Genomic DNA, 135,140 nt, shown 5'->3' on the forward strand with positions numbered 1-135,140 from the left:
ACTACTACCGTGAAATCAGCCTTGCGATCCGCCAACCCTCTTCGTCCAACGGTCGGTATACTTGCGAGATTTGCCCCATATTATTGCCGGCTCTCTTCATCAACTCGGCTGGCATCCGTGTCTGTAGAAGCCACTATTACGGCAACAGCTTCTTCTGCTCCAGCCGCGGGTAAACGGGCCGCTTCAACAGCCCGAAGCCAAACTGCTTCTTCTCAACCCTATCTCATCATCAAGGTATTACCAAGGTACGGTAATGGCTGTGCGTGGCGACTTCTTCAATCCGGAGATAGCGCTCTCCCCGCGTTGCCCAAGACGGCAAACCTGCCTGTATCAACTTGATTTCCCACAGAAGCGGAGTCCGGGCTGCTCGCCGCAGATAGTATTCCCGTCAACTTCCAGGTTTCTTCATGCAGCAGCATGGGGTAATGCATACATACTTACCAGCCTACCTACATACAGGTACACATACAATTCAGCGCAGAATACGGGTCCGAAGTATCAACTGCAATGGTCGAGGTAGCGACACTGTCCGGTGATATAGGTAGGAGATTTGATGCAATACACGAGTCGTCAGAACAGCACATTCGCCGATTTCACCTGGCATCCCCACAAAGTACCTAAAGCAAATTCGGAGCTTCTCCCGTCGGGCTCAGCCCCAGCATGGCTTCAACGCTCTTTGTACGGAGGTACCGTACCCTGCCATACTCCGTACACACTGAATATCACGTACGATAATGCAAAGCTGTGGAGAAGCCGACAACCACATAGTACTACTACATGTACATGCACTCTGTCTACAGCGGTTGCCTCGCATCTTGTGCCTCAATCCGGCGCGCGGGCCTTGCGTCCAGCCCGCAAGTCTAGCCCCCTTCCATCGTGAACAAAAGGAGGTCTTGCGCCTCGGACCGTAAAGTACGAAGCAATGCATACTAGTACCTTAGTTGCCTTATTATCATCTGCTTCGGGCTCCGTAATTCAGGAGAAGAGACAAGGTACGAAGTAGACATGCTGAATCAACTTCGTAGCGAGCTACAATATGAAGAGCTCGCCTATCTGTCTGAGAAGCTTCGATACGGGCTATCCATAACATGGGAGAATGGAAACCCAGGAAGCGAGAGGCCTCTTTTGCGTCTTTCATTTCAAAGCGCATCACAGGCGCTACAACAAGTCTCCTCAGTTCAAGTTCGTCTATTCATAATTACCTACCCGCTCATTGATCTTCATACTCTGACAGTAGTAGAACCTAACAAGCAAATATCAATCCATTCTGTGGACAACTGTCTTGGTGAATGACACAGTCTGATGCTCCACAGCCTCCTGTGCTGCTTCTTATACCAACAAAGCACTCCAATCTTTCTTAAATTCCACAACCATATTCTTGTTGCTTATCCTCTCACACTCGATGCTTTCATAGCCTTGCACCAATCAATGCTCCCCGCATCGAAATTTCACATCTCAGAGCCGTGAATCAAAAGTCACTCTTCTCATAGTCATACCAGCAATGCAGTAGAAACACTAAGGCAGATGAACAAGGCGTCGGTGCGCGTGAGCGTCTCCCCAGAGCTGGGTGGCGTATTTGGTGCGTCGGCAGCCTTTGGCTTGGCGATAGTTCATGCGAACGTGCATGACGATGATTTCCGCCTGTCTCGCTCGAGTGATGGCGACGTTGAGTCTCTGTGGGTCGTCCATGAAGCCGACCGATGTCGTTCTCACCATGTCGAGGAACACCACGTCGGCTTGATTGCCCTGTGCCTTGTCCACGGTCAGGACCTGGACACGGCCCTGCCATTCCACAGGCCACTGTTTGACCTCTGTCTGATATTCTCGATACGCGGTGCTATAGGGTGTCTGTATCATGATGGTCCCGGGAGCTCCAGAGACGCTCTGAAACTTTGAGTCTCCCAGCAGACACTTGGCTTGTTCAGCCACCCAGTTGTGCTGCTTGGGATTCCAGAAGCTGCTCCGGTGATTCTGCTCAGCGCTGCTAGCAAAGCTCACCACCAGCCGGTTCTCCTGCAAATTTTCACGGCCCGAGAGTTTCTCCAAATGCTCCCTCAGGTATGCAGTGCTTGGAGGATACATACTCTCTTCGTCGTGCCCTGACACCATCTCCCCATTGTAGAACATGGCCGACGGGAGGCGGTGGAGGTTGCCATAGGCGCGGTTGTTGACCAGCAGCTTGTGATTCAGGGCATCTGCAGCGACGGCTCGCGCCATTGTGCTTAGTCGCAGCTGTTCGGTATAGGGATTGAACTTGAGCCCCTTCATCTCGGCATTCTTCGCGGAGCCGCAGTCTTTCACAAAGGGGCGCGTCTGCTTCACATCGCCTGTGAAGATCCAAGCTACAGGATCAAAATATGCCAAGGGAATCAGTGTCGTCAATTCGCGAGCATGCGGTGCCTCGTCCACAAAGACAATCTCCGGCTGGAAGAAATGGGACAAGCTGCCAGAGGCGGCTACAGGAGTGGTGGCAACGAAATCAGCGCCGGCAAGTGTATCGCGGTATAAGCCGGTGACGAGGCGACGAAGGAGTCTCCAATCCTCACTACCAAGCACGTCTTCCGTCTCAATTTGATCCAGTAGCTTTGTGAGGCCAGGATAGCCATCGTGCTTGTTTCTCTCGTAATGATCCCACGCTGCCTCATCAAGACTAGGGGCCCGGGTATCATCTCTCTCCAAATGGGCGTGACGGGTTATGCCTGCTGTTGTCAGAAAGCTCTTTGTGAAGTCTGCAGCCACGTCGCCGCCTTCATGTTTCTGGCCACCTTGCTGGTTCAACCGATCGGAATGACGCATCTCATATGGCCAGCCATGCATTCTGATAACCCGGACGTCGAGCCCTGCTTCCCTGCACAGACTGTGGTACCTATCGGCAGCGTCCGACACCGTTTTGTTGATGTCGACCAGAAACAGAATCTGATGGCGAACCTTTTTGGTGCCGTATGTGAAATGCGATTGGATGAGCGCCGAAATAACCATGTTCCATTCGGTTTTGCCAGTCCCAGGGCAACCATTTACAAAGTAGAGGCCATTCTTGATTTGACCAAGACCCTCGTGGGCCGCCAGATGGTCGCCGTTGAAGTGGGCAAATTTCTCCACGAGGACAGGAGAGATCTTGTGCGCGGGATTGTGTGGCTCTGCAAGTTGGCGATATTTGGTGAGGAGATTGATGATTTCCGGGTCTTCGGGCTGAAAATGCTGCAACATGTCGAACGCAAGCTTCGAACGATGGGAAGGGCCCTTCTTCTGGGACCTTTTTGGGGCCACGAAGAAACGCAACGCGTCTAATTCAGCTTCAAAGGTTTGGCTCGTCACCTCCCAGCGAATCGAGATGTTGTTCCGGTTTTTCTCATCCAAAGACCATCCAGAAATGTTATCCAAAGCGCCAGCCACCTGCAGATGTGACATGATATCCAGCTCGGTCTGTTCGCCATCGTCCGTTCTCTGGCAACGTGGGACTTCAACCTTGAAGGCGGCGAGCTTCTGCAGGCGGCTTCCTTTAGGGTCGGCAACATTTTCGAAAGGGTTCTCGATCCGTGTCGCAGGAAGATGATAGAGGGTAAACACACCCTGAGGCAGTTCGACACTTTCCTTGATGTCAATGGTGAATCTGTCGGCCACAGTGGGGAAAATAGTGTTTTCAGCAGACGGCGGGCTCTTTGCCATCAGCAGCCAGGATGTTGTAAAGGACGTCTGGCATCCTGGGATAGGGGCAATGATCCAGGCCGGATATGTATCTCCTCTAGCGTTGAGCTTCTTGAGCTGTGACAATTCATTCTCCATCTCGATGAGGGTGCCCTGCTCCAGTCGACGGACGAACTCCTCCTGCGAGGGAAACTTGACAACGGGCTGTTGCATCTGTAGCTAAGCGGTACTTTATTAGCATCACCGATTCTCAAGGTATAGTACGTGGTCAGTGTTCGCTGTGTGGTTGCCCCTTACAGTTGTAGAACCTGTGAAGGTCTCGAAGTTCGGTTTGATGACCATTGTGGTGTGCGTAAAAGCTGCGAGATACTCAAAACTCCACAAGGGCGAATCGAAAGTTGATTGCAAGGAACGAGGGATGCACTGGAGAGAGAAGAGTCAATAGTCTGGCGATACGGTAGGCTCTGGGGAAAGAGGGAGGCTTCTGTACCAGATTCCTTCTACAAAAGGAATGCCTCAATAGGTCGACGCGTAGTTAAAACACAAAAAGAAGAAGTAGATTGGAGAAGTCTGAGACGAATGATTGATGATTAAGTGATTCTGTCAAGAAATTGTAGTATCGAAAGGAGTATGGTGTTGGAAGGAAGAGAGGAGGGAGAGCAGGGAAGAGTAGGAAAGAGCAGGAAACGGTTGGAACCGCAGTTGCAGCCCTCCTGGTCAGCTGACTTTGGGAGACAATCTGGAGGCAGGCAATAGCATCAAAACTTGAATAGACAATCGCACACGTGCTTTCTGCCAGCTGCGTGATTCAGAGCTGGAGTTTTGGCGGTCAGTTGGCGAAAACGCCCAGGCAGCCGCCGGAAACTGATCCTCGATAAGCGAGTCCAGGCTTGGCACCTTGTGTAAATAGTGGCATATTAGATCTTGGAACAGGTTCTGCTGAAAGAATGGCAAGCGTCTACTAGTAGGTAGTATCCGCTCCTACCTGAACAGCTTTGTTGGAAGGATGGCAGTAGAGGACGATACGTGAGGACAGCAGTGGGAAGCGGCTCAACTTCACAAACAAATTACAAACGAGCCAGTTGAGCATCAGAAGACGGGACTATCTATGATACAGCATTTGACATGTTGAGATTATACCTGCATGTGGCCAAGATCATGGCTACAATCCTATACCTGATCTCAAAGAGACAGCATGAACTGGCTCTCCACTGCGTTGATAGCATACAAAATTCCTACATCTAAACCTGACTTTCACCCTGCCTCCGCCACAGATGAGATACTCTCTTGAATCATGTATCATCTTCTTATATCTCCCATTCGAAAAGATTATATGGCCAGAGCAATGCTGCCGTTGCTTTGGGCTTCTGAGCCAACTACCTTACCTATATAGAGTATGCTCATCTAATGCAGCATTACCTCAGCATGCCCTGCAATAACGTCCGGAGATATGAAAGGTCTGTAATTCTTCAACAGACATGATTGGAGGCATCATGTGAGGTCAACAACGGCGCTGCGTCGGTGGCGAGTAGTTCGAGACCTTCCCCGTGGGCATATGAGTTCAACGATATCCTCATCCATCTCAGGAGATGACTGCACCATTGAAGATGTTTGCGAGCCCGTATAGTGCTCAGAATTGTCGCCGTCAGAGTCGTCGACACTCAGCACGCTGTCGGGTAGAGGCTGGTATCGCGTCATTCCATCTTGCTGCAGGAGCCAGTCTTCCAGATGCCTGTATAGCACCCGAACAGTATTGGGAGGGAATGCGTTGCCGATTTGTTTCCTGATGCATGTCTTCGTCCCGATAAACTTGTGGTACTTTGGAAATCCCTGGATGCTAGCATACTCGCGGATGGTAAGATCTCTTGTTCCATCCGGATAGTATACCTCGTTGCCTCCAGTTGTGATTGTGCCTGCCAGCCGGTTCGGATCCAGCGGTGCTCGAGGCGGATGGAAGTATTTGACGCTGTCCAGGTTGTGCAAGTCATCACCATTGCGAATGGAGCCAATGGCCTTCCCAATGGTCGTCCATGGCTGTAAGCCTCCAGCACCGTTCTCGGAATGAGTATGCTTGGGAAAAGGAGGGAGCTTCTCCCCCGGCGCAGCCGCAAGGATGATGAGGCGTTTTCTATCCTGTGACGATCCCCAAGTACAGAGTCGAACAACTTTCCATCTGACAGAGTATCCAAGTTGGGTGTAGTCCCCAATCAGGGCTCTGAGGTAGTGGTGATGCCGCTCGTGTGTTATTCCAAACGTTTGTTCAAGCGTAATCAGGCGGGGCCGCAGCTTAGAAATCAAGGAAAGGCACCCAAAGAGCGCGAAGATGTTGGTGTCGTCATGAACTGATTGATGCGTATGCGCCGGTGAGAAATATTGACAGGGCGGCGATAGATGCAATACGTCGACCCTCATCTGCCTGTCCTTTGTGTCCCGGATAAACTCGTCAACTGACTTCTTGAATAGCTCCGTGTCGTGAAAGTTGGCCTGATACGTTTGCTAGACATCGGCCCACTTGTCCACGGCATACTGGACCTTGAAACCAGAGTTCTGCGCGCCACGAGATACACCACCCGCCCCGCAGAAGGAGTCGAAGAGTGTATACTTCTGACCTCTCCGTCTACTGTTTGTAGGAAGAGCCGTGTTCCCAGAGGAGGACCGCGATGCCAGGTCAATGATCCTTGACTCCCTGTGAGGCCACGATCCTCCCTTGATGCGTCCTCCCCGCCATTGGTTGCAAAGGCTCTCGTCCGATACACGATTTCTCGACACTGGAACGTCGTCGGCCTGGACTCGCTCGAGAACCTCTTCTTCTGGCCTGGTAGCCCGACTTTGGCGTTGCATGGTAAAGTATATCGTAAATTTCCAGCGGCAGACTAGCTTGCCATGACTTTCAGCCAGTCTCTGTTGCAGTTGTCCATTTTGGGCACGCGGTCCAATGTCTTCTCCATTGTAACAGTGCTCGGGATAGATCGCGTTGGTCATGACAAGTTCTCTTTTCTTGACAATCGAGATGGTGGGAACGTCAATGAGGAGTGCGGGCAGCTCTTGTCCATCGTCTCTTCTCTGAATGTGAAGTATCATGCATATCTCGTTAGTCTTCTTTGGCAATTTCCCCGACAATTTCCTGGTCCGCACAAACGGGATTCCGCGGATCTTGCATTCACCCTGACGATCGCTCGCGATGATCTTGACCTGAACGAAATCGATGGTATAGTTCCCAAGCTCGACGTTTTCCACCTGGATCAGGTCCCCACGGGAGAGCTGAGTCCCCGAGCGAGGTTCGCGATATCGTTCTAGGGGAGATTCCCCTGGGTGAATCAAATCGTGTGTGCCATCCTCTAATTCATGACCAGTGAGGTCGATGACTTCTTGTTCAAACAATTCCACCAGCTCTTCTGCTTCTTCATCTTCATCATCGGCGGCGCGGCCAAGTGTAACCGAGGACGAGGCTCTCGATCTACCCTCAGAAGCGACAGTGCGCGATGTCAGATACTGCACTTCCTCGTCACCGTCGAAGTCGATTATTATCCGAGAGGGCATTTTGTGGATGTAGAGTAGAGCGTCCTGATGCAGTCTGACGTATCAGCAGATGGTAGATATCAATCGAGGTTTGTGAAATGAGGAAGAGAGTGAGGAACCAGGAGAGACTGTCAATCTTGTGAGCTGAATGCAGCACTTCCAAGGTTGAGCATAAGGGCGAGGGGATGACGATGAATTGGGACGCACAAGCAATCGCCCAGTCATCCGATCATTGCGGTCAGGAAATAAAGTGATGCGAGCCGATGCCGCCAAGGTGAGAAGCAGCCGCAGCAGTGTGGCCAGAGAGGTGAGATGAAGCTGAAAGGTGCCTCAACAACAGGGTGTCTTGAGTCGGATGCTGCCAGCCGCCTGTGGGTGGCAACGACATGGAGCACTCGTTCATCTGCCTCGGCTACCCTACAGGCAGCAGGATCGGGAACACGAGAAAGATGAATGTTCGAACTCCAACAAGTCACGTCGCAATCATTGGGCAGTGTCCATATCTTTCACACTACATTCAATCATGACGTTGAGAAGCAATCACTGATGGCTGATATGCAGGGTAGCTGCAGAGGGTTCCCGAACGACGCCGTTGCAACACACTGCCTCTCATTCTTGTCTTGCATCCTTCAGATGACTCAAGGGACGATGGGCTACTAGATAGAATGCAGATACTGAGAAGTGCATTCACTGTGTCTCAGCATTTCAGGATACGACCAACTTGGCAGATGCAGGTACAGATGGGAAGCCTCACCTTTGCAAGGCACATATTGGGGCGTTCTACAGCGGCAGCGGTTGCCGTGGTAATACGGGGCAGTGGACTGGAGCAAGAAGAGGCAAAAGTAGAAGGAGAGAATGGCCACAAAAGCTCTCAATATCCCTTGTGTTTTTTCTCAGTGACAGCGAGCATGCAAGATGAGCTTTAAAGTCTGTCGTACTACGTCAACATTGGTAGTGCCAGAGACGCAGAATCTAGTCTAGTGTTGACGAGGTTCAAGGTTGATGTTGCACTCAGCCAACCCAATTTAGACCCTGGCAAGTGCTAAGCCCGCAAACGCGGATCACTGCGTCCAAGTCGCGCGTTAGAGACTCGAACGCACTGCAGCAGTTGAAGGCTGCAGGTACCGAGTACTTCTAGAGCAACCTCATGTAAAAATCACAAGCCCGCTTGCTGAGGTTGACGACCTTACTACTAACCTACCTAATAACACGTCTCCGACCTCTTTTAAACTTTACAGCCACAGTTATAGCAGCTTCTCTACAAATCATTCACCTATTTTATCTTCTTTCCACCATTTCTCAGAGCGTACAACGCTGCATTGCTTCGTCTTTCTCAAGGCAAGTGGTTTTTTCTTCTCTTTGAGGTTCGAATCTTACTCCGACAAGTTCCAGTGGTGCAACTTGAACCTTCTGTCGTCACTGCGCGTGTGCGAGGGGCAGGTATCTGGTACCTCCCTCTCGCGCCTGGTACGGCCCTTTCCCCCCCAGCCCGGCCCACATTATTCTTTTTTGTTCGCGATCTCTCTTCACTCTTTCGTTGTCTCTTCACCTCCCTCCAACTCTCTTTCTTCATCTTCTCCTCTCGCCTTTCCTTCCCGCAACCGAGCCACGGTCCTCCTGCTACTCCTCCCATATCTGGCATCAAGCAGAGAGCAACAGACCGCGTCGCCCGAGCGGCGTTTTCTCCCCCCCCGCTGCACCTTGATGAGGCTTCTGGCCATGGTAGTTCGTTACAATGGCAGACATCAACGAGGTGCTGGGAAAATGGTACGAAGAATTCCAGCGGATTCCGGCAGAAGTCCATCTTCTTTGTCCACGTATTAGCGCCGACGACGACGAGAACTACAAGGTCCTCGAAGATCCCGACTCAAGCATATCGATCGAAGAGAAGCAAAGCCGCATTGAACAGGGCAAAAAGCGAATCGAAATTACCTACTGGAACAGCCTAATATTTGGCTTTGACAAACAGGAGGCTGGAAGATGGCTGGAGGAATTCACGGGCAGGCTTGAGAAATGTCTCAAGTCTTGCCCAGAATGTGTCCTCAACTGGCATATGAAGCGCAGGCATCACCTCCAAGTTTTCTCAGAGTGAGGCGCTCCACGTCCACGCGTACAATCCACATACAGTTGCTGACAGTCTCTGACATAGGCGGTGGAACGAAGAAGCTGTTGCGCAGATCCAGGACATGCTCGTTAACATCGACGTCGGCCGAATCGACCACAACCTCACCTGGGCCAAGCAGTTCATCGAAAAGATCGAAAAGTCCGGCGCCGTCTTCAAAAAGTCACAGTTTGGTGAGCACCTTACCGAGGTCCACGTCACCGTTTATGAGGCTCTGTGTTGTGTGGCCTACCTGGCCAATGCGGAACAAAGGGCTGTTTTTCAATATGTCTTCATGCGTTTGCAGGGAAAGACGTACCTCAAGCTCGGGACTAAGGATCCTCTCCCCGGCATGACCTACTTCCTTTTCGACCAGAAGAACGAGGACCGCCGTAGATGGGCGGCAGAGAACTGGAAGAACATTGATAGCGGTGGCATGACGGAGGACCAGTTCGACTGGGCTGTCAGCGACGGTCTGGTCAGCGCCATCGACGACATCAGCAAGAAGGATCTTTCCTCAGCCACTAGCGAGATCTACCTCGAGATCGAGCGGTTCTGGCAAGGCTTCGAGGCTATTCTCCGGACCCTCAACGACGACATCATCCTCAGCCGTCTGCGCAGCCTCGAGATTCCTCAAGGCAGCTTTAACATCTACGATTTGCTATTTCGGCATATTCAATTTTGTCGCTCCGAAGGTGTGCTGGTGGTCGCCATCAGAGTTCTTAGTGGCCTGTTGAAGAAATCACCAAAGGCCTTTTGGGATGTCGTCGGTGATGCTCGGCCAAACGTCATCGCCGATCTTCTCTTTGGTAGCCCCGTCTACAAGACTCTCCTGCGCCAGTCCCTCGAGGAATGCTGGTCTGTTGTCGACCCCAGCTCACAGTTTGCGCCGTTTCCTACCTCGTGGATCCAGCCTTGGCTTCAGTCTCTCAGCCGCGACCGCAGGTATGACGCCTGCGAAGTGTTGATGCATACGCTCTTTGAGACGCTCGCCAAAGATGCGAGCATTGGCGAGCCCGGTCAAGCCGCTTGTGTTCGCGCTGGCTTTGACGCATTGAACTTTACCATGAAATCGTTCCTCGACCCGGAGACGGTCGTCACGTCGGGAAGTACGCATCTCTACGCCAACGCTGCTTCTAGTCTCGTCGTCAAGCACCTCGGTCTTATTCTGTCAAGCATGAAACCAACTGGACGAAACGGCGAAGTTGAAGGTTGGACCACGTTCAAGGTTGCTGAGGCTGCCAACGAAGTCATGGTGGCTGCAATGAAGCTTGACATGAAGCTGCTATCTGAGGAATACCAAGCCATTCATGCCAATAAGCAGCTTCAAACCGCCATCGTTAGGAACTCTAAAGCATTCTGGGAAGGAGTTCTAGAAATGTTTGATACTGCCTCCGACCAAGTTGCTGTTGCGAAGGATATTTTTGTGTCGTTGGCGCCTCTTGTAGCCGTGGAACAGATCAGGCCTCGCAAAGCCGACGACAAGCTCGAAGAGTCCGGCAAGGCTTTCAACAAGGCGCTTGGCGATACTGCAGACGTGCTGGCTCGGATCCTTGGGCGCATATCAGAGCTCGACGTAATGGACTTGAACGACTTGTATGCTGACCGACTCACTTTTCAAGTCACCACGGCCTTGTCCGTCCATGAGAATTCAGATCTTGCAGAGGCTTCGGCAGAGATTCTGAAGAATTGGACTGGGGAGCTATCCCGGAGTGGTGCACTAGAGCAGATGACGCAGCACCATCCAGACCAGACGCTTGCGTCTATCGTTTGGTCTTTGGAACGCGTCCTACGACCGCCATTTCCTTGGGGGCCGGTCAAACCATTGTTGAACATGAGTCGGGATGTTCTCAGAGGCCTGGCAGATCCGTCTACGGGAGTCCTTCGAGTCAGAACTTTGGACTCCAAGTCGGCCGCTACTGTCCTGCGCTGGTGGAATGAGCAGTGGCGCTTTGTCTCCAAGGCCTGTCTCAATATCGAGACGTGGTCTTTTTACATCTCGAATGTTATTATGACTGAATTCTGCCGAGAGATCATGGAACTGGCCGAAGCCCTCATCGCCGAGGATGGCCTGCTCACATCTGCAACAGCGCTTGGTCGGAGCGAGAAAGACATGATGATCAGAATCCTCGCTCCCGCGAAGGACAATTTTCGTGGAATGGAAAATATGATTCGGCTTAAAGATCGCTGGCTCGTCGATGTTACGGTTCGCGTTCTGTGCAAGATTCTCAAACGACTTCAAGAAAACGGCCTCGAGATCAACGCAGCCTCTCGCAAGCTTATTACAGATGCTTGCCTGCCAACCGCCACTCCGGGCAAATACGTACGATCTACAAACTTGACCGATCAGCAGCGTGCGGAGCTTCTACAAGCCCTGGGCCAGACTGATGAGGAGGTGCAGATCTATCAGCAGGGATTGAGTGCACAGCAACGCCAGGAGCAAGCACTCAAGGACAAGACGAAGAAACAAAGCAAGCTTGATGCATGGTCAAAGTCTGCAGTCGCAGCTGGATCATCATCATCATCTTCTGCTGCCTCCACCCCGTCTAAGCTTGGTCGCTCCAACCGAGATGATGTGTTAGATTTCAGCAGATCGGTGGAGAATCCTCTGCTGAAGCAGATCGAGGCCCGTCAGGCCAAAGCAAAGGCCGCCAGGCTTCCCGACCAAAAAGCTATCATGGCACTGAAAGAGAGCAGGCAGAGAGAAAAGCTGGAAAAAGCGAAACGAGATGCCGAGGCTATTGCGCGAGCCAGGCAGCTTCGAGGGGAGTTTGTCCGGGGCGAAGGCTCTGGCATGCAAGGCCTCGGCCTCACTGGCAAGGATCATTCGAGAAGTGAAATCATGGTCAACAGCTCTGACGAGGAGTCCGAGGCTGATAGTGATGGCTCGGACGCCGACAATCAGCTTGCTGCCCTTAGCACGGGAGGCCAGAAGTCTTTGACGGAAGCCGAAAAGCGGCGCCAGCAGGCCCTGCGAGACAAGATACGCCAGCCAGTCAAGAAGGTGAGACAGCAGCGCTCCGTCAAGGAGATGCGAGCGCGGCTCATTCCCCCGATGGACCGGCTTCACAACACTATCCTTGCTTGGGACATCTTCCACGCCGGCAACGACCCTCCCAACGGCCCCAAGGCCTCTGAGGTCGCCACTAAGTACGCCGACCCCAAGTCGTACCAGGAGACCTTCTTCCCGTTGCTTGCGTCTGAGGCCTGGCGCTCTTTTGTGACGTCCAAGGATGAGATTACGGCCCAGTCGTTTGGCATGAAGATAGCCAGCCGCGCGAGCGTCGACAGCTATCTTGAAGTGACGTTTACAATGCCCGTAGCCCCTCATAGGGATCGCGGTATCTATGAGGGCGACATTCTTCTTGTGTCCGAGGCGGAAAATCCGCTGGTGGATGGATCCGCAAAGCACTGCCTGGCTCGAGTCCATCGTATCACTTATAAAAAAGACACCGTCGAGGTGACGTATCGCGTAGCTTCTCGTAATAATCCTCTCTCGCCCAATCTGACCCCTGGCGTCACCATTTACGGTGTGAAAATCACCAACATGGCGACTATAGAGAGAGAGTATGCCGCCCTGGAGAGTCTGCAGTACTATGATCTCATGGACGAGATCTTAAAGGCCGAACCATCGCCCATTCTGCGCTACGGCGAAGAGCGCGTAACCAGCTACATGGGAAATTGGGCTCTGAATCGAGGTCAGGCCCTCGCCGTACTTGGCGCACAAGAGAACGACGGCTTCACTTTGATCCAAGGGTAAGCACACTATCAAGGTTTCACAGAACTGACGTTTCCATCTTTTCCTTTCATGACCGTTTTCCTTTGTTTTTTTACTCTTCTCCTTTGTATATCACGGTACTGACTCCACTTCGCTTTTGCTTTCTAGTCCCCCTGGTACAGGAAAGACCAAGACCATTGTAGCAATGGTTGGCGCTCTGTTGTCAGAACAGCTTGCACAAGTTTCTGTGGCTGGAGCAGGAGTTCCTCTTGGTACTCCGATGAAGCCTGCCGGTGCCCCTGCGGGAAACCAAGCTCGGTCAAAGAAGCTCCTTGTCTGTGCGCCGAGTAACGCTGCTGTCGATGAGCTAGTCCTTCGATTGAAGGGCGGCGTCAAGACAATCAATGGCAAAGAGCGAACTATCAACGTCCTCCGTCTTGGAAGAAGCGAAGCCATCAATGCCGCAGTCAAGGACGTTACCCTGGACGAGATGGTCAAAGCCCGTCTCGAGGGGGATACAACCAAGGACAAGGCGAAGGCGGATAGAGATAAGCTTCACGAAGAGGCCGCTCAGATAAAGGAGCAACTGGCACAGCTCAGGCCAAGGCTGGAAGAATCTCGCAACAACGATGACCGATCGTTGCACAACTCCCTCTCAAGGGAGTTTGACGAGCTGAAGCGAAAGCAAATGCAAATCGGAAAGCAGATCGACGCCAACAAGGACAGCGGTAACTCGATAGCTCGCGAGATGGAGCTACGTCGCCGACAGATTCAGCAGGAGATTCTCAACTCTGCCCACGTCCTGTGCGCGACGCTCAGCGGAAGTGGACACGAAATGTTCCGCAACCTGGACGTGGAGTTTGAGACGGTCATCATTGATGAGGCAGCCCAGTGCGTGGAGTTGAGCGCTCTGATTCCGTTGAAGTACGGATGCTGCAAGTGTATCCTCGTCGGCGACCCTAAGCAATTACCTCCTACAGTCCTGTCCCAGTCTGCGGCGCGGTTTGGCTACGACCAGAGTTTGTTTGTGCGGATGCAGCAAAACCACCCGAAGTCGGTTCACTTGCTGGACATGCAGTACCGAATGCATCCCGAGATCAGCTCTTTCCCCAGCAGGGAATTTTACGAGTCTCAACTCAAGGACGGTCAAGACATGCTGCGGCTTCGCCAAGCACCGTGGCACAAAGATGCCCTGTTTGCCCCTTACCGATTCTTCGACGTGGAAGGTGTGCAGGAACGGGGCAGAAAGGGCCAGTCGCTGGTCAATACAAAGGAGCTGGAGGTGGCGCTGCAGATGTACGAAAGATTCAGCAGGGAGTACCGTGACTGCGACCTGACACGGAAGATTGGCATCATTACGCCGTACAAGGCGCAACTTTACGAGCTGCGGTCTCGTTTCCAGGCTCGTTACGGTGAAAACATCACCAACATCATTGAGTTCAACACAACGGACGCTTTCCAGGGACGGGAGTGCGAAATCATCATCTTCTCCTGCGTCCGGGCAAGTTCCACTGGCGGCATCGGTTTCATGACGGATATTCGCCGTATGAACGTCGGCCTGACGCGTGCAAAGTCATCGCTTTGGATTCTAGGCGACTCGCGAGCTCTTGTCCAGGGAGAGTTTTGGCGCAAGTTGATTGAGGATGCGCAAGGTCGAGACCGTTATACAAAGGGCGATATCCTATCCCTGTTTCGACGCCCACTTGAGAGAGCCAAGCCAGACGCCTATGTCCCATCGCCTATGCCGAAATCTGACCCTCCGCCTCAACCCTCCCAGCAGGTGGATATTGTCATGAGGGATGCGCCTCGTAATGAGGCTACAGAGGCTACAGATGCACTCGCAAACGCTAATAGCCCTGTGAACCCGGGTCCAACAGCATCAACAGCATCGTCCGGCTTGGATACCGTCATGCCGCGGTCGAGCGGGCCTCCGGTTATTCATACTTCCGCCGGTACAGAGACGAAAAAGCGACCGTTAGAGTCTCCTGACTCACATCAGACCGCAACGAAGCGGGTGAGTAGCAGTTTATGTTTGCAGGTGTGACCGAAGAGTGAAGGACGCTAACCGGGCCATAGCTTGCGAATGACAGCTCGCGGCCGACCAGCGGCCTGATGGGTAAGTTTGGTCAGAGGCCGAAGCCCATCAAACCCGCAACCGACCCGTCCGCGATGTCATTGCTTGGAATGGTGCCCCCGGAACGGCCCCCGCCAGTTATCAACCCTGCTCCTCCGGCAGCTCCAAGACAAGTGCCGCCAAGTGGTCCTGCCGCGGCGACTGGTAATGTGAGTAATGGTTTTCGAACAGTTCGAAACAACTTGGCGCTTGCTAACTGGGGAGACTCAGGCGAATCCCCAAATACCCCAAGGCCCACGGAAGAAGAAGAAACCAAACCTGTTTCTTCCGAAACGAAGATGACCGGTATAAGCCTTTTCATTGCCAGTCTTTTCGCATCTTTTTCTTCTCCTTCTTTTTCCATCTTAGATTTCCCATAAACTTGTTTGAGTATTAGGAGGAAGATCAGAAAGGGCATTGCTAGGCGTTAAGACGCATCGAAGCCAGGTGGACGACATATTCCACAAACGGCAAGGCGAGTGGCCGCTCTCTTGAGAGCTGGTGATCTACTTGCCATGTGCTATCCATGACCACTTGCTTGTCATTTTCTTTCTCTATTCGCTTATAGTATTTTTGTGTTTCCCTTCTCGTAGAAGGGGAGAAGGATTGTATAGAAGGGGAGGTCCCAGCCTATGAGGCATACGCAGCAACTGTAAGAATTGCTCATTTGAGTATTGTAAAGACTACGTGAACTAACGAAAAGTTGAAAGGGAGGTTACAGAAGATAAAGTTGCATAGAAGGATGGTCAACAACAGTCTTGGCTATAGAGGAACGAGGCGATGTATATCGACCGGAATGAGGCATGCACACTGCACTGGTAGCCTGCCTCAAATCTTGAAATGGCATGCAGTCGAATGTACGTTTGGTAGCTGACGCTTCCGATTCTGTCGTCACATCACACGTCACGGAGATAGGTAGGGGCCTCTAGTTGGTCCAGGCACCTTGACCATTGTCGGCTGGTTGGAAACAAAGGTCTACAATATGAGCTCGAGGCGATAACACTCGATGGGATGCCACTATCAAAGGCTACCTTATCTTCGTAAAGCAAGTTAACTGAGAACCGAAGAGTCTGGGCAACACTCATTGTACGAGCCACTCTCGGCTCTCCAGTTGAGACAGTTGACCGAACGCCCAGCGTACTGTATGTCAGGTATCGCAGACCCAGGATGTAGGTCACTGAGCGTCTGCAGCGAGAGGCAAAATTCGATTGCCGAGTCTCGGTGGAGAAGCTCATGGGGATCAGCATGTCTAGTTCGTGCAAGACGAGCCAAACGAGTTTGCGGAGCCGGCGCTTGCGGCATTGCGCTCGCTAATGAGAGACACGGAGGTTTTTGCGCGGGTTGCTGGTGCTTAATCTTGGACGAACTCTGGATGACCTTTGACGAATCTTGTCTTTGCTTTTGTCTTGTCTGCCGTGTCAGGGATGGGATGCGTATCTGGAAATTTCTTCGGCGATAACAAGAGGATTCGAGCGGACGAGGGATCGTATAGCAAGTCAAGGATGTTGACAGAGATGCCGTTCACGCATTGATGGATTTCCGATCCTGGGTCGTCCGGCTCTTGGGGAAAAAATCGAACTTGATAGTGTCACAAGCCGTGCTCGAACGCGATAGGCGTACTGAGACTCGCCGAGGTGTCAATCTTTCTGCCTAGTCAGCTAGTCAGAACATGACCGTACAATGAGACGGCGCTGATTTGCAAGCTGAAACACGTTCCCATCGTGAACCTGTGGGAGATGTTCGTTCATCTGCACATATTTTGCCTGAAATTGCAAGTTTATGGGCTTGTGTTGACTGGAGCCTCTCAGAGGGGGGGAAAGGGCAAAAGGGCGCCAGATCAGCGGGTGGCGCTGATTAGGTGGTCTCTGGTCACCGCGGAAGGTGCTGCTAGTAGCGACTTGGTGTGCCTGCCGAACTAGAACCCGGGCGGGCTGACTAAAGACTTCAGCTCAGGTACGGAGTACTATCTCAGGCTTCAACTTCCGTTTCTCCTTCTTCCCCCTTCCATGCAACATCTACTACGAGTATTACCACGAGATATCCGTCTAGATCCTTCTATTTGGCCTCACCCTGCCAACGTCCTCGCTTCGTGTCAGCTCAGCCGGCGACGCTGGAGCACTTTCTCCCCTCAAAGTCGGCACCAAGACGGACCCGGACAGGGAGGCTGGCAAGGGCACACCAGAGCCGAGCGGACATTTCCAGGCTCCCCAAATCAGAAGACGGAGGAGCCACTTCGTACCCGGGGTGGATAATTTCGTCTGCAGCTCCGTCCCTTGCATCGCTAGAACATGATGAACTTGTCGACTTACTCGCACCAAGCTTTTGTACCTACAAGCACTTCATTCATGAGCTATGAGAGCCTGACACGAATGTTGTCCGCTGCCTGCTCTGGCAGGCTGGGACCGGCTGCTATATAACCTCACAGGACGCAGCAGCCCGCCAGAGCTACCGGATACTGGTATCGCGTACGAAGTACACGCTGCATCAGACCCGTTCTGCTCGTGTCAGGACAACGTCGACCGGGCGAGCGCATATTTGAAGACCCAGACTGACTCGTACGAGTACTTTACCTACCCGTACGCACAGCAACTCAGTCGCCCCTTGAAGCGCGCATGCTGGAGAACGCTCCCGAGGCAGCTCCCTACATACAAGTACAGCATCGCGTGCGGACACAGTACGAAGCACTGGGCAGAGAGGCGGTACTTGTGCGAACCCCTGTCAGAACTAGACGACTCCACGGCAATCAGCGAGCTGGAGCCTTGAACCCTGCAGCATACCCGTCGTTGTCATCATCGCCCGCTTCGTTCATCTCGGCTTCTTCTCAGCAGTCGTGAGTTGCTATATGACAGGCAGATGGGTACACGCGCACACGTGTCATAGCAGGGTTGACCAGGACACGAGCCGTTTCTGGCATCACATTCAGCAAACGGAACAATATGTCAATTACTGATGCTGATTGTACGTGCAACTCCCGGTGCCTACATACAAAGGGGCAACATTTGGACAAACGGCGGAGAGGACAAGGGGCAAAAAGAAGCAAAGGGGCATCATGAGGAACATGACGGCTCGACGAAATACTACTTGGGACTTCGTATACTACCCAACTACCGTTAACCGCTGCTTCCTAGCTCGTGTACGAGCATCATCCCGCTGATGGCTAAAACGACAAATCGCAGGCATCTTCCAATAGCACTTGATCGCTACTGTTTAGACTGGACGTCCCAGGACCGAGATGGCCAATGGGCCAGAATGGCGGAGTGCGCCAACGAGTCGGGACCACTCTGCGAGCTAAATTGGCTCTGGAGATACCCGCCCAACCGCCATCCCATTGGAGGTTCGCCCTTTGATGGCTCGGTTCCTTGCCAAACTTGCCCGTTCATCAGCCGGGGCCCCGGGGGCTGGTCGAGGCGACTGCCAGGGTGCTGAGAAGCTCCTTGGCTCACAAGGGCCTTTCATCAAAAGGTGACCCGATATTTAAGGAGAGGACCCATGTCTGAAGACATTTGCTTTGATCTTGGCCGTAAAGCGATCGTCAGGGCTTCGTTCTTCATCATCTCCATCTCCATCTCCATAGCCTCCGCTCTAGCAAGGCAGCGGGCCAACGCTACCTATCCCTTTCAAGTTTTCCTCCTCTTTGCCTCATCTTTTCTCCTCCCTCTTCCTTCTTCTTCCCTTGGTACTTGTGTCCAGAGTTGCCACCGTGCGCTGCATCGACTTCTTCGTCATCGTCCCCTTTAGTCTCATGTGAACCAAGACTTGTCGACGTCTCACACTCTTATTTTTTTTCTTCAGATTGCTTCAAAGCGCTACGATCCATACGTTCAGAGACATGCTTCGCCCCGCTTGATAGTATCAGAAAGAAGCTCGGTCTCTCATTCGCTCGCTCCGTCGATTCCCGTTTCTTTTTCTTGGCCCTTGTATGCATACTGTCTGGCCTACGCTCTCGGCATACGAAGTATTACTACGGCTATTACTGCGACAGACGGTCGATCACTCTCGCGCACTCCCAGCCAGCCGACTGAGACATACATCTGCCCTATCGAGGGCGGAAGAGCCCACAAGCGTCAATTCGATCTTTGATGTACCACTTTATATGCACACCTAGCTTGGAATAATCGACAGCCACCAGGTTTTCATCCCCAGGCGTCCTATCACCACTCCTGGCCAGGGAGGGACTCGCAGTCTAAGTGGCTGGATCGAGCACGCAAGGGCCTCGCCACTTTGACTGGTGTTTTGCTTGCCTACAATCTGACCGTTGGCCGCTGATAGTATTGTTGCCCGCTAGCCTAGCCCAGCCTATCCAAGGAAAAGAGAAGCAATGGCGGCGACTGTTGGGTCAAGATTTCTCGCGCCCTGGGTGGGGGACCAAAACCCTCCTCCGTCACCACTTGCTTCGAACCCGGTCGTCTTCCGTCGGTATAGCACGGGTATCGAGTTACTAGAAAACAATAACACCAAAAAGAACAGGAGGTCGTCCGTCATCGACCCAGCTATGGCGTTGAGGAACCTGAAGAACTCTTATATCAGCAAAGTCCATGGCGGTGGAGGAGGTGGCGGCGGCGACGATGATGACGAAGTCGAGGACGAGCGGTCTCGCATTGGCACGAAGCGTTACAGCCGGGATGACACCACGACCTTGGCGGAATTTTTGAAAACCCACGAACCGCCATCCACCAGCTTCATGTCAGTCCCCTTCGGTCACGCAGACGACAAGGACCATGAATCAAAATGGTCGAAATTCAAGGTCTTGAAGAAGAGGAGCAAATCCGTGCCCAGGCCTCCCCAGAACATCCAGCTACCAGACTCGGCAGTGTCAGGCTTGACAATCGGTGGGCACAGACACATTGCCATTTCAATTCCTCTCGAGGCCATGCCTTTCAGTTCCGAATCCAACGCGACACCGCAAAGCCCTGCCAATGCGGGCAGCCAAGCGAGCAATGAAAAGGCCGGGGGACCAAGGAATGAGCATGGAACTGCCCCGCGAAACTATGTCGTCCAGACATACTCACAGGAGAACGGAACCGTCACTGTTCTCCCCGCTGCGACGAACGAGGCGCGCGTGATGCCCAAAGCTCCTCCGTCGCATCGCTTCAGCCTCTTCCCCCCGCAGTCAACATCCATGGCACCAATGTCTCCAACAAGCCTGTCGCAAAGGAGCAGCCTCCCTCCATCCACCACGGTGAGCCCTAACAGGTCCAGCTTCCAGCCCACGGAAATGCCTACAGACGAATCAACGGGGTCCAGCGTCGGGAGCAAAAGGGATAGCAAACACTCAGCCTATTTTTCCGTATCCCCAAAGCGAGCCGATCCACCAACACACATTGCCTTGTATGCGCAAGGAACGGCCGCTTGGGGTCCGGGGGCGGCTCAAGAGGCTCCAAAAAGCCCGGCCAGGACGAACCACCAACAACGTGCAGCAAAGACGTCGAGCATGGTCGTTACTACCACCAGCCCGAAGCACCTTCATCCCGCGCACTCGCCGTCGATTGACGGCCTGTTGAGCGTGGCCAAGGGCGCCGAATCCGCTCGGGATGGCTACAATAAAAAGCCCCTGCCAAAACCGCCAGCAGTGAGCGACCCCCGGGCTAAGCAGAAGCAAAACCGAAAATCAGGCGTCGGATATCCTTCCCCCATTACTGAGGAGCTCAACGATGGATTCGCGGGAAGCCACAGACGTAGTGTTCGCCGAGCTGTATCCTCTCAGTCAATGCTAGCAGCTGGCCAAGAGATGCCCTCTCGCCCATCGACAGCAGGCTCAATACAGAACCGCCGCGACAAAGTCCGGGACAAGAAAAGGAGAGACATGGAAGCCGCAAAAGCATTGAAGGAGCTGCAGCGACGGCAGTCTGTGGACCAACAGAACCAACACCAAGGCGGAGAGCAGGGTCATGATGCAGGCGTGAATGTGCAAGAGGAAAACAGGCGCCCCCGAATGTCGTCTATCAATACCCTTTGTCCTGTCGTCGTTGTGGTAGACCTTCAGCCCTCACCGGGATTGCCAGATGACAGGAGCGCAAAGAAAGCCTCGCCTCCGACCTCTCCCTTGCCGCCCTTGCCGTCACCTTTACCGGACACGAAGAAATCGCGAATCTCTCGTGATATCGACAGCGAGCTGTATCTACAGCAAAAGCGTAATATGATGGACGAGCAAATCCTACGACTCTACGACTCTTACCACGAGAACCGCCTGCGAGATGTGGAACGCCGCATTCGGCGGCTGGAGCGCAATGGCGACGTATGGTTGCGGGCTCTGGTCCCCGTGCTCGACGACATGAGCCGCAATCTCAAGTCAATTCAACCATCCAGCCGGATCACGAGAGACGCGGATGCGAATGGTGATGGCCGAGGCTGGGCTTCAGATGACGAGGTGACCGGAGCGAGCGCGGAGCGTAAAGCTCGCAGCATCAAACGGGCCAAGACGCCTACGAGGAGAGCCAGCCTGTCTCGAGGCCGGATCATGGCGGGACTCATTGGGAGGAGACTGGCGTCCGACGACAGCGGAAGCGACTCGATGAGTAGAAGCGATGAGATGGGCGGCCTCGGCATCATTGAGCCCCTGATGAGAGAGCTGGCCAGCGAGGCGAGACGGAGACAGCAGCAACTCGCCGAGAGAACAGCGGATGACTGGCGTCACAACACCGTATAAGCATGTGGTTGACGGGGGCGCGAAACCTTCTACATCTGATTCTTCTTACACCTTATTTTCTCCTTTTCCCTCCATTTTGTGTTAGCGAAAGGAATGGGCGACGTATCTGTCAAGGCGTTCATTGGGGAGATGATCACGTTAGCTATATGCTGCATTTGATGCGAAGATCAAGTGCGAAGATGCTTTTGGGATGGATATACCAGCCGCGGTCGTATTTACCTACATATACCCGTACAACGTCTTTCTCTGGACTTTTCTTTTGTTTCTTTTGTCCCAGGTAGTTTCCTATCATATTCTGGCGTAGCGGCCAAATAGTAGTAGTAATGTTATTCAGATGTTGAATCGGTGATTATTAGAGTTTGACCCTATGAGATATATGAGACAATCGATGTGTTGGGTGGTCAGGGATTTCCTTGGACGTGCAAATGACAGAAATGGCTGCATATCGAGTCAATCATAGACGGCGAATCGTTGGCGTCATCAAGCCACACAGGACAAACTCCAGCCAACGATTCACAATGAGGGCGCATTTACAGACAAAGACATGGCATCATCTCATGTCTATATATGCTTCGTCTCATCACAATCGCTTTCACTGACTGAAGCTGCAATCATTCCAAGAAGCACGTTCAGGCCTTAGCTATCAGTAACGAGCTTCAGATCGCGATGCCCTCAACACCTTGGATCTTCATCTGCCCCTCCAGCAGAGGCATCGGCAACGCCCTCACTCGCCACGTCCTCCGGCGCACGGCTCGCTTGCCCACGGCCATTCCCATTCTTGCAACGACGCGGCATGTTGACCCCGGAGCTGCCAAGGCGGCTCTGTTAAAGGATGTCTTTCCCATGACGACATCAGCCTCATCAACATCGCCGTCATCGTCGTCGGAACAACAACGGCAGCAGCAGCAACAGCAACAACAGCAACAACAGCAAAGACGACTACTCAACAAAGAGAAGCAAAAGCAGCAGCGAGAAAGAGACGCGCTCGCAAAGCGCCTCTTCGTCGTCCGCTGCGACGTCACCGACGAGTCCACCGTGGCGTCCGCCGCCGCGGAGGCGCACCGCCTGTTCCCCGGCGACACGCACCACCTGCACCTCGCCTGCGTGCTGCCGGGCGTGCTACTGAACCCGGAGAAGTCGCCGGCGCAGGTGGACGCGGGCGCGGCGCTGCAGTCGTTCCGGGTGAATGCTGTCGGGCAGATGCTCGTCGCGAAGCACTTTTTCGGGTTCTTGCCCAGGAAGGCGACGGCGATGCCGCCGGCGGGGTATGAGTGGGATGATGAGGTGGATGAGGAGGAGGAGGAAGAGGAGGAGGAAGAGGAGGAGGACGAGTATGCTGTGTATGATATGGATGAGGATGTGGACGAGGATGAGGACCTTGAGGAGGAAGAAGAAGATGAAGCAGAGGAGGAAGTGAGAGGAAAGCAAAAAGGAGAAGCCGCAGCAGCAGCACCTCTGCGTCTCCCTCAGCACGCAACCTGGCTCAGCATGTCGGCGAGGGTGGGCTCCACGACGGACAACCGCGCCGGCGGCTGGTACTCGTACCGCGCGAGCAAGGCCGCCGTCAACAGCATCACGCGCAGCCTCGACGTCCAGCTGCGCGCCCGCGCGGGCGACAACGCCATGGCCGTGGCCTACCACCCGGGCACCGTCAAGACGGAGCTGAGCAGGGACTTTTGGGGCGGCGTGCCCGAGGAGAAGCTCTTCAGCGCCGAGTACGCGGCCGAGAGGCTGGTTGATGTGGTTTGCGGGCTGGGGGTCGAGGATAGGGGGCGGTGTTGGGATTGGAAGGGGACTGAGGTGCCTCCTTGAAGTTCCATTAGGGAGAAAACCTTGGGCATTTGTATGTGTCAGGCTCACAAGGCAGTCAACAGACTTGACAGCTACAATGTCGATATTGAACGAAATCTCCTATAAAAGTGGTCTTTGTAAACGACATGCCATCCCTGCTTTTATCTTTTCCCGCCTGCCCCAGATAGCCCGCTTCCTTTGTAGCATTAAAAGATATTTCACTCCACCTCATGACTTTCTCCCACAAGATGTAGTCCACAGGCCATTGAATGACAAATTGGCATGTACATATACCTGGTGTTGTCCATCTATCCGCAGAAGTACAAACGGCACGTCTACAGCTCAACTTCTTGAAACGACGCTCCGTCTGGTGGCGAGGCCGGCTTCGACTCATCCTCGCCGCCGTCGCTGTCTTCGACCTGTTCCACCAGGGCCTCCTGGGATGCGACAGGCCGCAATGCCACTTTCTGCTCCTGCACGTCCTCAAGCCGTACTTTCTGCTCTGCCTGCTCTCCTGATTTTGCCTTTTGCTCTGAAGTCTCTCCTTCTCCGCCCTCTTCTTTCTCTGGGGAGCTGGACTCGCCCTCTGCTTTTGTAGATGCCTCTGCTTCCGCCTCCTGGCTCTTCTTCCCGTCGGCCGGGGGTGACTTGCTATCTCGAGCCTTGTTATTAGCTGCGTCTTGCGCCGGTGGCGACGCTCGTGGTGGCGTGTCTTTGGGAGGCACGTCTTTGGCCGGAGGAGGGGGCAGCTGGTCGTCGCTGGGAGGCCCCGGTCGCATGACGTCGAGGTAGAACTTGGTGACGCCGAGGATCCTACCGTTCTGCTCACAGGCCGTCACCCACTCGGGACGCACCACGGGAATGTTGTTCTCAACGGCCTTTTCCCATGCCGTCCCCCTGCCCTCGGTGGTGACAAAGTGCGTCGTGTCGATGCGCACCCCGTCGACAATCTTGGCCCCGATGCGCTCCACGGCGCGCGTCAAGTTCTCCCTCGTCGCCGCCGGCAGGATGCCCGTCGTGATGGTGATTCCGCTCAGGTCTGTCATCTTGTGGGTGCGCACGACCACCTTTTCGCTCGCGCGCGTGCCGGCACTCGTCCGCAGGACCAGGTGGAAGCTGTATTCGGTGTCGACAGCCAGGCCGCTGATCTTGGTGCTGTGCATCTCCAGCGGCCGCGGGATGTTGCCGGCCTTTTGCCCGTTGCGGTACAGGCTCAGGGAAATCAGGTCGGCCGTGGCGAGCTCGATGGGGTCCCATTCCAGGACGACGGAGGTTTGCGTCGCATTGCGGCAGCGCAGGACCGGTGCCGCGGGTTCGGAGGCGCCAAACGACTGGAAAATGCGGTCTTGCAGGGCGCGGAATTCCTCTTCGGCAGCGGCCTCTTTGCTGACGTTGCGGGCGACGGTGATGTCCACGATGCTGCCGGAGGAAATGTTGGGAGGCAGCAGAATGGAGGGGAACTCGATCTATATTTTGCAAGAGCAATGGATGTTAGGCAATTTATCATGACATGTCGCGCAGACGAGACGAAAGCAAAGCAGCGCGGAGTAAAGGCAAATCAAGCCAGCTTGCGAGAAACATACCAGGCGTTTATCTGGGGTCAGCAGCACTGTGACGCCAGCGTCGACCTTGCCGACCGTCAGGGAGACGAGCATGGCTGGATAGGCGGACAAGAAGCGACAAGAGAGGAAGAAGATCACCCAGAGACGCAAGGGAGGGGAGAGAGGCGGCAATTGCTCGTCGAGGCGCAAGCGGGCTGCGCTTTGGCGACGGGTCAAAGGATCTGAGGCCGGTGCTGGACGGCCTGTTTATGGACAAATCTGCGCGCCCACACGAGATTCGGCAGCTTAGAAGCCTGAGAGAGGAGGATAAGGATCTGCTGTGAGGACCTATCGAGAGCCCTCAGAGGCGAGGAGACAGAGGGAGATGCGCTGGAAGAGAACGCCCGGATTGGACACGATAGTTGCAAGCTTGAGGAGCCACGAGAGATGCTGATGCGAGGGAGGATGTGGTGACAAGGCCAAAGTGGGTACTCCGGACTAGTAGCATGTACATGCGTTGATGAGCTCTGGTGGGCCGCGGAATTGGGCGCTTCTGTGGCATTTATTGACATTATCTAAGGTAAGTAGGCTTCGAGATGGGCTATTGTATCTAATCAGCTGCACTTGGAATATCTCTCATCAAAGCCCGAGGCAGCAGACAGTTCTGTCTACCTCAACCAGTAATTCTCTACGGATGGCATCGTCCTTGTTCCATTGCTTCGCTTGCCATGTCACTACAATGTACATCTTATCATCCCTTCCCCTCCAAACGACGTACCTGATCTATCTCACCTTGCCGTTCACCTTTGAGCTAAAAACCCAACATCACCAGAGTCTTCTTCCATCTCCTTCGGTTCCGCGACTCTCAGGATAGCCGTTACCAATTACCAAATCATGGCTCCTCTCTATCAATCCGGGTTCAGCATTTGCCGTGGATGCCGTCGCCGCCTCTCTTCCAATCACGGTTACCCTGCTGTAGACACGATCAGCAGGTATAGCAAAAAAAGCGAGCTCAGCGTCGGCGCCTCTCGCTCATCTCTCCAGTGCTCACTTCAACCCGGCCCTTGCGTAATCGCTACAGGAAATGCCATCTTGGAAGCTCTACAAGTTGTAAATCGGTGTGTCTCAATGGTCGGCGATGGCACCTACGTTACGCCGTTACCTGCATCTCTACCCAGCAATTAGCTTTTACAAGTAATCAGGGTATATTTCTTGGTGGTTGCGTGTTTGAGCGGGAGATCCAGGAATGCACAATCCTCCCCGTTCTCCGGGAATTTGAACGCAAGCTGCAGCGGTGACTCCTTGCCATTGGCGTCCTCCAGCCCTCAGCACCATCTCACGATACGCCTCGATCATTGACACCCACTGGCTCGAATGCTTGCGTTCTGAAACCAAGCTGCCATGGATCTGGAAGTTCCATCTACGCTTCCTTATGCCAAGTAATGTCAAATAGGCCAATTGACTTTCATACACCAAAGATGGCCAGGATGACACGTCCATAAGTTAGTACCTGCGTAAGGTGAGTTAGAGCATTTGTAACAAACAACATGATGCTTCTTGTCGTGGCGCTCCAGGGAGAAGCCTCCATGCGGGCTCTATAAACTGTTTGATTGCATATCAGGCAAGCTGCCTTTAGCAACAAATATTGGCATCGAGTCTTTACCAGGGCATGCACTCAAACTGCACCTAAGGTACCTGCCCAAGGTAAGGCACCCAGTGAATGGGCACAACCAGTGCCGGTGTATGACCTTCCCAATTCAATACACGACGTCACCAAGATCTGCAGTGTTGCTTTCGCTTATCAGAATGGCAGGAGTAGGCTCCAAGGCACTCGCAGACGAAGGTGCGTCCTGCTTGCTGCTTCAATCGGGCAGTTCCTTAGTACCTTACCTGCTCTCACCGACTGCTAGCGTATCGATTAGTATCCCGAGGTACCAAGATACTCACCGTCAGTCGTCCAGTCATCCTTCGATCAATGGGAAAGCGCGTCCTTTGAGCTGAGCGCTCAGTTTGGAAACGAATGATCTTGCCCTGTTGAACGGGGCCACAGAAAAAAAGCCACAGACAATGAAATCCTTTGCAAAATTCATTTCCAGTCGGCCAATCTTCTTTTCACAGTTTCATCCCAAAATTGAACCTCCTCCTCTCGGCAAATGCACAGAACAGTTCCACGGAGTTCATGTGCAGTTCCACGGAGCTCATGTAAGCAAGCTATGACATTCAAGCCCCCCCCCCGTCAGATCAGATCGCTCACCCTCAATGCCGGTATCCCCATAGCACGGCGCTAGATACGCGTATGAGCCCTGCCCATGCCTACTCGAGGCTAGGAAACGCCCGTCTTTGGCTGCCATGCCGAGGCCCCATGGTGGTAGCGTTGCATTGGAGAGAAGACACAGCTCCTCCACAAGGACTCTCCAACTATCCGCCTCGGCTGCCATGACCCAGGACCCGAGCCGCCCGAAACTTGACTGCTCCATACACGACGCGTGACATGGCCGCACAAGGAAACTGCACGATCCTTGAGTCCTTGGCGGGTGAGACACAGAGACATATCCATTAAAGACGCGACTACTCCCTGGCACATGGACCGCCAAGAGTGCTTAGCCTGGCCCTCTGCGAAATACTAAAGCTCGGCCTCAACATTGCAACCACACGTCTTCTTCCAATCTATCGAGCGGCGGATCTCCATCGATAGTTGATCCCTAGACCGAGGTGAGCATCTACACAGTCGTCACTGTGCGATGGAAACATTTCCTTTTCATGTTTCGGACCCTGAAGCAGCTCTTCTCCCGTCGTTGGGAAATGCGTTCACTGCTTGGACTACTATGTGGTCCATCGAGCTTTTCTCCTCCATGCGCTCTGTATACCACTACCACGTTTCCCCCTTCCAAATCCAGGTCTCAACCTCACCTTACACAATATGTTCTGATGGATAGCATATAATCTCCTCGGCTACTGCATGATAAATGTGTGCTAATCAATATTTAGGTCAATGCTGAGGTTGTCCGTGCACAGCTGAGGTCTTCACTTGTATTCTCACTTTTCTCAAACCTGCCACCTTACAACCACATCGTTGTACGCAATATCGACAAGCTACTGTTGCGTATAGTTTTTCAGCCCAACCAATATGTCAGGGGAGGAATCCATCGACAATGGCGCCGATACTGTCACCAAGAGGAACGAGGCTTCGGGCAAAAAGCGATCTCTGCCCTCGTTGCTGAACCACTTTAACGGAAATGACCTCAAGACCCTCTTCCGCTGTTCCGCAGCTGCTTGGGTTGCTTCACTCCTCATATTCATAGAACCTTCACTTCACAGCATTGGCGTTTCTACCTTCTTTGCCGCTTTAGTTCTCTTCGTCACGCCACCGGCTGGTATCCTCCTCATCTACCTGCTCGGATCTTTTTCACTGCTTTTCGGCATGTGTCTGGGGTGGGCTTGGGGCATCCTGACTATGAAGGCCGCATTGGCTGCGCGTCCAGCTTCGGATACCCAAGCACAGCTCCAGGCCCTTCAGCAAGCCGCCGTCGCCCAGGCGCAAGCTACCGGCCAAAATGCTACTGTCATCGGCCAGAAGCTGGTCTATCAAGGCCATATGCTGGACGCGCGCGTGACGGCTGTATACTACGTCATGGCCTGTGTATTCATATACTTCTTGGCGCGATTGCGAGCAGGTAACATCAAGCTCACTCTCCTTCATCTCTTTGGGACCATTGTCGTCGATGTCTTCCTGCTCATTGGGCCACTGCTCCCTTCCTTCACTCCTCTCTTGGGACAAACACTGGTGAAGCCAGGAGCCATTGGAGTCGGCATTGGAGCTGCCTGTTGCCTCATCTTTTTCCCACAGTCCACTTCTTATGTGGTCCTTCGGAAAATGGAGCAGCTTGTCCGCATGTTCGACATACCACTCGACTTGACCCAAAAACGGTTCGCTGCTGAGCCACTGGAACTTGCACAACTGAAGCAAAGCAAGAACAACATGATCATTCTTTATAAAGCTATGGAGCCGGAAGTCGCCTTCCTTCCGTTAGACATTTCCCGTGGTCGTTGGAATGACAGCGACGTCAAAGGCCTACAGGAATGTGTTCGCCAGACCATGCTGGCGAGCATTTCGTTACTCGATTTCCACATCACCACCATTACCGCTCTGCAAAAGGGGGACAAAGCAGGCTTGCGGTACGACAAATACTCGAGTGAAGGCCCGACTGGCGAGAAGAACAGCCGTGAGATTGGTCAACGTCATGTCCTACAATATGCCGAGCTGATCAAAGCCCTTCGAACGCCGGAGCATAGCGACCTTCGCCTTCGGATGACACAAGCCATGCGCGAAACAACTTCCCAAGTGCGGCAAGCTTGCTCGGAGTCTATATCCATCGTAGCTGAATGCATTCACACCGTCAATACTCGTCGCTGGATCCGCCAGCCCACTCAGCAAGTGTTTGATGGGTTAATTCAACAGTTGGAGACGGCCCTGGCCGCGCTACAATCTGCACGCGAAGCTTGCATCATCAACACCACCGAGGCGATTCTGGATTGCCATTCTGACCTTTTTGATCAAGCCGGCCAGCTCAAGATCACAGACACGCTCCAGCCACAGTCCCTGCAGGCGATGATGGTGGCCATGGTCATGGAAGAGCGCATCCTCAGCGTGGCCGAGGCAACGGAGACAATGCTCAAACACGTCCTGCAGCTCACGACTGTGCAGACGCACCATTGCATCTGGCTGCCGTCACGTATTCGCTACGCCTTCAACTGGATCCTCAACGGGAGCGAAACAGTCCCTATCGCAGGCGTCTCTGATAATGGCGGTACAGATGACCCAGACGCGGTCGATGAACAGTCCAAAAAGGTTCGCGAGCGTCTCCGCCTCATTCGAGGTTATGAGACTCCTACTCGAGCAGGTCCAGTCGCCAGAGCTATTGTCGGTACATATCGCTGGCTCACCAACCCGGCCGGCATGTATGCGATCCGAATGGTGGTCGTGACACTCGCCACTGCCATTCCAGCCTCCCTTCCTCATTCTGCCGGCTTCTTCTACCGTGAGAAGGGTTTGTGGGCTGTCATCACCGCGCAGACATGTGTCCTTCTCTACATGGCTGATTTCACTTTCTCTCTGGTCTCAAGAGCTCTCGGTACAGTAATTGGAGGCGTCTTCGGTCTCGTTGCGTGGTATATAGGGTCTGGGAGTGGCCCGGGCAACCCATATGGGCTGGCTGCTAGCGTGGCGGTTTTCACCGTCATCTCCATGTGGTTGAGGATATTCTTGCCGCTGGCCTACACCCAGGCGACCGCCATGTGTGGCGTCACCTTCATACTCATTATTGGCTTCAGCTACGACAATCAACACCTGCCACAGTACGGATCACCGGGTAGGGGCTACCAGGCGTTTTGGAGGCGATTGGTCACGGTCTTGTTGGGCTTTTTAGCTGCGACGATAGTCCAGCTCTTCCCCAAGCCGCCATCTGCCACCGCACACGTTTGCAAGTCTCTCTCCAATACCGTTCGAACGCTGTCGGACTACTATGCCTTGCTGCTATCACATTGGAGCCGGGCGAAGCAAGAGACTTCCATTGGTCCTGCTGCCATAGAAGATTTAACGCTGGAGGTTGCAGAAACTCTTTCATCCCTGAACGGCTCGATAGCCCTACTCAAGGCAGATTTCAGTGCCAGTCCATTCGACCAAGCGGTCCTACGCCAGACTCAGGAGCAATGTCAGAACATGAACCAAGCGCTCGGAAGACTCTTATACTTGTCGACTACGCTTCCTAAGGAATTTCAAGAGAGACTAGTCACCACCCTTGGAATATTGGATGATGGCGCCATCGGAAACGTTATGGCTGTGTTGGCAATCATCGAACAAGCCCTACGGACCGGGTCGTCTCTCCCCGAGAGGCTTCCAGTGCCTCTTGTGCGTACCTGCTTTGAGTCTCTTTCCTCTGCACAGCACCAGAAGATTGAGCTGAGCACATCGCTTGTGCGAGATGAAAATTATCGACGCTATTGCGTTGCTGTGTCGTCTTACCTCAAATTTTTGTCTGCCATTGACGATTTAGTCCTGGCTCTGAAAGAAACGCTGGGAGAACGCCACGTGGTGTACGTATGGGATGGCAATGTTTGAATGCCCATTGCGAATTTGAAAAATCGTCAGAGATGAGAACTTTACAACGCTCTGGGCAAAGGTTTCCAATTTGATCTATTTCGAACACATTCGACCCTGGGGACTTTCTGTATCGAGGATCATGTCGCAAAAGTCGTAGGTCCGATTGGTTGACAAGGCCATATACCTTGATGAGCTCGAAAATTTGTTATATGGTGCGTTGCAACGAATAACTTGTGTCGGTTTGGCGACTCCGGACTTTCGAAATAAAGATGCCCTGACAATCAGCATCGTCGTCCGTCCAATATCCTGGGACTCGTGTCGGTAGGAGCCGGGTCCTCATTGGAGGCCAAGTGAGGCCAAGAGAGGCATGTCTAGCAATTTCGCAGCACGTCATATCCCGCTCTCACAGGTCGCAGTTGGCAGCTTGGCAGCAATGTGCATTTTTAATAGCGTCTAGAGAGAGCGCTGTGATGACTTATCAATGACGCTATGAGCATTGTGACGGAATATGGAATGAGACATGAAGACGAGTCTTTTGATGAGTTCCCGACATAACTTAGGATCCGCTCGAGAGACCCGAAAGCACTTGAACTTGGATAAGAATTGCTCGCCACCGGCTCCATCACGCATGTGTTGCGCTGCCACAATGGGAGGCGACCTCTTTGTCTTTCTTTTTCTCTCCCTTGCTTGGTCCACCCACCACAGGAGCGATGGCAGACTGCCTGGCGCCTTTTCCCGACTGGATAGGTTTTCAGTCCGGAAAGATATGGGCGTAGTACGAGATTCCTCCAAACGCAAGATAACGTCTACACAGCACCAACCTGGACGAAACACATCTTGAATGTTTCCCAGCCTCAGAGAGACGCCTCTGGCCCTGGTCTATCCACCATGTCTCAATGAAGCCATTCGTGCTGCGGATGTGGACGGGGAGAAAGCCTAGGCGAGAAGACGAGACGGAACGAAAAGCAGCGGCTTTGCCCGAGAAGAAAAGGAAATAAGGAGAAAAGAGAAACCAACCTACGCCATCTGTGAAAAAAAACACCACACACTGCAAAGAGCGGGATGGGATTAGAACAAGGGCGTCCCTGTGGTGTCTCTCAAACCCGGTTGATCCACAAGGAGAGGCACCAACCATCAGTGTCAGTGTGAAAAGGGAGGCTGTGGCCGTGTATCAAATTGAGGGATATCGGAGCCTTCAAGACTTTGGACGAAAGTGGCTCCCGGCGTTGCACGGTTTTGTACGCAAATTTCATACATGACCCGGCCAGCAGATTATCAACAACTAGCTCGGGAGATGCTCAACCTGGCCATGGTCAGAGGATCCTTCTCCTACCTCGGGTTTGTAGGGCTCAGCCTTCGCTCGTATTACTCCTCTACCGGTGAGCGCTAAGTCTTGGCCTGACTTACAATCGAGTGACGATTTCGGTACAGCGGTCATGGCTGAGGAGTCGGAAGCGCAACGGGATTACCTTATGAATATGGGACTACTCAATCTGTCGGCCTCTTTGGTGACTCCTTCGCCCGTTCGTGCATAATCCGCTACTGCACTGCTAGTTCCAGTGCCCGTGGTTCTGAACACACCTTTTCAAGGAATTTACGATCTAGAGCCTCTGGTTTCTTGTTCCCTTTTCTTAAGAAGTGTCCCCTGCAGCCCGGTCGAGTGTCGGCGCTCCACTCGGAAGCGGAAGCGGGCAAGCAAGGGAGAGTGCTAGCACCCATCAAACGGCGATCAAGATAGTTGCTCTGCCATGGGAAGTGGTGGGGGTTACATTGAGCTGAGTCCTTATTATGGACTCTGCGGCGCCCTTCCCGAGCCCTGTGCTCCCTGAGATCTCGATGGCTACTCATTCATTCACGTCAGAGATCAAACTTTCACGGCACCATGCTTCGGAGATCGTCGCTCGTTATTATTGCGGCCGCTGTTGCAGCGTCCGCCACCGCTGTTCTACCTCTTGGCGCAAGGCAGCAGCATGTTAGCAACATGACCAATACATCAAGCTCCGGTGCCGTGCCCTCCACCGATCCAATCCACCTCCCGTTGTGCGCTGTAAGTCATGCCGATCCATGTCGTCTAAGTCCGACCTCATCGAGATGACGATAGCTAATCCGGTGAAATGAAAGCTTGAATGCTTCACGGCCACTTGTTTGAAGCTCGATTTATCATGTATATGCGAGAGCTTGACTCAGCCGTCTCAAGGCTTGTCCTGCTTCAAAGCGTCATGCAGCTTCCCCGAGAGTCTGAGTATGGGACTCTATCTGGTCTTTGTGTTTATGGTCTCTTGGGTCAACAGGGCTAACATCACGTTCTAGCTACGATGAATCTCACTCAGACAGTGTGCGGCGGCTCAGTGCGAGATCGATCAGGTCGATTCAAGACGATGACCATTGCTCTTAGCTCGGCAACCCTTCTGGTCGCCGGTATTCGCTTTGTGTCCAAATTTCTCTTCAGCGCCAGACAGGGCTTTGGTCCGGACGATTGGACAATGTTGGCAGCGGGACTTATTGGTGTACCATGCATCATATTCAACATCTCTGGATTGAGTGGCCATGGACTGGGCAATGATATCTGGACATTGGCTCCAGAAGTTGTGGCTTCATTCGCACAATGGTTTCTCGCCATGGAGATCTTTTACGTGGTCATAATATCACTTGTCAAAACCAGCCTGTCGCTCTTCTATCTCGACCTGTTTCCAGGAATCAGATTTCGCAGAGTGATATGGGGGACTATCATGTTCCATATCGCCTCCGGTCTCAGCTTCGTCATTGGCAGCCTCTTGCAATGCGTACCCCTGAGTTTCACGTGGGAGCAATTCGACGACAGCACCAACACTCCACCGGGATACTGTATCAACGTGAATGCCTTCGCATGGGCCAATGCTGCCATAAATGTCGCGGTCGATGTTTGGCTTATAGGGATTCCCCTATACCAGCTGTACAGTCTGGACACTCAGTGGAGGAGAAAGTTGAGTGCAGCCGTTATGTTTATGACAGGAGTGATGTGCGACTCCCCTCCCCTCCCTTGAACACAAAGGACTTATTCGCTGATTTCTTGCCATTAGAGCCACGGCCGTCTCCATCCTCCGGCTCCAGTCACTCATTCGCTTTGCTAACTCAGCGAACCCCACGTGGGACCACTGGAATGTCGCCTGGTGGTCTACCATCGAAGTCAACATAAGCATCATGTGCACGTGCCTCCCTTCCATACGGCTCGTTCTGGCGCACTTGTTTCCACGAATGATTGGTTCGAGTCTCGGCATACCTCCGATATCTGAGGACTCTTGGATCGGTGAGAAGATCACCAGTCCGAACCCTTTGGATGTCGAACGCCTGGAACTGTGCAACAATCCGAGCATAGACGCACGCTCAAAGGCCAGCGAATCTACACAGGTAGGGGAAGGGGTTCTAGAAGCATAAACATGCTCAGGCTATTGCTTCATCTTAAAAAAAAAAAAAAAAAGATTAAATGGTGTCAGGTTTGAGATGACAGTGCTGGATATAGAGAGGAGATTCGCAACATAAGGGGAGAAACGAACCCAACTGGGGCCACGGAACCTTGTTGCCGCCAAGGTTCGAGCTGGAGAGGACGCAAAATGAGCAGAAGGCAAGAAAAACTAAAGCAAAACAAAAAGAGATGGAGAAAAAGTTCGCCGCCGACTTGGACTATGGAGTAGAACCCATGCATTAGCAGCCGATGTTCCATCAATGGAGCTAGCTTCCACGAGAAGTTGGCTTCCACCACGGATTTCTGGTTAGGACTCATGGGTGTGGGCTCGAGTTGAATGCCATGATTGAAGTGTCTTCCGAGTTATCGTCATCTCATTGTCTTTCTCTTCTTCGTGTGCGGCAACAAGGCCTATGACCTCGACTGCTGTTTTGGCACCCATGGAGACAACGATTATACCCCTTTCCCCACCGACGACATTGGGAGGAAAGGATCCATCCAGCTACACCATAGGCCTCCGTACTGGCGTACCTATCCTCTGCGGAGACGCAGTTCCCCAGATGTGAGAATTTTTTACAAGCTGAAGTCTGACTTGATGATATCTCTCCCCTTTCCGGCAGCTCAATGCAAGGGGCAATGTTGGGATTCGTAACAACACCACACACGCGCACTAGACACGGGAGAGGGATGAAGCTGATAGGATGAGGTGGTCCAACCTCACGGAGCGTTTCAGCCGAGACATTTGATGCGGCCTCTACAATCGCTTCCCGGGTATCGTACCAGTCATCCGCGTACACATAACACAGGACCCTGCGGCTGAAGCGCAGTTCCGCACAAGTATCGATATGTCTTGTGGTTTCAGCTTGTGATGCTTGCCCCGGGTTATCGTCATTAGTGCTCCGGCTCGGCGGCGGCTTCTTATTCGATGCTGCTGGGACCGATGCAGGTCTTGAGCATGTCGCAAAGAAGCGGCAGCGCCATCACCGGAATTCAGGAGAGAGGCCCGTCAAAGCTGGTTGGTGTACGCGGCAGAAGCGCAGCCCGACATCGCAGCAGCCCGACTACAACATGCAAGCTCCAAACACGCACACAGGCGTATTGACTACAGTATGCATGCACATACGAGTACGAGTATGCACGCAGCTGCCGCTCCGTACACACAGTGTCAGTCGACGGAATGGTGAACTGCCAGTGAATTGGAGCAAAAGGATTTCGAATGGAAAAGCCCCCTTGCATGACGGGGTTTTCGATGAAGCAGCGGCTTATATAATCGGAAACAGCTCTTTAGCTCCTGGTCGGAAAGGTGCCACCTGGTAGCATCACTAGTAGTGGTGGCTTCCACACGACGCGCCATCCGGACAGGGAAAAGGGTCAGCCGCGATGACATGTGCTTGTTGTTGCAAAGTCCCGGACTGCGTCTGTGCTTCGACCTTGTGCATCACCTCAGACAAGCTCGCCATCTCCTCGGTCCCCTCTGGCCGTGTCGTCGCCAGCATTGTACCAGGCAGCAAACAGCCCTTTGTTGCACCACATCGGCCTCAAGCTGCCTTTGGCTGGGGACTTGCCGTGATCTCATCCTTCGCTTCTCCCGCACTCAGTTGGTTCGTCATCACTGGGTACCGATCGCTCTCTTCTCTCGTCTCCCCCTTCTTTAGCTAGATTCGGGTTACCTGCATCGCCCTCAGTCGTTTCCTTCTTCTCTTCTTCTCTTCTAAGGTCCTCTCTTCATCCATTTCCTGTCTCCCGGGCTCCTCCCTTGCACCGAGCGCCTGTGAAACATCTGCTACCGCGGTTCCGAGCAAACATCATCAGCAGGAGCAAGGCTGAGCATCCCGCAATCACCGCCATCAACGGAAGCGCGGCCGTCACACAAACCGACTCGGACTGCTAGCGAACGTCCACAACCTACATCATTCTTACACCCGACAAAATATAAAACCGATCCGAAAGGATCTTCCACGACAATCGCCTCTTCGCAATGCGTCGATCCCGTCCCGCCACGACGGGATACGAACGCCTCGCCCAGGCAGATCTCAGCGACGATTCCGACAACGACCTCCTTGCTGAGTCGACCGCGTCTCTCCAGCCCTTATCCGCGCCACGACATGCTCCCCTATCTCAACCTCGCCATCACTCGAGCGTCACCAGTCCCAAGCTTGGTCCCTCAAGACCCAAGTTTCGTCACCGTCTAGGAAGCAATGGCGGTGTCGATATCAAAGCCATCAATGCCCGACTTGAACGCTGGGCCGAAGAGATTGCGTCCAAGTTCAAGCGCAAGGGCAGGCATAATTTGGGGGAAGAGGAACGGCTAGAGATCCACCATTCCGTCTTCCAACCACCGGAGGGCGTACGACCTATATCTGCGGAGGAGCTGGCCGAGCCACACGTCACCGCCATGACCAAAGCAGAGTTTGACGCCGTCATCGAAAGCGTACGGCAAGCGATTCGGCAGGAGGTCCACCCCAGTATGATCTCTCAGGGCAGCTCTGGCAGCTACTTTGCTCGCGACCCGGATGGCAAGATTGTTGGGGTATTCAAGCCGAAGGATGAGGAGCCATACGCCGCAGGAAATCCCAAATGGAACAAATGGATACATCGGAACCTTTTCCCCTGCTTCTTTGGACGAGCCTGGTAAGTCCCTACTGAAATCCAACAAGCATAGTGCCTGCAACGCTGACAGAGTCGCTCTCAAAACGGCAGCCTCATTCCCAACCTCTCCTACGTTAGTGAAGCCGCGGCTTATGTGCTTGATTATCAACTGCGGACGCATCTAGTTCCCTACACTGACGTGGTTTGGCTCTCATCCAAATCTTTTCACTATCCCTATTGGGACCGGCGAAGCTTCCAGAAGAAGAAGAAGCCTCTCCCTGCCAAGCCTGGCAGTTTTCAGGTCTTCCTCAAGGGCTTCAAAGATGCCAACGTCTTTCTACGGGAGAATCCCTGGCCGGATCAGTATTGGGCAGGTTTCCGATCCACTGATGCCAATCGACAGAGGAGAAAGCGCTGGACCGAAAGTTGTCGGCCTTCTGCCTCCGGAACGGCTGATGATGCAGCCTCCAGTGACGAGGATGAGGAGGAGCGCATCGGCGGTCGGAGCGATGCACCTCCGGGGACTAACAAATTCGTCTGGACGGAGCAGTTGAAGCAGTCATTTCGAGAAGAGCTGGAGAAGCTCGTGATTTTAGATTACATCATGAGGAATACCGACCGTGGCCTCGACAACTGGATGGTCAAGGTTGACTGGGAAACGAACACGGTCTCGCTGGCTTCAGATCCTATCCAGATCAACATGGAGCCCGTCACGGAAGAGGACGAAGAAGGCATCAATGTTCGACCAATAGACGCTTCAGAGATGCCACCTCAACCTACCCGGGCCTCGTACCCCTACAAGCGCCAGAAGCCGATGAAGGCGTCCTCACCGCGCAGGAAAACTGAGCCAAAAATTGCCATTGGCGCCATTGACAACTCGCTCTCGTGGCCGTGGAAGCACCCAGATGCTTGGCGCAGGTCAGTGCTCCTTCAAACTCTTGGTTTTCAAGTGAATGGAAAGAGTCGTGAAAAAAACGCAGTCACTAACAGATAACTTGACGATCTAGTTTTCCATTTGGCTGGCTCTTTCTTCCAGTTGATCTCATTGGTCGGCCTTTCTCACAGAAAACTCGAGATCACTTCTTGCCGCTGCTGACCTCCACAGCGTGGTGGAGTGAGACGCAAATGGCTCTCAAGCGGGTGTTTCAGATGGATGAAGACTTTAAAGAACGCATGTTTGCCAAGCAGATTGCGGTCATGAAGGGCCAAGCCTGGAACGTCGTGGAGGCGCTCAAGACTCCCGACCATGGCCCTCTTGAGCTGACCCGGCGGGCCAAGGTTTGTGTGTGGGATGATTACGTCGATGTGCCTGTTGCTGTGCCCATGAGGATGACTTCCTCGGAGATGCGTCGCAGCACGGCCCAGCGGCAATCATTGGACGAGGCAGATATCACAGGCTTCGCCCCGACCAGTCGGGTGCCCGTCGACGATCTTCTCGGCCTTGCCTCAGCACCGGCAGAAATGCCTCGATCCGGTAGATTCGAAACGGCGAGTCCGCCCGAGGATCCTTTCATGTCCCCTGATGAGTCGTCTACAAACAGCTCCGGGGCTTCTGCCCCTATCAGGCCAACGATGGAAGCCCAGTCTCAACCCAGCAGAGGCTATCAAGGCCCGTCCCGCGCACTCAACATATACGAGCCGGAGCGCCATCAGAGCCAGGGCCAGAACCAGAACCAGAATCAGAAGCATCAGCGGCGATACTCGTATGCCACCCCTGCCACGCGACAGCACAGCAATAGCATAGCTCAGCAGCTTTACGGGGACATCTCGTACGGCGCCGATGATGACGACCTCGAAGGGGATCTTGGTTACGCCGCCGCGGAAGGACAGATGGGCCATCAACGAAAGGTCATTGTGGAGCGCCTCGAAGCCGTGAAAAGCAGGAACCCGGTCTTCACATGGTGTTAACGTGGATGGTCAGCACTAAAGTCGATGATCCATGTTGTATTGCGCAGGCTCAATCATCAATGCCATCATCAAAGAGTTTGGGGGCCGTTTTGGAATTGTATAATATCCATGCATGCTGCTGACGGGTCAGGGACTGGGGGGGCTTTTCAAACTGGCGTATGTTCCGTGTTGTATGTACTCGTAGAGGCAGTTGTCCTTGGTACCAGGCGTTTGTTAGAAGAACTCCTTTGAGAGGATTTGAATTTGTCCTGTCAATACTCGTCCGGGGTGATGACGCTTCGCTCAACTGTGATGTGACATTTCCTCAACGTCACGTCAGTTGTCTCTGTTGCGCCTAGCAGCTACTCCTGCAGCAACCTAGGCCCATGTGTGGAGATTTGCTATAATGACATACGTGTCTCGTACAGCGACAGCCGCCTTCAAAAACAACATGACGTTACTTTATCGCAAATGGACCATTGAATCTCGGAACCAACAACACATGATGCTGTCGACACCGAAACCGAGATGTAGCATTCTCTCACTGCTCAGCCGGCCGTCGGTTTGATCGCTTGATACCAGACGTAGAGACCGACCTGGAGGTTCGCCGGGCTGCATATGTAGAGCTTATAACGGTTCCGAGGGGAAGTTTCGTCGCAGACCCTGGGCATGTACGCGCCCTTTGATGAGCAGCCTGGCGTAGACGCAGGCATTGATTGGTACGGGAACCGAAGTTCCGGTAAAGGTGTGCCTCCCCCCGAGGATTTATTCTCGGCTGGGGCGCTAGCAGCCCAAGGATACCCCATACTTGTCAGTCACTAGTAGTAGCGTTAACCAACGGGAACGATCCATCAAGCTTGGTAGCATGTAGTAGGAACACCAACACATCCTTCCGGGTGTGGGAACCGGATTGATACCCAGGAAAGTATGTACGAGGTACAGACCGGGATACGGCCTATGGAAGAGGCGGGTGGCGGAGTAGTCGGAATCGTAAGCACAAATCTGCCGTACTAGGTACTATAACCTCGGCCGACGAGAGATTGCATCAATGGACCCCAGAGTAACCAATTGGGCATCCTAGCTGTCCCCCTCGAGCCTGGTTAAAATGCTGCCCGCACTGACGTACGGAGTTCGTGAAACACATAGGGATGGCCAATGGTCCAGACCAAAGCATGGGTGTCGGCCGCAATGCCTCACAGCGTGTGGCTATGAAACCCCCAACCTCATCTGTTGACGGGCTCAGGCAGCCGTGACAGATGCGAGAACTTGAAGGTCATTTGGCATCTCCAGCGGGTTTCGATTCATACCAGCCAATTGGGGGAGTAACCAGCATGAAAGCAAGCCTCAGCGTTCGTGCTGATATCAAAGAGTCGGCTTCACGTTGACCGTGCCTGTGCCTGCCTGGTTGCCGAAAAGAAAAAGAAACAAACGTTCCCGACATTCTGGTTCACCGTCCCGACAACTTGGGTCGGCAAAAAGGGGCTAGGACAGGGAGACCCCTGCCGTGGTTCCGCCCACGGCTCCATGCACTGGTGACCAAAGCTAATGTCAGAAGCGGTCCGTAGCGTTCAGGGGGTATGAATCATGATTTGGTTTTCCCACTTCGTGCTTCGCAGACTCTTCGAAGAATCACCATACTAGCTCTTCTTTTTTTAGTCCCGTTCTTTGCTGCACGGTTGTTGCCAATCACGGTTGGCCTCGGCAAAGCTTGGTCGGTGAGGACATCCTCCACATATAACGATCAACGGCCAGAACTTGTCGAAAGACAGAAGTTGAAGCCAGTCAAGAAGCCGTAGTGATACGATTCAGTGATTGAACCATATGACTAGCGGGCTTGACCACTTGTCCGGCGTACGTACAGCATGTGCTGGTCAGCCAATCTCGCGTGGTCTCTAGGCGCTGAGATTTCTCGTCTCATATCGTTCGAGCAGAACATGCAAAGAAACCAGGAATGCAGGTCACCAACAGCAGTCTCCTCCTATTCCGAGTCTAGGGGTTGACAGCTGGGCCACCATGTTAGACTTGTAGCGTGAAATGGGATGCGTCATGTCATGGATGACACATGTCGTAATACTAGTAGCTGACGGAATGCGGGTTCCTAGTGAAAGCCTCGTTTCACGGCCTCGCTTGTATGTGATCATCTCTGTAGGCTCTGGAAAGGCATCCAATCCTGCCGGGGTCCGACCAAGGTAGGATTGTTTGAATATGTGTGTGTGTGTGTCATCGGCCGCAACATCTTGGCCAGAAGCCGTTCTCTCTGGGTCCGTGCAGCGCTTGTACAGCCACGCCTCCCTCCCTGCAGTCCCATGGAGCTACAGCATCACAGAACATAATGTCCTCGACCTGACTGGGCAATTCTAGTCCTCGTCCTAGCCCTGGTACTCGTAGTCTTTGCGGGTATCCCGAGTTAGACAGCCTCGAGTGAAAGCCTGGGCACGGCAAAAAGGCTAAGTTGAGCCAAAGTGGATTCACAGAGAATGCTCAAAAGGCCAGCTGTGATCATCAAACTCTCTTTGTCTTGTCTTTTGACTAAAGAGTCGGTGTCCCTGAGAACTCGCTAGGCTGTTCGAGTCCCGAGCAGCCCGTATTTGTAGGGCATCCTCGAACTAGCATGTGGCGTTTGGTTGTCGCTGTCCCATCAGCCTGCCCGTCGTGACATGGGGGGCCATCCAGCCCTGGGTTGAGCCCCTCCAACGCCTGTTGGGCTTTCCAACAAGACAGCGGCATACTCTTCAATTGCTGTCCGCTGTTCATTGGTGATTGAACCGGGATATGCCGTGTTAATACCGTGTTGGGCTCTCCTGCTCCACGGGCCTGTACATGTGTGCACATCCGACAAGTCCTCCGCACCACAGGCGGCCGCGCATCCCCTTTACAATCAGTTCAAAGGAGCATCATAGTGATCGTGCTCGCAAGGGTGAGCCAATAAGCCGCGACACTGCTCCCGAGGTTCCTGGTGGCTCGTCAACAGGTGGGACAAGTCCTCCATCGCCAATCGCTAGCGGATGACAACTGTTCAGATGCCAAAAAGCAAAGAAAAAAAAGGAAGCTTGCTTATCTGGCAATCTCCACTTCCAATAGCCCTCTCGTCAGGCCGGCTGGCCCAAATTCTGCCAACGAGGTCTGCGGTCGCTTGAGATGGCCTCGCGGGACCGAGATCCCCCAGGTTGGAAACCCAAGGGCCTCTGCCAACGTGGCAACAGCCTTTGAGATTCAGCAAGCCCAGAGCTGGCGTGTCATGAGCGGTGAGAAACTGCTGGTCGATGGGACGCCGTCCTCATTGCAACGTTTGACAGAGCCTTGCCCGCAGCTACATATGCGAGTCGTGACTATTATGGCGAACTCGCTGTCACACTTCGGCTTGGCCCAGCCCATCCGCAAGCAATTGTCAAGGCCGTCATTTTGTGGATCCGCACCATGGGAAAGTAACCCCCTTTCCGAGAGCCTGTCGTGTCTCTGGCAACTGTTTGTCCAGCACAATGGTTGCTAGCACATGCATAGGAATAAGTGGATGAGCATGTGCCACCACTTCTTCCCTGCTCTATCACCAAGCTGTCGGTTTTATCAGACTGGAGAACTTCGTATGGAGGGCTGCACCAGACAATAGGCACAACATGAGACCGAGACGCTTACTTATCCAGCCCGGGGCGGCGAGTACTTGTATATTGGTCGCTGAGTTCTCGTCCCTCTTTTTTTTTAATCAAACACTGTCGACCATAAGCATCCGTGTTCAACACAGAAGAACACGAAGAAAGCAAGCCACTCTGTCCTTGTTTGTTGACACAAAGAAAGGCCGCCGGTTGATGAGGCATATCCGCGGTCAAAGGGAGCAAAATCCGATTCCGTTTCGTATAAGGCCATACTTCGTACCATTCACAGCTCCTTGCTTGATCGCTGCCCAAGGGAGTGAACGGCTCTTACCCTGTTGAGCTACCGGCATTGGTAGCCACGCTCTTGCAGTTCGCAAGGTAGCCAGCTGTGGTAATACATTGTACTTTGTATTGACCCATGCTGTGTATCGAAGCGACGGAGCATCATTTGCTTCCCAGACAGCATTCGGGATAGCGTCGATGATGGTCTGATCCATGATACATGATCCATGATCCATGATCCATGATCCACGGCCTAGGTCGAGCGGCCCACGACATGGGGTAGGAACTTTCCTGTCTGTGAGTGTTGCCGGTACCTCATGGAAGGGAGGGAGGCTAGGCTGGATGTGAACAAGTACCCCCGTGGTATACAAAGCATCAAGCATCATAGGTAGCTCCTGTTATTCGATGGCTGTTGCGTTGTACGATGGCAGTAACAATAGCAGTGGCCGTACCACTACCCTGACGCCTCCAGCTCCGCCAGCAAGGTGCGCACGTCCTCCCATCTGCCCATCCTCAGCGGTAAGAAGCTTTTGGGTTTCAGGTACGGATTTGATAGTTCCGTGGCATTATTTTTGTGATGGAACGACGGTCCTTGAAGCCTCGCCTATTCTCAGCATGCCGGGGTCCAGAATTCTGCCTTGTCACGCCTCATCACAGGCTTCTAGACTTTCCGATATGCTTGTCGACGGTGGTTTGGAACTGCAACAATCTTGGGCAGCGATGGCGGTCGTACCGTTGCGCTGGCACCAGCAAGCTTGATCCAGTAAAGACGTCGCAACTCCCACTTGGGCCGTGATATTGTATGCAGCCCCAGAGTCCTAGGCTTCCCGGACAGCCTCCCGTACGTCATTGCCGGCACGCTAACCAAACCTCGACGCTTCTGCAGGATGCCCCTGACAGACCTTGGCCTTGAGAAATGTGGTAGCACAAACAGTCGGCGGGCGCTCTCGTCTGAAGGCTCACGCAGAAAAGATCGGCACCTTTCCCCCCGGTAAGAGTCGCAAAGGGCTTCAGCTGGTTAATGCAGGCAGATGTTGTAAACCAGCTCCACTGTTTCCGATCCAGGAGAAGGGACACGTCGTGTTCTCTATCCCTCAGTGGCCGGTCCGGTCACGATACCAATCTGCCTATTCCCTCTTTTAGTCCGACTACGACACTGTAGGAGCCTTCCCGGGGCAAGAGGGGCTCTTCCAACGTCTGGACTGGGGCCACGCTTTCGGGTGCCACATGACTCCTTAAGCCTGAACAGCGTCTCATCAAAGACGAGGTCGTGGTGTTTGTATCGGTCGACTCGGCATACAGCACCATAAAAAAGACGATCGAATACCAGCCAGTCTTGTACCATCCAAAGGCGCTCATCGTATCAACTTATCCGTCTCTTCGGCTCCTGGAATTCCAAAAGCAGAGCAAATAAGGAAAGAAAGAGGAAATAGGACCCAGAAGATGGACACAGAGTACCAAACCCCCCGAGTAACAGCTTCGAGCATCCTAGGACGACCGCTGACATCCTCTGTTTAGAGACGAAACTGTCCCTCTCGACGAGACATATGCCGAGACGGTCAACTATCACGGCCGAATCTTCCAGCAACATGCTTTGGAAAGCAGGATCTATTATGCGCCGATCGATGATGTACGTTGTTCGTCAAGACGCACCATTCCACGGCCGGCCCTCGTCTCTTAACTCGGTGGTTTAGGAAGAAATAGCGCGATTGGGGAACATGCACGCTATGCTCCGCACGGTCTTCGACAATAGATTGATATTTCCCCCGGTCGTCAGGCCCCAGAGAATCCTCGAGTGCGGATTCGGGGCAGCAGACTGGGCCATCGATGTTGCTGAACAATACCCAGATGCAGAGGTGCGTGCTCAGCTCTGTTATTGTTTCGAATCATTCCCGTCGGCCGGACAACTCGCCAACGACGAACACATTGGCTCATAATCGAAATAAGAATGAAGATGAAGAATAAAACATGACAATGCCTTTTTCCCATCGAAGAGGGCCATGTCTTTTTTCTTTGATGGCGGGCTCATATTTTGATGGGGTGAACATCGAGAGCTCTGTCTAGGCATAGGGAAGCCACTAGGCGATTGCGGCCGGTCGAGCATCCGACAACGAGAGGCTGTCAGGAGTCTGCCTTTCGTCGTCCAAACCTCTCTGGATGAAAGGATAGCGTCAATAACGAAGGTATGCTGACGGACGGATTCGCAGGTTGTTGGCTTGGACATCAGTCCGCACATGATGCCCGAGGAGATGCCCAATAATCTCGACCTTCAGGTTGACGATTTGAATGGAGAGTGAGTTCTTGGAGATTCCGTTCGATAACAAGGAAAACACTTGTCTGAGCATGTCGTCATCGCCTAGGTTCACATTTCCCTCCAACTATTTCGATGTCGTTCATAGCCAGATGATGGCCGGAGGGATCCACGCAACTCGTTGGCCGAGCTATTTGCAGGACATGTACCGCGTTTTGCAGCCAGGGGGCTGGTGCCAACTCGTTGAGATATACTTCAATGCTCAATCAGACAACGGAACTCTGTCGCCGGGTAAGTCACCCCGTTGCCGTGCCTTAAGGCGAAGTGCGGTTGCTGAACTCCGTAGACCACGCACTTTCCAGATGGTCTCGCGGATACCTCGACGCTATGCATCCTCAAAAAGACCCGCGAGCAGCTCTTCGCCTCAAGGATTGGATGAGAAATGCCGGCTTCACTGACATAGAGTCGCGGCTTCTAACGCTTCCCATGTGCCCCTGGCCAAGTGGTATGTCGATCATACGAGAGTTTGAGCTGCTTCGAGACATCATGGTGGCTTACATCTGACATGGCTGGATTCAGATCCCCGCGACCATGCAATCGGTGCCCTAAACGTCAGCAATGTCAGTCAACTGCTCTATTCGATGGGCTTATATCCCTTCACGCATATTCGAGGGTATGTCTCACTGCTTCTTTCCCAAGATCGAGCCTTAGATGTCCACCGAAGTGAGATCAATGTTGACATGGGTTGGCGGGACTTGCAGCATGCCTCTGGAAGACTTCCAGCTCCTGGTAGCTCAAGCCAGAAGCGAAGCCAACAACCCGTCGTATAGGGTGAGCAAAGCCCAACACCAGTTGCTTCAACTCAAAAGAGATATGACTAACCGAAGGTCGGCGAATCGGTCGCAGACCTACTTTCCTCTGTAAGTCAAAATCAAACAATTTCTCAGAGTCGGAGATGCGGGACGCTGGTGACTTACCAACGACAATCGCAGATATGTATTCATCGGGCGGAAACCGCACCAATGATGAAGTGACTCGGGCCGCTGCCACACTGTGCAATTGGCAAAATTAAGAGATGACGCGGCGCTCGGCTCGGCTTGGAGGTGAAGCGTTTGGCTTGAGGGCAGGCAAAGATATCGTGAAAAGGGTCCCATGGCCAGGGATCCATGCAAGAAGAAGCCTTGTGCAAGGCGTCTTGGCGAAGGGTTGCTTTGCCAGGGGTGAGATCTTCCAACGGCTAATCAGCAAAATCAGGACGGCCGCGGAATACGTCAATGGGGTGGTTCGGACGATAGCCAACGGGACCGTGGGTGAGGCGGTGATGGGAATCCCGAGGAAAACAAGGCAGACGGCATGATGAACATAGAAGAAGACGCATGGAAAGGAGGGAAGAAGGGGAGGAATGAGAGGAGGGGAAGAAGATGGGCAGTTGAAAGAAGGTTATGGGGCGATCTGAGGAAGGCAGGTGGCGCCTTAGCATCTGGTACCTGCCTTAGCAATAAGCGTCAGATCTTTCTCCGCTCGCCGGCAGGCAGTCACTTACCAGGAAGGCAGTTGCTCCTTGTGTGCATGAAACAGACCGAGGCTGAGACAAGATCCCAATCGATAAGCCATACTGCCAATTCCAGAGAGGGCGGTATGACACGGGTACGGGCTTGGGAGAGCATAATGGCGGGTTTTTGGTCAGATGAATCGACATCTTCCCGTCCCTTACGTGTTGCTCAAACGCTACAGACCACCGGTGAGTCGGTTGATTAGCAAGTCTCTGGGCTAGGCTGCGCTCGCTGTGTTGTTGGTAGGTATGCGTACCTGACATACTGGTACGAATACAATGTGTCCACCAGCGAGGCCTTTGGGCCAAAGCAACCAAAGTGCCCAGCCCAGCTCAGGGAGTTGGTATCCTCTTCTTTTGCTCTCTCCTTCTACTTGCGGCTGTTCACCTGCTGATTCTACGGGCGATAGAATCTTGCAACGGCGGGAGGTGCCGGTGCCCCTGCACCAACGTCCTCCGTCCCACTCTTCACATGCCTGCGTCAATGGTCCGGGGAAACTGGCTGAACGGTTGTTGCATAGGGTTGCTCGCTGCCGGGGAGGAGAAAAAAAAAACATCTTTGGTTTGTCTTCCCTCTCTCTCCAGATTGATTTCCTCGTCAATGCTTGACAAGGGGGGGTAATCTAGGTGCATAAGACAGAGGGATGGAGGGAGAGGGCGGGTAGAGAAATGGCGCGCGTTGCGTTGATGTCGACTCTATCAGTTCAGGGGCCCTAGAAAAAAGCGACGACATGATCCAATACGCACGGCACAACAACGCCCGTCTACGGAATATGGCTACGGAGTTGCAAAGCCTGCCCATCCCCTACGTGTACCTTACCAGGCCTGTTTCAGCTTAAGCTCGCTACCAATGCCACGGAATTGATACGACGCGAGCAGCTGGGAACGAGTAGGAAGCGAAGCCGTTGCCGATGGCCAGGCCAAGCAGTTGACCAAGAGAGACAAGCGACATCTTCAGCAGGATAGCTCAGGGCGAGCACGTCCGTTTCCGCACCATGGAATCCACTCCTGTGCAGCATTTCTCCTTTGGGAGCGTCAGGCCGCAAAAACGGCCTTGGTCCGTCAGCTATGTCTGGGACGTGTTTCGTACAGCTCCAAGCTCCTCTCTGGAGCAGGACACGCATTCATGCCTAACAAGCTGCAGGCCGACCAACGCATTGAGGCATGTTTAGGACAAGTTGCGCCTCAGCGCTGCAGGATGAACTCGGCACCAGTATTGCTACCGAAGACTCTGTGCTGTGCTCTGGTTTACAAGGGGGCCAGTAGTACATAAACTGGTTCCAGGTTTGATGCTTCTACTCAGTGATCAGGCTGGAGACAGATGGGCACTTGTCTCGGTTGTTTGGGCAAATCGCAGACATCACCGTATCAGTTGGCATTCCAGTCAACCAAGAGCCAAGGGCCCGTGGGGGACACTCTGGATGGGGCTGATGGGGAGACAAGATTGAGTTTCAAGCCGCTTGGATAGGATTACACTGCTTCAATGCCGTTTTTTTGTTCAAATACCACCTTACTTGTACATCCAAGTGCCAAGTGCATTGGCACGGTCATCATCCTATGTAGCCAGGGGCTTTATGCAGACAATCTTTGGCGTAGCATTCGCTACCCGTAAAGAGGGTATGTGCTAAGCAGGCGGCAGAGTTGTCCAGGGTTGGAAGGAGATTCTTGTCCAATGTCAACAACATGTTGTCCGGGTGGTTTTCCTTGTCGATGCTTGGTTACGGGGCAGTCTCTGACATAATCGGGACTGCAAATGGTGTGCAAAACAGATGGTGATAGGCAGGTTGAACATCAATGCCTTTGTACGAGCTCTGTTTATCAAGATCCAGTCTATCGAATGGAAAGTAGTAGTCAGATGTCCGACGAATATGCCTCTGCCAGATGGTTCCCCGAGTATGAGATTCGGGTGAGAGAGGTCCGATATGGCTTGGGGTTTGGGTGCCGTCGGTTCAAGCGTACCTACCCTGGAGCTGCCCGCTAGGCCGATCAGCTTCACCCCTCCCTCTCTCACCCATTGGTTGAAAACTCCCAATCGGATCATCAACCTCTTCGCCTAACCTCGACTTCTTACCCTTCCTACCACCGCTCCCTTGCAGCGTTCACGCCGACACAATGGCAGCCTCAAAGTCATCAATGCCTCTGCTGACCGCCTTTCGAAGCTTGCGACAAGCTCCGCCGCGCCTTTCCCGAACACAATGCCTCGCCAGGCCGTCTCGATATTACTCGGCAGACGCTGACGCCCCGCCGCCGCTGCTGCAGAAGCTCAAGGGCGAGCTCAAGGCCGCCATGCGCGCCAAAGACGCGCCCAGGCTCTCGGTGCTCCGATCCATCATGTCCGCGAACCTCAACGCCTCCAAGACGTCGTCCCCGATCCGCACCGACGTCCAGCTCGTCGCCCTGATCCGCAAGCTGCAGAAGAGCGCGCAGGACGCCGTCGCGGACGCCCAGGCGGCCGGGCGGGACGACCTGGTGCAGAAGGAGAACCAGCAGATTGCCATCCTGGATGAGTACGTTGCGTCGAGCGGCGTGAAGACGATGGGAGAGGCCGAGATCAAGGTCCTGATCAACGAGGCCATCGAGGCTGCCAAGGGCGCGGGCGCAGCTGGCAAATCTCTGATGGGAGAAGTGATGAAGCGCGTCAATGGCGCCTTGGAGGGCAAGGATGTGGACAGGAAGTCGGTCGCGGCACTGGTCAAGGAGCTTACAAGCCAGTAACTGCGGATACGGACAGATGCTGTATCCGGCTCTGTGTATATTTCCACCTTTTGTACAATAATGATGACAACGGCAATGACGGGCATTGGGGCTTGGCGGGCGTGGAAAGTCTGGAAAATGTGGAAGAATCACATGTCACTTATAGCGGCTCACGGAAAATCTTCACTACCAACCTTTTATCACTACTTGATCGGATAGACAGAAAGGGAAAAAAAGCAACAGGAATCATATGAAATTGAATAGATCAAATTGTCCAGGTATATGGTGTCGATTATGATTCAGAAAATCCAGCCAGCGGATGCATTGTCATATTGCATTGGTTTTACAGTCAACAGCCACCAGACGACCGATGAACGGCTCGGGATATCCAGTTCGAATTAAATCCCGGTCCGTACCTCAGGTATCCCCAACCTTTTGCATCATGATAGCGAGGTATTGGCGTATTACAGCCGAGCTACTATTTTTCAGATCAATAGTGGCTGGCTGTATGGGAAGCTACATTAAGGCTGCTGCTCTATCGATTTGTGACATCTCCACCACCTCAAAGGGCGTGGTCGGACGCCTGGCTGGAAATCAATGAGTCAACGCTAAACCATCGTGATAGACTACCGGACAAGGTTGCATCCACATTAATGATCAATATATTTCCTTGATCCTCTTTTGCCTCATCACATATTCTACTTCTTTGTCAATCTATCCAACAACGCAACCCGAAATTCCAACAATGCCTCGACAGCTCATCACTTCCGGCTCCAAGTTTGAAGAGGAGATTGCCTACTCACGGGCTGTTATCGTGGACGATTGGGTGTTTGTCTCAGGAACTACTGGGTACGATGCATTCCTTTAATGCTATACTTTATTCTCCCCGAGAGTCTATCCTAGTTTGCAGTGACCAAGGTCAATTATGAGACTGGAAAGATCTCTGAAGATGTCGTTGAACAGACTGAACAGACTATGATCAACATCGAAAAGGCTCTGAGAGAAGCGGGATCCTCCATGTCTGAAGTCGTTCGCGTGAAATACATTCTCCCGGATCGCAATGACTTCCCCTCCGTTTGGCCGGTGTTGAGAAAATGGCTGGGCAATGTGCGTCCGGCGGCGACTATGGTGCAAGCCGCACTCATGCTCGACGAGATGAAGATTGAAATCGAGGTGACAGCAAAGAAGGGATCCGGTAATGATGTCTCCGGCAACCAGGGTCTTTCTGAAGAGCAAACTGGCAAGGAGTAATCGACAAAGAGACGCATGTAGCGATTGTCGACCTCGTCGGACCAAGCGTAGTCCAGAACATTTGTTTGCATGCCAACTTAATAGACCAAAGGCGCAACAACGGCTCCGGCAGCAAATGTGCTTGCGATCGTAATCATACTTGACAATGACAGCAGTGAAATGCCGCTGATGCCGTGTCCAGAAGTACAGCCTCCTGCCATTCGCGATCCAATGGCCATAAGCGCACCTCCTACCATCGCCAGATTTGGAGGCGCCTCAAAGACGGGTGTGCTTGCCAGCGAAGGGACGGCCTGGAGCAATCCCCAGGCTCCAGCCGTCACGCCGCCGGCGAAGAGAATGCTGTTGTACGAGATGGGCTTCGCACTGGGCTCTGCGCCCTTGACCAACCACCAGCAATAGTTTCCAACTTCTTCATAGACGGTGGAGATGCCTATCATGGATCTTCTTGTGGCAAGGGAGAAGAGCTGAGAGAGCCCGATAAGCAAGCCGCCTGCCGTTCCGACCATCTCGGCCCCGGGGAACTTGGGGGTGTAAAGTGTCGTTGCTGCGAGGACCGAGAGGCAGACGGTCTCAAAGAGAAGCAATGTAACGCCTCTGCTCAGACCAAGTTGATCGTTCGCAGTCACGGTAATGGGGCTGATGTTCGCTCTCTCCTTCCTCTGCCTGACAAGCTTGGAAAGGAGCCCAGTCCACAAGAGCCCGCCAAGTATGGCCCCGTTTAGGGCATAGAAGCCAGTATGGGTACCGGCAGCCAGTTGAGCATACAGCGTTCCTGGGCATGACCCTGACAACGCCATACCGGTACCGAGGAGCGTGCCGCCGATGATGTTGCCGTCGTATTTGGAGAAGAGCCCTAACGGCGAGGAACTTCTGGGCTTGAGCTTCACGTAGTCGAGGCGATCTGCAATGGCGTACATGGCTCTTTGTTCACCAATCGTCAGCTTTGCGGACATGGAACCCCTTCGAGGCGACCCTGGGGAGTTTGGACGGTTGGACTCACGCGCTGCTTGCAGTTGCGGCGAGAAACGCCTGTATCATGTGCCAATTTTCAAACTTCAGCTGAGCAATGACAATGGCAGGATTGTGAAAGGAGGCTGCCATCATAGCCGCACCAAAGGCAGCACCAGAGAGGAATGTCGTCGTCATGGCTGAATTGTTGAGAACAGGTTCCGATATAGCACAACTCAGAAAGCGAGTAAATGGTAGGATTCTGGGCAGTGGAAATGTATAGTTCAATACGGGCACCAAGATTCCAAGCGGACCTGGAAACGACCTCTCAAATAGTCCCAAACAGGGTTACCGGTTTAATAATCGTACCAAGACATGCAAGGAGGCTCGGAGATTGATTGCTATGCAAAACCCTTCAGTATCAGCTGTTAATACCAGCTCTTTGTCGAAGTATGGAACAGTCGCCGGGCCGTCGGCCACTGTGAGGAAGTTCGAAGAAGCGTCTTTACTCGGGCTTCATGTTGCGAGTGAGACTTGGAACACCGACAGCCGCTGGCTTACCATGTCATCCCACGGCTGGCATCAGTTATTTACTAAGGCCCTGATCAAGGAGGAGGAGGACCAGGAACGCTCACTCAAAGAGTCGCCGAACAACTTTTGTTTTAGTGGACCCCCTTGTCATTGGTCACGATCGCCGAGACCCCGAAATCGACGGACCGGAGGCAGGAAGCGCAATTCTCGGCGACCATGGCGTGCGTGGCGTGTAGGGCGGGTTTAGCAGACGGATTGAGCCATCTTGTTCGTTTTTAACGTTCTGACATCTCGTTGCTATTTTCGGGAGATGTTCTTGGCATGTATCAATGCTCGGCTTTTATTCGTTTGAACCCTGTTCCATAGAATATCTTGCTTTCATAGAGAGATCGGGCTGTCGCATTTTTCTCAGTAAGCCATAATGCATCCCTGCCACTCGAGCATGTCGAAGACCAGGCAAAGCATCTAGTTTATGACCTAATGAAAGCACTGTCTGAGGCTGAGGACCATCTTGATTGCTGGGAGTCCTTAAGTTGCTCGTTCAACGGGCCATCCTGTGGCGCTGACAAGACTGACTAACACTAGTCTTGACGGCCGGAGGTTTTCTCCAGGCCCTGGGCATCGGTGAGCTGGGGAAACCCCACTCGGGGTCCAGGAGCAGTAGTTGTAGTAATACTACCTGAACGAGTCCGAAGCTGCATCAGCCACAGGTCGATCTCATGTCGGGCACCCCCTTCTTGGAGTGCATGTATCAGCGAGAAGCCCGAAGGCCTGGGAAACGATAGAAGACAGTCATGCGTCTGGCATTTGCGACCAAGACGCCTGCAGCACTACCGGGGCTTTGTACAGGTATGGAAATATCATCTGTGCTGTCAAGCTCAGTATCAGAATATCTCTTCATAGGAGCAGCCCATATCAACTGAGGAGACCGGCTTTGGCATCAGACTCAATTCTGCCGCATAAGATGGTTAGAGCGACAAAATTGCCGTAAATACCATGAGAGCGTGTTGTACGTGTCAGAGAGACAAGACCTGTGCACAAGTGTGAGATTCTGAGATTGAACAGGTAGGCGGTAGATAAGCACGGCAAGCCGGGGCTCCAAGACGTTGCCGAAGAGGTCCGATGCCGAACTCCTCCCCGGTAGGCCGACCCGAAGCGGAGGATCTAAGGCGGTAGGATTCACGGCCTTGGCCCGTCAGATCCGTCGTCGCGTTCCGTTGCGGATGCAACGCTGGTGCTTGTACGAGTACTCACTCAATTGACCTGAAGCTGTTGGAAGACGCGCAGTCCACCAGCCAATCGGTCGTCACGAGGCCAATGACAGGCAAAGATGTTAGTGCTGGCGGCAACTCTGTTTGGCTGAGTACTGTTAACAGCTGGTAACCGGATAGGCTGCTCCCGAGTCAGCGAGGACGCAGTGTGAGGTGTAAGACGGAAGCGGTTGTCGGCCATGTTCGCGGGGTTGAGATGTGTTTGCTACAAGTACTCCGTACATATTGTCGGCACTTGCAGACGGAAAGTGCCGCTGCACACGGGAGTTGCCTTCAAATGGCCAACTGCGGTACTACCAAGGCCTCAACTTGGAAAGCACGCCGCATATCGTCGACCAATGACAATCTTTGGGATTTGATCGGCAATTCAATTAAATAATTAGATACTACTAAATGAACCATAAAATCGACCTCCTATCAGACTTGGGCCGTGGTTATTGGCATACCTTACCTGTTGTTGGTGATGGGTTTGGATGACAAATGCAGCCCCAATGTAACCGAGGTCAACGCGGTGAGTCGCGGCGGGGTTGATGTCATTAGGGGGATTGTATAAGTGAGCCCTCAAGAGGAAATTGGTTCCGCTTTCGCCCTGCTATTGAGAGAATCATAAGAGGTATAGGAATTACGTAGGTATATGAGGAGAGATTGACTCGTTTATATACCTTCCAATTGACTCTTCAATCACTTGCTTTGGAAAGATAGAGGGCAATATTTCTGCCTTGAGCCAAATCCATCAGCTACAGCTCAAACCCCCACGATGCCGCGAATTCTCACTCTCAAGCATATTGAAGGCGGTAAGCCTGGAGAAGTCTACTATCCGTGAGTATCAACAGCCCACTTGCTCTATGAACTCTCGTTTCAGCTCTGGGGATCAATTGGCTCACCGTTTGTCCAATTGTAGCATCCAAATCAAAGAGATCCCCAAGCCAACGCCCGGACCCCGCGAGCTCCTCGTTCGCCTCTCTGCCGTGGCCCTCAATCACAGAGACCTCTTCATCCGCCGTCACCAATATCCTGCCATCTCCTTTACCTCGCCGCTGTTTGCTGACGGCTATGGAACCGTCGTCGAGGCCGGACCCGACGTCACCCGCAAGGACCTCCTCCACAAGCCTGTGCTGCTGACGCCCATGCGGGGATGGGAGTCCAGCCCCGCCGGACCCGAGGATTCGCGCAAGTTCGCCGTCATTGGCAGCAGCAAGATCACCGAGGCCGGAACTGGGCAGGACTACATCGTCGTGCCCGAGGACGAAGTTGAGCCGGCCCCAGAGCACCTTTCGCCCGGCGAGGGAGCCGCGCTGCCGCTTGTCGGGCTTACGGGGTGGAGAGCTCTGGTAACCAAGAGTGGTGCCGCCTTTCCGGGCAGCAACATCCTTGTGACGGGAATCGGCGGCGGCGTTGCGCTCTCGGTCCTGCAGTTTGCCGTCGGCTTTGGCAGCAATGTCTACGTGTCGTCCGGTGATCCGGCCAAGCTTGAGCGGGCCAAAGCCCTGGGCGCCAAGGGAGGCATCAACTACAAATCCGAGACGTGGGAAAAGGAATTGGCCGCTCTCCTGCCCAAGGATCGGCCCTATCTTGATGCCGTAATCGACGGCGCTGGCGGAAAGCTCGTCTCCAAGGTTGTCCGCCTTCTGAAGCCCGGCGGCGTCATCTCCCAGTACGGCATGACGGTGTCTCCTAAGATGGACTGGGTGATGCAGGCCGTGCTGGCCAACGTGGAGCTCAAGGGCACCACGATGGGCTCGAAGCAGGAATTCAAGGACATGGTGGCCTTTGTCAAGGAAAAGAAGATTACGCCGGTCATCAGCAAGACCATCAAGGGTCTGGGCAACATCGAGGCCATTGACCAGCTGTTTGAGGAGATGGAGCAAGGGAAGCAGTTTGGCAAGCTGGTGATTGAGTTTGATTCCGATGCTTCATCTCCAAGACTTTGAGCATAACTACCTAATATGGAGATAACATACCCCAAACGAATACTTAGTATATGTGGCACATACATACATTAGGCTTTGCAGAAGCCATAACTCTAGTTGGCTTATTGATATCCACAGTCTCAGGGTATAATCGACTGGATTGATGGACACAGTCTACTATTTCCTGAATATTATGGCTTCTTTTGCATTCATTAAAGGATGATCAAACGCTCCTAACCGTTCAGCAACTTTTATACAAAACAAAACCCTAAGCCGCGCCTTTTCACTCAGAGCTCTTCTTCCGCTTCTTCTTGGGCCTGTCCTCTTCGGGCGGCACAAATTGAGCGGCCCGTTCCTTTGCCCTCTCGTCCTTTGCCTGCTTCTGCTTCTCCTTGCGGTCGCTGAGCGCCGCCCTGTCCTTGGCCTCCTTGCTGAGGAAGTACTCGCCGCTCTCAATCTGCTTGTCGACCTTGCTCTTCTCCGGCGCCGGCGGGAATGGCGTGTACACCTTCTTGGTCTTGTCCGTGACCTTGAGCGGCACGCGTCTCTTGCTCAGCGTCTTCTTCTTGAAGTTTGGCAGGAAGCGATCCCAGCTCTCGTTGGCCAGCTCGGGGTCCTTGGCCAGCTCGCGCTTGATCATGAGCTCCTTGATGTGATAGATGGGGTGAATGTTGTTCATGCAGTCCTCGACCACTCTCCGTAGCTCCTTCAAGCCCTTGTACGGGCCCATGGCCGACACCGTGTTGCCGTGCACGAGGATGTACGTCTCTGTCAGGAGCTCAAGTGCCTTGAGAGTAGAGCCGTTGGGCCCCAGTATCCGCTGCCGGCGCTTGACGAAGCGCTCCTTATTCCGCACCAGGTTTCGAATCTTGATGATGTCGCACGCGACGCCGTCTTCGAGAATCTTGACGGCTTGGGGAGCGGGGACGCTTCGTGCCAGCAGCTTGATCAGATCGCGCGCATTCAGGATGGCAGCTGGGTCATATGTTTTTCTCGTCGTCTTGACCGTCATAGAACCTTCTACGAGATCCAGCGTGCAGGCGATGCCGTGCTTCTCCAGCGCCTTGGTGATGAGCGGCCACGCCTCTTTCAGGTAGACTTCGCGGTACTTTGGGAAGAGGGTGACGAATGATGATTCCTCAGCAAACGTGCCGCCTGCATTGTCCTTTGGGGTGAACGTTTCAATCTTCCACTTGTCGATATCGTCCGTGTCCCAGGGCTTGTCTTTCTTATGTGTCGATGGCATCGTGGCTGTCTGTCGAGGTCGGGGTTCAGATAGGCGTGCACGGTTCGATATTCAACGAAGCGATGCAATCAGTATACGCTTGATAAATCAAGTAACAATCGGCTGTCGCACTGCACTGAAAGCGCAGTGAGGGATTGATAAATAGGAGGGGATTCTGGATGAGAAATCTTGGTTGTTCTATGGTGGTGATATTGCGGTTAGAAATGATGGCCTTTGCTTCCAAAAATTTTGGCGGCTTGCCATGCACTATCGATAAGAAATTCCAGTGGGGCTCGAGCAATTCTGCAGGCGACAACAAGTGGCGCTAGGTCCGTATGTGTACTAGTGTCGCTTTCTCCATTCATCTGCAGATGCGAGTTGCTTCAAGATTTACAAAATCTCCCCTCGTGAGCACAAGACGATATTGCGCTTCGCCCAAGTCACCAACATTCAGCCTCTCACAAAACCGCTCCAACAATGTCGAAAGCAAAGGGTGCAGCAGCAGGTGTTGACACCATCGTCAAGCTGATTGTGGGCGCCGGCCAGGCCAGTCCGAGCCCTCCAGTCGGTCCCGCGCTGGGTAGCAAGGGTGTCAAGTCTATGGACTTTTGCAAGGTTCGTCCGTCACTGCATGCGTCTCTGCTGCCGTCTTCTCTCCTTTGTCTGACCCTGATCTAGGAATTCAACGCGAGGACAGCACACATCGTACCGGGTACCCCAATGCCGTGCCGGGTCACCGTCCGACCCGACCGGTCGTTCACCTTCGACGTCCGAACACCGCAGACATCGTGGCTGCTGCTCAATGCAGTGGGAGCGCCGGTGGGCAAGAAGGGAAACAGAAAAGGCGTCAGCAAGCCCGGGCACGAAACAGTCGGCACCATCAGCTTAAAGCACATCTACGAAATCGCAAAAATTAAGCAGTCGGAACTCCGGCTGTCCGGTCTGTCACTGGAGGGTCTATGCCGATCCATCATTTTCCAGTGCAAATCAATAGGAATTAACGTGGTGGCTTAAATGATACCAAAAACGAAAGAGAGGGGGAGCAAAATTGGCGTTTTGATGGTGGGTTTTTGTGCTCAGCATAACGGGCGATATGTACAACAGAGTCAAGTACCAGGGAACTGCGGGATGCGTCGAGATGTACGATGGGAATTCGAAGCAAGACATACAATAGAACCTCGGCATTTTTTTTCCTTCCCCGATTTGAGGTTGCTCTCCAACCCCTTCTCCTCCCCCACTGACGTTACAATAGGCTCAGTGAGGCGGGTGAATTTGAGACCTTGAGGCACAAGGCACATTTGCCCAACGTGACTTGTCAAGGTTTGGCTACGAGGAGAAGGCTTAGCACTTCTACGTCGCCAATCACGGCGATAATGCTCCTGGATACGCTCCAGCTGCTGCCTGGATTCACATCGGATGGGACATTGTTTGTTAAGACATTGTCAAGGGAGATGTCACCCAACCAGAGGACGGACTGCAGGCCCAGCCAATCTCATTCGCAACCCACCTCACCTACAAGCTTGCTTCAGGCATCGATGCTTTAAAATCGACGTCACGAAAGCATCTGCGCCAGATACTACTCCGTGCACTGGTTTCGTTTCGCTTGCACTTGTGGCTTATGGAAAGCCATGGCGCGCGCTTGATAGCGACAAGGTTCGTTCGTCGACGCCAATCTACTACTCCGCCATGTTGTTGGCCTGAAAACAGACCTCGACAAGCTGTAGGCCTCCCGCTTTCTAGCAGCCTAAAACGGCGGTGCTCCCTCAATTCTTCATCCCGCCGAGTGTAACCTGCTGAGTAGGCAAAGACTCGCCATTCTACCTCAGAAAGATTATCAGCATCAAGTCGCCATTTCAACCACGGAGTACGAAGCGCAAGGACGAAACCCACAATGTCGTCCGTAGTATGCTCATGCAATCGCGCATTTGGCAGCGAGCAAAACCTACGAGCTCACAGAAAGGCCGTGGCCGCGCATATTTGCCCCGACTGCAACAGATGCCTTCGCACAAACAGGTCCCTGTTGAACCACAGGGCTGCACTCTCTCCGGCGTGCGGGCAGACTCCGCTCAAGAACATCTGCAGTTGGCGATGCAACGACTGTGGCGACCTGTTCGATAGCCGAGCTGCCTTGGAAGTCCACTTCAGATTAACTGAGCACGCCGCTGATTTTCGCTGCTGTGACTGCAACAGGGCGTTCAAAAGTAGCGATGCCCTAGATGCCCACCTCAAGGACAAGGTCCATGCCAAGCCGCGGGCGCGGCGAGCGCGATGCGAAGACTGCGATCGAACGTTTAAAAACAAAGCAGCCCTGGAGCAGCATCTCAAGTCTACCATCCACTGCCCGATCAGCAACTTGCCTTGCCTCGCAGGCAAGCTCTGCGGTGTGGAATGCAATACGCATTTCCGGAGCCCGTCAGCTATGGTCGCCCACATGGAAAATGGCTCTTGCTCGTCGGGCATGGATAGGGAAAAGCTCAACCGACTGATCTCCTTGCACGACCGCGAGAATCTCATCACCAGCTCCAGCGGCATTGCTGAGCTTTCGGGATGGGCCAGCCTGGAGGACGAAGAAGGATCGCCGAGCCACTCGGGCGTCATGACGCCGAGCACGGAGTCGGGCGAGGGTGTGTTGTTGACTCCGAGCAGCAGCCAGCTCGACCTGGTGAGCCTTGTTGGGCAGCGGCTGGCAGTGTCTGAACTTTCCGACTCGGAGAGTGTCTGTACTGAATTGGCGGAGGATGCCATCTATCATTGCCCTCTGTGTCCCAACAGCAGGCGTCGCTTTCCTGGACGAACAGCCCTCGAGCAACACATGCAGTCAGCAGCCCACACGCCCAAGGTCTTCCACTGCCCTTCTCTTCTCTTTCAAGCAGGGTCTCGAAAGGTCGTCCCGAGCATGAAGAGATTTTCGACTCTCAGTGGTCTCGTGTCGCATATTGAGAGCGGCGCATGTCGTGACGGAAAGGCAGGTCTGCGAACGGTGATGCAGTATATGGAAGACAGGCTGGAAGAGTTGGGCATCTCCTTCAAATTGCTGGGCATCTAGGGAGCTCCCCAGCTGGTTACATCACTACTGATGACCAATTGGACGCCTATATGGGAGGCTTCGTGCTGGTTTGTGTTTAGCACTGATGTGTTCGGACAGCTGCTCTGCTTTGCCTTTTCCTTTACGTGATACTGTTTTATTCTTCAAACTGTTTGATGGTCAATCATTAACTGCCACTTGATTGTTAGACTAATTAGTCCATCTAAGATATCATGTTTACGTATGGAATGAATACTTTCCTTGAGACCATTACGTAGTACTGGGCAGGTAGTAAAGAAAGGGTCTTTGACATGTGTACCTGAATAGTCTCAGAGCAAATCGACATCATGGTCCCACTTGAAGCCATCAACTCCAATTCCGTTCCAACAAGGTACATATGGCGTCAGGGTACTCTGTAGACAGCCGTCAGCTTTCAGTGTCTGCTCGTCAACTACCGCGGTGGCGATGAGCCAATGCATCCTTCTGCATATGTTAGATATGTGCGCGGCAAACTCATCCGGAAGAGAATCTGATTGCATCGGTAGAGTCGCAGAAGGACGGAAAGCTACAGACGTGCAAACAAAGAAGAGCCTGAAAACATACTGGCGGATCCCAACGGCTTACGACGAGCCGAGAGAGATGATCACTCATCGTGGGGCTGTTTCTGAGATCTGGAGAAGCAGAAACAGCAAGTGGCATACCTACGCAATACGGATACACATGACACACAATGAGGGTAATGGTGACTCTCGACTACTGCCAAGTACAGTATAGAAGATGCTCATCACCAGGATGCCGTAACTCGTATCTAGCCTGTGCATGATTGGTCTCCCCCCTGTCACAGAGAGTTGGCACTGCGCCTTTCTGCTTCTGAAATGGCGCTGATCCGGGCCGATCTCAGCAATGTGCGGCTTTTGCTGCCAAGTCCCCTTTCACCATCCAAGTTCCGACCAGCTGGACCATCAGGATAGGAGTGATTGGCTGCGGTACGGCAGGATTCTTGCTGCCTGTTTGGTGCCAGTTGTCCTCCATGCTCTATCATGTGCGAGATATACGTGCAGATGACAAATCAGGGACGAGCTGATGGGCATTGTCGCGGAGCGAGCAGCGGAGGGGAAGCAGTTGAATCGGCCGCTACCCCGGTCGCCAATCACGGCCGCGGCATCAATCGACGAGCTTGTCCCCACGGAAGCATCGTCGACGGGACTTTGAGGCGGGACAGCGACTATCCGGACCCTAGGTGGGTAATGCTCCATCGAGGGACGAGAAGGACCAGTAGAACCACGTACAGTAGCATGCAGGATTGGTTCCTTGGAAAGGTAAGTCGCAGCAGAGCGGGAACAGCATTGCCTAACAGCTGCGGGCTGCTGTACGACACGAAGCACAGCATCTGCTACTTCTTAGAGTCTACCTACTCGGTGCCGAGGCTTCAGTTTGCTTGATCCCGTAGCCCGATAAGGCCCAGCAACGAGCAGATATTGACGCACGCTTCACGATGCTACCCGAAACGGCAGTCTATATATATATAATACCCGAACAGGTATGGGCTCCTAGAGCTCTGCAGCTACGAACATCTGGCTTCGACGATGCCGTAGCTCCCGAGTTCGAACTCGCAGGCACTGTATCCGATCCATAGTGGCAGTCGATGACACACAGCAGTGGCTGAACAAGGCGAGGATGGAGAAACTGCTTCTAGATTGCGCCTCGAAGGACAAACAGGCTGTTAGACCCGACTTGATTGGGGCATCGGCGATGAGCGCCATCGCTGGGCCCCATGTATGTATCCCCAGGTATCTCGCCTTTGCCGCGATGCCGGAGCTAGAGGCGGTACCGCTCTGGGAGGTATCGTGGGGCGGCGGCATCTGTACTGCGCGCTTCTCGCGGGACGAGAGTTCCGGCTGAGGCGTGCCCGTTCACGCAGCCATGAGCTTCCGCCGCGGTACTTTAGAGGAGGGGAAAAGGTACGAGGCCTCGGGGTTCCTGAGCCGAGTAAAAGCCGCTGGCAGCAGCACCTAAACTTGGTTTGGGGGGACCCTTGCTGCGTTGGCCAGTACGCTCGTTCGCAATACGGCGAGGGGCGCTCAAAGGGGGAGGCTGTACGGAGACCAGCAGTGGCCAAGGGACGTTACCGGTCAATGCAGCCGACGGGTTAGGTATGTTTTGCAAACTTGAAAAGCCTCTTCTGAAGACGCTTCGTCAGACAAACGCTGTTGTTCCCTGAGTTTGCTGCAGTCTGCAGTCTTGGGAGACGGCTGGAGCTGGACTCAAACCAGATATTATACCTCGCAGTACTTTACCTCGTGACCGCTCCCTCGATGCTCCATGGCCGTTGATTGATGAATCCCGGTGAATCCTGCCCGCGAGAAAGCATGTGGCCGCTCTTGCTAGCCCCGAGTCGTCCGGGTACCGGTACCTCGGCCTATATCGGTGACGCACCTCAAGACATGCTGCATCAGGCAAGAACCTCTCCTTTCAGTCAGATGCCTGCCAAAGCCCCTCAAGTGACCGCCCGGTTTTATTCCCGCCTCCGTCAGGCCATGTAATTGAACTTCAAGTTGCAAGCAGTTCTCTCCGTGCCTCGCCTTTCGTATTTGGCACTCTCACGGGGCTCAACTACGCGTATTGCTACTCACCGCGCCTCCCTGCAAGCCCAGCAGCGTCCTTGAGCGTCCCATAAGGTGCCTTACGCTACCCGAGGTAAGGTAGTACTTGGCTGTACTTCCGGAGAGAAATAGTCCGCGGTGTACCGGTACGTTTGCAGTGGCCCGGAGCCCCCAAGAGTGCCCCACCACCGGCCATTCTTTTCCATCATCGCGCAACTGGAAAAAGAAAGGAAGCAAAGAAAAAAAAAAGCCATCACTAGCCACGGGCTGGCTGCGCTGCGCTATCCGCCTTGCCGCCCCCCCGGGCCCTCAAAACTCGACTCCCACAAGGTCCCTCTCGTGCCTCCAGGATCTCGTGCGCTCAGGCTGCTTCAATTCTGCGGTCGCAAAGGCTCCGTATCCCCAGCGTCTCTGATCCATGGCGTCGTCCGCGCCCCAGAAGCCGTCCTCTCAGCAGGAAGCCGCTGCCGGTGAGTCTCGCTGTCCTGTTCCTTTGCCCGTCCGGCGCATCCGCTGCGACGCCTCAAACGCCCTCCCCCACCGGCCACGTTGGATTTGGTGATCCGGGCAAACAGCTATCGGTTTTGCGCCTAGTCGTCCGCCAGAGCTAACCTGCTTTCTCTGCATCGTCGCTTGGACAAACAGACGCAGCTCCCGCTTCCTCTGACGCCGCCGCTGCCACTGCTGCTCCGCTCTGTCGAGAGCCGTCAAAGGAGAGCACCAGCAGCAAACCTCGCGATGCCCCGGCCTCCGTCCGCTTCTCCTCCGCCGTGGAGGAGATTGAGCCGCAGGCTCCTGACGCCCAGCCTGCCGCTGGCGCCTCCTCCTCATTGACCACGACGACAAATACCTCGGACCGCTTCGATACCTTCAATGAGGTCGCCGCCGATCAGATCAAGGCTTTCCAAAAGTCCATGCACGGATTGCCTCTGCAGGAGCGCCGTATGAGCACTTTCGGCTTCGAGGCCTTTTCTCTGCCTGCATCTCGGGTAAGAGCTCCGTCGCTTTCCTACATCTTCCGTGAATCAGGGATAGCTGCTTGACGTTGGGCTTGCTCCTGGTTGCCTTCCGTTTGCTCGTCTTCCGTTCCCCAATCCACTGCCCCTTGACCCTTTTGGAGCTTGTCTCTTCCTCTGGGGTTGTTACCGCAATTCCCGGAACGACTGCCAGCGGCACCTCGCAATATCAACAACAGTTTGCTATCGTGGTGTGTAACCGGTGCATGCATGCATCTAACCATCGATACCGAATACCTGCATTCAAGATCCATTCGCCCCATGCCTCCGTCACACTGGAACGCAGCTTCTATCCGTCATCGTGGCCTGTGTTGTCTCTTTTTGTCCCTTCTCCCCTGTCGCTCAGCTGCTAACCGTGCGGCCCTCTGTTAGGTCAACTCTCGTGAAGATGCCTCGAATGACTCCACGAGACTGCCAACGCCAAACTCGTCTGGCTGGCAGTCTCCCCACGGAAGCCCTCGGCTTTCCGCCCTGGCCTCGCCTCCTCTCACGCCTGCCGGGTCAGAACCCGACAAGAGGTTAAATAGGGATGTCGGTCCAACCAGTGCTCCCGGTTCCGCCGGCAACGAACCTCACATCATTACTCCGCAGCCCTCGACTTCTGCCGATAAGACACCTGCTCGCAGCGGCGATCGCATAGTCCTGAGTCATCGACCCGCATCCTCTGACCACGTAATGTCCAGGGCCTCGTCTTCCGACGATCGCCGCGGGGGATCCAGGTCGCACCATCGCAAGGAAATCTTCGCTGTCGGGCCCAGCTCTGTCCCCGTATCTCGTGAGTCGAGCCCTTCCAGAAGCGCAGCATCGAACTTTTATTCCAGGCCGATGGCGCCTGGAGGCGACGCCAACGACCCCTATGCCAAGGGCCGCCGGCCCCCTCAGCAGCAGCACCCTACCCGCCACACGGTCGATCCGCGATTCGTCTTTTCCCGGAAGAAGAAGCACGGTCACGGCTCCTCGCCGACGTCTTCCAAATCGAGCCTCGGGGTGTACGCTCAGCACTCCAAGCAGAGCGATGATTCCGGCTCCAACGATGGCATACACGGCCATGGGGCAACGGGCTCGATGTCTGACCTGAAGCGATTCTTCCGAAAGTCTGGCCACCATAAGAAGCGGGACCTGTCGCCGTCATCCATCAAGTCGTCCTCCAAGTCCAGCCAAGCCAGCCGTTCCACCCAGCAGCTTCCCTTTGGAGACGACCACGGGCTGACGTCCAAGTATGGCAAGCTCGGCAAGGTGCTGGGATCCGGTGCCGGCGGTTCAGTCAGGCTCATGCGTCGAACGGAAGACGGCACCGTCTTCGCCGTGAAGGAGTTCAGAGCACGCCACACATACGAGACGGAGAGGGAGTACAACAAGAAGGTGACGGCCGAGTTCTGCGTCGGTTCGACCCTCCACCACGGCAACGTCATTGAGACGCTGGACATTCTGCAAGAGAAGGGACGCTGGTTCGAGGTCATGGAGTATGCCCCTTATGATCTCTTTGCCATTGTCATGACGGGCAAAATGACCCGCGAAGAGATTCGATGCAGCTTTCTGCAGATCCTCAACGGCGTTACCTATCTGCACAGCATGGGTCTTGCGCATCGTGATCTGAAGCTGGATAACGTGGTGGTTAGCGAAAAGGGCATCATGAAAATTATCGATTTTGGCAGTGCCCATGTGTTCAAGTATCCCTTTGAGAGCGGATCGGTCCCAGCCAAAGGTGAGGCCTTTTTTGCCTCTACCCCCTTTTTTTTTTCCTGCTTTCCAACGCTGACAATCTTCATGTAGGTATCGTTGGGTCCGACCCATATTTGGCGCCCGAGGTGTACGATTCCAAGGAGTACAACGCCGAGGCCGTCGACATCTGGTCACTCGCCATCATCTTCTGCTGCATGACATTGCGCCGCTTCCCCTGGAAGATCCCCCGCATGACGGACAACTCGTATAAGCTCTTCGCGGCCACGCCAACTCCTGGACACGACCCGCGCAAGCTTCTGCGACCCAAGTCCACCAATGACCTCTCGTCCGTGTCTCCCCGAGAATTTCTCCCCGAGGACGAACCGAAGCACCAAAACAACGGCTCCGATCAGTCGCACAGGAGGCAGGATTCGGATGCCGCCCCGCCCGAACAGACACAGCTTCCAATCCCAGGAGTCAATGTCCCCAGCGAGAAAAAGGAGGTCATCCGGGGTCCTTGGAGAATCCTGCGCCTGCTTCCTCGCGAGAGCCGTCACATCATCCACCGCATGCTGGACATCAACCCCAAGACCCGGGCTAAGATGAGTGAGATTCTGGAAGAGCCCTGGGTGGCAGACACGGTCATTTGCCAGCAGTTGGAGAATGGGGAGGTGATTCCGGCTTCTGACCACACGCACATTCTGGAGCCGCCAAACTCTCAGCCACCTCCCCCCAAGAAAGCATAATGTGGGAATCTAACCACGTCCATCCTTTTGCCCACCCCTCCTCACTCTAGCATTGTTTCTTTGCTTTTTTTCGCTCTTTTCATTGGCTACTCCAGCAATTCCCCCAAATCAGTTGGTTGGCCATTTTCTCCTTGCTTTACTCCCTTTCTCGCTACTTATTCCAGACATATGGTCGGGCGTTTTCTTTTTTCTTCATCTTCTTGCTCTTTGCTTTTTGGATTCACATATGATGAAATTGCACAATACCATGTGTTTATATGGAGGGACCGATGACAGAAAGATGCGAAGCAATTTTGGGTTTCCGATCAGGGGCATGCGCGTGTTGTGGATTGTGTTTATTGGCAGATCAAGTCGAACCTCAGGGTCATATAAAGGAAACTTTTACATAGGTAGTTGCATAAGGTACTATTCTGTACAGGCGATGGGCGGTTGGTGGTCGAGGCGATAGGGATAGACGGCGTCTGCGTTTCATCTGCATTTCACATTTCATCCATTCTAGGTAGTTGTTCAATATGTATTTTCAATGTACCATGTCTTGAGCATCAATTTACATACACATGCAGCAAGATCTTGCTCAATCTGCCTGCGCTGTACTCCGTATCCCATCCCTGTATCCAATTCTCGGCCCCTCATCGTCACCTTTTTGAGCTCCGAATTCGGTAAAGCATGGCGGGGTTGTCATTCCGAGCTGTCTGAAGCTATCGCGGAGCAGGAGCCTCGGAAGAGGGGAAATCCCGAACCGACACGGCCGCAAGAGCGAGAAAAAAAATTGCCGGCTAATAAGCAGATGCTCGATTCTGGAAGCCGTTAGAAGACAAGAGCGACTACTTGCCGATCCGAACCGCTTCTCCAGCTCGCCCGCCTCTTTTTCTTTAATTTTTTGCTTCCTCATCCATAAGATCGCCCTCGTCGCTACCCATTGCAAGCTTCGCAGTCCTCGCTTCCACTCACACAATCATTCACAATGGTATGGCGCATCTTCCCTCCCCTCCCAATGCTCTCCGAGGCCTCTCTGCAATGGGCTTGGACGCAATCTTAGTTCAACGCTTCAGCTCCCTTGGTGGATTGGCTCAACCTACCTACCTTTGGTTTACGCCTGCGCATATGTCATATGCCATCTTGGGAACTGATTGACGTTGCAATTGCGCCCCAGAGGCGCTGGATAGAAGCTCTTTGCTAACTCACTGCGCTCAACTCACAGTCTACGGTCCGAAACATCCGCGCTCTCGCTCCCCTGCTGGACCGTGTGCTGGTCCAGCGCGTCAAGGCCGAGGCCAAGACCGCCAGTGGCATCTTCCTGCCCGAGTCCAGCGTCGAGAAGCTCAACGAGGCCAAGGTCCTCGCCGTGGGCCCCGGTGCTCTGGACCGTGATGGCAAGCGCGTCCCCATGAGCGTGGCCGTCGGCGACCGTGTTCTGATTCCTCAGGTATGGACTTGTACCAGCTAGTCTAAAGGGGGATTGGGAAAGGAGGAGTGAACCTCGGCCGGAGAGTTGCTTGGTGCTAACTTGGGGCTTTCTTTAGTTCGGTGGCTCGCCTGTCAAGTCTGGCGAGGAGGACTACCAGCTGTTCCGTGACAGCGAGTAAGTTTCCGCTAGTGAGAATGCCCGTTACCTCGAACGACTCTGACCAATGGACTGCAGGATCCTCGCCAAGATCAACGAGTAAATGTGTGAAAGGGGAGGAAAAAGCGAAACCATTAATACCCGACGTCACGACGAGTGTACTATACCGTGTACCATACGATTTTGAAAAAGGACCATAAAAAGGAATCTCTAAGAAAAAAGTTACAAAATTTACATTCAAGGACCGAGACCGAGGTTTCATGCGGCATCTTCTGTGTGATTGTCATTGTTGGGAAAGAAAAACAAAACAGGTTACGAGAGGCTAAAACAAATGCATGCATAGATTGGAGGGTCTTCATGCCACATGGGGTATGAAGCTGTTGGATGTTGGCTTGGCTTGTGACAGTTGATCATGGCTGAAGCTGTTCCTTTTTCTCATACCAAAATCTCCACTCACAGTACTCATCAACCTTTCACTTGTTGGTTCCGGCTATGGTGTGATTGCGATATGATGGTGAATGGCGACCCGATGTCCGCCTCGACCATCTATTCGGAACATGGTCGACTTCGGTTGGAAGCACAAGGTTCGGTCCGCTCAAGCCTTGTTTCGATGCTACGCCGGATTCGAGTGCCGCTGCGCATTATCCCCTCTGAACTCTACAGCCCCTTGCCCATGGCCCCCCTTCTAGCAGACTGCCACCATCCCGTTGGTTACTTGGTCTGGAAGTTTATTTCATTGGAGGACATGATCATGTCGAGTCGCACAGTCGCAGCCAGAAGCGCCAGCCGAGTACTGGAAGCCAATGGGGAGGCTCGGCCGGAGACAAACAGTCAGTTTCAGCCCGAGATACCAGTCTCACGACCTGCTGCGCGCCATCTTGGCAAAACAGGAGTTTCCATTCGCAACCTCTCTGAAGGTGCCGAGGTCAAGGAGGGCCAATTTAAACGACAGATGAGACGAGGTGGCACTGGCTGCGCAAACCAAGGGCTCTAAGCCTTTGGGGGATAGCATCCCAAGCCATCAGGGACGGAAATTTTATGCTTTGTCCCTTCGTCTGGAAAGGGGCTTGCCAGACCGTAAAGTTGAACGGGGAGACTAAGGGGCGCTTATAAAAGTGTCCGGCTGCCCCCTTCTGCTTGCTTCACAAAGCTTCTGCAAACCGTCCATCTTTCACATCTTCAACATGAAGGGTTTTCTCTTTTGGGTCGGTCTCTTGCTTTTGGGCCTTGCCTGCACGGCAAGTGCCCACACCACTTTCACCACGCTTTTCATCGACAAGAAGAATCAAGGAGATGGGACGTGCGTCCGGATGCCGTACGATGACAAGACGGCAACCAACCCGGTCAAGCCCATCACATCCTCGGATATGGCTTGTGGTAAGCATGCTTCTCCTACTTGAGTCGCCAAAATGGCGAGTAAGCTACCACCAAAGATGGGTCGATGCTGAGACACACCAACAGGTCGCAACGGTGGTGATCCCGTGTCATTCATCTGTCCGGCAAAGAAGGGATCTTTGCTGACCTTTGAGTTCCGCCTCTGGCCGGATGCTCAGGAACCCGGCAGCATTGATCCGGGCCACCTAGGTCCCTGTGCCGTCTACGTGAAGAAGGTGGACGACATGTTCTCGGACAGTGCCGCCGGCGGCGGCTGGTTCAAGATCTGGGAGGACGGCTACGATCCCAAGACCCAGAAATGGTGCGTCGACCGGCTCGTCAAGAACAACGGCCTGCTCTCCGTGAGACTCCCCAGAGGGCTACCCGCGGGGTACTACATCGTGAGGCCTGAGATCCTGGCGCTGCACTGGGCTGCCCATCGCAACGACCCGCAGTTCTACCTGGGCTGCGCGCAAATCTTCCTCAACAGCGACGTGCGTGGTCCACTTGAGGTTCCTCGGAAGCAGCAGGTGAGCATCCCTGGATATGTCAGCGCCAAGACACCAGGCCTCACGCTCGACATCTACCAAGATGAGATGCCTCCGTATCCCATGCCCGGCCCCAAGGTGTATATCCCCACCGTCAAGAAGTCCGATCAGGACTCGAACGTGGCCCCACTGGTTCAGAAGGACGGCCTCATCCCCAAGGACTGCCTGATCAAGAAGGCGAACTGGTGCGGCAAGCCCGTCGAGCCGTACTCGACCTCCCGCATGTGCTGGCGGGCCGTCAATGACTGCTACGCGCAGAGCAAGAAGTGCAGGGAGAGCTCACCGCCGATAGGGCTGACCAACTGCGACCGCTGGAGCAACTACTGCGGCAAGATGGACGCGCTGTGCGAGAAGGAAAAGTTCAAGGGGCCGCCCAAGTTCACCGAGAAGGAGTACGTTGTGCCGGCGCCGGGGAGGCTGCCGGAGGTGTGGAACGACATCTTTGAGAAACTGGAAGCTTGAGTAGAAACGGCTAGCAAGGTTCGCCTGGAGCGCTGCATCTTATTTCGTTTCCTTGCTTCTGATAATGTTATATTTCTTTTTCGATGGATTCGTTCAATCTTTGATCTATGCTAGGGGGAAAGCTGTTGCTGGTCAGGTCTTGAAGCGGGAGTTTGAGATGTCATGTTCAAGAACGTCGATTTTAGAGTAGGCACCAAGCATGAATGAACACGAATGCAGGAACCGGATTACCGGATATGGAGTAGGAGGCAGCAACTTATCGAGGCTTGTTTCAACAACGCATGCAAGGGAGCCCCTTATTCCAGTCAGGAACTCGGTGCTTGTGCAGGTCGTATTATGCAGCCCGTCCCGCTTTGGGCTCTCCCGTTCGTTATCATTTGCTGGAAGCCATCGCTGCGAAGATACGACGAGGGTCTGCCGGTCCCATAAGGACGCTGCTGGTTATTTGCTAATGGTCGGGACCGTGTGCCCCTGTGACTCGCCGGAGGTCAGGTGGTTGTTCTCGTCTCTCACGGCGTCGATATTGAGGCCGTATCAATGGTTGCATGTCGAATTGGATGTCTGCCTGCCTTCTGCTGTTCACTCTGTATGTAGTAGCTTTAAAAATTTCATGCTGGTTGTTTGGGTGCCTGGCACAGGGATCGTGTGTAGATTGCCGAGGGGCTGGTGTTTAAGTCAGGTCCGTGCCTGCAAAAGTCTTTTCATACCATTGATATAAAACGCCTTGAAACCAAATCCAACCGTGAAGCTTGATGCATCTATGATATCTTCCTGAGGTGCTGTATCTGATCTTTATCGATTGTCGATACCAGACTTGAGCTATCAATTGCAGCCTCCGGCTTCCAGCTTCCAGGCCTTCAGAAGAACCCCCCAGCGAGTTTTAGGTTGCCATCCCGCTAAACATCAGCCCAGTCCAGCAGCTGCTCCAGCGCCAGAAGCCCCGAACCCCGTTTGCCTCCACCGCCCGAGCTTGTACCTCTCCAGCAGTCTTCGGCGTAAAAGGTACCTCCAAGTGTGCACGGAGCACCGCGGTCTAGAGGTACCTTGATGCAGCCGCGCGCTGGCCTTGCATCTCGGCCAAGTGTCCCGACCGCTTCCAGCTGTCCAGATACCAAAACCTCGATTCTGCAACCCTCACCGACGAGCCTGAAACCTCCTCTCCAGCTTTTGCCACCTGCATCACCAGCCTCGCCCAATTGCGCCGTCCCGTGCCAGCGCGTCACTGCTCGCCGTCACTGTCTCGGCATCTCTCTGCGTCCTTGGTCAATCCAGAGCCTGTTGTGCTGCTCCAGCATCGCCAGACTGACTAACCGCCTCGCTGCCATCCCCGTTTGGTGTTGAGTCTTGTCGCCGGATCTCCCGCCGCCCTCCAGAGCAAGCAACTGGTCTCGATATCTGCTCATCCAATAATAATCTCTTTCGACGGGACGCATCTTCTGCATCCCCCTTTTCTCCTCTCTCTTTTTCCTTTTTTGGCTTGTCGCTGCTCCGTCCTTCTCGCGGGCTGCAATCCTCCTGAGTCCTCCGCCTTCGCACTCTCCCGCCTCTCCGCCACTTCGCCCGCGAAGCCCCCGACTTTCGACCATCGTGACCGGCCTGTCTCACAACTCGGTACCTCTTCTGTTAAGGAAAACGTTTTGCCCAACATGCCCGCCATGCCTAGCAATCGCAACTACGACTTCTTGGTACGACTGATTCTTCCCCCCCTTTCGTACCCCCCACCCCTCTGGCCACGTACGGCCACTAGGCGCAGCTCCCATCACATGGCAATAGTATCAGCAACGCAGTTGACTACGACGCAATTCTTGCCTCGACATGAAGAAAAAAGCGAACCAGATGCTAATCCGATTGTTTTCAAATAGATCAAGCTCCTTCTCATTGGCGACTCCGGTGTTGGCAAGTCATGCTGTCTGTTGCGATTCAGCGAGGACTCCTTCACCCCGTCCTTCATCACCACGATTGGCATCGACTTCAAGATCAGGACAATTGAGCTGGATGGCAAGCGTGTCAAGCTACAGATCTGGGACACTGCTGGCCAGGAGCGATTCCGCACCATCACCACTGCCTACTACCGTGGTGCCATGGGCATTCTGCTCGTCTACGATGTCACCGACGAGCGATCATTCAGCAGTATGTTCAACTCCCCCCTCCCCACCCTTCTCACCGCCAGGCAGCTTTGCTCTTCTTCGCCCCAGTTCGCCCATTTCACCTTCCTCATACTGGGTATCTCAAAATCACCCCAACCTGCACCAGTGTTTCAACGAGTGCTTGCTTCTGAGCCATCATTCAATGCCTTACAAGGACTCCCAATTCCAGAAAAGTGGAGTTGCTCGGATTGTGGCTGACTCGTCATAACCTCTTCCCCATAGACATTCGCACCTGGTTCCAAAACGTGGAGCAGCATGCCACCGAAGGCGTCAACAAGATCTTAATCGGCAACAAGTGCGACTGGGAGGACAAGCGCGTTGTGTCCACGGAACAGGGCCAGGCACTGGCAGACGAGCTCGGCATTCCTTTCCTCGAAGTCTCGGCCAAGAGCAACATCAACATTGACCAGGCCTTTTACAGCCTGGCTGCCGACATCAAGAAGCGCCTCATCGACAACCAGAAGACTGACACTGGAACCTCATCCGGTGTCAACGTCGGAGAGAAGAACGACGCCGCCAGCGGCAAGTGCTGTTAAGAAGGGCCCCGCAGGTCTTTTTGCAGCACGCACGCGCGTGAGGCATGATGCTGATTTGAGAGTGTATTTGACGTATGAAATAATGGAGACGGCAACGCAACGCGATCAAGACCTACGAGCTGTTTATGAGGCCTGCAGTTTATCAGCTTTGTGCCAGTAATGACATTTCGGACATGAGGGCCATGAGTGTTCCTTAACTAAGAGAAAGAAAAAAACAAACAAGAAGCTGGAACTTTCCGAACCACTCGGCAACATTCGAATCAACCCCTTACCTATCCGCTTTAGAGAGAGCAATTCTGGTTCGGAGTTACTGCGGTCTTCTTTCTCCCCTTTGTGTTCTTTTCTTTTCAGTTGCCCTTTTATCTCTCTTTTGTTATCTTTTTCTTACTTTTGGGTTTTAATACAAAAAAATCATTCATTGCTATTGTGTCTATGGCCATTCTATGGTGGCCGAGGAGGGGGGCCTTGCTGTTTGTCATGTTCGCTGTTGGAGTCTGGCATTTGGCAAAGATAAAAGAGTGGATGAACAGGTGTGACAAGTGTCACGATAGAGCGAGGAAGAAAGGAAGACTGAGCTGGAATAGGTAACGAGAGAAGGGAGGATATGTAATACGAGATGTGGCCATGAGAATCAACGACAGAAGCATGTGATGTTAGCCATCAAGGCCAGCAGTGCGTGGGTGACAGGCAGAGCTGGAGACGATTAGGTGGGAAATGTGATAGTACCTTTGGTAGGCGGAAATAACTACCAGTTTATTATTGAAGTACGAACCATATACCTTGCCGGCTCTGGCCGCAGTGTCGTGAGCGCTCGCTGATTCCAGCTCTGCTGAAACCGCCGCGCCTCTTCTTCGTCCGCACACGCGAGCACAAATCGGCCCCTCATTGTTTCCCACGCTTCACGATCCTTGATTGGAAAGGGCGAACCCCTTTGCTTGCCCATGTCGCCATTCTTACTTCCCCCTCTAGCATTCATCTTCGGTAATGCCGGCTCTAGGTGGCTCTTCTGGAGATGCTGAGGCGTGGAGACCTTCCACCGAAGGGCTCGGTTGTATCCATCTCGACTGATGAACCGAGACAGCTCTTCCGCAGTCAAGGTAGGCGGGTAGACATCGACCATCAGCACAGGGGGCCGCTCCCCGAAGCCGAGGTTGGCAACCAAGTCAGCCAGGCGGTCCGCCCATGGCCGTGTGAGAACAACTCTTGTGCGTTTTATGGGAATGACAGCTTGTGATCCCGGCGCAATGGTAAAGGAGTCGGCGATTTCGGCAAGGCTTTCTGTGCCGGGCGTGTCGGGCGGGGCAGTATCACTTGTGTCGTCGACGGCGCCGGCGGCCACTGCTGCTGCTGAGGCTGCCGATGGAGATGCGAGGGATATTTTTAGAGAGTTTGGAACGCTGTTTTCCCACAGGCCACTTGCAGTCCCAAGCTTGATACTGTTGAGCTTGTGTAGGCGAACCAGCCTGTCACGGTATGAGACGGCGGCTTCGGCAGTGCTGAATGTGACGCAGTAGCGGCCGAGAGGTTCGAGAGTGTCTGGCTTGCGTTGCTGCTGAACTGGGAAGCAAGTCAGTCAAGCTGTATAGATGAGAATGCACAATAGCGGCGTGCAAAGGGGGTAGAACCGGGAGAGGTTGGGTACCTTTGCGGATAGCATTTCGCCAGTTGGAGAAGTCGTTTGGCGCTATGCGGTAAAAGTCTGTCGCGCTGAGATTGGGCGACAAGCCGTCGATGACGAGCATCAAGCCCGACGAGTCGCTGGTGCCTTTCGGTTTTTGTACGTTCCGCCGCGGCGAGAAGACGGGCTTAGGGATAACAAAGGCGGAATTCGCTACTTGTTCATTCCCATGCTTTCCGGCTCTTTGTCTCCTCTTCAGCTGTGGCCACATCTGGTGAGGCGTATCGGTGGATTCGCCTGCTGCATCGCCATCACCGCCAGCATCCTTCTTGTCTGTCCAACGCCGTCGAGGCTCGAAGTCGTGAGCTGTAGGGGGCTCTGTTGTCCTCGTTCTGCGCTTAAGCAGATGGTGAGGGGTCTGTTCTCTCGTGGGCGCAGCTGTTGGGCCAGAAGACGCTTGGTGCGCCCTATCTGAGGCCTGGGACCCTTCGCGAGACGGCGAATCGGGGGTCCCATCCTCGTCACCTCCTCCAGTTGTGCTGAGCCAGCGCCTTGGTCCTGACTCTTCGCCTCTGCAGGAGATGGGAACGTAACGACCGGAGGCGTGCCTCGAGCTGCCGCCGAGGTTAGCGAGCGTCGCTGTCGCTCGAGGCGTCCATCGGAGGCAGATCATCCAGGCAGATGGCCGGGACCAGGTCGCATTGAGATCTTCCAGACACAGAGAGAGGCGGGATCGTGGTGCTGAAGAGACGGAGGACTGGAGGGACGGATTGGAGGTTTAATGGCTTTTCTTTGCCATGACGTCGGGCAGGGTATGGAATACATGCTGCTAGTGAAGAGCAGGTAGTGGGTACCTCTTTGCGCTGGTTGATCAACTGCAGAGCACTTGAATTCTGGTCATCAAGGTGCGTTACCTTACGGCAGAGAAAGCTCAGCAGGATAGTACGATCTTTGATCCGTATCAAAAAATTCATTTTCTTTAGATTTCAGTGCGCATATACGAACTCAACCGCAAATTGATACGCCTTCAACTGAAGCCTACTGCTGAAGGCCAATTGCAACAGCTGCATGTACGAATTTCTTGGTAGCTTGTACGCCCGGCACCCACAACTGCAGGTACCCAGTACTTCAGGTACTAAAGCGGAAAATTCTTGGAAGGGCCTTCATGAGACGCTCGCACAATCGCACCTTCCAAATGTCATTCATGTACTCCGTACATATAATTCAGATACCAGGCTTTTCCCTTCTCCATCCTCTTGTCCAGAGTCAGGACCTTGTCTCTTCCTGTTTCCCTCTTATCTTCTCCTTCCTCATTCATCAAGGTACCTACACCCACAAGAGAAAAGATGCTCAAGAAAAGCATCGACGCCAAAGTTCGCCCTCTCGCCAACGTCAGTCTTGAGAGAGCAAGTCTCCTCGGCGCTGGTCGCATCTACGTCAGCAAAGATTCTCTCATCTCCCTGACTGGCAGCCTCGACAGTGGCCGGCCATGCATCGTCGAGAGGCTGCAAACAGATGACACCTCTGGTGAGGGCTCTGCAACAGGAGATGCCGAGGCCAGCAAGCGGAGAGAAGCCTCTCTATGGGTTCTCCCCGACAAGAACGTCAGCCCCAATGTGGTCATGATGACAAGAGCGTTCCAGGAGGCTACAGGTTTCAAGCTGGGAGACATGGTCAGGATCACGCTTGCAGAGAACGCCGTAGCTCCGGACGCAGACGAGGTGGTGGTTCAGGATACAACCAGCGAGGCAGATCTTCAGAAAGATGCTGCTGCGAAACCAAGACACCCGCCGTCTTGGGAATTCTCCATCAGCATCTCTCTTGACCGTGCGGAACAGGTGTTTCCAGGCATGGTCCTCGAGGGTGTCAACATTAACAAGCTGCGTCGGACGTTCAAAGTCGTGTCAGTCAATGGACGGTCCGACAACATGGCCCGCTTCAAGCTCGCCTCGTCAACAGTACGAATACTCCAGCCCGGAGACAGCAAGGACGCCCCTGAAGATGAGCAGACAGCTGCAGCCGCATCTGGACCTTTAGCGGTTACCGGAGTCCCCGGTTTATCCTCACAAGTCAATGTCATCAACCAGTTCCTCAGAGGCTTTGGCCGGCCGTTCTGGATTAAGAACGAGCGCGAGTCTTGCGGCTTCGTCATACACGGCGGCCACGGCACGGGCAAGACGTTTATTCTGCAGCGCATCGCAGCCACCAACTGGGGGCGGGTTCATTGGATCCGGCCTACGGACAAGCTGTCTACCATCAGGGAGACGTTCAAGCTGGCTCAGTTCCAGCAGCCAAGTCTCCTCTTCATCGACGGCCTCGAAGATATTCTCGCCAAAGAACGCTCCAACCGTGACAGTGTCATTGAGGCTCTGGGCGAGGAGCTCGACAACCTTTCTGCGGCGGCTGCTGCTGCCAACGCTCTACCCCAGGTTGTGGTCATCGCCACTTGTCTAGACTACTTGGCCGACGTGCCAGCGAAGCTCCAGAAACGGTCGCGTTTCCGAGAAAACGTCGCCTTGCCAATTCCTCGCGCAACGGAGCGCCTTGAAATACTACGCTTTTTTGACCCCCCTATCCAGGCTAAAGAGAAAGAAGCCTGCCTAGCCAGTCTGGCATCCAAGACTCACGCATACAATGGAGATGATCTCGCAAATCTGGTTCTCAATGCCAAGAAAATCCTCGGCAACAGGCTGGACGATGAGGCTGCCGCCACCAGCGCTGATAATATCGACACCGAGGCCGCTGGAACTGCCTCCTCGGAGACACAGCGGCCTCGAGAACACTACCTCACCTCTCAGGACATGGAGCAAGCCCTGCGCATCACTCGTCCCACTGCTATGCACGACATCAATCTGAAGCCACCGACCATCCATTGGCGAGATGTGGGTGGCCAAGAGTCCCTCAAGAAGGTTCTCTCTCGCATGATCAAAAACACAAAGGTACTGTCTGAACCCGAACCGCCCATGTTACCCTTCTCCGTCTTTGCCGTTCATGCAGTATCGTGCGATCATTGCTGCTAACCGCCATATCAGGATACCAATCCCTCTTCTCGTCATGTCCTCCGACAGCCCCCTAAAGGCCTCCTTCTCTATGGCCCCCCTGGCTGCTCCAAGACGCTGTCTGCCCAAGCCATGGCTACCGAGTCCTCCTTCAACTTCTTCGCTGTCAAGGGTGCCGAGCTCCTCAACATGTACGTGGGCGAGTCTGAGCGAGCTGTGCGTACGCTTTTCGAGCGCGCGCGCGCTGCTGCCCCCTCCATCATCTTCTTTGATGAGATTGACTCCATCGGTGGCTCCCGGACCGGAGGCAATGGCGCCGCCGCCGCTCGCAGCTCAGGCTCCGTCAACATGCTGACCACTCTTCTTACGGAGATGGATGGCTTTGAGTCCCTCACTGGCGTCCTCGTTCTCGCCGCCACGAACCGCCCCGAGGCTATGGATCCAGCCCTCCTTCGTCCCGGCCGCTTTGACCAGATTCTCTACGTAGGACCCCCTGATCTCGCCGCCAGACAAGACGTCTTCGGTGTGCACCTACGGGGGCTTGCTCTTGCGCCAGACGTGGATATCACTGAACTGGCCCGCATCACCGATGGCTATTCAGGAGCCGAGATCAAGGCCATCTGCAACGAGGCCGGGCTGGCAGTGCTTGATAGGTGTGATGAAGACGAGACAGGCACCGAGAAGATGGAGATTCGAATGGCAGATCTAGAGGCTGCGATCGAAAAGACTCCGAGGAACATTACGCCCATGATGATTTCTGGCTACGAAATGTGGTCGAGGCAGTTTAAACGATCATGATGGTGACGACGGAATGACAAGTATCAATAGACATGGGAGGCGCAAACAGAGGGGGATTTTGACAGTCATAGACGTTTCTTTTTTCTTTTCCTGCCAACGTTACCCGGGCAGGCACCTTTCACACCCACTGAGAACATCCGGTTGCAGGCTATTCCCTGGCAGGGAATTTGATGTTGGAATCTGATATCCATCTCCGGCCCGCCCCATGCAAATCTCAAGAGTATTGCATTGCTTACGCCCTGTCTTACTTCCTTTCTCTTTAGTGTGACTCGCTTCGTTTCATGCTCTCTCTTATCGTTGAGGAGACCATTACATTGATAGGTATGTTGGGGTAATGATACATATCAAGCGTGATGCTTGTAACTCCTTATCTCCTGCGCTTTCGCCAGCATTGCTAGGTTTTTAAAGAGTCCAAGCATTGTCCCCAGGACTTGGCCACATTTTATTTCTCTTCCTCACATTGTCTTGACACGCTGCATCCTCTTACCACGTTCCAATTCTATACCCGAAAGCGGTTGCCGTTGCCGCTGACGGCCTCTGTGAACCGCATCATCTTACCGAAGCCAACACAAACAACAGAAAGCAAAGGGTCTCTTGGCCAACGACCAGCAAGATAAAGGAAAACTAAAAGAAAATTGAACGGAAAAGAGGAGAAACAAAACGCCGCCTATTGCCCAGCCGCCACCCCTCCTCATTGCACGAGGACCAACCCTTGGACACAGAGTAGCCGTCTGCCATTTACAATTGCCATGGCCAAGACTAAATTATGATGCACAAAAAACCTGAACAGGAGAAGAAAAAGTAAGGGGAGGGTATGGAGTGCCGTACGCCAATCGTTCTAACAAGAGGAGGCACAACGCAGAGGCAAAGATAAAATCTCCCATCACGGTTACGAGTCGTCGTCGGACCGTGAGGGTCCCCCTGACCTCAGAGCTGGTGACAGGCTAATTGCAATCTTCCTCGGCGTCACATTACCACTGCCGTTAGCGAAGCTCTTGCGTCTCCGGAGGCCCGGTGTGATTGACGAGTTGGATTCTGTAGAGCTGCTGTTACGTCGTTTGCTCTGCATCAGCTTCCCCAGCTCGTCATCCTCATCCTCATCTTCCTCTCGTCGGCGCTTCTCAGACAGGCGCTCAGGTGGCGGCACATTGGCTGACGTGCTCGACCGCGGACTGAATTCGGCAGTGTCGTCACCATGGTCCTTTGACTGATGGTCATCGCTGTCATTGTCTAAACCATCTTCGGCGTCCTCTTCATCTGAAGCATAGTCGACCAGAGGTTTTGTGGAAGACGAGCTGCCGCTCTCAGATGACCTGTCCCCTGAGCTCTGATCTTCTGCCTCGTCGTCAAGGTCGGGGGCGTCCCAGTACTCTTCTTCCTGCATGTCAATGGGGAGGTGGTCCATCATGCGGACGTTGGTTGGCCTCCTCGTCACGTCGTCCTCCGCTTCGAGGAAGTACTCCATGTTGGTCGTATAGCCTTCCGTCTGGTCGTATCGCGTGATTAGGTCTTGACAAGGCGGTATGTGGCTCACGAGAAGCAAGTTATCCCGGTGGTCCTCTACAAGTTGCTTGACCATGTCTCTGAGGTAGTCCTTCTTGACAAAATCAAAGAGCTCGGTGCAAGCAGCGCTGACGAGATTGTCCCGCGGGACGGTCTCAACCAGAACTTCAAGGATGGGGCCCAAGACATCGTTTTCAATCAGATTCTTGACATACAGCTCCTCCTGGAGGCCAAGGATCAGTCGGAAGCATCGAATCGAAACCAGTTGCAAGTACTTGTCCCGACACTTGAGAAGCTGGACGATTCGTGCCGCGAGGTTGTGCACTATGAAGAAGTATCTGCTGAACCGATGATGCTGGCGGATGAAGAAGCCCAGCACCTCCACCAAGCAGGCAAACATGGCAGCCTCTTGGACGGTGAAATCGAGGTGAGAGCGGCTGTCTAGCTCAATCAGAGGCCTAAATAGCTTCAAGGCGGAAGACTCGTAGAAGCGAGTGAGGAAGTGTTCATGCTGAGGATCAACAGCCATCTGCATCCTAGCTCTAGCGGCAAGCTCGCCGCCTTGCTGCTTGTTCCCGTTGCTATTGCCATTGCCGCCATTGGTGTTGGCCGCGGGCTCGTTGGCGGCGGCAGCTGGGTTTCCCCCCTGATCCAAAATGACTCTGAGGGCATCTGAAATCTGAGTCTTGACGCCCAAGTCCACCTCGACCAGGAGAAGGTCAATAAGAGAGTCCAGTAGTGACAAGCCGCCCTCATGAAGCTGTCGAAAGATGGTTTGCCGAATGAGCATCGGATCATGGTCGATGATGGATATCAAGATATCCATTGCTCCAACGCGCACAGCTACGTCCATGTGTCTCAGGCCATAATAAATGACGCGGAGCAAGCCGTGGTTGAGGAAGTTGATGTACAGGGACTGGCGCGCAGGAGCCTGGATGGTCTTGGCAATTGCGCAGCATTGCTGGATGAACAAAACGGCCTCTTTGCGCTTCCTTGTATCAGGATAGTGTGCGGAGAAGATGCCAAAAAGGTTCATGAGGAAGGTTGGGTTCGACTGTAGGTGCTGTACGATTTCGACTTGGTTGAAGAATATGAGAGAGCTCAGCACGGAAAAGGTAGGATCATCAAGAATCCTGGCCAAGACGACGTCTTTGAGGTACTGCAGTCGGTAGGTCTGGTGAATCTTGCGGCGGACGGCCTCGTCGTCGATGGGAACGACCTCTTTATAATGCCCTTGATTGCTGAGCCAATGTCGATGGTTCGCCTTGTGGCTGGGGAAGTCAGGGTCGTATTCCAGAGCGCCAACCACTCCCAGGAGGCATTCGTCGGATACGGCGTGCTCAATGATGGATGTGTCGTTGAGGAGGAGAATGCTCTTCATGATGTTGCACAAGCGATGCAGATCGGGGAGGCTCTCTAGATCTTCGGCGATTTCTACCAACGGAATAAGTTTGCTGATGTAGTCGTCGGCCACGATGAACTTGGTAATGGCTTCACGGCCGGTGGCGGTAGAGCTCATCACCCTGATGCTGGACTCGATTTCCGCGAGGTTGCCCAGCTCGGCAGCAGGAAGGCTCACGGGAGCAACAGCTTCGATAGCGAGATCATCAGATAGGTTGTCATCTGAGACAACATTAGCTTCTGAACGTGCTTTTCAATTTTCCAATCACGGGAAGTCAATTCCGTACCGACACCAGCAGCGTGATTCTGAAACGTCTGCTGAACAGTGTTGACAAAACGCCTTGAGCAGCCGATGTGATTAGTCAATGCTTGCTTAAAGACGACCCCAATGCCTCATAGGGCGTGGGGAAGAAGCGACGGTAAAAGTTGAATGGGGTGGAAGACAAACCAGATCATGGCGCATCCCTCCGCTTCCTGAAAGCTCAGAGCCATATCGACACCGCTCCCTGGCTCCTGCCACACGATGAGCGTCTCTGCATCCGCTGTTAGTTGAGACGTCCCAATGCAATCTCAAGGGAGGAATTGGGTTGCGAAGAGTATAGAGGAAGAAGAGGAGGAGGAGGAGAAAAAAGACAGAAGACGGCCATGAGAGTTCGTGAGTGGAAGGTATGAAAAGAGGAAAAATCCAAGTACGGGGTTCATAGAATCAGGTCAAGGTCAAGGCAAGTGCCAAAGCAGATCGGCATGCGTAGACATGGGACGGAGAAAGGAAAGAGGGGTCGGGGCGCGGACTTGCCTTGCTGCTTTTGAAACCCATCCTGCTTCTGGATCGTCGTCTCTAGGAGAAGTCGTTCGGGCTGGTCTTCAGACTCTACAATCACTTTTGGATCTTTGTGGCCATCTTCGGACTAGATGATACGTCGAGCGCATGACACAGTTAGCAAGCAGAGCGACAAAACGACGACAAGGAGATACGCGTATCCCTCTGGGCGGCCGGTTGCTTGAGGGTCCCCAAGCAGTTGTGATATGGGTTCAGGGAAGAGAAGATGTCAAGCCAGAGCCGGCCCGGCCCAATCAGGCCCGATTGCTGGGGAACAGTGGCATGAAGACCTGTTGGGCAATGCATAGCGTAGAGATGGATGCCGCAACACGTGTATAAGGGTATGAAAAGACGGGAGAGGGGAAATAGGGGGGTAGATAGACAGCGAAAGCAAGTGCGAGACCAGGCAGGCGAGACAAGGGATGCCAAGAGCATGCAGAGGAGGTCGCAAACATACCGTCGCAAACTTGGCGGTACAGAAGCCTGTTCCGCGATCGAACCAGTCATTGTTGCGCAGCTCGTAGACCTTGACGCGCTTCTTGTCCTGATGAGGCACCGGCTGTGCCATCATCGAGGACTGGGGATCGTCCCCCGTAACGACGAGCTGGTTACCGTAGCCGACCAGATCGGGCGCGAGGTCGAGATGCTGCTGCAGCGACAGCTCCGGCGTCTCGGGCTGGTCGAGGATGGTAAGCGCCGCCACGGTGCCTTGCGTAACTGCGCCCCGCAAACAAGGGCGCACGCGAGGCTATTCGGAGAAGCAACGCCGGCTGCTGGCCGTTCGGACAGGGAATGCGGTGCGGGCTCGAGGGCGCTGGAGACGTGCAACTTGTCCTGAAAGCGACCTGGGTGGTGGGTTCAAGGTTGTTGGGAAATGCGGGCGGCAGCGCAGCGCAGCGCAGCGATGTGGCGTTTCGATATCGGGCGAATGAACTTTTTTCTGCGTCGGCTCAGTGCGCCATGCAAACACAGCAAACGCGCGACACACAGACGCAACGCTGGAGGACCCTTGTTGCGTTTGTGGCCTTGTACGTCTCTTCGCTTCTGCTTCTTCTTCTTTTCCTTCTTCTTCTCCAGATGCGCAGGTCGGACGTCGGATGGGGCGCTGGGGCGCAGAGCAGGAGCACCTCGAAAAGAGGACCAGCGAAACGGTTCTGCGCGACCGGGGATGGCGGCAGAGAAAGCGTCAGGCGAAGGGTCTCGGGCGACGGAATATCTCGGGAGGCGAGCTCGCGCGACCAGAGACGCAGCGAGTCTGGTGAAGAGCGAATGTGCGCGCGGCGCGCAGCGAGCAAAATGCCTTTATGGTGATGGTCGGAGACAGTGTCTTGAAGGCGGGATGCTTGCCGACATCTGGAGTCGTGAGAAGTTCGGGGATACAGCAGGTAGTTGGAAGCGGGAAAAGCGCGTGACCACGGGCGGCGTCTTTGTTGGCGGCGGTGGAGCAGGCAGGTAAGGCACCGACCTGGACGAGCCTTTAGCACTGGGCCGTGGTGACCAAGGTGACTGACTAACCCAGCAGAGCAAATGGCGATTGGGGGCCCTCTGCTGCTTTTAGCTGATGGCGACGGCCAGCGACTCTTTTGGGGGAGGGGGCCTGCTGTGCTACCGCCTGGAGCTGCCGCCTGGGCGACTTGACGGACGCCGCCCCGGTGATGCGCACACTGCACTGGCTGGGCTTTGCCGCCTGCTGGCTTTAGCGCTTTGCCGAGCGGAATTATCTTGCCTCTGCCGGTTGTTGGTTGGGATCCATGGCGTTGTGACGCTACATGTATGGAGGTTTGGCTTTGGGTGGCAACTCTGGGGACTTGCGCTCTACCTGGCGTTTTACGGCGGGATACAGAGAGCCGAGGCAGGAGTACTTGGGTCTTGGGCATCAGCGTCTTCATGTCTTCATGTCCACATGTACCGCCCACCAAGCAAGCGTGTAGCGACCCCGACAAGGACCCGTACCTCTTTCGTAAGCACCTACGCAATCCAGCCACAGCAATTTGTCATGAGCCCATTGTGCGTCTCTGCTGCTGCAACCTCTTTGAGCCGTTGGGGACTTGGACTCCCGTGCAAAGCGGGAGAAACCCCAGAGAAGAGCACTAGAAAGCCGTTTGACTTTGCGGCGCTGGATGCTACCCAAGGCAAAACAGATGGCTAAGACTTGTGCTAACGCACCGACAGGGATCATGCATGTCCTCGTCTCGCACGGCAGTGCTCCGTTCTCCGTACCTTATCTGGCGGGAACTGCCAGCCTGTATCACTTCGTACTGCTTCGTACTGCAAATGTACAACGTCTCTTGTAGAGCATATAAGATCTACGCAAAGGCAGGCAACCGAGCAACCAAGTTTCATATCACCATTCCTCTTCAAGCATCTCTTTCCCCCTCTTCTCGCCCTCAATTATCTCATTTTCTTTTTTCCTCCAGTCTTTCGCCTCCAATAGCAATAACGTGCGAGCCGAGTTCTGAAACCTAAAGCACGCCACCCTTGCACGTGACATGTCGTCAGTCCGCGCCCACTGGCAGCGCACAGACCAAACCTCCAATTTTCCCCCCCAAAAAAGCTCCATTTCCCATTCCCACATTTTCCCCCATGTTCCGGCTCACGGCAGCGGGCCTCGTCGTTGCACGATCGATCAACCTTGACGAGATGCCCCGATGCGATTTTCCTGCCGTGGTTGGCAGTGTGCCCAGAAGCGCAAATGCCAAGCAGACAGAAGAAGAAAGTGGTGAGACTTTCTGGTAGCAAATCCGAAGCAGGACGATAGAAAAAGAAAGAACAGAGGTAAATGCTTCGGACTCAACTCAATCCCAGTCATCCGTCCATCCATCATGCCGCGTCCCCCGCGACGATGTTCGTGCAAATTGATCCATTTTTGCCTGATCAGTCACTTTTTTCTCTCTTCCTATATTAATCTCCGGCTGTCATGATTCAATGGTGCATGGAATGACGCCCTTGGTGCATGTCCGCATGGCATGCCATACCATGCAAGTCTCCTCTGTTCAAGCGTCGCATCGAGAGGCTTACCAAGGGTAACATTAATCCAACTTTGGCCAACCCCTTTCTCATGACAACCACTAACTCGTCGTCAGTTAAATTAAGAATATGCTTATACGAGCATGGCACGTTCGAAGCCGGATCGCAAGACATTGGGGCGGAACGAAGCAAGCCATGGGTTTACCTGATTCGCCACGGCCGATGGCACTTCAGCCGCCACTTGCTGGCTCACGGGCCCCTGGTCCCTTTTTTTTCCAGACGCCTCTTCCGTTCGCTGATCAGGCTATTCCTGTCCCGACAATACGGCACACTAACGCTTGGGGCTCGGGGCATGATTGACAATTCGGACCCTGGACACATCTACGGTCACGGGACGCTGGACGCTCCTCTCCTACCATCTACCACAACCAAGGCGAAGAGAGCATCGCCATCAAGACAGGATATCATGCAGGCTGCTTCTCTCTTTGTCTCTTGAACATAGAATGTTTTCCCAGGGCCGTCCCCCTGCATATGGCGAATCACGTACGGACCCAAGGACCCCAGCCCTTGCATCTCAGCCTCAAATCATTCACGCCGTTCTTATGAAGGGCGTAAAAGAGAGAGGCGAGCTCTTCAGCCATGTCTTACTTTTAGTACCGGCAAATGGTTTTCAACACATGCCTCTTTGCCTTTTCCCGCCGTTTAGGTAATGCTGTTGTCCAGTGTGGCCGCGTGCGCCTTGTTCTACGGTCGTGATGTGCCTGGCGTCTACGACCTATCGCACGAAGCAGGTCTAGAGATCGTCTGATGCTTACGATCGAACGACAACACGGAACCACCTTATGGGAGACGATAAGAACGCCATTCTTTAAATACCGATAGAAACATTCACATTTCTCAGTTCGAGCATCATGGCCCACCGGGAAAACTTCATGTTATAGGGTAATTCCACACCAAATCTAGCCAGGCACCGAAACACTGCGTCCAAGCGATGCGCATAAAGGGAATCGATGCTCCCACTCGAGTGTGCTACTTGAGTAGTCCGTCAACTAACATCTGGTTGCGGTTGTAGGTATTTCGTCCGTTATAAGAGTACTTATTCCCTCTTCTACCTTCAGCTGCAGGCCGTACACCTTGAAAACCCTATGATGCGGCACTTCTCTATTCTCAAGTGTTCTTTTCCTCCAATGCACTCTGTCATTGTTTACCTCACAAAACATGTCCGATAGGTGTCACCGCTCAATTTCCGTATACCTGGTCCCATCAAAGCTGTGGCGGCGCAGACATCAAGAGAGCTGACAGACGAGCATTTCAGGGAGGCCTCAATAGTCTGCCTCGTTCAGCCCGGATCCCCTAGCTTGGCTGCCTTGTCGTGCTTTGTGCTGGCTAGCCAATAGAGCAGACGCGCTCATTCTCACCGGTTTTGTCTTGTCTTGCTTTCTTCCAGAATGAACGTGGAGCAACAAAGCCGAAAGGGTGCACCATCATGCATGTCTCTGATGGCATAAGCCATTGGGCGTGGGATTGCTAGGTTTGCCCAAGTATGGAGCAGTGGCATTTGAATTGCCCGATGACCATGTCGCCATAGGTAGGTACCGGAGATTTGGACTTTTCGACCAGTCGACGACCCCTTTCTCTCTCAATGCCGGTCAAGCAGTCGGCCGGGTTACTCAATGCGTGTCTACCGTTACCTGACGATAGATGTGGGCACTTGTCTACCGTTGCGCAGCACAGACAGCCATTTGAACTGTCACCCAGGGACTCATTCGTCATATATTGAACTTCATACAGAGCAATGGCGCGCAAGTCTGCCATGTGCTCGATTCTCAGCAGCAGAGCGGCTTAATGTTCAGCTGAGGGACGGATCCCCTGATCCAATATGCGGCTGCTTCAACCGGTGTGAAGGCTCCTGATTGCCCGGCCTTCTCTTTACAGAGAGGCTGCATATTAGCGCGGCCACGTCTTCATACATACTGGGTATTGCTACCTGTATCGAGCAGCACTCGGTGCCAGTGTCTACCATGATAAACGATGCTGGCATATGCATATGCGGCTACGAAATATTACCCTCTGACTCTCACCGGTAGGTAGTACATGGATCGCTTCGGATGCATGCACCAAGCCGTTGGCCCATGCAATTGAGGGTTGTTACGGCCAAAGTGGTATCTGGATGCGTTCGCCCCGTGGGCTGGACTCGGACCCTGGCCTCTCGAACAGGGTTGATGCGGGCCACGATAGATGGACAGCTGTGAGCCGCCCAAGGTGGTCTAGCAACTTCCCAGTACATGCAAACCCTGGGTGGGAAGGGAACTTTGTTCCGGCAATTGACTGCAATTGCATAGCATCTACGAGTACTTGGGACTACTACACGACCTTCTGGGCGTCCCGGATTTTGCTGGTAGAGTATCCATGGCTACCTTACCAGGATACTCAGGTTATTAGATGAGAGCTCTGCCTTGCAAGAGATTGCAGTTCACTGTCAAGTTGTTAGCACTCCCATCGAACTCTCGACGCATACCTACATTATCTCTGGCCTTATCTCTCACGTCTTGCGGGCGCGCGCCTCAAGCAAGATAGCACCATCGAGGCTGTGGAACAGCCTGGCGCAGATAGCTGCTCAAGTCTGACATTTGCATTGTACATGCGCGCCAGGGATGTTGGAAGCGTTGGTACTTCAGACACTGCACCCCCACGTTTCCTCCCAGGTGCAACTGCGAAATCATTCCGGGCACGCTCCTACGTCGGACGGGATATCACCAATTTGCTGATTCTTCATACTTCAAGAAGTACTAGCCCATTTGTTTGGTAGCATTCGGCATCTGGCTATTCCGAGATTATAGACTTGGCATCCGCATTGAGCCAACTGGCAGTTCATGGCCTGACAGATTGGGAGACGAAGAGAAGGAAGAAATCTCCGGATCCTTGGCCCAGTGGCAATTGCACCCCATTCATCAGATGAATCACGGCTGATTCAATTTGATCTTGTTGCCTCTTTGGCAGCTAAGACACAGCCTTGATGATCCAACTTGATTCAGGCCTGGCGATCTGGATATATACTGCTTCACATGAGAGAGTACGTACTCACCAAGTCCGAGTCGGACGACTTTGACTGGCTGCATGAACGGAGCAATGTCGGCCTGTGCCATGCGGGATGCATGTTGAAGGACAGCTGCCATGGAGTACAATCTCTGTACTCGCACTGCGTACAACTCCGTATGCTGAGGCGGTTTGCGAGGCCAGCCTGGAAACGGAAGCCATGCCCGCTGATCGCTGCTCTCACCAGGAAATGTCGTGCTGCAGGATCCAGTATCTAGGCAGATAAGTAGGTATGTAGTACTGTCCGCGATACGAAGTACAGTACATGCGCAGAATGGAGTCTTATGGCGGTGGTTGACAGCTCAGTCGCTGGGAGTCTCACCCAGAGAAACTGCCACGTTCCTTGTGGCGTTGTGATAGAGGCTGCCACCGGGAAGCCTCTCAGGCTTCAACATCCAATGGTAATGACCGTTGGTTTCTGCCTTATCGCAGAGAAAAGCGGCAGCACGGTACTTTCCCTTCCTGTTTCTCCCTTCGCTTCTCAGCTGGCATCGAACGACCCGGTTTTCGCTGGCAACGGTCCACCGTACTCGGGCTGTGAGCAGCTTCTTCCGATAGGGGGAGGGAGAACAAGGAGAGACGAGCTACCTGTAAGTTGTATGTATGAGAACGACACTGCTTCGCCAGTGGCCCGGTAGGCTTCTTTGGCTGACTTAGTAACCTTTGAGATCGAGATCAGATATACAGCATGATGCAGACAAAGTCGCATTGCCAAGCACCAGCACCGCATATCTTCTTGTGCGCAACCATGCAGCGAACGCTTTAAGGCGTCAACATCCCAAGTCGGTGCCTCGGCACTGCTTCATAATACTACCTTACCTACCTTGCCTCGCTGGACGGCAAGACGTTACACCGTAGGTATGAAGTAGCATCTGGGCATGAATGCCATGGAGTTGGTTCGAGCCACGGAGGTTGCCGGCAGACTCAGTTCTGTTGGCATTTGTTCATGCCTTCTATTTTAGCGTGCGTGCGGCTGGACTTTGGCGGCGCCATACCCGCCCACCCAATATTGACAGGGGTCGAGCACGTTTCGCTGGCCTCGATGAATCCAGGAACTCCAAAGTTTGATGCCTCTCTGCTCCACCGAGCCGCGCTGCTGATGGAGCGGGATCTCAGCCAAGCAAGCCACCACAGGGCTCCCGTAAGCGCCTAATTCATACCACTTGTAGCGCCACGAAATAGAACCAGGTGCTGCTACCGTCGGCAGCATGATGCTGAACGGAGTGGTATTGATGATTGGGAAGCCGCTGGCAATGACGGCTGTTTCTTAGGCGTCAGGTTGCTCGCGATTCGGGTCGATGATTGGTGACGAGCGCGCAAGCGATACGGAGTGCTGCTCGCACTTGATAGGCAGCCTTTCTGAGGATGGGGGTCCGTGAGCGGAATACGAGATGGCGAGGAACAGTTGCTGCAGCCGGTTCTGGGGCCTTCCTTGCTTTTGGAGCCAGAGAAGCAGCTTTTTGGCGTCACCATACCTGCTGCAGGCGTTGATTTGCTGCTCGGGGCTGCGGGCGGTGGAACTTGACGACATGGACGGAGTTGGTGGCTGGCGGGCGAGCGATGCCAGCATAATGATGGCAGATGGCGAGACGAGGGGGACAAAAAGCAGCGAGCAGCAGGCGAAGGGCACGGGGTCGATACTTTGGCTGCGACGACGATCTGAATAGAGTTTTGCGCGAGCGAGCGAGCGATCACGTACATGTAAGATGGATGGAGATGGAGATGGAGATGGTTGTCAGACCCAAAACGGACTATCCGGGTGAGTTTGTTTCACAAGTCGACGACAAAAGAAGGGACAAGATCGATTCTGTCTGGCCATTGGGTGGTCAGGTGAGCTTTCGGGGTCAGTAGCAGTTCCTCCTCTGTGGCATCACGTACTAATTGAAGTAAAAGTGGTGGTAGCGAGGGATCTTGGTGGTGGCGATGCTTTCCATTGTGCATGGAAATATTGATATGTTAGGGCTGGTGGTGTTTGACAGAGGAGTCCCGTGTCGCCGTCCATTGAGAGACCACGGGGCCTCTATTTTCACTCTGAACAAGCCGAAGTCATCTTCTTCTCTCGGAGAAGGATTTTGTGATACCACCACAGCAAAGAAGGTTCAATCATCAAACAATCGACCCTTGATGTCAACTTCAACAGACAACTCACAGAGTCCCACCGCTATCGTCGGGTACCTGGGCCTGGCCTCGCTAGTGGGATCGCATCGCCAGTTTTTACGCTTTGCGCGGAAAGTATTTAGCGCGCCATTTCTTGTTTAGTGCCTAGTCCAGCGGGCTGCCGCCGCCCCGACGGTGACGGTAACGGCTTTGGGGCAGTCGCTGACAGGGGGCATACTTGCCTGGGCTACTTCTTGGTAGACCGTGGCTTCCCTCTGCTGTCCAACTTCAGTCTCACGGGTGCCAGCATTTGAAGGCCTTTTTTTAGCCGGCAATTGGCTTCAAAGAGTTCCTTCTTCTTCTGTTCCATTCAGGTACGGGTACTTGCGAGGGCTGTCAACCACGTTGAATTGAATCATGGTGCCTCATTTGTCTCACCCTCTCCTCCAACAATGATGCCATTGTTCGAGTGAGACATGATGGATCAGAAAAAAGAAAGTGGAAAGATAAGATCAATCCCAAAAAGACGGGATATGCTAGTGTTGCCGCAGGCCGTCGAGCAGGCTTGGCGCCAACGGAATCCTCTCACCTATTTCGAACGGTGCCGGTCAACGAGATGAAGCCTAATTCAATCCCTGATAAGGCCAGAGATGCCGATACGCTGCATGGCGAACAGACGGGGTGCGCAGGCAAAGTCAGGTTGAGACATACGAGCATTGCAGGCCTCATGTACCGGTACCCGGTCTCGGTCCCAGGATATCTTCAAGTTCCAATGATACGGGCCAAAATACTTCGTACAGCCTGCTGCAACCACGTGCGCCACCGACCTGCAAGAGTCTTACGACGCATCCCTCGAGGTCAGTCAGCCGCATTTGCGTCTCTCGTCTGCCAAACCGCCATGCGCTCGGCCAACCATTTGCGCCCCCGTTGCAAGCCATCTAATCCGCTGAAAGCAAGGCAAGTAAAGTGTACCGAATGTGCATCTTTTGGTGCTTTCTCTCCCTTGTTATTGACCAACTGGAAGTGGCCGGCAAGGCGTCCCCGTCACCGTACATGTACATACATGCGGAGCGACCCTCGCCTCTCAGCTGTGCCCAGCACTCGACGCTTAGGCTCAAAGAGTGCAACTATCTTCCCATCTGCATCGGCGCTGCATCTGCATCAGCATCCCCCGATTCTCCAAATTTCCAGTCCATGCCATACCTTGTATACATAGGGCCCTGACCTCCAACTTCGTATCCTGTCCTCTTGCCTCTGCGTCTCTCTGCAGCAGCTACTTACGTCGTTACTGGGCATCCCCACCTCTCCTCCTCCTCTACTCGCTCACTCTCTCCCGTCTCCTCGCCTTCTTCTCTCTTCATCCGCCATCCCCGGCGATCCGCAGCAAGACGTTTCCCCCCATCTGCGCGTCGTATTTTTCAGCTCCCCAGGGGTTCCCGACTCTTTTCTTTTTTCCTACGCATTACTTAGCATAGGGCTGGGGCTCACCACTCCTGCTTTTCCATTAATCCTCTTCCTCTGCTTCTCTTAACTGCCCTTTCTCCTCTCCTATACTCTATTCTCTATTCTCGTTTCCGCCTCCCGCTCTCTCCCAACTCCCACAACCCGGGCTTACCCAAGCCGAACCACACCACCACGGCCCTAGGTTGTGCTCTAAATCCCGGCTCCGACGCTTGCTTGCAAGGCGAGCAAGGCCCGTCTTGCGCTCGATCCGCCCAACGGAGAAGGACCCCGTCCATTATCTCACCCCTCGCATCTGATCCGATCCACCCACTCACTTATAAGGCGCCCCTCTGCCTCTCCGTATCAGGCCCGGCAAGCTTTCTGCCGATTCGTTTCAAAGGAGTGGCCCTAGCCGATATCAAGCTGCCTCACCTTGCCGTCCTTTCGTATCGGATACAAATACCGCTTCGCCGATCATCTTGTCGAATTGGAATTCCCCTTCCTTCTCTCTCAGACTCTCCCCTCTGTCTGTGTTGACAGGATAGGAACAACAACGAAAGTCCCTACCATCACCATCGTCGTCTTGTCTCTCTCCTCCTCCTTCAACAAACGACAAGTCCAACAGAGGCCCCAGTCACCATTGCCCTAGACCAGTGATCCGTCAGATCTGCATCGACGCTCGACATATCATCTGTTGCATTGCTCCCCTCTCTTCCGAAGCTTACTGAGCGGAGCCACCCTCTCTGCTCGCATACCCTGTTAGCTTATTCTACTGTACCCCGGTTGCTTCAACACCAGCACCAACCTACCTCTCGCACGCACATATATATATCCGACGCCTCTGAACCTTGAGGACGCTGGACTCGAGTCCACCTCATCTGCCGGAGCAAGGCCGGTAACAGATAAGAAATCGCCGCGCAGGAGCCATAGTCAACATGTCCATCTTCTCGCGCATGAAGAAGAGCCGCCAGCAGGCCAAGGAACACAATGCCAAGCTCGCCGAGCAGGAGAAGAAGGAGCAGACAGAAAAGACGCCCTATCGGCATGTGCCCAAACACGCGGCCACGGATGCCATCGCCAGCGCGCCACCCAGCTGGCGAGACGCCGACCGGCAGAAGATCCAGGAGCAGAACCGCCGAAGGAGTGCCATGGCGGCGTCCGGCCACCATATGAACATGCCGGGCGCGCCTCGCGTGGGTAGCAGCCTGTCCCATGTCTCATACCCCACGGACAAGACGGCCACCCCCATGCGCATGCCCCGAGCGTACAGCTACACAGGCGTGTCTCCCTACTCGGCGAGCTACAGCCGGGACGTCGCCCACTCGATGCCCGACGTCGGCTCGCAGTTCACGGCCTACGCCGCCTCAACCAAGGGGAAGGAGGCCATCCGGGTGTCCGTGTCTGGCTACAGCACACCCCGGACCAGCCCAACGTACTCACAAGGTTCGTCGTCGCTGTCCTCCGCCGCCGCCTCTGTGCGCCTTGATACGCAAGTTGCTAACCAGCTTCTTCCGACGCCCAGAAGAATCAGAGAGCTCCAGCGGCTCTACGAGTTCTCAGGATGACCTCGAGATGAGACTTGCACGCCCTCCGGTGGTACGAGCTCCGCCGCCCCTTACGGCTGCCGACAAGGCCGGTCGTCGACCCCGCGCCGGCCATCGCCGCCCGTCCGACTCGTCCATTGAGCGAATCGCCATGGCAAACTCGGCCAAGGGGGTGGCTCGGGATTCCCGCCCGCCTACTTCCATGAGGAACTTCGCCTCCATTGCGCCCATCGTGAATGCTCCCGCTCCAGCGGTACGGACGTATGCTCCCCCGCAGCTTGACCTGCCGGGCTCGCTGGAGATGTCTGAATATTCGCTTTCCAGCTGCATCAACACTAGCCTCAACACCTCTGCCACCACTCTGACGTCCACCTACGCTCCTCCGTCGACGGACAGGAACCCCTCCCCGGAACACAACGGAAAGCATTCCAAGGAGCGCAAGACCGCAAAGGTTACTCGATTCACGGAGCTGGAACGGATTGAGTCTGGTGGTGCCGAAGCGTTGGCCGCTGCTGCACCTCCCCAAACCGACCTCGAACAAGCTGTGGCTCCCGCTCCCGCCCCTGCCCCTACTTCCGCTGCCCTCTCGAGCACGGCCTCAGCCCCATCCCCCGTTGCTGCCCCTGCGGTGAAGCAGTCCATTGTCATCAACGTCTTCCCGGAAGAGGATTCGATCCCCGAGCCTGAACCCGCCAAAAAGTCCAAGAGATTTTCCAAGAGCGGAGGCAAGCTGGCCAAGAAATCTCGCTGGGCTAGCTCCAAAGCACCGGCCGTCGCTGTTTAACCGCGGCGTTGTGTTCTTGCATTGTCTCTCGCTGTATGTTATCGCCTATTGCATTGCCGCCTTCTTGGGTATAAACCAGGCCAAGTCGGCTTTTTCTCCTTTGTTCTCATTGGCCTATCATTTTTGGCAAAGAGAAAGAATACTATACGGATTCTGGAGTTTTGTTTCTATCTTTTCCTTTTGTTTGACTGTCTTTCAGCATGTCCTGCACACCAGCGACGAAGACGGACATCTGGCGTGGAGCACGTCTTCAAAGCTTTACCAGCACCGAACAAGCATGGTCTGGCGGCATGAAGAGGGCCACTCATTTACGACGAAATGAAGGATTTCTTGTTTGGATAGAAGGAACCAGCACACACACTCACATACATGCCAAAGTACATGTATGCACTTACAAATGCGCGTTCTCGCACCGGCGATCAGCCCTTTTCCTTTCTTCTTGGAGACTATGTATTGATCTATCTGTTATTAATGGGCGCTTTGATACACTGGAGGGATTCTACCTTATGGGCAAGCTGTATTTCAGTTACATCCTCATCTTCATTATCTCGATCGACTTTCCTCTTGTTTGTAGCGAAGATTGAGACTTCACTTGACAGACACGCATTATCCAATTCTTCATCGCATCGTCTGCTCCAAAACAAAGAATGCTTTTGATATCCTGTGCAAAGATCCATGCGTTGGTCGCCAATTGACAGATAACCGATAAGCGGCCAATCGATAGGCCACAGCGCTCTTCATCGCCCACTGGAGCTGTCACCTCCACTAAACGGCACAACCCGCCGCCCGTAATTGGCCAGCCTTGCCCCGTACGGACCCTGCGACCCTGCACCTCGAAACTGTGGCCTCACTGCTGACAGCTGCAGATTCCAGCGCTCGTCATCAGCCATTCGCCAGGTGTCGAGGCAACTGGCATCTGGCATCTCACATTCTTTTCACCTGGCATCTTCTTTTCTGTTTCTCTTTCTGTTTCTTCCCCCCTCATCTCTTCTTCTTTTCTTTCCTTTCTGTTTCTTCTTCTTCCTTTCCGCCGTCATTTTCGGGTTCGTTCGCCATTTCGCATCCCAGCGCATGCGCGGCATCATTTAGTTCATTCCTTCTTCCTGCATCTCGGCTCTTGCTGCGCTCGTGCAGCAGGCAAGGTCCGCGCCAACGCCGAAATGGACCTCGCAAACGCGCTGCTGGAGCTTCCTGCGCCGCTCTGGGCCTGGGTCCGAGCGACTCCAGTCTATATCCTCCTTGGCCTCTTTCTTGCGCTGGTCCTGGTAGGACTCTTTGGTGTATGCGACCTCCGTCTCCCTCTCAATTCCAACAATTGGGTTCCCAATAGTACCCCTTGCTTCGCCTCTTGGGAGTCGCAACTAACCTTATTGCGAAGCTCTTTGTGCTCCTGCACCTCGTGGCCCCGAAGCCTCGCCCGGTTCTTCCCTCGGAAAAGACATACATCACCAGCAGCCCTTCCGGCAAGACAACGCCGCGTCCTCTTCCCTGCTGGTACGATCGATGGCTCGCAGAACGCCGCCTCAGCGAGCAGCGTGTTCGCCCTGAGCAGGCCTTCCCTACACCCGATGTCGGCTCTATCGAGCCCGCCGAGCTGCTCCTCAGCGTCGTCTTCCCCGCGTACAACGAACAAGACCGTGTCATCCCCACGCTTGAAGAAGCCGTCGAGTACCTGGACAAGCACTTTGGACGCAGCACCGGCGCCAAGAACCCTGATGTGCCGGTGAAGAAGCGGCATGCGCCAAACGTTGCTGATCCAAAGGAAAAAGGTCTCAGCGGCTACGAAATCATCGTTGTCGACGACGGAAGCCGCGATAAGACGGTTGATGTGGTGCTGGACTTTGCGCAGAAGAATGGCCTCCATGACGTCCTGAGGGTTGTGTCTCTGGCCAAGAACCGGGGCAAGGGCGGTAGCGTCACTCACGGCCTTCGCCATGTGCGCGGCGAGTATGCCTTGTTTGCCGATGCCGACGGGGCGTCGCGCTTCAGCGATGTGGCCAAGCTGATTGAGGGTGTCGAGGAGGTTGTCGATGGTTCCCGTCGGGGAGTTGCCATTGGCAGCCGTGCCCATCTCGTCGGTAGCGAGGCAGTTGTCAAGGTTCGTTGCTTTGGTTACCCATCGCTCGCTAAGGCGAATCTCTTACTGTAGCACCCTCACGTTTACTAAACGTCTCTCGTCTTGATAGCGCTCTGCCCTCCGGAACTTTCTCATGCGGTCATTCCATCTCGTCCTCACCATCCTCACGCCTCCGGCCACCTCCCGGATCCGCGACACCCAATGCGGCTTCAAGCTCTTCACTCGCGCCTCTCTGCCACACATCGTTCCTTACATGCATACCGAAGGCTGGATCTTTGACATCGAGATGCTGATGCTCGCCGAGTCCGCACCTGCCACCCCCGTCTTGGGCAGCGACGGCACTGTTATTGGCACTAGTCCTGGCATCAAGGTCGCCGAGGTGCCCATCCAGTGGCACGAGGTGGGTGGCAGCAAGCTGAATGTGATTCAGGATAGCATCAAGATGGCCATTGGATTGGCCGTTTTGAGGGCCAGTTGGATGATGGGCGTGTATAGGAGGCGCCTCACCTAAGACTAAGAGCCCCTGGAATTGGGCGTTAAGGGGCCGACGACTAAATCGAGGGCCGACGGGCACAGCTATGTGCATGCCTTCTTGATTGATGGTTTATTTTCAGCCATGTGATACCCATCTGTATAGTAGCTGCCACAAGATCCATGACCAATGAGGCGGAAACCATTCCATGATGGTAGTCATAGTGTGACTACCTAGGTATCCTACGGGACACGCATGGAATCTGCATCAGCATCAGACAGGCAGGGCATGGAAAAACTAAGAAGAGACACATACGTGGAAGAATAAGGTATTAATTACAATTATTATCTAATGTCTCTAGCATCGTTCTCTAGCCATAACTGCGTAAATCACATTTGCTCATCCAAAGCCCGGCAATATTGCCCTCTTGTTTCACTCCCCTTCAATTTTCTTTTCCCCTTGGCAGGCAGCGAACCAAGATGGCCGCCAGCCATGCTGTAGTCTAGCAAGATTCTGTGTATCATGCCACAACTCTATTGAATAGTGGGTGGAGAGAAGTGAGAGAATACCCAACCCCATGCATTCATATTTGCTAGCCGTGTGAAACTCCGTGTGTCGCCTGAGGCAAAACAAAACAAACAAAAACGACATCGACATCTTTTTACAAAAGCAGAGAGATATGTATGAGACAGGAAGAGGAGGACGCTGTCAGTTGCTTATTGGAAGCCCTCCCGCCAGATGACTGGCAAAAAGACGATGCAAGCCTTCCACAGGATGAGGATGGCGTCGATCAGCGCAAGGGGCAGCTTCCAGAAGCCGAGCGGTCCGCCAATGACGTTGCAGGCGTTCATCCAGATGGCCACGAAGGCGACGTAGAAGAAGTGGTAGGCCAGGACGAGCGGCCGCTGGATGATGCCGCCGAGCAGGCCGGCTGGGCCGTCGGTCCAGCCGCGGCGGAAGTACTCGAAGCAGCCCATCTGCAGGGCGCGCAGCTGGCGGTCGTTTGCGGCGAAGAGCGAGTACAGGGCCTGCGCGAGCGTGTTGATGATGCTGGTGAAGTTCTTGCGGCGCCAGTAGAGCTTGTGCATGGCGTCGCGGATCGCCGCCGTGTCCTCGAGGTTCGGGATGCGGTCGGGGTGCAGCAGCTCGGCCAGCAGCAGGGCGTCGTTGAAGGCGACAGTCATGCCGCCGCCCGTCAGGGGGTGCCGCATGTTGAGCGCGTCGCCGAGGATGACGAGGCCGCTCGGCGTCTGGGGCACCGCGGGGAGCCAGCTGTTGGGCATGCTGCGGGGGATCTTGCCGTCGGCGAGCGCCTGCTCGGCGGCCGGGCGAACGGACTCGGGGAGCGCGGGAATGGCGCAGTTCTTGATGTAGCCGCGGACGCCTCCGGCTTCGGGGGAGGCCTCGGGAATGTTCTGGGGCACGTCGAAGAGCGCTCTCGTCTCGTGGGTGCCGATCTGGTAGAGGAGGATGGGGTAAGCGTTGCCGATGATAACGTGGCCGTGGAAGGGCAGTGGTAGCTTCGTGTCGATGAGTTCCAAGGCGTAGAACTTGCTCTTGACGACAGGTTTCGTTTCCAGGACCTGCTTTCGGAACTTGGAGTCGTAGCCGTCGGCTATAATGGTGAGCTGGCCGAAGAAGTAGTCGCTCTTCTTCTCCCCGGTCTCCTTGTTGACCGTCGTCCGCGTCTCGACGCCCAGAACCTGGTCTGTGTGCTCTCCTCGAATCGTCTTGACAACCTCCGTCTCGACCACCGTGATGTTCTTGTGGCCCAAGCAAGCCTTGCGCAGCTGCGTGATGAACTTGCCGTGATGGAAGCCGCATCCTTCTTGCTTAATTCCTTCGCCCGTCCCTCTGCCTCCCCACGCATGTGTCACTTCGCCCTTTTCGTTGAGGCTGGGGTAGGGAATGGCGCACGGCTCTCCGTGGTAGATGACGTTGTAGCCGTAGCACGGGATCGCGTCGATGTTCTCGACACAGTGGCCCAGGCCCAGCTTTCTCAGGGCCGTCAACCCGCCCGGTTGTAGCAGTTCGCCCACAATCCTGTCAGGCTCGTGCAACCATCTCTCGAGAAGAAGCACAGAGCGTCCCTGGTTTGCCAGCGCAAAAGCGGCCGCGCAGCCAAAGACGCCAGCACCGACGACGACAACGTCGGCCTCATGGTAGAGGTCGCGCCGCTCGCGGGTATGGACTTCCGACGTTGATGTTTTCGACATTGAGGTCTGGGATTGTAGATGGTTCGAGAGACGGAGGTAAAGGTGCGCAGAAGCTGCTCGTACGGGAAGAATTCGTCAAGTCGAGAGCCAAAGACGATCGCGTAATCTAGGTATCGAAGCAATTGGAGGAGTCGAACACCAATGAGGCTCCCGGGAGAGCCAATGTACAAGTCCGATGTTGAAGTGGCCGAGAAGCACGTATCGCCGTCTGAGTATTTATTGTCGTTCTTCGTGGCTCCGTATTGTCTCTTGGACGGCGGAAAAGACTGTCACAAGCAAAACTCTGTCCAATTGGCCAATGTGCAAGAGCAGAATCAAATTGAATACCGCACAGGACCCCTGTTCATGACATGACGGATATGCTGAAAAGGAGCTCTATCACATGATTGTGGGACGATGAAGTGGCTTTTGATCTCGTTGACTTGCAAACTTTATCAGAAATTGCCTAGCGGTCAGAGATCCGAATACGATTGCGGGATGGTGGGGCGAGGGGGATATTCCAGTGCTGGTCTAGCCGTCCTGGGGATAGCTGATCAGTAGCCAGGAACTCGGAGCACGGCGGGCAAGAGCAGAGCAGCCTGTTTTGCATGTGGCAGGTGGGGTGAAGATGAGAGATGCAATTGTGGAAGGCAGCATCCAGAGCAGATTCTGAGGCATCATCACACTTTCTGCATACGAATATTGAGAATGGGTTTCTATGACAAGTCATCATTTTCTTCCAATGATGTCCTACATACGGGATCTATCAATTGGACTTCCAAAGCCATCAAGCAAAGCAGCTTGCCATCATGGCGTGGCCACACACTGCTGCTCAATCATCGTCTACCTGCCGCCGCGGAGTACAGCTTTTTGATATCGCTCTTCCACTGCTTCGCGTCTGGCCTCAAGACTCGGCGATCATACGTGTATAGTCCGTTGACTTCACCTTCGACGTCGGTCGTCTGTGTCCAAATACCGCCGCTACAAGCATAGCGCTGCACCTGCTCGAGAAACTCGCGGAACAGGACGCTCGCGCGGTAGTTGTATGTAGCTAGATCAGCGTCGACTTCGTAAGTCTGATTGATGGTGTTGATGGCCTCTTGGACATTCCAAAGACTAATCATAAGTCAGACGCTTGACCTTCACAACACACCCACCTTCTGGGAAATACTCTAGAAGGGTGAAGAGGGGATATGGAAAACTAACTGTTCGATGGACACGTTGTGGCCGACGCCACCAAACTCGCCCTGGAATCCAATACGGCTGGGGTCGTACGGAGATGAAGGGGTGGAGTAGAAGGGCGTGCCGCATTGAGGGTTTGCATAATGGTGGTTGTCCTAAACCATCACGCCTTGGTCAGCCAGCTTCTCATCTTGGGCAACGCATGCGTCGACATAAAATCAGCTCACTGAGAAATCGCCAGCTCCGTGGTCATTCCAGCCCGTCGTCGCGTCTATGAGCCTCGTGGGGTCGATGCTGCGAACGACTTCCACAAGCTTCACTTCGGGATACGGTGGGCCCTTGAGCTGCCCCCATCCTTCGTTGTAAATGACCTAGGAATGGTTCAGTCAGCCTGAATCAGTGCTCACAGCACTTGCGGGCAGGATCCTGGAAGAAGACGAACCCATGTCACAATTGACGGGTAGTTCTTGTGCTCGTTGACCAGCACTTCCAGCTGACGTTGGAATTCCGCCTGTTGGTCCGGGTTAGGGGGCCGACTCCCGTCGTTGGTCAGACTGGGCATGTCTTGGATGACCATCAGACCCATCTCGTCGCAGGCTCGGTAAAACAAATCCGGCTCAACCTTGATCTGCGACGAATAACTCGGTTTAGCTGTCTACTCGACGGCGTTCTCGGCAGCAACCGCATCAACGGACTACTTACATGCTTTCTGACGGTGTTGAAGCCCAGACCCTTGAGCATCTTCAGATCGTATACAAGGGCTTCTTTGTTGGGCGGCACATATAGTCCGTCTGGCCAAAACCCTTGGTCGAGCGTACCGAACATGAATGTGAACTCTCCATTCAAAAGTGGCCGCTGGACCCCCTTGACCTGGCCAGAGGAAATTGTGCGAAATCCAGTGTAGCTGGAAACCTCATCGTCGCCAAGGGTCACCGTCAGGTTATACAGAGTTGGAGAAGATGGAGACCAAAGCTTTGGGTGCTGAACCTTGAACGTGAACTCCTTATCCGATGGGCCCTTGTGCGAAGCAATAGTTCGCCCGTCGAGCCCGATGACGGACACTTTGGCTGCGGCTCCTTGCTTTTTCGAGCTGTGAACGGTTACGCAAACTATGGCATTGCGTTAGAAGAAATCGCCACCACAAGGCGTCTCATGGGAGGGTATCCCGCTGGTTTCGCACCTGTTCCATCCATGCCCGCAGCAACGTCGAGCTGTGTGATATGGTTTGAAGGCACATTCTCTAGCCATACAGACTGCCATATTCCGGAGCACGATCTGTAGAATATGTGGCTAGGATTCCGCGTTTGCTTTCCGATCGGAATGACGTCCAGGTCGGTGGGATCGTGAACGAACACAGTCCTGCTTCCGGGTCAGTACAGCTATGAACTCATGCACGCATCTTTTCTGTCGCTCAAGCTGAACCTTATGCCGTTGCTGCTCCAAGCCAACGCACAGGCAGGCGTGGCTGACTTACAGTTCGTTCTCATCACCAAACTTCACAAATTCGGTGATATCCAATGCGAACCGAAAATATCCCCCGGTGTGGTTCCCAACCTTGGCTCCGTTCACAAACACCACCGCCTGGTAGTCAACGGCCTCAAAGTTCAGGATGACAGATTGCCCGCTCCAACTGTGTGGTACATTGAAGCTCGTCGCAAACCACATGTCCGTGATATTCATGACCTGCAATCCCGAGAGCCCACTCTCGATGCAAGACGGCACGAGCACCTCGCTCTGAAGTGGACCCTCCGGAGGACTACCGGAGTCGCCTGCCCCAGCCCCGGCAGGCTGAAACGTCCATATACCATTGAGACTTTGCCAGGCATCACGCTGGAGCTGAGGCCGAGGATACTCTGGCCATGGATTAGTGCCCACCTTGTAAGTCCAGTCCGTGTCTAGTGGCGGTGTCCGGACTTTATAGCTGGCTGGGCTGTTGCTTTGAGCGACGGCAGTTCCCACGCAGACGAGCGCGAGCAGGCCTGCCGGAAACAAATTCATCACGATTGTCGTACTATTCTGCTGAAGCGGGCTTGCGGCATGGGAAGTATGCCAATTGAATTATATGCGCAGACGGGAGGCTCAACCTTAGTCTTCGCAACAACCCTCTTTGCTCAACACTTTGATTCTACCGGAAACAAGGGAGACTCGTGCTCTTAAATACTGTCACGCCGTCGGGACGACTCCTCTCATCAAGCTCATTTCCCCTCTTTTCCTCTTCCTCTCTTAGTCCAATGATACGCTGCATGCGAGCAGCTCCTGCTGTCCCACGATGCCTGCTTGCTCTCTACCTCATAGTGACGGGCGGTGTGGAGATGCAGATACGAAACAGCCCAAGAGACCTATGCAGAGGAACGGGCGGTGGGAAGACCGGGTGAATCCCATAACACTCGCTTCGCATTTACAAGTTGTTGGACTGGGTTCAGAAGAGCATGCTGACATGGACGAAGCGGAGCCGATGCCGATCAATGCGGAGAAAGACGGGAACCCATCTTTCCCCCGGATTCACCCAGCCGTTGCAACAATACCTCTGCAAGGCCTTGTCCTACCCTTCCTCGTCCTTCCGCCTTCAAGTGAGGCTGGGTTGCGATGTTGCCCAGTTTTAGGGCAATCGCTGTCCTACGGGCCACAAAGGAGAGTCTGCATGAATACCAGCCCGTGGCAAGGATAGGTTGGCTAAGTTACATCGTGCAACCGGCGATCGTCTGATGCCATTGGACAGATGCAGTGAGGGGAGAACCCAAGATGCGAACACGCTTCTGACGCTTTATGAAATAGCATGTTGGCCCAGCGTCGCATCTTGGCGGATACGACCGATTGGACCGCATACGTATGCTGGGCCATGTGAGCCGATGATCAATGAACTAAGGAGTACACGCATCATGGATGATTCCCCAGCCCTGTCCTCTCGAAACTCAAACTCCCTCTAGCGAATGACTTGTGTGCTTTTGCGGTTCGCCTCGCGCCAAATGGAACCAACAACATGGATTCGATCCGAGCACTAACATATCAACTGGCTGCGTCGTCGTGGCCGTGGTGGTGCTTGGCAACAATACCGGCATATGGATGGATAAGATCCTCCTCTCTCAAGAATCATGGAGTCCTGTGGCCATTGTAAAACATACCTTTGTGGGGGGGGGGGACTTGACTTTCATTTATCGGCATTTGTCCTCATCGACTCTATACCGCCACTGGTTTTAAGAGAAAAGATGGGTTCCATTCTATCTAGGCTATTCCTATATGCTCAGCGAGGCTGTCGGCGGCCTTGGTTCATCGCTCGGCTCGCCATTGGGCAATCGGTCTACAAGGCTTGACATTTCGCTTGATCCCTCAGATATACCCATTCAAATTGCCAATCATCATTCGCCGCTCCAATGCAAGGGCCAAGCAAAGGCCTGTGCAACACGTCATAAACTATATGCGATAAGCGGCAAGGTCAAATTTGCCTCCGCGAGCTTCATATGAAGTCTGCTGATAACCGATTGAGCACGTATCCATCCTAATATGACCAAAAGCGTCGCTGAACGAGGGCAGACGATAGGGATTCTGCCGTTCCTCTTGCCAACGATTCACGTCGTCTTGGGTCAACCCCAATCCTGAGCCCGAAACATAAGCAGCGGGCTGTTGCTCTCGTCTAGATGACGGAAGCGAAGTCTGAGGCATCTCGGGTTGAGGCACCGCAGCTTGGGGCACCACAGCTGGAGGCACCGTACTTCTAGGCACTGCAGGCTGGACCGCCGCAGGTCGAGGCGGCGTGGTTTGACCAACACGACTGGATTTTCGTTTCTGAACACCACCAGATGCGGGGGTCGGTTTAGATTGGCCTTTTGCTTTCCTGGACGCCTGAGGTCTCGTTGACGCTGCTGGAGTCTTTGCTGGTATTGTTGGAGCTTTGACGGGTGCGCGGACGGGGCGCTGGGCTTTCGACAATGGCTTATTGCCCTGGATATTTGTTACGAATGCCACAAATGGCTGAGACACGCTTTGCGTCTTCGCTGGAGCAGAGGCTACAACAGGCTGGGCTCCGTAAGCGGACTGGCGGCCACTGGTATCTTCATTGGCGGCTTGCCAATCCTGCCGGGAGACCACTTGGATGTCGCCCTGGCGTCTCTGATTTCCATCATTGGCAGCTTGCCAATCCATCTGAGTGACCTCTTGAACATCACCGCGGGAGCCGGCTCCTGCTGGCCCCTTCCCCCCTTTATTTAGGGATTGCTGGACCGGCGGTTGGGGATGACGCACGCAACTGGTCGAGCCATTTTGTACTCTCCCGGTAGGAGGTACTCCAGAAGAAGATTGCGTTTGAACATCACTCCGCCGTGCCGGGCCATTGAATTGGTCGTGGCGAGGCGAAGCTTCCGTGCTGTGTACTTGCTGGAAAGGCTGTGTTCGACCAGTATGCGTAACTGTCGGCTGCATGCCCTGGGCCTCTTGCGAGGCTGGCACGACTTGAGGTGGTGCAAGTCTTGGGTCGATGCCATTGTGTGACTCTGGGCGCCCGTGAGGAAAGGAAAGTCCCAGGTTCTGGGCTTGGTAGGACAATACACTGTTGTAATGAACGGCGGTCTCCTTGGGTAGAGTATTGGACAACTGCGAACCCACAACAACTGACGGCTCATGCTTCAAAATAAAGTCGACCACTTTGTTCCCGTAGCTCGGCGTCATTTTAACTATGGCTGATCCTTTTGGGTCATAGAGAGAGCGTGGATCGTGGACTTGGGGGACCTTTGTACTTTCTCTGCGGCCTTTGCAAGCCGAACTGCGAGAGTCACCCGCCGCTGCGGGTCGAATTGCCAGTTGCTGCGGAGAGCCTGCGGCATGTGAGGTCGTCATTGTTCGGAAAGCTAATGGCTGTGAAAACATTGCATGCTGCGGAAGGGCAGGTTGTTGTGCAGCTGTCGTTGGCTGTGATGACTCAGATGGCCTTGGAGTTGCCGGTGAATTAGAAGCTACCGTGGATTGCAAAGTCGCTACTGGCCGTGGGGTGGCCTCTGGATGTGTAACATTTGCTTGCTGGGAAGCCGCCACCGGCTGTGAATATACGGGCTGCGGGTTGTAGGGCCGTGAAGAGTCAGAAAGCGTGCACCCAGATTCCGAACCCGCGAGCTGTGAATAAGGTTGGGATGGGGAGGGTCGTGAGAAGGCAGATTGAGTCTGGTGAGGCCATGAATGGGGAGGTTGTGCATCGGTAGGCTGCGTATATGCAGGCTGAGGACCGACGGGTTGCGGCGACTGTGCAGGCTGCGTATAGAGGGACGTTGGCACGACCAGTAGTTGCGAAGCTGCCAGTGCTTGTGATGCTAGTACGCCCTGTGGCGTGGTCGCCGGATATGAGAACGCCGCGGATCGTGTAGTAGCCTCTGGCCGTTGAGGGCGTCCTGAAGGAGCAGCCACCGTTGGATCCCTGACCACTGGTGTTTGGGGAGCTACGATGCTCTTCAGACACATGACCGACTGGGCGGATGGCACGGACTGTTGATGCGACGCCGGTCGAGGAGTAGTCGTTGACTGTGAATAAGCATGCTGCCAACCGGCTATCTGCTGAGGTTGATTGCTGGTAGTGGTACTTGATACCTGTGGTTGAGGAGCGATGGCATTCTCTCTGAGCCTGCTCCCGGCCTCCTATCCAATGACGTTAGCAGTCGTCCAGGCAGAATGCGGTTTGATCTTGCTCACAATAGCATTCGGTGCATAAGAAGATGCCCGCACCGCATCCCATTCCACTGGAGATGGATGCCCAGCGTGATGGTTCGCGTGTGGTGCTTGTCTACCACTCTGCTTCAACGAAGATGTCTGTGTGCTACTCTGACTCGCAGGAGGAGTATAGGCAGAGTTGTATGCCCTTGGAGCAGTCTGCCCATTGGCAAGAGGACTGGAAATCAGCTGCCGAGCATTGTTGTCATTGGACGCCGTTTCACCCCGCCTCTGAGCCCGAAGGGCGTCTACAGCACGATGTGTGACGTTATATACATCTGGAGAGACCTGACCAGGATTGTGATCTCGGGAAGAACACTGCTGAGAATTATGCTGCTGCATCTTAGATGCTCCAGGTCTGGAATTGTGGTCCGTCGGAGGTAGTCGTCTCGTATTGTGGCCGTCATGGGGGGGAACCTGCGATGGACCACGCTTTCTCCCACTCGTCTGACTTGCCTTGCGCACGCCGGAGGAGCCTCGACTGGTAGACGGTGTAGAAGCTTTCAAAGAGGCAGGGTTAAACGGGCGATTGAGAATCTCCATACTGTAACTCGAATCAGGCGGAATCCATCGCGCAGCTACTGCGGCAGCCTTTTCCGTTTCGGTGAGCAAAGACACTTGAACATGTTGCTCAACGGCGAGGGCCCATCGAATCCTGACCTTCTGCATTTCTTCTCGCATGCTGGGACCCTGGTCATGATCCGGCATAGGTGTGTCCAAGTCAGGCTGCGTGAGCCTCTCCCTCTCCCTCTGATGCTGTAGAATGGATGTAACAGGCATTTTAGCTCTTCGAACCTTGGCTGTAGGGGGTAGGATTCGGCCACTCAAAAGATAGGACGGAGGTGTACGGTGAGGTAAAGAAAAAGATCACAGGCTGCAGTCGGTCGTGGTGAAGAATCAGCAGGAGATGATGGGGATTTGGCAAGAGAGAAGGCGCGAGAGATGGTCCTCTTTAAAGGGTCGCTGCCTGTCAGACTTTGTAACTGGGACGTAAGAACCAGGACATACACATCTGTGCAGCGAGGACGGCGAGCAGCAAGACCCTGTCTCAGCCACAACTCACATCAATTGCGATGATGGGAGATTCCTGTGACGACAATAAGCAATTATAAGGCCTCACGGCAGTCATACTGACAATGGGGGTGCCTTGTTTCACTGGGGAGCATTGGAGGCCGGGCAGTTGTGCAAACAGACGACTGAAGCAGAGTGCTCTTCGCTGGCAGTCACAGGCCAATCCAGCGGTTTCCCCAGAAATGGGCCAAACGAACAATGTTCGTTGATTGCATTTGCACTTGCATGTGCCTTTGCATACGCCCATTCTCCTATTCGTCGTCCTGGTCATGGATGCAGTGTGCTCTTCGTGCCATGGTACCCTATGTTGGCATCGGGAGGCACAAATGACCCTCTTGTGGCGGCCACGCAGCGAATAGGATCTTGGACCCGTCTCTGCCGCATCAGAGAGAAGCAATGATTGATGAAGCGGAGCATTTCTTTGTCTTCTCATTCAGAATCGGCGTTTACGGAGGCATCACTCCCCCACGCCATAAGAACATGTAGCAGTAGTAATGTCTCTGAGCGAGCTTCAGCTGTGTGGGCTTGATGCGAACACACCCCATCTGGGGACCCCGGTTGCGGCCCCCAGCCGGTCTCTTCACGGCAAATTCTTGGCTTGGATCCCGCCTGTCATGGTTGCAAGACGCTCCGGGCTCCCGGAGCTAGTGCCCGTCTTTATTTTAGTTCCTTCGGGACTAAGCGCAGTGCCTGAGCTTGGTAGAGAGAATCGATCATCTGTCCAATCGTTAGTAAGAGCTTTTCCTTATCCAGATGACGATTCCCCAGGCTACCGCAGAGAAAGAGACACGACAAGTAGTGGGATGATCAGAAAGGGGAGGGTGGGAGCAGAGGGAGAGACGGATGCTCGTACTTCGTAGAGGGAGGAAAGGAGAAAGAGGCGACCAATACCTGGCGCGGGCGACGTGCAGTAGCATTTAGACGTACCAATAGCGACGAAGCAGGACGCAAGTTGAGGCTGGTTGGCGGCGCCAAATCATGCAAAGAAGCAAACTTCCGACTCGCAAGGGAGGTCGATAATCCTGGCTGTTTCAAGAGCTTTGTTGCACACGCTGCCGCCTGATTCGCTGCTCGATGGTCTGGGCTGGATCGGTTCAGCACATCAAGCAGAGAGATGGCGGTAGCCATGGCATGCATGTGCCCAAGTTACTGTATGGACTATGCATATTCCTTTCGGGTGAGGGTAGCCGGGAGAAAAGAGGAGGCGGGTCTGGGCGGCCTGAACTCTAGGCCGTGGCGATGAGCGAGTGCTTTGTAGCGAGTAGCGAACAAACAGCAGGAGTGATGATCCCAGTCCTCGTCTGCCGTTTGTGAAGCAGCTTTGCTTGGTGTCTCCTTTCGGAAATTTTGCTCCAGTTTGCGAGATGGGTGCAGTGCTGTATAGTCGCGGAGCTTATTTACTGATTCCATCATTTCTGGAGACAAGCTGCATGCATGGAAAGGTGCGAGTACGAGCTGAGACGAGAGGTGCTTTGGTGTCATCCACAGGCATCCTTGCACTCGTCAACCGCACGCCTTCAGGTTTTTGACACAAACAGCCACCTGCAAAGGTCGAGAGGGGAAGCCAGAGAAAAGGATGACGCCTGCTGTCTTTCCAAGAAGATTGGCTGCTGGCACTGTCGCCGCTGAATGTGAGGGACTGCAACGAAACCTGATTCAAGGTTTCCGATGACGGCTGGAATGGCTGCGTGGAAACCAGGGCGACTGCAACTCGTAACCCAAGATCCGGTAAGCTGGATCCTTCGCCAAGAAGCTAATGGAGAGTCTAGCAGGGAACAGGCGGCAGAGCATCCCCGATGCTAGAGAGAATAAGAGAAGACCGAGGACACAATGGAAGATCAGGGGAGGGATCAGTAGCAGGGAGGGAGAGACCAGGAGATAGAGGTCAGGAGACGACGAGAGATGGACACAAGGCGGTCGACTGAGCCTAGGAAAGACAGCGCGAGGTTGCGCGAGACAAGAGAGGGAACAAATCAAGCTGGGACGGCTGTGATCCCTGTCGAGCTTGATGCATCCATATATGCTGACTTGGTGCCGCATTCCTTGATGGAATACAAGCTATCAACTTCATGAAGGCAGATTGACAGACGAGCTGTGCAACGACTGCAGATCGGCACTCCCTGTCCTCGCTTTCTGTCGATGTGTGCTGCAGTGCTTCCCACACAGTCGAAGATGGGACCTTCCTCCGGACAGCCGGATCTGGATCAAGTCTGAGACCTCGGATGAGACAATGGCTCGCGCAGATACTAGTACTATAGTCGCCTGTGGTTTGCGCCAAGGGCTGCCGTGAGAAGTACTCCCGATCGACCCAGTCAGTCAGAGACATGCCCCTTCGAGAGAACCCGTGTTCGAGAACCCGCGGAATCGCTACCCTCACAGCACACTCTCAACACCCTGTCCACACGAAGTCTGTTCCTTACGAGAGTCTCGTCTGCTCTGTTTTCCGCGCTCCTGGTGTTGCATCATCGTCCATCCTTGAAGCTGTCAAATCTGACTGCCAGTGTTACAATATGATGCTGTGGGGTAATAAGGCAGCCGCCTCAAAGTCAGATGTCGGTTCTCATTCTGCCTATTGTCGCAGCTCTGGACTGATTCCAAATGCCAATCTTGAGTCTGCCCCATAGAACTCTCTCCATACTTTATTTGTACTTGCCGATTTGCCGTACCAGGTCGGAAGGTTTGCTGCGAAGAGGAAAGAGACTCGCATTTACTGGAGACATTTTTGTAGTATTGCAAGTCGATTCCCGCGGTGATGGCTTCTGCTGCAGGACCCCTCACGAGTCCCTTCGTAAAGGCCTGCTGCTTTCACAAAGTCTCCGAGCCGTCATCGCAGGCTTGAGAGCATATGATCACTGCTCTCACACCCATATCACACAGGGGGGGTGTTGGCCGACCCGATTCTTGGAATGGTGGCTCATCGAGATGATACAGCCGAGATTAAGCGCGAAGTCGTGGATCATCAAGCTCACCTTAGTATTACTTCAGTCCATCCTGCTGTTGTGTCGTATGAGAGTAATACACGGGAGCTCGAATAGTCCGCTGAGGCAGACACGTGGTGACCCCCTGCCGAGACTCGCAATTAAGAAGATCATGCGGTTGGGTGTACAGCTGAACCTTCCCGTCATGGCCCGGACCGCTTCTAGGTCCAAGTCCCCTGAGCCCAGGTTTTCATGGCCGCATGCAAAGCGAGTGAAAGGAACGCAAGCCACAATCGTTCCGTCAAGGCTTCCGTCATCCTATCGGGACGTACCGGCTGGTTGTGTCGAAATAAGCGCCTTTTCCAGACGTGCTAGAGTTGTCTTCTTGCTTCCTCCAGCCGTACCACATCCACATCCATCGATTTGTATTTGCTCACCGCAAAGTTCTCACGTGAATGACGACTTTGTGCTCAGAGTAGAACCGTGTCTTCAAACTAAGAAGGACGCCAAGAAGCCCGCCATTGCCGAGTTCCCATTCTCCCTGCGCGTTGAATGTACAATTGTTGTGTTCTGTGAGCGATAGCGGCATGTATGTGATTCCACGGCCAGAGGAGCTGACCGTCTGCCGCTCGGGACATAAGCGTCGCAAGGCCTGCCGTCGAGATCGTGAGACCTTGCTCAAGCGGCAATACGTGCTATTCTTACCCCCTCCCAGGTGATCGTAGTGGTTATCCATGTTGACCTCCGATCAGCTGCGATGGTGTCTCCCCTGGTAACTCGAGAGGGGTCTCTCCTTCGGTGGTGGACCGCAAGCTTCCCAGACTTTGTCGATCGTTGCAGTGAATGCAGTCGGTCGTCGTCAAGCGACGTCTTCTTCATCCGCTTGGGATGGGCGGTCCAATCTTATCGCCGTCGAAGGATGGGAATCCCTGGAGCCATGGCTTCCATTGTTTCATTTAGGCCAAACAATCGTACACAATAAGCCATTGCCCACTTAGAAGTCAATGGAAGAAGGAGGAGACAGGAGGATAGAGAGAAATGAAGCAGGTCGTATGTATCCCGACGAGCCATGTTGGGTCTGACCCCCTGAGCGGTAGAGTTGACTCTCTCTGGATATAAAATAAAGAATCAGCTTAAACTGTCGATATCCTGCTGCTGCGCGCCATTCAGCGGTTGTGCGCCAAAGGCTGTATGGGACGCTCCTGAAGCCATGACAAACAGGTGCTGGCAGCTTGCAACGCCATCCAATGCTTTCAATGTACTGCAGAGACACATGTCGCATCCTTCGGTGTTTCTTTCGGGAGGTTTGCTTCAGATCCACCTGACGTGGCTTGAAAGCTATTGTTCGTACCCTCTCCCTTGCTTTTTCCTGACAGTCAATGGTAAGTAGGTAGAGTAAGTCCAGTTTCACTCTGTCCCGGTTCCGCGGTTCACTCTTGACGTCCAACCTGACACCTTGGCTGTGTTACTGAATGAGGTGACAAGGCGCATGTAGTGTAAATTTGAGGTGACATGTTTAATTGCTGTTGCATCCTGCCGGGTGGATCACAACGCCAGGGAAAAAAGCAAGAAGAGACACAGCCACCATTATGAAGTCCCGGCTGATAGATCATACATTGACTGAGCGGCAAATTGTGCCACTAGAATCCATCATGGTAAAATGCAAAGCAGCCCAAGGCTGTTCCAGCAAACGGCAAGAGCCCTCTAACGAGGTTCAAGGTGATCCATCGATCCAGAAGGCCCTTGACGCGCACCTTGGGGACTTGCGTTTCCTCGCTGGCTTCTCGGCCGGCTTCTTCATGCAAAGACCCGTTGACATCTTTCATGACTGTCAGAGTAAAGGGTACGATCGACAAGACGCAACCAGCGGCTCCCAGATCGCTCGCCCATGGTCCCTTGCTACCATAAGCACCGTATGCCGCAAATATGTAAGCCAGAGAAGTGCCGACGGCGAACTTTGGCATTGAAGCAGCTCCACGTTTATACAGTTCAGCCCAGATTGTGGCAGAGGATTGGTTCACTGCAGCGGCAGCTGGTGCTCCGGCGATTGAGAATGATATGATAGCCCCTATAGTGGCGTTAGAGAGGCACAAAATGAGATTATCCGATTGCAACCAGGAGCTCGGAACGCATGGAGTCGAGACTTACCAGACAGTCATGAGGAACCGATGATGCCAGTAGCGACAAAGACGAGAGATGGCCCGGACAAGTACATTTTGTTGTGTATGGTCCCGAGCAGCCCAAGATACGCCAAAATGGACAATTGTGGTTGTTGATTCGGTGAAAGCGACGGTGCCTTTTCAAAAGCGAAGGAGGGAGGTCAAGCAAGAGGGCTTGGAATCTGGCTCACGGAAGTCATACGCTAGGTGTTGAGCGATATTCAGCGGGTAGCTGTAGCCAATCCTGGCTAAGGATTTCTCGCCGAAATTGTTAGCCATGGTAGTGGCTCCTGAATCCCACGATGACGTAGTAATTCAAGCGGTCATATCGACATCACATCACCAAAGGCGGTGCCAAAGCGAGTATAAGCTCTTATGGCGGCTTGGCGCCAGGTAGATATGCTATTCGACCAAGTGCGGCGCTCGTTGAGGGCATCGTTGTAAAGGGAGTAATCGAGCATCATCTACCCTAAAGTCAGCCGTGGCCCGACCTGAAGAATAAACTGCGAGAGAAGTTGCCAATGTAGTAGGTAGCTACTGACCTGAGCTGGGTTATCGGTGGTCACAACTGTCGCAAAGCGATGTGCTATATTGCGATGGCAAGTAATCCATGAAAGCGATTTGCCGTAACGCCAGTGATGGCCAAAGTTGAGCGAGCACCGTCAGAGATCTGTTTCCTGAGATGGTTTGGCTGTTCACCTATCTCTTTGAGCTGTTTCGAGTTCACGTTCGTCACCGCAAGCAAATATGAACACACTTCTGCACTCGGCTCTGGCATTGCTTTTGGGACTTGAGGGACCCTGCATCATCGAAGACGGGCTCTCTATCGCAAATTGTGACAAGCTCACAACATCTTGTTGATCGTGTAAATGCCGGTAATGGTTTATCTGTGTCGAGCAGCGAAAGACGTCCAAAGATCTCAACGGAGGAGTATCCTACTCCCGCCCCTCGGGTACGGCTCGTCCAAGGCAGGCCTCGTGGTCAAGTATAGGGAGTGTGATCCAGAATTCGACGAGATTCTCCGACAGCTCGAAGTACCATGAGTCTTGGTCAACAGGGAGCACCGTACAAGTGGACGAATTGATGAATGCAGTGACTTTTATTGAATCGTCCAGAAAGTTTCCTTCAAGTATAATAGACAGGCGGCGTCCGAGTATAACTTTGTTGACGGCGAATAAGGGTATTCATCGAGCTTCTGTGACGTTGTCGTGTCTTCGTGGCATCACTGGAATGCTACAAACCGTGACAATGTAGAGTCATCCATATATGAAAAAAGCACTGGATTGTCAAGTATTAGTTACTCATTTTCACTGCTAGATAGATTGACCAGTCAAGGTGCTATTACTATGCGGCCATGGAGCTTACCTTGTGAAGAGGTGTCGGGAGATTATTTGGTCCTCCAACGCAGTATCGATAGAGTCCAGACGTTGAATGGGGAGACGCGATTGGCAAGGTATGCTTGAAGGGGATCATCCGCCTTAGCCATTTGCTGTCTGGGCGAAGATGTTCCTATCTCTTAAGTGCCTTCGACAAAGGACGGGGCTTGAAGAAGATCTGTTGCAACGGGCACACTTGAAGGCAGAGTACTGTCAAATGCGGCTATAGTCGAACAATGTCGCAGTAGGTGGTTGCCATATGATGGACGATCAGAGTGAATGATGCACTTTGGTCATGACAAGGTAGGGACGGTAGATTTACATTTCACCTTCTGTGCGATAATGATACCTTAGGCGAGACGAATCATGTGTCGCCATGTTCTCTACCTGGCCCTATCAACCCATCTTCAGGATGTTCCTTCCATAGTAAGTGGGCAGTTACGTGATATTCCTTCCGAGGTAGGAATTTGCGCGATGTTCCTTCCGTAGTAAGGAGGCAGTTACGTAGGTGCTCTGAATACACTCCAGGGTTTGGTCGAACATGACCTTGTAGAATGTTTCGTCACCAGATACCGGGATGGCGATGCTATCTGAGGTCTGAATGTTGTAAGAATGCCTCGGCAGCGAATGTGATTTTTGGCAAAGCCCAGACCCGATGACTGTTCTCCCCTACCTATCCCGACGCGAAGTCATCATACCTTACCTTACCATGAGGTACTGGATGAATTGGAAGGCAACAGCCTTGAGGAAATGAGCGTACCTTCTGTCGTGTGTGACACATCACTCACTCAGGGTAGGTACGACCTACGCCCCTCCACCATAACGCCAAATCTCATTCTCAACCCAGCTTGATTCTGCTACTACAGCGGGTGAATGCTGTCACTGATGGCTATCGAATATGAAAGACGAAATGGACCGAGCTCTGAGTAAACAGCAGTCAGGTATCAACGGATCAGGCTGGAATGAGACGCAGGTGCACGAAGTATCAACGCATGTACGTCCGAGTGTCTCTGAAGAGTGGCACATCTTATTACATGTACCGAAAGAGAGCCTCAGCGCAAGTCTCTGCTGGGTATCGAATTTGTTTTCCTCTGAACCTTCCAGGTGGCCAATGGCCAATGTACAGCAGTCGTACTAAGACAATCATCAGGTGAACGGTGCTCTGACGAAGCACGATGAAGAGTGTTACGTACGATTTATCATGGCAGACCGCAAGTCGTCCATCTCAAACGTCATTGAGGTGCCCTTCCCGAGGAGATGGTTCTCTCCGTATGCCCCACGCTCCAAGCATCGCTCGATCCCCATCCTTGGGCATCAGGTCTAAGCCACGGCATATGTGGCCCCCATGAGATCTTAGAGGATCCTGCTTCGTATCACTTGGCACTGTTAGGTAGTACTACTACTAGCAGGCTGAATCGCAAGATGCCAAGTCATCGATCCGTCTGCGTGCAGAAATGCACACCCCGGTTCAGGACCCTTACTGTAATAGGGTGCATGACAGGAGCGGTCAGTCTTGGGGATCTACGAAGCTGCATGAAGTAGTTGTTACTTCCATCAAGATAGCCTCGAGGCGCGATCAAGTACCGTCTACATCTGCTGAATACCATCCTATGTCATGCTCCGAAATATCAGCCTCATATGCACCGCTTCACACCATCTGCGGCATGCCGGCAACAGCTGGGGGCCATGGCTGAGGGATCCGACACATCGACACAATGGGGGCGATCCAGCCGGCAAGAGTTTACCGGAACTCAACCTGGTTGGCTGTTTGTACTACGTACCAATACTCCAACTCAACATCAACATCACGTATGAGAATGCTCACGCGAAATCAGAGTACATGGACGTAAAGGAGAGAGATAGAGAGAAGAACAGACCGGGTGACTCGGCTTCAGAGCTTACAATCGGTTATCCGTGCACCTGAAGCTCGCAAGGGAAGCAGCTCCCGTTACCTGCAGCCGATATCGCTAGGCGCCGGCGAAGAAGCCGATGCTAGTACGGGAGTCGCATCTCATGGCCCAAACAAGAAAACATGACAAGCCAAAACGACTACAAAGGACAGGGCTAGGGTCAAACATGCATGCGCTGAACAGCCTTTGGTCCATTCACGTCGCAGTCCGAATCCCTGCGGCTGATATGCAGCCAAGCCGGCAGCTGTCGCCCGACGTACACTTACGGAATGCCAGATGTAAATACGATCCGATTTGAGATGGACGTGCCGTTTGAGCGGTGATGAGGCGGCGCGGCAGTGAACTCCGTTGTCAAGCATCGGCAAGAGTGTGTGTCTGTTTCAATCTTCACTACTCCGTATCCGTGCAGTTGTTTCGAGGGTGTCGTGTCTGAAGCAAAAGCCCGAGCTCCATGCGTCCCTTGACAGAAACCTACAAGTACATAGAATAGGAGAAAAGATAATGAGGACCCTGTCAGCGCTGCTATGAGATTGGCTAAATGGTGCAAAGGGGGACAGAAGCTGCATTTGCAATTTGAGAAAAAAAAAAGTCCGCAACACCACCCAACCGCTTAGCTGGATGGATTCACATGCCGAATGAATTCCAGAGAGGGATGCACAGCTTCGCCTCATTGGCGAATATGCTTGTCTGGAACCCTTTTCTGCAGACGCTTGCATGACTCGTTCCCCATCGCCATGCAGCTCCCAACGAGCTACGGGGCATTAGTGATGCAGTTGCCTGCTCAATATCACGGCGGGGGCCTTGTGATGCCTCTCTTGATAGCAGCTTCAGCTCCGATCAGACCCGCCTCACCATTCCGCGCAGCTCTTTTTTGGCTCGGAGAATATTATCAATACGGAATCGAGAGTTCTATCATCTGTCACATTCTGACAGCTATTTTCGCCGACAAGAGAAAAAAAACCCTCATCAGGGCCTGTCATCACTAGACGTGAAGTCAGCTGCTGTAAAGATCTGGCCAGGTCTCATCCGCAGCCTTGTCCGATTCCGTGTCCTTCAATCAAGCCGCCCACGTGAAGCTCTGGTCTCACCACAGCCGCACTGGTGGTAGTGTGCGGATGTGCAGCCTGTCGCCATTCGAAATTCATGACGCTGTAAGTTTGGGTCATCGGTACACAACGTCACCATTCGATCGTCCGTGAGGGAAAGGGGGCCGGACGCATGGATGCACTGCTTGAGCTGCATAAGGACTGCGTGCGACTTTGACTGCCATGATCGATTCTTCAGGCATGGATGTATTGGCAAGATTAAGGTACATCTTCAGTAGTCTATTAGGGAAAGGGATTTCGCGACTCCTCCCAGGCGCGCCGTTCAAGGCATTTCGCTTTGCCACCACCCCGTCTGGAGTCGGCATTGCAGAGCGCTCATCGTTGCCCCTTTTAGACGCTCTGCAGCGTCATTCCTTTTTTTCATTCCACGTAGGCGCGAGAAGGGGGAATCGCAAAAGGAGAAGTGGCCGATCCCTCTCTCCCAGAGAGACAGCACATAAAGGAAAGTAAGAAAATGGCATGGAATCCTCCATGCATGCATGAAACTCTTGCGGTCGCTCACCCTACTGAGCTAAGGATATCATGACACTCGCGTGGACTCATCTCCCCGTCTTGATGTATGTATGCAACAAACCCAGAACAGAAAAGAAGAAGGAAAAGGGGTTGGATCGACTCACGATCACACATCCCCGTGTATGCTCTGTAATGAAATGCCATGCGCCGCTGTCTCTTGAAGAGAGGATGACAGGCAGAAGCCTGGCACAAGGCAGCTGTATCAAAAAAACAAGTGAGAGAAAACGACGATATTCAACCTCCAATAAAACGCCAACCAGACGGACCCCTTCTCTTGGGCCGCTTGAGTCTCATCACCGACTCCAATAGGTGATGCCAGCTCGTATTTCCACCTGGACAGTGCACCCAACCCGTAATAACACCAAGGGAAAAAGAGAGAAAGAAAGAATGGTAGACCGGGTAGGAAAGGCATGGGTTCATGACACTCTCAGCAAGAGACACCCATAATCTCAATTAGCAGAGAAAGCCAAGTAAAGACAATCACTATGCTCCACCCAATATCCATGAAGGCTCCGAGGAGGTAAAAGAACGGGAACGACAGAGGAGCTTGGGGAGGAAAGATGGTCGCTATGAAAACAGTTGACAGATGGTAAACCGCAAGGCTATCGTCGCATGTGGCGTGGCTCTCTTAGTATCCAGCCTGGCCAGGCATTTTGCCCAACGAGTGAGAGCCAAACGACTTGGGCGGAAGGTGGTTGTGGCAGAAGATTTTGCTACCGCTCTTGCCGCCGTAATCCTTCTTGGTCACGTCAATCGTTAGCTTGGGGTCGTCGTACGACTCGACTTGGCAGCACTCGATATTCTTGACCCATCGGTTGTTGATGACCTCATAGATGCTGATACGGCTGTCGGGGTCAGGATTGAGCATCTGCAGCAGAATTCGTCGCAGAGCTGGAGGGTTGACGCCGATGTCGAGGGCCTGGCAGTAGGGATAGTCCGTGTCGGTGATGGTGGCGTTCTCTTCGCCCTCATGCTTCTTGTTCCACTTTTTCCAGCCCGCTACCAGCTTGTCGTAGTGAAGGTTGCCAGCTTCGGCTCTGGACCAGATGGCACCGCCAAACGTCATGTAAATCATGACAATGGCTGAGCTCCACACATCGAGGGCTCGCGGGTCATATGGGCCCTTCTTCTGGAGAACCTCGGGCGCAATGTAGGGCTCGCTTCCACACAGCCCCGGGCTGCAGAGTCGGATCTCGCCCATGTTTCTACCACACTGACCGCCAGACTCGCGAAGGCCCGGATGGGTGCCACAGAAGACTTCGGAGACGCCAAAGTCGGTAATCTTCAACTTGCTGTCCTTGGTGATGAGCAGGTTCTCGAGCTTGATGTCGCGATGGGCGATGCCATTGGCGTGCAGATAGTTGACGCCCTGGATGAGCTGCTTGAAGAGGCACAGGCGATCCTTAAGCTTGCCCTCGCCTTTCAGGTGGCCCTTCTGCACAAGGCTGAACAAGTCACCCTCAGAGCAGTATTCCATGACGTGGTTCCATCGTCCGTGATCAGTGCAGAGGCGAACAGTCTCGACAATGTTTGGATGATGCAGGCTCTTGCCGATGCTGAACTCGGACTTGATCTTCTTGTCGTAATCCTCCTTGCTCTCCCGGCTCGACTTGCTGCGGAACTCCTTGACGGCGTACATCTCAGTGGGGAAGCCTTTGCGCACCATGAGGGAAACCTTGGAGGCGGCACCCTTTCCAAGATGCTTGCCGTGGCGACCCAGGAGCTTGCTCTGGTATTCGAACTCGTCCTGTAGCACGGCGACGTCCACGTTGAAATCGTCGGGTAAGCTCAAGCTCATGCGACGGGCCTTGGCGCCGGTTCCGACATCAGGGGGGAGTGCCCACGGGTGTCGCTCAGGGGGGTACGTCTGATCGCCGGGTTTTACGTTGGCATGCTGGTGAGGAGGCGGCCCGCGACTTCCAGCGTCAAAGCTGTTAGCACGGCGCGACGCAGCCTTGCTAGGGCGCCCAGCAGTGCGGCCGACTGTCGTGCCCACAAAGTTGACGGCGCGGCCCCGCAAGCTGAGCCCGGTCGAGGCACGGTTCTTCTTCTTGAAGTCGGCCTCGCTGAGCAGATCCTCGTCGACAAGAGACGCCTTGTCTGCTTGCGCCCCATCGAGAGATGCCGCCATGGTGGGAGAAGGGGGCGAGTTTGATCGAGTAGTAGAGTTAGAGGGCCTCGTAAATGAGAAGCGACTTGAGCGCGTGGTCGGGCGAGCGGTGCTGGTGAGAGGTCGGTGCAGGTAGGAAGACTCTGAGGGAGTCGGCGAACCAGATTCAAAGACCGGGGCGTCCTGTGCGCCGGGACGGCGAAAGAAGTTCGTCATTGTGCTCTTGAAGCTGGAAGTCGAGAGCCGAGCTGAGCGCCGCGATGGCGGGGGCGGTTCCTGAATGGAAGGTCGGCTCGAAGTGGGCGTCAGGTCTGTGAAAGACCTGTTGCTGTTGCTGTTGGTACGCGCAAGCTCAGAAGACGCGGTGCCTGGCTTTGCGACTGAGACAGGAAATGCTGCCGATGCAGGAGACAGGAGGCTGCTAGAGGTCGGTCTGGCCGCTGGAGCCGGGTTCAGGGCTGCCGCGGAGGCTTCGACGGACGCCGTCTTGCGCGAGGGCGAGGAGAGAACAGGGGCCTTGTTTGCAGATGTCACAGCGCCGGCAGGTTGCTGCTGATGCAAGGCTTGGTCAGACTGTGTGTTGAAACTGCTGCGGTCGTCCTGCTCCTGGTCATGCGCATTCCTCAGCGATGTGAAGTCTTGCGATTGGCGGCCGCTGGTGGGCGTAACGGGTTCAACGGGGCCCTCGCTCTCGGTCTCGTCACCCTCGAGGATTGGATCTGAGAGATCAATCGTGGGCTGGCGGGAAGGCAGATCGGCGTTGTAGTAGCTGCTTGTATCAGAGGCGCATTGAAGTGATTGCGCGCATTTATCCGCTGAGGCCAATTGCAGACGGAGTCAGCAAAATCGGTGACGATGAAAACAGCAAAGAGAAGGCAATAATAATAAACAATATCAATAGTAATAGAAAAAAAAAAATATGCAAGCCGGCTTGTGGAAGGGGAAATAGGTAGGGAGGTAAAGAGGCAAGGCAAGGCAAGGCGAATCGTCGAAATGATGCAGATATGCCGTCGAATCAACGAGTCGGGACGGACGTTGGAGCGAATTATTCAGCAGCGAAGCCAAAAAGAGGTGGTGTTGAAGAGACGTTGCGCGCCAAGGAAAAAAACCTGCAGCGCACCAGAACAAGAGGCGTCGTGGGTGCCACAGAAGGCTCTCTTAACGGAATTGGAGGGGGAGAAAGCAGGAACTGGAGGCAAAAGCGGCAAGACGTCGCCGTGATAAATGCAAAAAATGCAAAATGCGAAAAAGGGCTTATCTAAGGCAAGGTGCAAGGAACGTGGAAACAATTGCGAATAAGTCACTCACCCTCTGGGGCCGGCACTGGCGCTACCGGCGCTGAAGCTGGAGCAGCCAGCATCCCCGGACCTGCTGAAAGCGCCATAGTAGCTCTGACTGTTGGTTTGGCAGCTGGAGGGGCCTGGGGCTCCACTGTTCTGGAAGCGAGAATCGGTGGTACAACGCCTGTGCTTGAGGGTCTTGAACGGCGCGGCTTGGCTGCGATGCGGTGCGATGAATGCGAAGACACTATGTGTACCTCGAACTCTGCTGCTGTTGTCGTGCGTGCAACTGCGACTGCGACTCGACTGCGACACTGGACGCTACCGACGCTGTATCAGGGTAACGGCGGTTCTTTAGCGTCTAGGCGTCGGCGGGAGGCGAATCAGAGTGCTGCTGGTGCTTCTCTAGAAGCGTTCGATTCGGGGCCGATCCTGCTTGGAGGGGGATCTTTGGGGCGGGCCTGCGACGTAATTGGGCTGTCGCTTTAACCACTCACCAACCAACAAAGGCTCGGCTCTGACGACAGGAGAGGTTCAAGTCCGCGGTGTTGCCGAGAGGGATCTTGTGCCGTGGACGAGGCGTCGTTTCCAAGGCGGTCGTTTGGCTGGATTTCGACGTCACGGTTCGCTGATGGTGTCGTGGGAGGAGAGAAAGCCAACGTGAAGATTTCGAGGAGAGTGTGTGGCTGCAGTAGATGTGCCTCATATAAAAGTAAGTAGAAACGAAGAAGAAGACCCCGGAGAGGTTTGCGATGCGACGTCAGGATTCGGGTGGCGGTGATGTGTGTGGAGATCGATGATGCCAGATATCGTAGCGGTAGAGTTCGGTCAGGCCTGGGAATCTCCCATTCTCTTTCTCTTCCCTGATTTTGCTCTTTTTTCCCTTTTTCCTAGGTTCCCATCGATTTCGCGCTTTTCGTCTTCACCCTTTTCCGCGTTGATGCGTCGGCCGTATAGCGGGGGTTTCTGGCAGCGACAAAGCCGTCCGTGTCTCCACCGAGGCTTTTAAGCACTTCAAGGTGGGCTGTAAGCCGACTCGGAGGAGCTTGTCTCGCGTCAATCTGGTCGGTCAAGGTTTGGGTCAGATGCTAGATCCGGCCCGGCGTCGACGGCGTTGAATGAGAGGACAAATGAGGAGAGGCGCAGATTGTAGGTGTGATTGATTCCTAGGTTGACACTGAAGAGGTGATCAGTGAAGACAAAAGATACTAGAATAGCAGAGAAGGTGAATCAAGAACATGAAGAGAGGAAAGAAAGAAGAAGAATGTCGACCAAGGAGCGAGAAAGAGAGGAAACTAAAGGGTGGAGATTCGCTTTCCTTGCTCTTGGTTTCTCTCGATTCAGCTAAAACCAGCCAAGACACGAGGAGAGAGAAATGATCCAAAGCGTGGGAGGTGGAGGCATTTAATAAAACAATGGGCGATGTTCAAATCGAGGCCGCTCTGGATGCAAATCTGGAGGGGGGTCGCGGTACGGAGCCGCTCGTACACGGTACAGGCCTGCCGTACCTGCGCGAAGCCGAAAGGGTATCCGGTACCTGGTACTGCGCTCGCCCGGTGGCTTGCCCATCGCTCCCCTTACATGTGCTACTGTATGTCGATGCCAAGGCAATCTGATTTGGCCCCTAGCATTGACTTACCTGTTAGCACCAGAGGCAATCTTTTGGCGTCTGTTCTATACGTGTACATGCTGGCACGGGCTGGGATGGCACAGGACGGGAACCTTGAAGCCGTGCTACAAAATCCCAAGGCATCTGATTCAGTTGGTCAATACCTCACCTATGTAGTACCGAGTACGGCAGTCAATCTTCCAGTCCAGTTTGTAGGAGGACCTATGAGCCGAACCTATCCCTCCTTGATGAAGCAGCAGTTATAGATCCCTATGGGTGCTTTATGGCTGCACGAAGCGCTGGTGCTCTTTGCAGTGCTAATTGGACGCAAGAACTCGGGAGTAGACGTATACAGCCTCGAGAGCCATGGGCTGTTAAAGACTGGGCATGCATCGGAGCGACAATGCTCTGCGGCTTCTCAGGAAGGGAGGTGTTGCGAGCCACAGCTGGAGGAGGAGATGCGTTTATGACGACTGAGTTGCGAAGTACTGTATTGTTTTGATCATGTCTGGGGTGCTCGGTCTTCGGTACATGCTCCCCTCAGTAAGTACTAATCGGCGCCAAGTTTCGCTTGGAGGCTCGCTTCACTCTTTTCTCCCTGACGAGACGAGAAGAGCATCTCACAATCTCACAACCTCATTTCTGTAGCAGGGACAGAATCCACAGGGCCATCATTGCCATTATTTGGATTGTATAATTTTACAGATTACACTGTATAAATAGAAACTTGGGGAAGATACAATGGTGGAGTAGGTAGTGGTGCGCAACACACACGAGGCTCCTCTGCTTCAGAGGATTCGACAATTTGCAAGGCTGCCTGGCTTGATGGTTCACTGCACATGTCTCCAAATGATCAGGCTCACTTGCAGGCTGCTGCTACTGATTGATTGATGACGAGATTAGAAGCCTGGAAAACAAGAAACTTGGAAGCTGCAAACTTGAAGCCAAGACACGTACAGTTACCTCAAGGAAGGTAAAGCAGTGCAGTGGTACCTTACCTTTTAGTAAGGTAGGTACCTTGTGTGAGCATGCAAGCACGGAAGGCTGGCACCAAACATATGCGCACCTTCCCGTCTCCAGACCTCCAAGGTTCTCCTCATCTCCAGACTTGCCCTGTTCCAGACTTCATCATCTGCACACCCACGCGATGTGACCAACTCCAAAATGGGCGACCGACAAGACCCTCACGCCCGCATCTCTGCCAGTATTCGTTGTCCAAGCATCGGTCGGGTGATGGATCAAGACCCGTGCTCGGGGAGGTGCCCGCGTATTGCCGCGCTACTCACAGTAATCAGGCTTTCTCTGCTCTCTGCTCTCTGTCTCGCTCCTTTTCAGTCACTCGGTGCTTGGTGCTAATGGTATGCTGCTTGACCACCAAGCACGTCCAGCAACAGGGTCATCGAGTCCGAGCACAAGGGAAGACACATTTGATCGCCGCTTGGCGCAATGGATCCGGCTCTGAGTAATACGAAATGCCGCCCACTGGATTGTTTGCTGGTGCTCATCTGCTCGACACATACATACAGGACAAGCCGCACTTCATACTACAAAGTACTTGTAGTACATGCGCTGCGGCCCTCCATAGGGGTCCCAACGTCACGGCTCCTGGCACGGCTGGTATAGAAGGGTACGGGACCCAATGCTACTCCGCATGATCTTCTGCTCCCTTCCCTCTTGGGTGGTTTTGCATTTGCTCATCACGGCCTTGATGAGGATCTCCTTGACACAGTCAAGAGGCTCAGGCATGGATCAGAGTGTTACTGTGGTCAACATTCGAAACCTGCTATTTTCGTACATACAAAGCATGCATGTGGGGTCACCCAATCGCCCATGGCCTCTTCATGTTCTAGCGCAACAGCCAAGGGATCGACATAACACTTCGATCCCCCGAGTGCCAGGCCAGGCGAGCCAGGCGTCACAGGCGATTTCAAGCTACCTAACAGCTTATTACACCAATATCAGCGACATCGGTGTGAACCTCATATCGTACTTGTACGAGAACGGCGGCTTACAAGTACCTATTATGCGGCCGTCCCTCTTTGGTGTTCGGAGCTGCAGCCACGAATAGAGAATACAGACACACCACCCAACTTTTCGCCGCAAGGCGTGCTGGCCCTTTATCGGCCCCGGTCCACCGTTTCCCGTGTCCGACCGATGTCAGCTGGAAACCGGCCTCGCTTCTCGAAGTACAGAATACCAACATCTGACTGCCAAGGCGCTGCCCTCGTCAGAAAGTATGTACCAAAAGCGGCAATCAATTCATCAACAGCGTTGCTTTGCTGCAAGAAATACTTGTACTGCTGAGAAAGACAGCTTACCGGCCGCTACATCGGGTACTCATTGCTCGACGCCCCTTTGCAGCTTGTGTACCTGCATTGCACCGCCCTTATGGCACCAACCTATATGCCACGTTAAAGCCGCATGTCAGTCACGCATGGGTATTTCGACAAGACTACTTCCTCGGCCGGACCACAAACGAGGCGCTTGCTATGTCCAATCCCAAATCAAGCTCCGAGTCCTCTCCGCTTGTCTTCTTGCTTGCCGGTCAACGGCCGTTCCATCTCATGCTTGACTGATGCCAGAGCACGTCGCGCCTTGCAGGTCATACTCAACCTTGCCCCTGGGCAGAATACTACGTAGCACTAGTACTGTTACTACCAGGCACTACGGTACTAACCACTACCTGAGGTATTCCGTACTCCGTACCTAGTGCCCAATTACACCCCTCATCGGTCCCCCCTTTCCCCTTCTCCGATCCAGTCGGCCGCGGAGTCTATCTGGCCGTTAGCAGCAGGGAAGCAAAAGCCGAAGCAGCAAATTGCAACCCCCAGATCAAGCGGGATTGGGACGGGATCCATTACGAGCAGTACTAATAGAACGGTCGACGGATGGGCAGCGTATCAAGTGCTAATATTGCTTGCACCTGTACAAGATGAGCCGGAGGAGCCCAGGTTAATTATAGCAACTGGGTTCGAGCAGCAGCGAGTCACGGCCATCATCAGCATATTCGACGTGGAAATATTTCCGTCCTCTACAGTAACAGCAAGAAGCGAAAATGACGCTTCCCATCGGATTCTCAGCGCTGCAAAGTATCGCATACTTGGCTATATGCTCCATTGCACCGCCATCCTGCGGTCGATATTCGTACCAAGTACGGATACTAGCATACAGCAAGGGAGGGGGGAGGGGAGCACCACGTCCAGACGGCATTTCAGGGTCTTATGAGTCCAGGGGCGATGATGCTCCGCTTGAGTTGGTGGCTCCGCGGGAGCGGCAATGGACCACCGGACCACCAGCGATCATCGAGAATGAACCAAAGAGCGCCAAGCTAGGCCACCTAACCACACGAGCTTGACATCGTGAGCTACTTCATACACGTCTAGGCGCCGTCTTCACTTGCTCTGTGAGCTTCACCATGTTACCGATACCGTGGCAGCTGAAGAGTATGCGGAGCTCAAAACCACGCTTTATCTCATGGCCTCCACACGCGCCCGACGCTATTCCTCAAGCTATTCGACCTGCTGTACACTGATGCATGTGCTTGCTCAGGCTGGAACTGTCGACTCCGTCGGCTCCTTCACTCTCTATTGGATATGCCCGGCTCTGTCGGCACCCAAAGCGCCTTTAAGCCAAGCAGGCAAGGAAACATCACCAAGCTAAGCCGATGTGCCGTGCCCTCATTCCGCAGCAGAGCAGTGAGGCGATTGGCTGACCCGCGCTTTTCGCGCTTCTTGATATTAATCGCGTTTTGACTCAATGCTCGCAAGCTCAGAACTCACTCAGAACGAAGAGGTATTGCTTCTCAAGCGGAGCCATTCTTGACGGGCGCCTGTGATATGCCGCTCCCTTACGCTATCCATACGAGGTGCAACGGTGCCGTAGCTCGGGCTGGCCAGGTGCTTCTATCGAACGTCGGCAACGGGTCGACAATCCTTGACAACCACGGAGTACAGACGCAAAAGACGATCCACGGCGGGATATAGAAAGCGGGAAGAGTCGCCTCTGGGCACATTGGCACCAAAGCACTCCCTGACCACCGCCACAACCAAGGCAAAGGGCCAGCATCGTGTCTCCCTCAGAAACGGGGGCAGTCTTGATGAAGCCCTCTCTGCCCGAGACATTTTCAAGTCCTCATCACCTCGCACGAAGTGTAATGCAATGCGTCCTTTACATGGAACCAACAGGGGGTTGCCGATTTTTTGTTGGCCTCCGGTTGGCCTTTTGAAGGTGCCACAGGATTGTCGATTAGGCCCAGGAAGGCATCCGTGACACATTTTAGCTTGTGCGCGAAACGCTTCGACAAGCACACACACTGAGAGATCGTACACGTTCTGAATTTATTGACGGAAGCAGCAGCCCCTGTCATACGCTTCCTACCATCCCGTTCTACCTATTGCTTCTCCCCTGCTCTGATCGCAGGCCGTCACTTCTTGTTATGAGGGTCGAGCACTGCATTACTCCTCTCGGGCTTTCTCCTTGCTCCTTGAATCCATGGTTTATGGTTCATCTTAAGACGAACTGCTTTGAGCAAACCCACTTGTCCATATGGCACCGGCGAGATAGCTCCATCTAGCAATTTGAAATTTTCGCCAGCGCCTCATACCTGTCAACCTGGGCTGACGGGGAATAGGGAAAGAGGCCAATCAAGACGACTGGTATGAGCCATTGCAATCCCTTCCAACCTCCCACAGCATGAAACAGCATGAGCGGTGCTGCCACAGCCGCTTATGTACTCTCATTAGCAGAACTCAAAAAATATGCTTAAATTGCCGCACCACGCTATTCGTGTCAGTGCAACGTTTGATCTCAGGGCCCGCTCCAAACCATCCTGAGGGCAGTGGCTTTGGTGTAAGACAGCTGGGCGCCAGACTCAACATGGGCCCGACTGCCTCAGACTGCTACCAATTCCTTCGTCCAAGGCCCAATCACAGCAGTCTTGGGAAGGGCGATTCGCTTTCTCGCCAAAATACACTCTTGGTTCGAATCCAAGTCTCATCTCCCAAGCCTCATTTTGGCCACGGCAAGTAGCAGCGTCAAGGCCACGGCCAAGAAATCAGGGATCAAGTTTGAGACGAGCTTGTTCTGTTTCAAGTCAGGAACCGTGATGATCGCGGGAGATATATGGCTGTGCCTCCCTTGAACACGCATTGGTGTTCTGGAATCAGTTCGGTCGGTATACAGTCGTCACACATCATAATCAACGGAGAGATGCCGCAGGCTTGAGATGTCCTGTGCTCGGGAAAAGAAGACTTTGGAAACGCTGGTGGGCAGCCAGTTTCCTTTCGACGCTTTTTCCGCCTGCTGCCCAAGCAAGCCGACTGATATCAGCTGGCTCGCGTTCATACGTGTTCGGTTCGTGATAATGCGGACAGGCAGCCGTAGTGAGAATGTCTCATATTCTCAGACAAGGGGAGAACAGGCCAAGATACGCGCTGTCGGATAATGCGAAGATGATGACCCGGTCAATGGCTGCGCGCTGCAAGGAGGATCATACAGCCGAGCCTACCTCGTACGAACGCTTGTGCAGTCTGAACATGGTCCTGGGAATCGCTCCCTTGCTCACGAAAAACCATTATCAATCTTTCTCCGATTGGTCTTTTGTTGGCCGAATTCTGGAACTCATGCGAATTCCCGTTCCCGAATGTCAGTCACACACCAATATGCCTGCAAGGCGCCTGTCGGGTTTCTCGCAGAAGCCCACGACACATCCTCGGTTCTCGCTGGTACAATACACCGACTGCATGTTCCTTCATCTCATCTTTCTTTCCAGAAATTCTGGGCCGCACGTTTGTAAGTACCACGGAGATGCTGGTGGGCGACCCAGGTGATCCTTCGGTGCTCCGTCGATCGATTTAACGGAGATTGGCGTGTGCCAAGATGTTCGGGTCAGCGACTTGATAAACGGATCTCGATATGATTTGCTCCCGTTTTAGCGCTTGTAAAAAGCGCTGAGATATACACGCACATATGTCTCGCCAAGAGGCCCTGGAATATCTTGGCATGTCGTACTTCGTCCCGAAGCCGTGCGTAGAGTGGTGGCGTGTCTGGACAAGCATTCCACAACCAAGACGGTGTACTACATGATGACGAGTCTAGCCCCGTGCTGCCGAGCGATATCGCACAATCAAGTCATGGATATCTCGTTGCTCTTCTGTTGGCGACGCAGCTTGCTATACTCGCCTTTGGACAAGCTTGGTTGTGAACCAACAAACGCGTGATGGGTTGGATTTCACCCCTCCCACATGAGCGTTTGGGCCAGGTAGCTGCTTGAAGGCCGAGAACCATAACGTCAGTTCGGAAGTTGATTGCAGCTCTCGACTTTCTGGTGCCGGCAACTTGATTTGCTCTCAAGCAAGGACCTATGTTATGATGTCTCCTATTCTCTCATGGAAGCATCAGCTACCACGAAGAGACATGAAACATATCATAGTGCCATGTTTTCTTTTCTCCGATTGGCATAGACTATCGGGACCGGACAACGAGATTTGCAAGGTGTTGTGTCAACGCAAGGCAAAGACGAGTAGCTCCTCACGAATGACAAAGGCCATTGGGAATAGTCATCGCTCGTCAACTTGAGGCCTCATGTCCAAATGGGCAAACCCATAGGGGAAAAGCAAACAGATGAAAGATGATACTCTCGTGCTACCTTGGCCTCAATAAGTCGGGCTAGCCACCTTGCCACCTACTTACCTGGCCAAAAGGGGAGCGGGCAATGCTATGAAACAAAATCTGGTGAGATATTGTTCGTGGGACGAAACACGACCTTTGTGTCCGGCCAAGGTGACGTGGCAGATGCATGGCAGAAAAGGGTTAGAATTGTGCAGTCTTCCTGCTGCCTTCGATTAGGATCAAGTTCATCCTTCTCCACTAGGCAGACACCAAGATGCGTCTGGAGTTGTTGACTGTCTTCGGGACTTCCAACTTGAAGAATGAGCCCTGGTGGGCCTTTTACAGCATAGAGCTCTTGACAACAAGTCCGAATCAATCTTGATTGGAGGTGCCAAGGGCTGAAGGATTCCTCATGCCCACTGGATGGCCTCTCTCGCTTCGACAGAATGACGTCCACTCGGTCTCGGTGCCAAGCTGGATGAGACAAAGTAATGAATGTCATCTTGTCGAGAAACGGCTGTTCGAAACGAGCTTGTCCATACACCGAAACGCTTCGTTGTCACCTCACACTCTGCATTATGTTGAGGCTACCACAGTCTTGCGTCACGGCATCAACGAGAGCAACGGACGCGGCAGCGCCAAACAGGGGCCGATCACGATTACAAAGCGTGGGAAGACCTGTTCATATCCATTTTGCTTTCCAACAAAGTCGCAGCTTCGCTGTTGTTGACCAGCTAATCTATATGCTGCCTTCTACCTACTCTATGGCTGGACAAGTACCCCAACCACTGTGTTCAGTAGAATAGGGGAACAAAAGTAAGAGTCTTTCTCTCGAAGTCAACAAGGTGATGGAGACTGTGCCCGAAGAATCATCTGTCACCATAACTGTCGAGGCTCATACCTGGGTCGCAGGCGATGAACCCTAGCTGCAGAGCATCATCTCCATTATGCGTTCTCATAACATCAAGACCTCCATAAACGTCAAGGTAATGATCACGGCTCGTATATATGTGCGATATCTGCGGCATACGAAATGAGCTGCTCGCTAACAGATCGGGCCCATCACCTTCCTCGAAGCAGTGAAGGAATTGCACAGACTTTGAGTATAGGCTGACTGACGAAGCGTCAGAGATGGCCATTGAAGATCTTCACATAAGCCCAGGGTTCGTCATTGACACCAAGGCGCCCAGAGGGCCCGCGAAGGGCTTTGCGGACAATATTTAGCAGTCGGCTGAACAGAGCTTGACGGAGCTGCAGGCTCAAAAGGTACGGTAAATCACCCCAATCTCGGCGAATTCTCGTGAAGTCCGGACCCCTGGCATCCAGTGTTGTTGTGCCCTGTCTCATACATATGGAGGTATTTCTGCACGGCGCCGGCGAAAATGTCCCGTTCGAGGAGCCAAGGGATGCCATACATGAAAAGGCAACTTCGAGCCTTTTGGCATCTCCAACTTTGCTCGCGAACAGATCCTCGGGCCCCATGACATCGTTAAGCCCAGGTATTATGTATTGCTGGCAGCCTTCCGATGCAGGCTTTCCAGCCGAGACGGCCCAGTATGTCGATCAGGGTCTGGAAAGCTGGAACTCCGACCCACCATTGAAGATTTTCAACGTGGTTGTTCCGGATGCCATGTCGAATAAGCTGTGCACAGACAGCATCGATAGAAGTAGGTGCAAGCGTCCCGGTCATCGCAGGTAGTTGCTGGATGGAAACTGCATGGGTATATGTGATGAAGTCGATGCCTGATCCACCGAGCCTCTAACATCACACATCTTGGTGCTGTAGATGGAATTCGCGCGTAATGACTATGCCGTTAGGCTGAGCAAGGTGTTCTCCTGCAGAGACATTTCCGAGTTCGATCTGGGGGCCGTCCGGCGACTCCTTAACAGGCACGCTGGCTTCCGAACCATTGTCTGTAAGACGCACAAACGGGTGTCCGTCCGTCTCGCGCGTGGTACTATATGCTCGGGAATGACAGGTCGAAGTGCCGAATCGGCCATCCCCCTGCCAAGTCCGGGGATGGTCACTCGGATGAAGGCTCATTCTCGGTGTACCGCTTGACTGCTTCTGCTGCTTCGGGGGAGTGGCAGACGAAAGGTTGAACTTGCCGCCGCTAAATTTGCGAATAATCGGCCTCAAGAAGGGTAGACAAGCTACAAGGGCAGCAAAGGATTAGTCACATGGCTCATTGAGCAGTCTCAACGGCAGCAAAGGCCGTTTAGGTGTACACATACCGCAGAAGATGGCTAAGTTGGCTTCGAGGACGGACCAGAGGGCAATATTGACGAAGTTCCAGGTAATGTCTGGGCTGGTCAGATTCCCCTCAATCAAGTAGTGGAACCGTACAATTGAGACGATGGTGACGCTGCGCGATGATCAGATATCCTGATGGTCATGGCAATGATGAGGTGCCGGACGACTTACAAGATCCCGACGAGGAAGATGCCCGCAAGGCCCCATTTTTGGCCCCTGGGGAGCTGCAGTTTTGCGATATATGGCAGAGGTAAGGCGAGCATCAGAACATCGGTGACGATAGTTGGGATTGCATTCCCATAGAAGAACTTGACCGAGTCCACGGTGCAGTCGTACTGGTCTGGCTGCAAAGGATGTGACGGACTGAAGCGATCCCACCAGGCACTGGTTGGCTGGCATTGGAAGATGGTAACGAGGATCTTTTGACGCTCGTTAGCAGATGTTTGGAAGATCTCTGCCTTCGTTCCCGGACAGGTAACTTACAACAGCAATAGCCCAGCACGAGACAATCAGGGCTAGGGTGTAGATGGGAATCTTGACAGAGTGCATAACTTTGAATGCGCGCCAGTAAAAAGCAAGGATGGAGAATTTGACACATGTGATGGTGACGAAGTATCCCAGCTCGGCGATGAACAGTCCGATTGCCCATGCGTATCGTGCGTCCGGCGGGCCGACCCAAACATGTCTGCCTAAGCCACGGCTCACGGCTGGTGAAGACAGTTAGTACCATGCTGAAGAGCAAGAATGAGACGGGCGTTGACTCCGGGGATTTACTGACAGTATACACCTATCCCAAACACATGCGCACAAGAAGGGACCTGTCAAGGCGACCGTTAGCGAGCTCTCCGTCTGGCCAGGGATGGGAAGTATGTACCAAGGCCGCAATGATGAGCCAGTCGTCTATCCACAGCCTCATCTTCCTCATGCGGCGGCATACAATGCGTAAAACAACGGCGGCAACGGCTAGAACCCAGGTGACTATAGAGGTTGCCATGATGGATGCCCTCCTGTCATCGTGGAGATTGATTCCAGCCGGGGGCGGAGGGAGCGCGGACATGGTAAGTGTAAACGATTGTGTCGGAATCCAGCTTTCGAAGGTCTTCGGGGTCGAATGAGAGGAGTGGCTCTCAGGGGAAATGGTTCGCTGGGCTGTGACCAGAAGAGCAACAGACAAATGAACGATTTGAAGAACCGGCCCCTTCAGCCATAACCATTGATACTGTGCAATGGGCTGCCTTTGGAGCTGAGATCTGGGAAAAGGAGTGTTCGAGCGCTCTTCACGCAATCCACCCCAGATCGCGGAGCTGTATCGTGATCATTTGACCGGAACAAGGCCAATTCCATGGAGCAAAAAGCGAGCAAAACGAAGTGCAGACTGACCACCCCATGATGGCCGTCGCCCGTCCCGTCTTTAAACCATCCGAACTCCATACCAGTCGTGTCCTAGGACCCAAAAGCTGTCCGCCACCTCGAAGGACGGAAAGAAGCCCACCATGAGCATTGGCTCGGCAGTCAAGAGATTTAGAGCCGCCGTCGGGGCTTGTCCAAGCTGACGCCCATTTGCGCCATGCCCGATTTTATTACGTTCCCCCACCCGCAAGCGCCATGTGTCAAAACCGAGCCGTGAGCTCCGTTTGGTTCGGCCCACATTGGCCCGGATCGCGTACGGTGAAGCGCATGCGAATGCCCAGGAAACGTCGTCGACCCAGCTGTCGAGATGCATGGCAGCCATACACTAAGGATTAGCTTGAGCCTGGTGGAATTGGCATCGGCAGAGGCCCCTTGGGGCCATTGGCGTGGCAAGCGTGGCTAGCAGGGAACATGCTGGGCTCGTCAGTTCAGCTGTGTAAGGGGCGGAATAGCGATAGAGACAAAGACGGTGGTGCGGAGATGCTTACGGTTCGCGAATTGGAATCTGACCGAACACCAGCAGCGGAACGTTTTTTCTCTCCGGTTTGTTAGAGAGTTGGTGGTGATGGATCGGCTGTGGCTCACTCTATCTTTCTCCTCGCCAAACCTTGGGGCACGTGATCCCTTATCGACTTCGGGGTCAACTGGGCACCTGCAACTGCTCCCGTTCAGTAATTGATAAGGGCACAGTCTCCCGAAGGGAAGGAGCAAGAGTATCTACTCTGCCTTGGCACTTGAGAAGCTCCGAACCAGCTTGCTTGAGAGTTCCAGCTGCTGGCTCTTGGTGAACGGTTCCGCATACCTTACCTTACTGAGCTCTTGAGCGGGTACGCACAGTACCTAAGCAAGCGGGTGATCAAGCGGTAGCCACCGCCACTAACAAATCCGAGCATGAAGGCGAGATATCCTGGCCTGGCTCGCGAGTCCAGTAGGATAGTTCACGACGACTCATGCGCCTCTGCCTCGTATCCCCACCATCGATCGACAACTTCCTTTATCCTGGGACGTCCTCGCCGCATCTCTGCGGCAATGACGAACTAGATCCACAAGGCCGGACGGCTGGGAAGAGAAAAAGAGGGAGAAAACGTGTGTATGTGGAGACGGGAGCTCCAGGGGCCGAGGGTTGGGCTGGACTGTCTCAATATCCGATCAGTTGGGCTTGCGGTGGGAATAGGGCGGTGGTCCTGTCAGGTGAGCAAGTGAGTTAGTATCCAGTTGCTTGGGCCTAAGGATTTGCCTACGAGTAATAAGAGACAAGCTAGCGCGACCATCATGCTCTTGCTAGTAGAGATCTGCAGATGAATCCATCTCGTCTTCTGGATCTATTCGCAGTAAACGGCGATAAACACCAGCATGCCCATTTCCGCCGATGTTGCCATGAGATCCATACTAGGACCATTGATCAGCGAGACACTTAATCAGTATGAATGATGAGAAAGCGAGAATTCCAAAGTCCACATTCGTATATCGTGACCGTAGCAAAGAATTGGCTAGAACAGAATTCTAAGCATGCTGGATATCTAAGCAGCGTTACTGGCATAAAACTGCAAAAGCATGATGCTTTCTCGTAGAGAAAGCTGAAACAAGAAGAACCGAACAGTCGTGCTCCCAAAAGAGTAAGGTTGCATTTTGCACAGGAGAGGGTTGCCTCCCAGGCTCGTCCCAGCACTGTTGCGGCCTCATGAAAGCTTCTTCTGCATCAAATCCGCCAACTCGTCCAGCAACTCCACCGTCTCCGCCGGGCTTGCGATCCATGCCGTGGTTCCCACGCTCCGCGCCTTGAAGTCGTTTGATCCCGCGCTCAGGAACTGATCACCCACGTGCAGTGTATTTTCCCCCTTGATCGCCGTCAATGCTGCATCGGCCCCAGTGCTTCCTCCGCTGCGTCTTCCGAACCACTGCTGGCAGACCGTCACACCCCAGCTCTTGTCGCCAATGTCAACAAAGACATCGCGGCCGCCATTGAAGGCGCAAAATGGAACTCCATGGCGACCCTGAGCGCCCTGGCCGGCCTGCTGCGAAGGCGCTCCAAGGGCACTTAATTCCAGGATACGCTGGACCACCAAAACCGTCTCTTCCAGACTCTCTCGTGCGATGCGGATCTCAGGAGGATTGGGAACGATGCCCACAGCGCGATCCTTTCGCACTATAATGGCTGGCAGATTCATCGTGCGAATACAGTCGCGGAGCGCTGATTCGGCCACGTCCAGCAGCGCCGCGATTTCCGCCTCTGACCAGGCTGCCATCTCCGGGGTGAGCCACGCGGGGCGAGGAACAGGCGCCAGACGGTATGGTGACGACGGTTCGTATTCGAAAAGATAATTGGCCTCACCGCCCATGATGACAATGTTCTGCTTCTGCACGGGGTCAAGATCAGTAGACGTGGCAATGGCATCGAGTAGGCCATGCAGACGTTCGTAATACCGATCCGCGGTTGTATAGCCAGCAGCCGTGACAATGCCGATCTTGATGTTCTTGCGCAAGAGATCTAGAATAGAAATAAGCATCATGATTCACAACGAGTCCCTGCACTTTCCTTCCCCACACCGCTCCCTTTCCTCTGCATGTGAGTCACAAAACCGCAAGATGGAAAGGGAAGCAGGAAGAGAGCCAGTGAACACTACAACTCCAGTCAGATAAGGCAGTGCGTACCTAGAAGTCGCGGTATGACGGGGCTTGAAGGCTCCAAGCTCTGTCCATCATCATACAGCGTAACATCACCATCAAACGTGGCCAGCTGAAGAGTGCCATTCGTCACAGCCATGATCTGGGCCGAGTTGAGCACGAGACGGACATCGTTGAACGAAGGAGCTACATATCGTCTCGACGAGATGTACCGCTTCCGGTCCTGGTACTTGAAAGCTGCCTCCAGGGGTAGCCGCGTGAAGAAAGGGCCTGCTGTGGGCACCAGCATTCCGAGCTTGGAAGGGAGCGCGCGATCACGCTTTTGGCGGGCGACTGTTTGTTTGTAACATCCAATCAGCATACACACAGAACCAACCAAAAAGCGGAAGAGAATAGAGGAATCGCCCCCTTACTGTGGTCATCAATCATCAGCTCAACGTCGCGCATAATCTCTGCGTAGCGTCTATGGGCCTCCTCGGCCATCTTTGCCACGTTGTTGTCATCGCCAAAGACTCCCGTCGGCTGGGAATAGAGCACAAACGGGACAGCCAAGAGACCCTTGATCCATTCTGACACAGACACCAAGGCCATGTATTAGCTCAGTGATTCCAGCAGTTGTTGTGAGCTCAGGCCTTGATCATGCAGCGAAAGGCTGATGTCTCACGGTCAAGATGATCCCCACCAGGAAAAGCGACGTACCAATGAACTGATCCCGTCTATGGGTCTTGAGGGCATCTTGGAGTCTTCTATCAGCTTCAATGGACTTCTTTCACCAGCCATGCTTCATATTCCATCTCGTGGAACGACACCAAGCGTGAGGGGAAGAATTGGAATTGTTGAGCAGACTTACACTCAACGCGGTACCGAGTCGTCATGGCTGGGCGATGAAGCAGGCAATAGTGTCGTCTTCAGTGGCCAATTGAGCTCGAGTAGGTGTCCAAGTAAGTATCCCCGGAAGAAATACAGAGTGTATCAGAGAGAGACAGAAAGAGAAGAGGGGAATTGAGGAGAGAGTTGCAAGTGAAGAAGAAGAGTAACAGGGTGTTACCAAGTCGAGGCGATGCTGGTGTCGTACAAATGTTGAGAAGTTGGGTACCTACGGTATTAAGGTTTGATGCTGTGCCTTAGGTAATGGAATCGATTGAGAGCATGTGCCCGGCTCCTAGGCCAAAACCGGTTGCCTGAGAGGGGCCCAGATGCCTGCCTTGTGCCAATTAGGAGCA

General features: G+C 53.7%; 33 protein-coding genes across 33 annotated transcripts; 19 read left to right on the top strand and 14 right to left on the bottom strand.

The window, feature by feature from the left end:
- Positions 1-1,515: 1,515 nt before the first annotated feature.
- Positions 1,516-3,858, bottom strand: BBK36DRAFT_1109180 (hypothetical protein; the record flags this gene model as incomplete). The annotated part of the gene is made up of 1 exon (XM_024889441.1): positions 1,516-3,858. One exon carries the CDS (start codon positions 3,856-3,858, stop codon positions 1,516-1,518), a length of 2,343 nt encoding a protein of 780 aa, XP_024753681.1.
- Positions 3,859-5,136: 1,278 nt separating this feature from the next.
- Positions 5,137-7,185, bottom strand: BBK36DRAFT_1174015 (S-adenosyl-L-methionine-dependent methyltransferase; the record flags this gene model as incomplete). Its single annotated transcript, XM_024895898.1, has 2 exons — positions 5,137-6,099; positions 6,166-7,185. 2 exons carry the CDS (start codon positions 7,183-7,185, stop codon positions 5,137-5,139), a joined length of 1,983 nt encoding a protein of 660 aa, XP_024753682.1.
- A 1,658-nt stretch (positions 7,186-8,843) lies between these two features.
- Positions 8,844-15,399, top strand: BBK36DRAFT_1174020 (hypothetical protein; the record flags this gene model as incomplete). Its single annotated transcript, XM_024895899.1, has 5 exons — positions 8,844-9,252; positions 9,314-13,021; positions 13,152-14,997; positions 15,060-15,266; positions 15,322-15,399. Exons 1-5 carry the CDS (start codon positions 8,900-8,902, stop codon positions 15,397-15,399), a joined length of 6,192 nt encoding a protein of 2,063 aa, XP_024753683.1. The 5' UTR covers positions 8,844-8,899.
- Positions 15,400-19,234: 3,835 nt separating this feature from the next.
- Positions 19,235-21,742, top strand: BBK36DRAFT_1174028 (hypothetical protein; the record flags this gene model as incomplete). The annotated part of the gene is made up of 1 exon (XM_024895900.1): positions 19,235-21,742. The coding sequence occupies exon 1, from the start codon at positions 19,415-19,417 to the stop codon at positions 21,740-21,742; it is 2,328 nt and encodes a 775-aa protein (XP_024753684.1). The 5' UTR covers positions 19,235-19,414.
- A 666-nt stretch (positions 21,743-22,408) lies between these two features.
- On the top strand, positions 22,409-23,554 carry BBK36DRAFT_1108327 (NAD(P)-binding protein; the record flags this gene model as incomplete). Its single annotated transcript, XM_024889353.1, has 3 exons — positions 22,409-22,576; positions 22,709-23,007; positions 23,161-23,554. The coding sequence occupies 3 exons, from the start codon at positions 22,409-22,411 to the stop codon at positions 23,552-23,554; spliced, it is 861 nt and encodes a 286-aa protein (XP_024753685.1).
- Positions 23,555-23,868: 314 nt separating this feature from the next.
- On the bottom strand, positions 23,869-25,188 carry BBK36DRAFT_1137035 (chitin biosynthesis protein; the record flags this gene model as incomplete). The annotated part of the gene is made up of 2 exons (XM_024893130.1): positions 23,869-24,999; positions 25,117-25,188. The coding sequence occupies 2 exons, from the start codon at positions 25,186-25,188 to the stop codon at positions 23,869-23,871; spliced, it is 1,203 nt and encodes a 400-aa protein (XP_024753686.1).
- A 3,013-nt stretch (positions 25,189-28,201) lies between these two features.
- Positions 28,202-31,192, top strand: BBK36DRAFT_1174048 (hypothetical protein; the record flags this gene model as incomplete). The annotated part of the gene is made up of 1 exon (XM_024895901.1): positions 28,202-31,192. The coding sequence occupies one exon, from the start codon at positions 28,202-28,204 to the stop codon at positions 31,190-31,192; it is 2,991 nt and encodes a 996-aa protein (XP_024753687.1).
- Positions 31,193-33,056: 1,864 nt separating this feature from the next.
- On the top strand, positions 33,057-34,588 carry BBK36DRAFT_1107638 (hypothetical protein; the record flags this gene model as incomplete). Its single annotated transcript, XM_024889273.1, has 4 exons — positions 33,057-33,221; positions 33,296-33,416; positions 33,485-34,172; positions 34,234-34,588. The coding sequence occupies 4 exons, from the start codon at positions 33,057-33,059 to the stop codon at positions 34,586-34,588; spliced, it is 1,329 nt and encodes a 442-aa protein (XP_024753688.1).
- A 2,006-nt stretch (positions 34,589-36,594) lies between these two features.
- Positions 36,595-39,113, top strand: BBK36DRAFT_45052 (hypothetical protein; the record flags this gene model as incomplete). The annotated part of the gene is made up of 3 exons (XM_024898087.1): positions 36,595-37,247; positions 37,317-38,123; positions 38,213-39,113. The coding sequence occupies 3 exons, from the start codon at positions 36,595-36,597 to the stop codon at positions 39,111-39,113; spliced, it is 2,361 nt and encodes a 786-aa protein (XP_024753689.1).
- Positions 39,114-44,407: 5,294 nt separating this feature from the next.
- Positions 44,408-46,241, top strand: BBK36DRAFT_1155180 (S-adenosyl-L-methionine-dependent methyltransferase; the record flags this gene model as incomplete). Its single annotated transcript, XM_024893801.1, has 10 exons — positions 44,408-44,418; positions 44,483-44,594; positions 44,659-44,820; positions 45,172-45,257; positions 45,325-45,506; positions 45,562-45,720; positions 45,795-45,888; positions 45,977-46,046; positions 46,122-46,135; positions 46,208-46,241. 10 exons carry the CDS (start codon positions 44,408-44,410, stop codon positions 46,239-46,241), a joined length of 924 nt encoding a protein of 307 aa, XP_024753690.1.
- Positions 46,242-48,879: 2,638 nt separating this feature from the next.
- BBK36DRAFT_1108602 (YjgF-like protein) lies at positions 48,880-50,712 on the top strand (the record flags this gene model as incomplete). Its single annotated transcript, XM_024889380.1, has 4 exons — positions 48,880-49,458; positions 50,219-50,310; position 50,353; positions 50,380-50,712. 4 exons carry the CDS (start codon positions 48,880-48,882, stop codon positions 50,710-50,712), a joined length of 1,005 nt encoding a protein of 334 aa, XP_024753691.1.
- A 77-nt stretch (positions 50,713-50,789) lies between these two features.
- Positions 50,790-51,858, bottom strand: BBK36DRAFT_1174057 (hypothetical protein; the record flags this gene model as incomplete). The annotated part of the gene is made up of 2 exons (XM_024895902.1): positions 50,790-51,633; positions 51,713-51,858. 2 exons carry the CDS (start codon positions 51,856-51,858, stop codon positions 50,790-50,792), a joined length of 990 nt encoding a protein of 329 aa, XP_024753692.1.
- Positions 51,859-54,219: 2,361 nt separating this feature from the next.
- On the top strand, positions 54,220-55,393 carry BBK36DRAFT_1109199 (NAD(P)-binding protein; the record flags this gene model as incomplete). The annotated part of the gene is made up of 2 exons (XM_024889442.1): positions 54,220-54,281; positions 54,364-55,393. The coding sequence occupies 2 exons, from the start codon at positions 54,220-54,222 to the stop codon at positions 55,391-55,393; spliced, it is 1,092 nt and encodes a 363-aa protein (XP_024753693.1).
- A 262-nt stretch (positions 55,394-55,655) lies between these two features.
- Positions 55,656-56,618, bottom strand: BBK36DRAFT_1164916 (eukaryotic type KH-domain (KH-domain type I); the record flags this gene model as incomplete). Its single annotated transcript, XM_024894711.1, has 1 exon — positions 55,656-56,618. One exon carries the CDS (start codon positions 56,616-56,618, stop codon positions 55,656-55,658), a length of 963 nt encoding a protein of 320 aa, XP_024753694.1.
- Positions 56,619-57,074: 456 nt separating this feature from the next.
- BBK36DRAFT_63024 (ribosomal protein L11) lies at positions 57,075-57,611 on the top strand (the record flags this gene model as incomplete). Its single annotated transcript, XM_024898394.1, has 2 exons — positions 57,075-57,212; positions 57,276-57,611. The coding sequence occupies 2 exons, from the start codon at positions 57,075-57,077 to the stop codon at positions 57,609-57,611; spliced, it is 474 nt and encodes a 157-aa protein (XP_024753695.1).
- Positions 57,612-58,488: 877 nt separating this feature from the next.
- Positions 58,489-59,643, top strand: BBK36DRAFT_1155187 (hypothetical protein; the record flags this gene model as incomplete). Its single annotated transcript, XM_024893802.1, has 1 exon — positions 58,489-59,643. The coding sequence occupies one exon, from the start codon at positions 58,489-58,491 to the stop codon at positions 59,641-59,643; it is 1,155 nt and encodes a 384-aa protein (XP_024753696.1).
- A 1,019-nt stretch (positions 59,644-60,662) lies between these two features.
- Positions 60,663-61,524, top strand: BBK36DRAFT_1137046 (hypothetical protein; the record flags this gene model as incomplete). Its single annotated transcript, XM_024893131.1, has 4 exons — positions 60,663-60,862; positions 60,914-60,941; positions 61,163-61,243; positions 61,282-61,524. The coding sequence occupies 4 exons, from the start codon at positions 60,663-60,665 to the stop codon at positions 61,522-61,524; spliced, it is 552 nt and encodes a 183-aa protein (XP_024753697.1).
- A 916-nt stretch (positions 61,525-62,440) lies between these two features.
- On the top strand, positions 62,441-66,118 carry BBK36DRAFT_1133940 (Pkinase-domain-containing protein). Its single transcript, XM_024892141.1, is given in 7 exon segments — positions 62,441-62,603; positions 62,616-62,695; positions 62,871-63,214; positions 63,614-64,946; positions 65,015-65,678; positions 65,776-65,831; positions 66,053-66,118. 4 exon segments carry the CDS (start codon positions 62,644-62,646, stop codon positions 65,647-65,649), a joined length of 2,364 nt encoding a protein of 787 aa, XP_024753698.1. The 5' UTR covers positions 62,441-62,603; positions 62,616-62,643; the 3' UTR covers positions 65,650-65,678; positions 65,776-65,831; positions 66,053-66,118.
- A 495-nt stretch (positions 66,119-66,613) lies between these two features.
- Positions 66,614-67,316, top strand: BBK36DRAFT_1174067 (chaperonin Cpn10; the record flags this gene model as incomplete). The annotated part of the gene is made up of 4 exons (XM_024895903.1): positions 66,614-66,616; positions 66,851-67,075; positions 67,173-67,231; positions 67,292-67,316. 4 exons carry the CDS (start codon positions 66,614-66,616, stop codon positions 67,314-67,316), a joined length of 312 nt encoding a protein of 103 aa, XP_024753699.1.
- A 1,081-nt stretch (positions 67,317-68,397) lies between these two features.
- BBK36DRAFT_1155189 (lytic polysaccharide monooxygenase) lies at positions 68,398-69,597 on the top strand (the record flags this gene model as incomplete). Its single annotated transcript, XM_024893803.1, has 2 exons — positions 68,398-68,590; positions 68,675-69,597. The coding sequence occupies 2 exons, from the start codon at positions 68,398-68,400 to the stop codon at positions 69,595-69,597; spliced, it is 1,116 nt and encodes a 371-aa protein (XP_024753700.1).
- A 1,655-nt stretch (positions 69,598-71,252) lies between these two features.
- BBK36DRAFT_1108433 (secretion-related GTPase) lies at positions 71,253-72,280 on the top strand (the record flags this gene model as incomplete). The annotated part of the gene is made up of 3 exons (XM_024889364.1): positions 71,253-71,282; positions 71,460-71,727; positions 71,967-72,280. 3 exons carry the CDS (start codon positions 71,253-71,255, stop codon positions 72,278-72,280), a joined length of 612 nt encoding a protein of 203 aa, XP_024753701.1.
- A 745-nt stretch (positions 72,281-73,025) lies between these two features.
- On the bottom strand, positions 73,026-74,022 carry BBK36DRAFT_1164922 (hypothetical protein; the record flags this gene model as incomplete). Its single annotated transcript, XM_024894712.1, has 2 exons — positions 73,026-73,837; positions 73,923-74,022. 2 exons carry the CDS (start codon positions 74,020-74,022, stop codon positions 73,026-73,028), a joined length of 912 nt encoding a protein of 303 aa, XP_024753702.1.
- A 1,053-nt stretch (positions 74,023-75,075) lies between these two features.
- Positions 75,076-77,697, top strand: BBK36DRAFT_1133942 (AAA-domain-containing protein; the record flags this gene model as incomplete). The annotated part of the gene is made up of 3 exons (XM_024892142.1): positions 75,076-75,109; positions 75,227-76,837; positions 76,931-77,697. The coding sequence occupies exons 2-3, from the start codon at positions 75,245-75,247 to the stop codon at positions 77,693-77,695; spliced, it is 2,358 nt and encodes a 785-aa protein (XP_024753703.1). The 5' UTR covers positions 75,076-75,109; positions 75,227-75,244.
- Positions 77,698-78,584: 887 nt separating this feature from the next.
- BBK36DRAFT_1174083 (DUF625-domain-containing protein) lies at positions 78,585-82,187 on the bottom strand (the record flags this gene model as incomplete). Its single annotated transcript, XM_024895904.1, has 4 exons — positions 81,877-82,187; positions 81,392-81,507; positions 81,044-81,141; positions 78,585-80,821 (listed from the first exon to the last, which is right to left on the bottom strand). Exons 1-4 carry the CDS (start codon positions 81,988-81,990, stop codon positions 78,585-78,587), a joined length of 2,565 nt encoding a protein of 854 aa, XP_024753704.1. The 5' UTR covers positions 81,991-82,187.
- Positions 82,188-91,957: 9,770 nt separating this feature from the next.
- BBK36DRAFT_16068 (hypothetical protein) lies at positions 91,958-93,350 on the top strand (the record flags this gene model as incomplete). Its single annotated transcript, XM_024897701.1, has 2 exons — positions 91,958-92,465; positions 92,545-93,350. The coding sequence occupies 2 exons, from the start codon at positions 91,958-91,960 to the stop codon at positions 93,348-93,350; spliced, it is 1,314 nt and encodes a 437-aa protein (XP_024753705.1).
- A 1,160-nt stretch (positions 93,351-94,510) lies between these two features.
- Positions 94,511-95,938, top strand: BBK36DRAFT_16069 (glycosyltransferase family 2 protein; the record flags this gene model as incomplete). The annotated part of the gene is made up of 3 exons (XM_024897702.1): positions 94,511-94,615; positions 94,681-95,448; positions 95,537-95,938. 3 exons carry the CDS (start codon positions 94,511-94,513, stop codon positions 95,936-95,938), a joined length of 1,275 nt encoding a protein of 424 aa, XP_024753706.1.
- A 677-nt stretch (positions 95,939-96,615) lies between these two features.
- BBK36DRAFT_1155196 (squalene monooxygenase-like protein) lies at positions 96,616-98,115 on the bottom strand (the record flags this gene model as incomplete). The annotated part of the gene is made up of 1 exon (XM_024893804.1): positions 96,616-98,115. One exon carries the CDS (start codon positions 98,113-98,115, stop codon positions 96,616-96,618), a length of 1,500 nt encoding a protein of 499 aa, XP_024753707.1.
- An 815-nt stretch (positions 98,116-98,930) lies between these two features.
- On the bottom strand, positions 98,931-101,274 carry BBK36DRAFT_45332 (glycoside hydrolase family 2 protein; the record flags this gene model as incomplete). Its single annotated transcript, XM_024898089.1, has 7 exons — positions 98,931-99,210; positions 99,301-99,431; positions 99,504-99,647; positions 99,719-99,904; positions 99,979-100,385; positions 100,457-100,638; positions 100,751-101,274. The coding sequence occupies 7 exons, from the start codon at positions 101,272-101,274 to the stop codon at positions 98,931-98,933; spliced, it is 1,854 nt and encodes a 617-aa protein (XP_024753708.1).
- Positions 101,275-105,215: 3,941 nt separating this feature from the next.
- BBK36DRAFT_1137059 (hypothetical protein) lies at positions 105,216-105,747 on the bottom strand (the record flags this gene model as incomplete). Its single annotated transcript, XM_024893132.1, has 2 exons — positions 105,216-105,448; positions 105,513-105,747. The coding sequence occupies 2 exons, from the start codon at positions 105,745-105,747 to the stop codon at positions 105,216-105,218; spliced, it is 468 nt and encodes a 155-aa protein (XP_024753709.1).
- Positions 105,748-110,594: 4,847 nt separating this feature from the next.
- BBK36DRAFT_1174100 (hypothetical protein) lies at positions 110,595-111,171 on the bottom strand (the record flags this gene model as incomplete). Its single annotated transcript, XM_024895905.1, has 2 exons — positions 110,595-111,024; positions 111,123-111,171. The coding sequence occupies 2 exons, from the start codon at positions 111,169-111,171 to the stop codon at positions 110,597-110,599; spliced, it is 477 nt and encodes a 158-aa protein (XP_024753710.1).
- Positions 111,172-116,648: 5,477 nt separating this feature from the next.
- On the bottom strand, positions 116,649-119,514 carry BBK36DRAFT_1174110 (kinase-like protein; the record flags this gene model as incomplete). Its single annotated transcript, XM_024895906.1, has 2 exons — positions 116,649-118,899; positions 119,435-119,514. The coding sequence occupies 2 exons, from the start codon at positions 119,512-119,514 to the stop codon at positions 116,649-116,651; spliced, it is 2,331 nt and encodes a 776-aa protein (XP_024753711.1).
- A 9,879-nt stretch (positions 119,515-129,393) lies between these two features.
- BBK36DRAFT_1164931 (hypothetical protein) lies at positions 129,394-130,939 on the bottom strand (the record flags this gene model as incomplete). Its single annotated transcript, XM_024894713.1, has 6 exons — positions 129,394-129,763; positions 129,833-129,994; positions 130,054-130,301; positions 130,366-130,589; positions 130,661-130,700; positions 130,757-130,939. The coding sequence occupies 6 exons, from the start codon at positions 130,937-130,939 to the stop codon at positions 129,394-129,396; spliced, it is 1,227 nt and encodes a 408-aa protein (XP_024753712.1).
- Positions 130,940-132,971: 2,032 nt separating this feature from the next.
- Positions 132,972-134,792, bottom strand: BBK36DRAFT_16074 (IMP-specific 5-nucleotidase; the record flags this gene model as incomplete). The annotated part of the gene is made up of 5 exons (XM_024897705.1): positions 132,972-133,780; positions 133,945-134,250; positions 134,331-134,486; positions 134,617-134,652; positions 134,768-134,792. The coding sequence occupies 5 exons, from the start codon at positions 134,790-134,792 to the stop codon at positions 132,972-132,974; spliced, it is 1,332 nt and encodes a 443-aa protein (XP_024753713.1).
- Between the last annotated feature and the right edge of the window lie 348 nt (positions 134,793-135,140).

The sequence above is a fragment of the Trichoderma citrinoviride genome (assembly GCF_003025115.1).
Source record: "Trichoderma citrinoviride strain TUCIM 6016 unplaced genomic scaffold BBK36scaffold_1, whole genome shotgun sequence".
NCBI classification, from domain to species: domain Eukaryota; kingdom Fungi; phylum Ascomycota; class Sordariomycetes; order Hypocreales; family Hypocreaceae; genus Trichoderma; species Trichoderma citrinoviride.

Bases quoted from the DNA above. Each gene is read 5' to 3' on its own strand.
- BBK36DRAFT_1133940 (XM_024892141.1), top strand. From the start codon at position 62,644: ATGGCGTCGTCCGCGCCCCAGAAGCCGTCCTCTCAGCAGGAAGCCGCT. The intron at 63,215-63,613 runs GTAAGAGCTCCG...GCCCTCTGTTAG, and splicing joins TTTCTCTGCCTGCATCTCGG to GTCAACTCTCGTGAAGATGC. The intron at 64,947-65,014 runs GTGAGGCCTTTT...ATCTTCATGTAG, and splicing joins CGGATCGGTCCCAGCCAAAG to GTATCGTTGGGTCCGACCCA.